Source organism: Rhineura floridana, chromosome 4 (assembly GCF_030035675.1).
Source record: "Rhineura floridana isolate rRhiFlo1 chromosome 4, rRhiFlo1.hap2, whole genome shotgun sequence".
Taxonomy (NCBI): Eukaryota; Metazoa; Chordata; class Lepidosauria; order Squamata; family Rhineuridae; genus Rhineura; species Rhineura floridana.
This window is the reverse complement of record NC_084483.1, coordinates 7377481-7521659: the sequence shown is the minus strand read 5'-3', so window position 1 is coordinate 7521659 and position 144179 is coordinate 7377481. Positions and strand designations below refer to the sequence as shown.

The window sequence follows — 144179 nt, the reverse complement described above, 5'->3', positions numbered from 1 at the left end:
GTAGTATAAAGTCAGAGGTGTCAGGCTTCCAGTAAGAGCAGACACTGCTATTAATGGGGGTTAACTGTTTATTTTAATATAAAACACAGTTTAGACCTATAGCCTCTAACAACAGTCAGTCATCTTAACCATAACAAAAACTTCAAGGGGGGGAGGGGCCTTTTTCTCATGCTGCCTCTAGAAGGCAGAGGATCCCTCCTGCAACTATTAACTCTCCCAGTACTGCTGCATGTGCTATGAAGTTTGTAACTGAGTAAGGGCTGAACCCTTCCTTGATGTCTGTAAATGCATAAGCATATCAAAACTGATGTATTGTGCTTGCATTCCCCATGTGGGTGTCTGTCCTGGGCGCTATTTTTTTTGGGGGGGGGCAATATTCCCAGATGATTTCAAAAGCTCTTGGATATATCAAGATTAAATTGCAAAACAACAACAACAACAGAAACCCAACAGTGGGGAGGAGCCATAGCCAGAGCTTGGAAAAGTTACTTTTTTGAACTACAACTCCCATCAGCCCAATCCAGTGGCCATGCTGGCTGGGGAGGATGGGAGTTGTAGTTCAAAAAAAGTAACTTTTCCAAGCTCTGGCCATAGCTTAGCAGAATGTTGCATGTAGAATGTGCCAGGTTCAATCTTGATCAACGGATCAAGGAGCAGGTGATGAGGAAGGCCTCTGCCTGAAACCCTGGAAAGTCACTCCCTGTCGGAGTAGAAAACAGCTGTCTAAACTGAAACATAGTCTGACTTGGAATAAGGAAACTTCCCAATAACTGAAAAAAGAAATCTAAACCGCACACTTTAAAGAGCATTTGTAGTGATGAACTTTTACAATAATCAGAGATATAGATACATTTGAAGAATATAATCAAACACGTTCTGAAATATTGCTTGCTTGAATGGCACTGTTGTTTAAGTACAAGAGCTGATGTTGCAAAGAAGGTTCTTTGTCTTATTTCAAGGAAGACAGACACATCTGTAAAGTTTAAACTGGATCCTTTACTTAACATTAGCCATTACAGGTTACAGCAGAAGCAAGAAATACAGGGGGAAGGGAAACTGACCTCACAACTCAGGAAGACCACTTAACTTCCTAGGCCTAGACACATTAACTTGTTAGTGACTCTCTCTCTTTCTCTCTCTCTGCACAGACCGTTGCTTATTCCAACAGACATACATTCTAGAGTTGCCAGGTTCAGGGCCTGAGACTGATCCTGTATCTTTAGGAGAAGAGAAAGTCAGCCAAGTGCAGGTGTTATTGCAACAGTGTAATGGGAAAAACCACAAGGTGGAATTCTCCCTTCCCCCTGCACAACTTTTTTTTTTTTTCAATAATTTTTATTCAGATTTTCATAAAACATACAAGACGAAATCATAAAACATTCAAAGACAAAAAACAAAATCAAAAATAGTTAAACAAAAAAAAAAAAAAGAAAAAAAAAAGAAAAATAAAAAATAAAGAGTAAAATATTGACTTCCCATTTGTCAAAGATCAAATCAGTTATAAGTCTATAATATATAACAATCCTGTCTCTTAAGTCATATTATAAAATCACTTTCCTCCAGTAGTTATCTTACTTAATCATCAAATCTCATAAACATTACTTTATTCTTTCCACAAAAAGTCAAAGAGAGGTTTCAATTCTTTAAGAAATATATCTATCAATTTTTTTTTCCAGATAAGCATATCGATTAATCCATCTCATTACTAATTATGATAATCTTATTGTCATAACCATAGTCAAAATAAACATTTCAATTAATCCATCACATCAGAATCTGTTAGATTCAGTAATTTCAGTAGCCATTGTTCTATTATCCCTATTAGTTCCATTTTCCATCTTCCATCTTCAGTAGTCTTGTTAAGTCCAGTAATTTCAGTATCCAATCTTCCATTATCAGTATTCCATAATAATCTTGCTGTCAAAGCCATAGTCATATAGTAAGAGTCTGATGGGAATTACCTCTATCCCAAATATTTTCTTGCCATCCATTCTGAATAGGTTGCTGAAATACTGCTGTAAAATCATATCTCTGTTCTTTTTTTCAAAATACACTGGGTCATCTCTTGAAAGTTTTTCCATTGTCACATGGCTGCAGTTAATTCCATAGATTTTCTCTATATTGGGCTCCATCACATCATTCCAGTCCAGAAGATTATCCATGCCATTGATAACTTTATCTCTAGAATCTTCATTAATTTCTTCAGAGATAACATTGAGTTCCAAACAATAGATTTTATTTCTAAAGTCCATAGACTCCAAATCTTGTTCCTGTTCCACGTTTGTTCCAATCTCCGGGATCTCCTCTCTCACAGGGACCCCTGTTCCAGTCTCCAGGGTCTCCTCTCTCACAGGGACCCCTGTTCCAGTCTCCAGGGTCTCCTCTCTCACAAGGACCCCTATGTCTTTAATCTCCTGTGTCTCCAAACAATAGATTTTGTTTCTAAAGTCCATAGACTCCAAATCTTTTTCCTGTTCCACGTTTGTTCCAATCTCCGGGGTCTCCTCTCTCACAGGGACCCCTTCCAGGGTCACCTCTCTCACAGGGACCCCTATATCTTTAATCTCCTGCTTCATTTTACTCAATTCAATTTTCAGCTCCTTACAACCCTGTCGCAGGTTTTGTTTCGTTATCTCAATCTCATCCATTATTTTCTGAAACATAGTTATTTCCAGATTCTCAGCCACTTTCTTAATTGCCATTTTAAAAGAAAAATATAGGAAAACCACTTCTTATTTCAGCAACAATTGGGTTAATACTCCAAACTTGGTGACATCACAGTATAAACAGAGCAGACAGCCTTATCTCTCCATGCTTAAGTAAACAAAATGCAGTTCCCAGGATCGAAACAATTAATGGCGGTCGTCAGGAAACAGATTCGTCAAAATAAAATAGACCAAAAAGAGAGTAGTCTCAGACAATATAATATTCTTCAAAATAAAAATCTGGAATAGAAATCCCTCTTCTGTGTATATCTTTAGAATGCAAATCCAGGACAGCTTTTTGCAACAAAAACAGAGATAAGCTATTAATTAGTGAGTAGCAGAGAGAAGTTATGGCTCCCCAGTGAGATGTCAAAAACCGATCAATCTGGCAAATCTCTTTTAAACAGCAACAATTTAAGTCAAGTAAAAGAAAAATATAGAAAGAAGGGTGCTTGCCTGTTAGTGCGTTCTCTCTTAGAAGATAAGATGAACGTTCGCTTTATCAGATAGAGCTTGTTGTTGAAAATCCGTCCCACCTTCGTCGGCTGGACCTCGTCCCATAAATTAATGAGATCTGGTCGTCCCAACAAAAATAGGCTTCCGGGAAGGGTGACTTAGCCTGTGCCTGCTTTTGAGACGGGCTCCTGCCTCAAAAGAAGCTTATTCAGATATATCAGTCAGATTTTTTTTTTTTTTGACTGATTAAACTTCTCCCGGGTAGGGAGAAACGAAGAGATTAACCTCAACCCCCTGCACAACTTTTAAAGATACAGAAGACCTCTTGGAGGCCAGGCCTGGCAGGTCTTCTGTATCTGTATCTTTAAAAGTTGTGCAGGGGGAAGGGAGAATTCTACCTTGTGGTTTTTCCCATTACACTTTTGCAAGAACACCTGCACTTGGCTGACTTTCTCTTCTCCTAAAGATACAGGATCAGTCTCAGGCCAAGAACCTGGCAACCCTAAAACATTCTGTTGAAATCAGTGTATCAAACCTTTCATAACTTTAGCTGACTATCTGGAAATAAGTTCTAGTTACATTGTGTTCTGGTTTTACCATTCAGCTGATTCCCACAAATATTTTCATAACCTATAAATTTATATAGCTGCTCCAGAGTATTTTTATCTGCCACCAAACATTTGGAATCAATAAGACCAGGAGCCCCAGTCCCCCCACCGCATACATGCTTCATGAGTAAGTTCTTTCATTTGAAAAACAAGAGACACCATCTTCCCTGTCAGGCACGTGCCTCACCCAAGCAATGGTTTCAGCGGCGTGCTAAATGTGGAGGGAAATTGCTGTGTTGACATGCCACGGCACATCAACATCAAAAGAAAATGAACAGTAGAACATAGATTGGATGCTTCAGCCTGCATAATCTTCTGGGTGATTTAAGTACCGCCTGACTCCCTGTGTTCAAACCCCATCACTGAGGTCTTCTGATGGGGCACTTTTGGTAGTTCCCCACACCCTGAGGTTCAGTTTGCCTCCACCTTAATGTGGCAGGTCCTGCCCTGTCTTATCAGTAGAAGTTTCTTTCAAGGATCTCTGAACTGAACTTTTTAGACAGTCCTTTTAACATGATTTTTTCCCCAACCAATGCAGGGTTTATTGATGCTTTTCTTTGTTTTTAATGATGTTTTTATTGTTTTTTAAACTGAATTGTGTCTTTGTATGTTATAAGCCACCTTGATGTACTTCTATGAAAAACGTGGCTTATAAATACTTAAATAAATAAAGTACATGCCTCTCATGACCAGCATAAGCAGGAAAAAATACTTGCACTTCCCAGAAACACTTGCCAAACTCATGCAGCCCAGCTATGCCTGTTTACTGGGAGATGGTCCAACTGAGTTCAGTGGGACTTAGGCTGCAATCCTATGCATACTTACATGGGACGAAGACCCGCTGAACTCAATGGAACTTACTTTCCAGTAAACAAACATGTGTAGGGCTGTGCTGTTAGTTCTGAGTGTTCTTGAGAACGAGAGAGCGCCCAGGCTAAACTACAAACCCCATTAACACAGGGAACGGCAACCTGTAGCACTCCAGATGTTGGACTTCAGCTCCAATCAGTCCAGCCAGCATGGCAATGGTCATGGTGGATGGAAGTTGTAGTCCAACAATAACAGGAGAGCCACATGTACTACATCCCTGACGTAGCCCATGCTGGTCTTGCAATGTTCCCTGTCAGGCATGTGAATCATCCAGAAGGTAACTGTAGACTGGAACACTTTTAGTGCTGTGCTATATGTGGAGAAAAGATGCTGAGTTGACAGGCCCTTTCTCTGTTAGGTCCCCCCCCCCATTAAACCAATGACATTGGATGACAATAATCAGAGAAGACCACAAAAGGAATTGATTCTTTTGTTAATATGAACTCTACTCTGAAATTATCCTCTGCATGGAGGGCTAATATGTGGATCTTGCTTCCTGCTCCTGCTCCTAATATCCACATATTGAGGGCAGACTTCTTGTAAAGGGTACCCACTCATTTCACATCGCCACTATATGTGACTGGAACTTTTGTATGATCAAGGGCCAGAATTATATGGAGCATGTACACATGAACAGCTTTTCACACTTAAGCACCCCTTTGTGGATGTTTGGGGCACATGTGTGGACATTTGGGGATAGGACTGGCAGCATGTGCAACATTAGGGCTGGGGACACCAGTGCAGCCCCACTGCCACAGCTGCTGCCTACTTTGCCTTTCACTCACTCCCCCTTCAGTTTCATATAGTTTTGTGTCAATTGCACCCCAACCCTCTCTGGGCCAGGAGAGGCGTGCAATTGACAAGAAACAATGAAACTGACAAAAAAACCCTCCCCTTCTCCATCAGCAATAGTGATACTCTGGAGGGAGTAAACATGTAAAATTGGGAGCGCGGCCACAAGGAAACAGTGATACTAAACATTTCCAGAGGAACATCTACTTGTGTGAAAGGAAAACAGCGGATTGGAAGCTACTGTTGAGCAAGAAGTGTGGACCTTGAAAAGCTATTGCGATGGTAAAAGCAGCTTCTTTAGTTCTAAGTTTGGCTCCTGTGTGGATAAGCCCTCAGTTCAATTGACTTCCTTTTAAAAAATGTATTTTATAGCCTTGGGCACCAAGTGTGGCAAGGTAGTTATAAATGAAATCAATAAATAAAATAGAGGACCCATGACTGGAATTTTGTCTTGGATCACCACAGTGAATTTGATTTGCTTGAATAGTTGCTATGATGTGAGGAGACCACCTAGTCTCCATTTTTCTTTCTTTCATATTTATTTATTTATTAAATTTATATCCGGCCTTTCCTCCCAGTAGGAGCTCAGGACAGCAAACAACATTTGGTGTATCTGTTCTTTGACGTGGGGGGGGGGGAAGGGGGGAACCAGTTTTAAATGCTCATCAGATAGCAAGGCAACACTATTGAAAAGGCAACTTGGCTGTATTTGCTATTGCCATTGGAGAGGCACAGGTGGGGTTTTGATCAGGCATAGAGGAAATAAAATGAATTAACAATAATAATTGAAGGGCTACCTTCATAGGCAAGGAGGGAAAGCATGCCTTGCTGGTCAAACCTGATATGAGAACTAGCTGACACATGCCTATACATACAGCACATTGATTGCAATGGAAATGCTAGTAATGGGAAATTGTGATTTTTTTTCTGCTATCTATTTATTTATTGAAAACATTCTTGTCCTCCCTTTCCAGGACACTTGCCTTTCCAGTTATTGCAAAACTGGCCAAATGAGTTCTCATGTCCCAATAAACTGCAGGAGGCAGACGACTGAATTTTTGTACTAGCTGAAGCTTCTGTGTTGTCTTCAAGGGTAGCCCAAGGCAGAACACATTACAGTAGCTGATCCTAGCAGTTACAAAAGCATGGCTCAGCAATGGATCAATAAAATGTTTGTTGGGGAAAGACAATGATGAGTGCCAGTGTTTGGAGTGAATATTGGATATGTATATGGGGAAGGTCCATGCCCAAATCTCTATTCAAGCATGAAGCACAGAATGATTGCTCCCAAGTTACCCTGTCTCTCAGCCTAACCTAAGTTCCTAGAGAGCAGGGTTGACTATCCTGTGGCTCTCCAGATGTTGTTGGCCTCCAACTCCCATCAGCCCCAACCAGCATGACCAATGGTTGTGGATGATGGGAGCTGTAGTCCAGTATCATTGGGAGGGCCATAGATAGCCACCCTTGCCCTAGAAGAAGGGTAGAACAGAAGTGTATTAAGCAGACAGGTATACCAATCCTCCTGAAATTGATCAGATCATTTGGAGAATATCTGTAACCTGCATTTTAAAAAAGTACTTAGTGCATTCATAGTGAGAAGAAACCCTTGCCAGAAAAGGGTTTTTCTAATCACAGTGCTTAAACTTGGGTGCAGTTTCAGACTGCTGTTCTTGTTTGTTTTACAACTGCCCAGCTGTCCCTTCCTTTGTTCTATAGAACACTGGGAAGATTGAGTAATGAAGAAAGCAAAGACTCAAATCACTTTGTTGAGTTGTAGGAGACTTTAAACAGCTGGCATGATAAAATACCCACATTTCCCTTGACAATCCTAGCCCATACTAGTAGCTTTTAGGAAAGTGATTCATGCTGAGGTAATAAAGGATGGGTGGGAAGGGAGAAGAGAATATCATAGAGTTTTAGTGACTGTGGGACTTCCCATGTTTCACTCAGGTCATTAAATACAGAATACAAACTATTAGTGCATGCGCATCAGTCAGTATCAGACATCTAGGAAAAATAATCAGCTCAAATAGCAAGAGCAGAGTGCAGAGCAAGTTTGAAGACATTATACCGGTCTGGCTGGAGGTATAATCAAATATTTTCAAAACACACACAAATAAAAAACTGAATCCCATGTTTTTGTCTAGCTGGAGAATCTTATTTTCTGTCAAATTGAATTATAAAAATCCATCTTCATTAGCAGGCAACTGTTAATTTCCTGCAAGCTAATTAATGGACAATTTGTCAGGTGCTCAGGTTCAAAATGGCCCCAGTACAGCAATGGCAAGCATGTGCACAATTTCTTTTTATCTATAATCATTTGTGTAAACTGGCATGCATAAAGGTCACAATGATCACATCTGGTATCAATATTTATGAAGTAATTTTGAACTATTTAATTCATAATGTGTGTTTGAGGGAGGGGTTGTCCTTAAAAATTGCTAAACCGGTGTACAGCAGTTTCATTACCCAGTCACACAGGAGGTAGTGGTAGATATTTTATCTATTCATTTATTTTAGAAACAGCAAAACTGCCTTTCATGCAAATGGATCCCGGGATGATGTACAGTAACAACAACAACAATAAAATCCCCCCCAAGCAAACCATAAACCACAATAAAACCCCAAACATGAAATCATGAAACAACAAAAACTAAAGATAACAGATAAAAATGTAGCCCTTTTACATGCCGAGGCAAACAAGAAATTCTTAAAAGATTGTGATGTCAACATCAGGTGAGACTTTCTAGACAGGACATTAAGTCAGGACGACACCACAGCAAAACTCATTTCTTCATACAAGCATAACATACTTCAACAAGGGGAGAAGGGTCTCAGCTGAAGATCTTAATGCACAGGCATAACACTTGGGCTAGAATGTGCCAGAGTTGAAGACTTGGGAGTTAAAGTTTAAATGAATCACCCCTGCTGCTATTCATTGAACATAACCGCTCTGCTAGGCAATCAAAAGTGGAAAAGATGACAGAGGTATGGGATGGCACTGGATCAGTCATTGGCGATCACTCGTAGCCAAGTAAGATTGTCTTCCAAGATAAGGTCTTTAACAGTGGGTCCGTAAGTGACTGTGGAGGCCAATTCTGGATCCGCACATCCTCCCACAGTGAGGACATAGTTTTCCAGATGGAAGATGGTCGCGATGAGGATTTGTTTGACGTGTCTTCCGCTTGGCTCGTTTGTCCCATTTGCCCTGTATTCGTCCACAGCACCTTTGATAATAGCCGACCTCCATTTGGGACGTTCATGGGCCAAGACTTCCCAGTTTTTGATGTTCATGTTACATTTTTTTAGATTTGCTTTAAGCACATCTTTAAACCTCTTTTGCTGTCCACCGATGTTCTGTTTTCCATCCTTAAGTTGGGAGTAAAGTAGCTGCTTTGGAAGACGGTGATTAGGCATTCGAACAACATTGCCGGTCCAGCAAAGTTGATGTTGAAGGATCATTGTTTCAACATTGGTAGTCTTTTCTTCTTCCAAAATGCTAACATTAGTCCATCTGTCTTCCCAAGTAATTTGCAGAATTTTCCGGAGGCAGCGTTGGTGGAATCTTTCAAGAAGTTGGGAGTGGCGTTTATAGATGGTCCATGTTTCTCAGGTGTACAGTAAGGTCGGTAGTACAATGGCTTTGTAAATAAGCATTTTTGTCTCCCTGCGAATATCCCAATCCTCGAACACTCTACGCTTCATTCGGGAGAATGTGGCACTCGCAGAGCTCAGCGCTGTTGAATTTCAGCATCGATGTCAGCTTTTACAGAGAGATGGCTGCTGAGATAGGGGAAGTGATCAATGTTCTCTAACATCACACCATTAAGCTGGATTGATGGTGCTACAAAGGGACTAATTCGCACCTGTTGATGTAGCACTTTGAGTTTTTTTATATTAAGTGAGAGCCCAAGCTTTCCATATGCTTCTGCAAAGACATTTAGGATAGTCTGAAGATCTTTCTCTGAATGTGCGGAGACCACATTATCATCGGCATATTGAAGTTCTACAATAGAGGTTGACATTACCTTACTTTTTACTTTCAGCCTGCTGAGATTAAAAAGCTTTCCATCTGTTCGATATATGATTTCCACACCAGTAGGACGTTTCCCCTCAATAAGGTGCAGAATCACAGCAATGAAGATAGCAAATAAGGTAGGAGCAATGACGCATCCCAGTTTTACGCCTGATATGACTCTGAATGGATCACTCTGAGAGCTGAAATGCAGTGAAGCAAAGGTGGAGGTCTTCCAAGACATTTCTCCTGAAATTCTCAGAAGGCATCATTCCTTTCGCCCTTACACACCAACACTGAAAGAAGCCGGGTTCCCCTACAGATGGGGTTTTCCTTTTAAGCTAATTGTGCCATCTCGAGATAAAACCCATGTAGCAAGTGATGAAAGGCAAGCTGAGCTAATTGTGCAAGGATTTGGCATCGACATAGCTCCAAATGGAAAGAATTAGGGAGGCTCAAACAACCCACAATGAGTTCAGAAGAAAAGCAAGCCCAACAAAAGGAAGGAGCTGACCTAAGGTGTAGTTCAATATCATCCGCCGCTATGCTGCTTTTTGTTAGATACTTTGACACCAGTTCTGCATCCTGCAGAGGGAGCCACTTTGGGGAAAAATTATTGTTTGCCTCGCCCCTTTATCAGATATGACTCGAGGCACTTAATCATGCAGCCTCAAGTGCCCAGACAATTCTAGTTTGCTTTAGAGTTGGGGATGTTTCCCCCCTTGCCACAGGTTTTTGCCAGAAGTAGAACAGTTTTTGTTTATGCCTACCTCTAGGGTGTCCGGCCCCCTCTTTGCCACCGAGACTCTGTTCAACATGCCCACTGCCATAAACAGCTTGAGGGTCATGTCTCTCAATGTCAGGCTCCACAATTAAAAGGGCAAGAGTTGAAGCAGCGTTACAGAGACACCAACCCAGCATCATGCTGTTACAGAAAACGCATTAAGGGGGGAAAAAATCTCTTCAGCATTTTTTTTTTTTTTTCAATAATTTTTATTCAGATTTTCATAAAACATACAAGACAAAATCATAAAACATTCAAAGACAAAAAACAAAATCAAAAATAGTTAAACAAAAAGAAAAAAAGAAAAAAAAATAAAAAATAAAGAGTAAAATATTGACTTCCCATTTGTCAAAGATCAAATCAGTTATAAGTCTATAATATATAACAATCCTGTCTCTTAAGTCATATTATAAAATCACTTTCCTCCAGTAGTTATCTTACTTAATCATCAAATCTCATAAACATTACTTTATTCTTTCCACAAAAAGTCAAAGAGAGGTTTCAATTCTTTAAGAAATATATCTATCAATTTTTTTTTCCAGATAAGCATATCGATTAATCCATCTCATTACTAATTATGATAATCTTATTGTCATAACCATAGTCAAAATAAACATTTCAATTAATCCATCACATCAGAATCTGTTAGGTTCAATAATTTCAGTAGCCATTGTTCTATTATCTCTATTAGTTCCATTTTCCATCTTCCATCTTCAGTAGTCTTGTTAAGTCCAGTAATTTCAATATCCAATCTTCCATTATCAGTATTCCATAATAATCTTGCTGTCAAAGCCATAGTCATATAGTAAGAGTCTGATGGGGATTACCTCTATCCCAAATATTTTCTTGCCATCCATTCTGAATAGGTTGCTGAAATACTGCTGTAAAATCATATCTCTGTTCTTTTTTTCAAAATACACTGGGTCATCTCTTAAAAGTTTTTCCATTGTCACATGGCTGCAGATAATTCCATAGATTTTCTCTATATTGGGCTCCATCACATCATTCCAGTCCAGAAGATTATCCATGCCATTGATAACTTTATCTCTAGAATCTTCATTCATTTCTTCAGAGATAACATTGAGTTCCAAACAATAGATTTTATTTCTAAAGTCCATAGACTCCAAATCTTGTTCCTGTTCCACGTTGGTTCCAATCTCCGGGATCTCCTCTCTCACAGGGACCCCTATTCCAGTCTCCAGGGTCGCCTCTCTCACAGGGACCCCTGTTCCAATCTCCGGGGTCTCCTCTCTCACAGGGACCCCTTCCAGGGTCACCTCTCTCACAGGGACCCTTATATCTTTAATCTCCTGCTTCATTTTACTCAATTCAATTTTCATTATCTCAATCTCATCCATTATTTTCTGAAACATAGTTATTTCCAGATTTTCAGCCACTTTCTTAATTGCCATTTTAAAAGAAAAATATAGGAAAACCACTGCTTATTTCAGCAACAATTGGGTTAATACTCCAAACTTGGTGACATCACAGTATACACAGAGCAGACAGCCTTATCTCTCCAATAGTTAAGTAAACAAAATGCAGTTCCCAGGATCGAAACAATTAATGGCAATCGTCAAGAAACAGATTCGTCAAAATAAAATAGACCAAAAAGAGAGTAGTCTCAAAACAGTATAATATTTTTCAAAATAAAAATCTGGAATAGAAATCCCTCTTCTGTGTATATCTTTAGAATGCAAATCCAGGACAGCTTTTTGCAACAAAAACAGAGATAAGCTATTAATTAGTGCGTAGCAGAGAGAAGTTATGGCTCCCCAGTGAGATGTCAAAAACTGATCAATCTGGCAAATCTCTTTTAAACAGCAACAATTTAAGTCAAGTAAAAGAAAAATATAGAAAGAAGGGTGCTTGCCTGTTAATGCGTTCTCTCTTAGAAGATAAGGTGAACGTTCGCTTTATCAGATAGAGCTTGCTGTTAAAAATCCGTCCCACCTTCGTCGGCTGGACCTCGTCCCATAAATTAATGAGATCTGGTCGTCCCAACAAAAATAGGCTTTGAGGTTAATCTCTTCGTTTCTCCCTACCCGGGAGAAGTTTAATCAGTCAAAAAAAAAAAGAAAAAACTGACTGATATATCTGAATAAGCTTCTTTTGAGGCAGGAGCCCGTCTCAAAAGCAGGCACAGGCTAAGTCACCCTTCCCGGAAGTCCTCTTCAGCATTTTGTTAAGGACTCATGGATGTGCATAGGATCAGTTCTTTGTCCCTGGACATCCAAATCAAGAAGGGTGGCTGTGTTGGTAGCTAGAACATGCCTGCTTCTGACTGAAGACCAACTTGCAGATCCAGATGGCTGATTTTTGTATGTGAAGGGCTCTCTTAAAGGCAGCAGCATCACTCTGGGAATGCTATACGCTCCTAATTTGGCGCAGTATGATTTCTTGGTAACAGTGTTGAAGGCTCTTAAAGGCTTCAAAGAAGGCCCTGTCATACTGAGAGGTGACCTCAATGCCTGTCTTAACAGCACCCTAGACCGCTCAAGACAGGGATCGACTCAAACCTTGCAAGAGTTAAAGCTATGAGATCTGCTCAGTGATCTTGCTCGATACATGGAGGGAGTGCCTGTGATGCTTCCTTCCCTGGCTCTCCCTGTCAGGTTCCTACCTGCTCGTGGTTACTGCCTGTCTCTAGGCACCACCAGGGACTCCACCAGTCCGGACCGCTCTCTCTTATGATTTCTCTCCCCGCTCTAGCACAGATCTCAACAGATCCCCCTGCTAGGCAACCACCAGTAACGTCCCAATACTAGTATTCCCAGAGACTCTGAATACTGGTATTGTTATTCTCTTCACCGCTGCCACCATTTGTTACAGTTCCCCTTCAGCCTTGGTCATTACCTTACCCTCCCTTCTGGTCTGTGAAACCCCAGCCAAGGATCAGGCCTTTGGTAAACCAAATTAAGTATTTATTACGGATAACAAAGCTAACAAGATTAACAAGATTTCTTCTTAAGGCACATAAGCATATGGTTTTACTCAATACTAATCCGAACTCCACCTCCCTCCTGGTAAACAACTCTCTAAACCCCACCAAGCAATCCACTCTTTCTCTTCTCCCCCCAGATTCCACAATTCACCACCTCACATTCACCCAGATTTACCTGTCATCCTTTCATTTATACTGTCAGCCATTTTAAACATTCAGCCAATCATCAAGCATTCTATTGCCCATTCACTCCCCCTCCTCTTTCACTACTTACCATGTATACTCTTAACAACCAGCACTTACCATATATACACTAATATATAGGAACATCACAGTGCCATCCCACTGTGAGGGAATATACCTATTTAGCCCCCAGGTATAACTCATTCTCCTGGATAAACTACGTCTTTGTCTCATCAGACATCTGGCTGAGAGTCAGAGGTGCTGACATAGGGTCAATCACGGTCTCTGACCAAGCCCCAGTACTCGTGACCATTGACGTCAGCAAGGCTGACCTCCATCCTTACTCTTGGACTTTTGATTTGGGGCTTCTCAATGATCCTGTGGCTTTGGACATAACAAAGGCCATAAAGAAAATCTCGTCCCAGATGTAACACTCCACATGCTCTGGGATGCCCTAAAAGCTGTCTCCCAAGGACAGTGTATCAGTGAGTCGTGCAGACAGAAAGGAGAGATAAATCTTTCAGAAATCACCCATCTTGAACATTTACACAGATCCTCTGGCTCTCTGAGGGTGCTCAGGTGCCTGCAACAAATTCACACCCATCTTGAGAAGCTAGAGACAGGATAGAATCTCAAAGCATTAGCACACCTGTGAAGTCAATACTATGAACAACAAATCCTCAAAATTTCTGGCCCATGCACTCAAGCAGCAGTGCTCTAAAAATTTGATCCATGCAATCTGTTTCCCAGATGGGTGGACACACCATGAGACAAAAGATATCTGCAAATTGTTTTCCAACTTTTAAAAAATGTAAAGGTGTCCCCGCACTTGTAGTGCGAGTCATTTCCGACTCTTAGGGTGACGTCTTGCGACGTTTACTAGGCAGACCATATATATGGGGTGGGATTGCCAGTTCCGTCCCCGGCCTTTCTTTACCCCCATTTTACTGACCACGGATGGATGGAAGGGTGAGTGGACCTCGACCCCTTTTACCAGATATTCGACTTCCTCCTTCCGTTGGAATCGAACTCCGGCCGTGAGCAGAGCTTCGGCTGTGTTACCGCCGCTTACCACTCTGCGCCACGGAGGGTCGTCCAACTTTTACTCTGCCCTATACTTGTCTGATCTATCTGCTGCTCAATCTAGCTGACATCCACCTAGGACTGCTGTCTGAGGACCACAGGACACTCCTGAATAACCCAATCACAGACTTTGAAGTCAGTGACGCTATTAAATATCTAAAATGTGGGAAGGCTCTGGGCCCCAATGGATTCACCAGTGAGTTCTACAGGACATTTTGGACCATTCTGTCCCAAGACTGGCTGCATTTTTCAGTGATATCCTGGGAGGAGGAGATATACCAGCCTCATGGAAAGTATCTAGGTCTGTGGTAATTCCCATGCCAGGTTGAAACCCCACACATATTGAGTTATACAGATCTATTGCTTTGATCAATATGGACACTAAGCTACTTTCAGGGGTGATGGTCTAGTGCTTGGAGTATATAGCTTCAGACCAAACTGGTTTTATCCCGGATTGAGGTATAGCAGACTCCATATGCAGAGTTCTCAACATAGTTCACTTAGTTGGGGAACATAAAATGCCTGCAGCTCTCCTTTCATTGGATGCCTTCAAGACCTTTGATCAGGTGGAGTGGGTCTTTTTACAGCACCTATTGACCAAGCTTCAATTTGGGAAACTTTTTTTGCATCTGATTAGCCAGCTCTACTCAATGTCTGGAGCTCTGCTAAACATTTAATGGCCTTGCCTCCTCCACCATCTCTCTACATAGAGATACTAAACAGGGCTGCCTCCTTACACCTCTGGTGTTCACCCTAATGATAGAGGTTTTAGCCTGCAAGATTTGAGCTTGCTCTGAAAGTTTTTGGCTGATGGTGGGGAAGCAAGAACATAAAATAAATTTGTTTGCAGACAATATGCTCCTGATGTTGAATAGACCAAAAGAGGCTATGCAATTTCTAAAAGAGACACTGCTGAGTGTCCACAAAATGATAGGACTAGAGATAACTACTCAAAATCCATGATCCTCCTCTTACATCTTCCGGTCTCTGAAAGGGAGTGGCTAGTCTCACAGTCAGGCCTGGCTCCATGTTATGGGGGCCTTAAATATCTGGGGGTAGTGATACCAAGTCCACACAACCAGTTGTGGAGGCGTAACTTTGGGTATCTTCACGGAACCACTCGGAGAGAGCTTCTACAATGGCAACATCTGCAACTAAGTTGGCTGGGAAGGGTGGCAGCTATAAAGTCATCCATTCTTCCACAGTTTCTCTTTTTGTTCCAAACTCTCCCCCCTCTCCATCTCAGATAAAAGGTTTTCTAGGTGACAACATCTGTTAAATACCTTTATTAATAGTGGGAAACCCTGCAGGATTAATAGCACAACATTCTACAGATCGAGATTGAAAGAGGGACTAGGCACTCTTAATCTCAGGCTCTGTTTTGATGCTTTTCAATTGAAGCAACTGGTTCATATCATGAGAGGTTCGACTAAGATCCCCTGGGTACACATGGAATTGTACACAGCTGTCTCTTCTCTAAGAGCACAGATACAGGCTTTTATAAATAAAATGGGGAGACAGGCCAACTATTTTCACTCTCTGACATGATAGAAACATACCTGTATATCAACAGACACTAAGCTCAAGGGGATGGCCTCCATGATCTATTAGGCGCAGATTGACAAAGCGATGGGAAGCTCAGATAGTCTGAGACTAGCATGGGAAGGTGATCTAGTGGCTCCAATTAAAGCCAAGGCTTGGGTGAAGTTTGGAGTAATTCCTCCTTGAGGACCTTCTCAGCAAAAAATTCAGGAGGCCACGCTGAAGATGCTGTTTTGATGGCACAGGATGCCAGTTAAGTTATCCCGCATGCTTCGGTCCTCCTCCCAAATATGCTGGAGAGCATGTGGCAATAGAGGCACATTAGTGCATCTTTGGTGGGAGTGCAAGGTGGAAGCTTCTGTGGCAAACGACCCTAATGACAAAAGGAGTTGAAGATGGGTGGGAGTTTCTAAAAGAGTAATTTCTAAAGGCACAATGGCAAACAATTCTATAAGGAAAAAAGGGGAAGACAACAGACGAAGCCAATGTGGCTTCACAAAAAGCTTAGAGAGGGTCTAAAAACAAAAAAGGACATCTATAGGAAGTTGAAGGAAGGCCAGGCCACAAAGAAAGAGTGCAGACAGGTAGCACAGAATTGCAGGGATGGCATCAGGAAGAATAAATCTGAAAATGAGCTGAAGTTAGCGAGGGATGCTAAAAACAACAAAAGAGCTTTCTTCAGGTACGTTCACAGTAATAGACAGAAAAAAGAAATGGTGGCACAGCTACTCAATGAGGATGGCAAAATGATAACAGATGGCAAAGAAAAGGCAGAAGTGCTCAATTCCTACATTGGCTCAGTCTTCTTCCCAAAAAGGGTCTACCACCACCCCTCCGGAAAATGTGAAGTTGAAGGGGCAGGTTTATGTTGAAGGAACTGGCTGAAGAACTCTCTGAACCACTGTCTATTGTCTCTGCAAAATCATGGAGGTGGGTGAAGTGCCAGATGACTGGAGGAGGGCTAATGTTTTCGCTATGTTCAGAAAGGAAGAACCTGGGAACTACAGACCAGTCAGCCTGACACCGATCCCTGGGAAAATTCTGAAGCAGATTATAAAGCAATCAATCTGTAAGTCCCTTGAAAACAATGCAGTGATTACTAGGAGCCAACATGGATTTATGAAGAACAAATCCTGCCAGACTAATCTTATCTCATTTTTTGATCAGGCAACCTCCCTTGTAGACTGTGGGAATGCTGTGGACATAATATATCTTGACTTCAGCAAAGCTTTTGACAAAGTGCCCCATGATATTCTGATTAGCAAGCTAGCTAAATGCGGGCTGGATGAAACAGGTGGATCCACAGTTGGCTACAGAATCGTACTCAAAGAGTGCTTATCAATGGTTCCTTCTCAAACTAGATGGAAGTAAAAAGTGGGGTACCACAGGGCTCGGTCCTGGCCCCAGTGCTCTTCAACATTTTTATTAATGACTTGAATGAGGAGGTACAAAGCATGCTTATCAAATTTGCAGATTATACAAAATTGGGAGGGATAGCTAATACCTTGGAAGACACAAACAAAATTCAAAGGGATCTTGATAGGCTGGAGCAACAGAAAAAAACAGAATTGGCTGAAAACAATGAAATTTAACAGGGCTAAGTGCAAAGTTCTACACTTAGGAAAAAGAAACCAAATGCACAGTTATAAGATGTGGGACACTTGGCTCAGCAATACTACATGTGAGATGGATCTTGGAATTGTTGTTGATCACAAGCTGAATATGAGCCAACAGTGCAATGTGGCTGCAAAAAAGGCAAATGCTATATTAGGCTGCATTAACAAAAGTATAGTTTCCAAATCACATGAAGTACTAGTTCCCCTCTATTCAGCACTCGTTAGGCCTCATCTTGAGTATTGCTTCCAGTTCTGAACACCACACTGTAAAAGCAACTTAAGTGTAATTGTAGTGATTACTTTTGAGTAACGGTAAAGTAATCAATTCCTTTCAGAACAATTGTAATTGTAATGGTAATTTATTCCTTTTGGGGGGTCCTATAACAGTAATTGTAATTTATTCCTTTTTAAAAGTAATCTTCCAAGCTCTGAGCAGAAATATAGTACCACATGGATCTTGACTCTTATCTTGACTCCTGCTGGGAGGAAAGGCGGAATACAAATAAATAAATAAATAATATGTATTTTTGCATATAATTAGTTGGGCTTTTTAAAAAATAAACAGTGCTTGAGCAGTAAAAGCAACGGATAGCGGACAAAGAACCAATTTGAATTGATACTGCCTATTAGGTCAGTGGAATGCTTTTGAAATTGCACCAGTCAATGTATTCTATCCCTAGCAAAGGAATAATTTATATTCATTTATTACATTTGTATCCCACCCTTTTCTGTCATTGAACTTAAAGTGGGGTGCTTGCTTCCTAGGCACTGACTAGATGTAGACCTGCTTAACATGGTTTCTTGAGTGATGTACCTCCAGATCATAACTTGGGACCGTCCACTCTTCTCAAACCTTTAAGCATGTACAATATGTAACTACAGTGCATTCTGATCTGTGTCTACTCAGCAGGAAATCGCACTGAGTTTCATAGGGCATTCTTCCAGTACAGTGTTCACAGAAGGAGTGCGGGAACTTTTTGAGCCTCAGGGCCGCATTCCTTCTTGGGGAATCTTATAGGGCTGTGTGACAGTTGTGGGCCAGATCAGCAGCCAAAGTGTAGAGCAATGGATGTGACCCTTACCTTTGCATGATAATGGTTTCCCTACGCACCTCTCTTCATCCAGGCAAGCAAGGGACATCCATACATTTCAAGGACACCTTCCAGCCAGGCAAAAACCACTCAGGAGAGCACAAAGCAGGGCCAGGGGAGGAATGTTGTCTAGGAAGGGGACATGGCCTGGGCACAGATAAAGAGGCCTGGAGGGCCACATTTGGTGCTGGGGCCTGAGGTTGCAGCTGTAATGCCTTGTTTTTAAGTCTGGATCTTGATTCAGTATCTCCTGTTCTGAAGAGGAGCTTTGCGATACTCAAAAATGTCGTTAGTCAAGCGGTAGTTGTGAGTCCCATAACAGGTTCTCTTTGACACAAGTTGAGAGCTGCTACCATCAGCCAGTTAATATAGCCGGTATATTGACATCTTATTCTCAATGTCTATCTACATCCAGTAATTCAGACAGAAAAGGTGTGGTAGAAAGGTATGGTAGCTTTCTGCATTGTGCCTTTTATTAACAGGCTGTTTGCAAATATCCATGGAGCAGGACCATCTGATGTTGCAGTAACCCATTCTGCTGACAACTGGTCATTCATGCTGACTCCCATGCAGCACCAAGGTGTTGTGAAAATTTTCAAGTCAACTCAAGGCAGCTGGTTGAATCATTTCCCAGTTTTTCATATGACTCATACAATTTGTAACATGGTGTGGAAATCCCCTGAAAGCTTTTTGGCAGACACTACCAGTAGCTAAGAATCACATAACCTTCATGTTAGTTGGAAATGAAGTAACACTGCTTAGGGTTTGAATGTGGGGTCACTTTATATTGTATTCCTGCCATAGAGGTCAGAATAGTTCTGCAAGAGCACCAAATGATTGAGGAATATCTTTACAGTGCTTATGCACAGAATAATGTTTCTTTCTCTGTGTTCTTACATGGACGTACGCTGGTGCACACAATATATGGCAGACATTCTGCTGATGTAACTCCAGTCTATGACATCTGTGGGAAGTGCTTCCTTTTCTATGCCCTAATTCTTTGCTGATGAACGCTGAAGTGGTAACTCAAGCATATCCATTCTCAAGCTCCTTTTTGTACGTGCTGAATTATCAAAAACACCACTTCTTGGGCACTTTTTTTGTATTTTTTAAAAATAGTTACAACCAAGAAACTGAAATGGGGTATTAGACTCCACATTGTGCAGTAAATCCTGTGAAAACAGTTTAACATTTATGTACATTTTCCCAGTATCTGGGGTCACTTTAAAATATAGACCCCATCTGCACTATACTTTTAAACCAGGACCATACCACTTGAAGCTGACATCGCTTCGCCCAAAGAATCCTGTGTACAGTACTTTGTTAAGAACGCTGAGAGTTGTTAGGAGACTCCTATTTCCCTCACAGAGCAACAATTCAATCCCTCTTCTCAGAGAATTCTGGGCTCCTAACAATCAGCATCCTTAACAAAGGTGTCTCCGAAAGCACTGCAACAGCTTTTGGTAAGTTTCTTCTACAAGAGCAAATCTACAGCTGTTGGTCACAAAACTGCACTGCACTGCCCCCCCATCTCTGCCTCCCCCTCTCCTCTGTGCCCAGTGTTTTCCATTTATAGAGCATTTGGAGACACCTCTGGGAGGTCAAAAATACAACTGGGACAAATTGCCCTCTGAGCTGGGTCCAAGTTAGGGCCTCAGAACTAGCTGCTTCACTTTGGATCACTTTAGACCTGAATGATCTGATTCAGAAGCTGGCTGAGTACCTCAGAAGTGGACTATCTGGCTCAGATTCCTGCCTCATCTGAGATTTTTGCACAGATAATTAAGTACACTTGGTGGCTGCTATGCAGCAGGAACACACAGAAATATGTATGCAAATGTTAAACTGTTTTTTCTCCGTTTGTTAATAGGGCTGAGATAAACTTGCTCCAAATGACATATTTGGGAAAAGACTTGAAAACATTTCAACAGAGAGGACAGATTGTATTTCAATGACTTGGCCTCATTTGTGCCTGCAAAGTTCAAAGGGATTAGGAATTTTGAAGAACATTTTAAAAGAGGCTGTTGTACTTTTGCCTGTGAAATGCATTTCACTAAAAGAGACAGACATCTGACGCCCTGCATAAGCTCATCAATGAGAAGGGAAGGATTTGAATGCTTCTGCCAGTATGAACATATACAATTAAGGCAGATCAGGCATTTGAATTGGCCAGGAGCTCAATTTTACTAATTGCACATGACAACTCCATGGAAGGCTTCCTTCTTGCTATCTTAAGCTCATCACAAACTTGGCTTTACAATGAAGTACAAAACTCTGTCCAATCAACAGGCTCAGTAATAATACTCAAAAATCTTCCCTGCTGCCCCCCCCCATATCATGATCATTTGGCGAATGTACCAGTCTATTATAACCACATTCCAGGGTTTTTTGAGGGGTGTGTGTGTAATTTAGTAGCGGAAGCAATGGCAAATAGTTTAATCACAACCATCCCCAGGGCAATTTAGAATAATTTTCTTATTATAAACTAAGAGATGCAGTATAATGAATGTTCAATCATATGGCAGCTAAAAAACCCCATTAAGCCAGCCAGGGGCTGAAGTAAACGGCACTTTCCATTACTGAGAAATGCTGGTATTAACATATCTAACCTCATGGTGTTTGGTTCTTGGGATGTGGCAAGGTTTTTTGTTTTTTGTTTAAACAAAACCTTCCTCATGGCTAAGCTCTCTTTCAATACTCAGTTCAAGAACAATAAGTGTGTGTTTGTGTGTGTGTGTGTGTGTGTGTGTGAGAGAGAGAGAGAGAGAGAGAATAAGTTGAAGGGGTGGGGGAGATTCGTAGGGAGACTGATAAAAGACAGTAAAATTAATGAGGCACAAAGGGAAGAAAGAGATGACAGAACTAGTACTTCCCTAAAGCTTGAGACTTTGGTCAAGCTGTCACAGATATATGGAAATGGAAGGGAGATCTACAAACTGGACAGCTGAGGGTGATTCATAGGTAAATTGACTGCGCTAGAAAAAAATATTTTTGTGGAAGTAACCGAAATGTGAAGTAGGTTCTGAAGCAGCAAGCTCTTTCTTCCATGCACAAACTGTTAGGGAAATGATGCTCTGCTGTTGTGAGAGAGGCAAAAGAAGAAATGCACGTTTGACAGACATTTATTTACAAAATCTTTTATATACTGCCTTTTGGGCTTAAAAGCCCCCACACAGACATTCTACTTTGGTTATAATGAATATTAAAGCTGAGCTGAAGTATGAGCCCAGCTGCTTAAGAATACTTAACTTATAACCTCTAGTAATTTATATTTCCTTAATGTAGTGCAGATTAGCCTTTGGAAGTACTCAGCTGAATCTAACTGAGAAGTGCCAGTGGGCAGAGTGCTAGCCTTGGATACATTTGGGCTTATACTGTTGTATTTGTTCAACTTTCCTGAGCAATGAGAAGTTTCATGTTTGGTTTCCAAAGAACCCTAAAGATTTATGGCATTTTTCTAATTTTTGCTTTATGGTTAATCCTTGGTTTGATTATGACCGCAGGCAACTTTGAAAGGCAGCATAAACTCCTTAGGATCAGTAATGCAGTTCCCTTGCCTTATCTGGCATTGTGTAAAGACTACAAAAAGATGATTTAAAAGAAGAAGCAAGAATATGCCATGTTGCAATGGTCCGAATTGGCATCAATACATTATTTACAATCAGAGGATACATCTCCTGCGTGCTACTCTAGATCCCCACAAAAAGATACTGCCAGGGGTGGGTTCTGTGGGCAGGGCTGGTGCTAGAGAGTGTGCCATGTGAGTCCCCATTCATCCTCCTCTCTTCCCTCCCCAACTGCTCACTGGGGCAGCTCTGGCTCTCCCTCTCAGAGCAATGCTTTCTGGGTGAAGTGGCTGGAAGATCACCTGCCTGCTGCCATGGGAACTAGAAGTGCTCCTTAAACTTAGGGATGCTAATTTCCTGTTCCCACACCTGCTGTCTGAGATGATCATCTCAGCCTGCCACAGAAAAGGGTTGAACCTTGTCAACGGCAGCAGGCTGAGGTAAGCCAGGAGCCGTTAGTCAGGACCAAAGATTAACGAGTCGTAGACTGAAATAAGCCAGTAGACCGTTCTAAGAGCAAGTCAAAATTAGAGAAGAAACCAGGAGGCAGGAACACAAAATAATCAAGGATATAGGAACACATCCACCTATCTTGAGATCAGGAAAACCTTGCTGCTTCAGCAAGGCACATCAGAAACAGAAAGCCGTTTATACTCCTTCCTGGCCAGAAGGAGCCAATAGCCAGCCTAATTCAGGAGCAGGGATCCTCGGGCCAGGTACTGAATGCAGTCTTCAAGATCTCGCCAACTGGTTCTTGGGACTCTCCCCAGGTCCAAGCCCCTCACTAGCTGTACTCTGCATCCTCCTTGAATGCCCATACCTGGCTAGAATATGTCCTTGAACTATGATAAAGCCTCTTGCTTGCCCATGTGGAGGTGTGTGTGTGTGTGTGTGTGTGTGTTCGCAGAAACCTCTAAGTGTCTGGAATATAGTCTACTGTATAAAGTTGAAAGTCATTTCCGATTCTCTGCCCACATTTGCCTCTGCCCCCACCCACCAACAGCATACAGGCCCCAGAAGGTTGCCCACAAGGGAATGTGGTCCTCAGGCTGACAAAGGGCTTATCCACATGGGAGAATTATTTTGTACTAAAGACACTGTTTTTACCTCTGTTTTCTATTTGCGCCGTCCACAGTGAAGGCTCAATGTCAGCTGCAAACACAGTGTGTTCTATTCACACTGAGGGGAAGGATCAATCACGCAGTTTCCTAATGACCATGCCCTCTAATTTAACATTTCCACTCCCTCTAGTTACTTGGCAACTAAGCATGCTCAGTTTGTACTGTCAGTAAGTTTCATTTTAAAACAACAACAACCCGGAAGTGTGACTATTTGTATTTTCACTGGTACAATACAACAGAAATACAAATCTTTGTTTGAGCGTTGTTACGCTTTTGTGCATAAGTTAGGGGGAAAAGAGAAATAAAGCATTATTTGCAACAACATAAAAATGCTAGCAAAATAAGGGATAGCAGCCGGAAGTTGCCTTTCAGCCTACAGGAAATAAAATAAATGAAGAGAGGAGGAGGGAGTGGGCATGGAGAGGGTAACGATTGACACACTCACCTAAAAGCATTGGAGCAAAGCATCTGCAAGCACTAAAGATACGGAGTGAGGTTTTTTTCCTTCCCTTTTCTTATTATCAGAGGATTAGTATGGATTTACAGGAGGAAAACTACATGATAGCTTCCGTTTGCCAGTAATGTCATGTGAACCATGTGAATTAAAATTAGATGTGAGTAGCACACTAAACCACCATGTATATGAGCCCAAAGGTTCCTCACCCCTGGCTTAGATGCACGAAGTCATGCAAGAAGACTCTTCACTGAGAAAGTACCATAAGTAGTTCAAGTGTTCACCACACAGGGAAGCTACACATAAGTTTAACAGCTCCTTGCAGATACCCTGCATGTAACAAGCTTCTGAAACAACCTTGTTCATTTCCTGAGTTCTGGTAAGCATTTTGTTGTCTGAGGTGGAGCAGAAATGGTGTACCTACCCCAGTCAAAGTGCACAGCACCCAAGTCCAGCCAGATTTTTTTGGGGGGGGGTTCAGCTTGGGTAATGAGACTTCCTCTTCCTTTCCTCCCCCTGCATGCCTGCAAAATCTGTTCCAGAGGGTCCCCCAACTATCTGGAACAGATTTTGAGGGCACATGGGCGGTTGCAGGAGAGGGAAATTCCATGCTGCAAGCAGAAACACACACACACTTGAAATTAAGTGATTTTTTTTTTTGCCCACACCAGTCTCTAGCCTCTCTTGTCCCACCGCTTGGTGTCTCCTCTTCCTGTTCTTCCTCCTCTTTGATCTGGCCCTGCAGGGGAAGCTGTTGCCGAGACCTTAGCATTATCATTTGAGCTAGGCCCTCCCCTCCTGCCTTCTCCGTGGTGGCTGGGGAGGGAGGATTGGAGGGGGATCCTGCAAAAAAAAAGTAACAGGGTGGCATCCTGATGCATCCCAACGTGTCCTGACTACACGCCTGCTGGAAACCTCTGGCTCATGAATTTGAACTCTGGAAGGCAGAGAATACCATAAACCCCATCCACCTTGGCTGTCATTGTCGTTCATCAGGAACATCAAGTCCACAGCAATTAGATGGCTTTTATTGATCCCTTAGTACTAAAGGAAGCACTGTGGTGCCTATTCAAAAACCACTAAGGAATTACATCAGCAAGGGCACCTGCCTTCATAGTTTTATTTCCTGTGTCTAAAATAAATTATAATGTTTTCATCCTGGATTTTTAAATCAGCATATTGGATTTTTTTTTGAGGGGGGTCTCTTTATTGGAATATAATGCAAAGCAAAACATAGAATAGTGTATGTGCTTGTGTGTGCGCACGTGCATGTGTGTGTGTGTACACAGATGTGAATTTGGTGTGTATGTCTCTTGACCCAGGAAAATATAAAGCATGAAACTGTTTGTTTATTTATTTATTGTACTTATATACCGCCCCATAGCCGAAGCTCTCTGGGCGGTTTACAGTAATGTTTAATGTTCTTCATTTATTCTATGAGGCAAAAGCTACTTTCCATAAGGCCATATATAATTTACATGCACGGACTGATCCTTCAGTTGCAGACTCTTATAGACCAATAGTGTTATTAAATAAAGACTACAATATATTTACATCCTGTTGGCAAACAGATTAAAGACTATGGCCACAAATCTAATTCATGAAGATCAAATAGGATTTATACCCAGAAGGCAAATTGCAGACCCAATACGTCGTATACTAAATTTAATCAGTTATAGCAAATTTAATAGCATCCCTGTGGCCTTTTAATCTCTGGATACATACAAAGCATTTGACTGTGTACACTGGCCTTTTTTAATTGAGGCAGCAAAAAGAATAAAATTTGGAAAGTGATTATTAACCATTTTAAATCAAATTTACTCACCTTGTACAGTAGTGGTTAGGATAAAGAGACTCTCTGCAATTCACAGTCCATAGAAGAACGAAACAAGGCTGCCATCTCTCTCCTCTCCTGTTCTTGATGGGATGGAACCTTTAGCCCAACATCTGAGACAAAACCAAAATATTAAAGGGATACAGATAAATCACAATACACATCTTCTCAGTATATATGCTGATGATGTGGCATTGACAGTGACCAATCCTCTGGAAGCAGCGCTCCCATTAAAGATCAAATTAGAGCAATTCGCGGGGATTTCCGGATTACAAGTAATCTAACAAAATCGGAAGCAATGTGCTTTCACTTACCTCCAGAGACAAAATGCCAATTCTCAGCTGCTCTGGGTATTTGTTTATGCCCAAAGCAGCTGCGATACCTGGGAGTACAAGTGCATAGAAACCATAATAAACTATTTATGTTTAACTATAGACCAATTTGGTATGCATTAAAAGCTGATATGAATAAGTGGGTTAAATTGCAGCTTTCACTATCAGCAAGGATCTCTGCAATAAAAATGACATTCTTACCTAAGTTAGGCTTTTTATTCCATGCACTCCCTGTTTACATTCTGAAAAAAACAATTAAATTCGGCAAAAAGAAATAAAACAATTTATTTTTCATAAAACAATTACCCAGAATTAAAAAAAAACATTATTATACCTACAGTCCAAAAAGGGAAGATAGGGAATTCCACATTTAAAACGTTATTTTGATGCCAGTCAATTATATCATCTTATTTTTATAATGTTGGATAGTAAAATAAAAAGATGGGTTCAACTAGAAAATATTTTACTGAAAGGTATTCCTTTGGGGGCAAAACTCTTTAGAAAACCCTCAAAAACTATGTTACAACAATTAAAAAAAAATCTCTTCACTAATACACTACTACAAAGCTGGCAAAGATGGGGAAAACACCTTTTATCTAAGACATCATCTGACACCACTCTTTTTTCACCCAGAATTTTATAATAGCAATAGATATTTACCTTGGCAGCAGTGCAGAGACAAGGGGTTTTAGCGTCTTTGTGATTTTTATGTTAACGGTTCTCCAATAACACAGCAGGCCTTTACAACAGCATTGGAGGGACAAAATCTTTAATGGTTACATTGGAGACAGTTAGCAGATTTTATCCACCGTCCTAACATTAAAGAAGCAGGAAGGACAAATTTATTCCCCTTTGAAAACATTATATTGGCAGCAAGAGACAGGGATAGGGATATTGTTTCAAAAATGTATCAACTTTTATTAGATAAAGAAGGAGAGAACTTATCTGGATTAAAGAATGGGAAGGTGATTGGGGAGTAGAAGTCGAGGAAAGAATGGAGAAGGATTTGGAACAAACCTTTGGTGAAAACCTCTTCCAGTCAAATAAGAGAAACCATGTTAAAAATAGCTCACAGATGGTATTTAACAACACCAATACATCTGTCTCGAATTAATCGGATAAACTCCCCCAGATATTGGAAAGGATGTGCAATACCCGGAACATACCACCACATGTGGTGGGAGTGTGCCTCAGTACAAAAATTTTGCGCTGTAATATTTAATGAAATTGAAATAATCATCTCCAAACAAATAGACAGAACACCACAATTGGCAGTGTTGAATCTATTTGAAGGAGCAAACAAAGCTATAATCTACAAAACTCTATTAGGTCACTTATTGATGGCAGCCAGGATCACTATAGCTACACACTGGAAAACATTACAAGGAGCTACAGTAGGTTATCGGTGTAGGAAAACATGGTATCTTGCTTTCATGGAAAAATTACTGATCACATTGAGAGTATCCCAAGGTATCACCAAGAAAGATAATTTCTATGAAACTTGGTATCCGTTTATAGTTTATGTAAATCAAAAAGAACATAGTAGAGAGCCTCCACCACATTACACTCGAATTTGGACAGCCTAAAACTGTATGCGGTTAATGGTATGCATTTTAAAGATTTATATTGATATGTGCATGTGTCCTATATTGGGGTTTTTAAAATTTTACCTAAGAATTTCTTGATTTTCACTATATACGGGCTTTCAATTCAATATTCTGCAGCAAAGGGGGAGGGGGGAATTTCAGGTTTGTTCTGGTTATGCAATTTTCTTTTTATGTTAAGCAGTACTCATGTTTGGAGACTGTAACTGATGTATAATTTGTTCATAAAATTAATAAAAATTATATATATATAACAAAAAAGTGCCTCAACTTTGAGCAGAGCAGGGATTTTTCCACACTCACATAGCTAACAACTTTTCCTTTAGCATTGCAATGATGTGATGATCAGCCATGTGCCATGACTGCAGTGTTCCTAAGAATCTTTGCTTACTTTCCATAGTGGAAGATGATGACGATTGAATGAATGAACGTAAAGCAGAGCTTGGAAGTAATTAGTTACAAAAAATGCATTACTTGTAATTTATTACTTTTTCGCGGAATGAGTGGGTAATTCCTTTACATTTTGATTGTAATAGAATGAGGAGTAATTTCATTACTTTTGAGGAGTAATTGTAATGTTTCCAGCATTGCTTTTGGGCATTACTTGGGGGGGGGAGAGCAGGGGAAAGTCTTATGCTTCTCTGTTTTGTGGATAAAAAACATGTGCCTCAAACTGGGCTTCTGTGCAGCATCGCTCTTCCCTCGTGCTCTGTGGGTGGGTAGGAGGTGACGAGGGAGGAAGTGGAGAGCGAGACGCGGGTGGAGTGGAGAAAACAATTCTTTCAAAAAATGGATGGTGATGGAGAAGAATGGAGTGGAGGAAAAAAGGAGCCAGAGGGAAAGAACATGGATAAAGGAGGAGAAGAAGGCAGCAGCAGAATGGAGATAAAGAACTGAGAAGGTGAAAGATGATGATGATGATGTGTGTGTGATTACTATGTTTGCACTTGGCACACAAAGCGGCCTCCGCCACCCTCTCTGGCCACTTTGCTGCATTTGCAGTGTTTTAACATTTTTGCACCCCAAGGAAAAATGTTCGCTTGGGTGAGTGTCTCTTAGTTGGTTGCAGGGGTGAGTCTGGGAGGTGGTTAAGTGAGAGAGATGATGCTGGCTGAGTGTGTGTGGGGGTTGCACTTGGTTCGACTTGCAAAGATCTGAATAGTGGTCTCTGCCTCCCTTCCCACCTCCCTTCCCAGCAGAGAGACCACCTCTGCTATCTTATGGATAAAAAGAATTATTCTGCCACCTCTCTCTCTCTCTCTCTGTGTGTTTATTTTTAATGTTGTTTTAGGTGACTTAGTGTGCAGCAGCCAAGATCAGCACCTTGTAGGCACTCTAGTTTTTTTAAAAAGCAACTTAAGTGCAATTGTAGTGATTACTTTTGATTAATGGTAAATTAATCAATTCCTTTCAGAACAATTGTAATTGTAATGGTAATTTATTCCTTTTTGGGGCCATGTAACAGTAATTTATTACTTTTTAAAAGTAATCTCCCATACTCTGACAAAAAGGAGCTCTAATGAACACCAACATTTGGTAATGGATCATGGGCAAATAGAAATATTGGCAAGTTACATTCCTGGACACACAACACAAAAGTGAGAGGCAAGGGAAAGCTGGAGAATATAGGTTTTCCTTGTAAACCTTCCCATCACTATTGTGTAATGGTAGTTTCATTTAGATGGGTGTCTGTCTGTCTGTCACACACAATTTCCAGTATGTTTGGTATTTGAAATGCCTGTGCCTATTCAATGAGAGAAGCATTCAAGTAAGGCTTGAAAGCATCCATCAACAAAGTTTGGACTGCTAAAGGATATCACAAAATATTTTATATTCACATGATATAAGGGTGACCGTGCAGTAAGTTTCAAAAGTTGAACCAGTTTGGGAAACAGTTCAGTACATATGGAGACTATGATTTAACACATCTTGGTTCAACCAACTTTCTTAAGTTTCTAGGTCATACTGAGGCTTGGTCTGGACATCTGTTGGGAACGGCAAGTTCAAATCTACAAATCCAAAGGACAGCCATCTCATATGTTGACTTTTTTATTCATGTATTTTTGCTGCATCCCTTTCCTCCGGAAATGTGGGCTTTCCAAATTTGACTGTTAATGTTTCTCTGTTTTACCTTATCTGCCTTACAAAGAGTCTGTGAAATCTGATGGCTCTAGGGAGAACAAATGCTTAATTTCTTTCTATAGTCCCATTAGAGTAGATGGCAATTTACAGAGTAATGTAAGTAAGGAATCATATCCATGCCCAAAGGACCTCACAGCCTGAATTGAAACAACAGAGAAAGGGCAGGGATAGAGGTACGTGTACTTAGGCTTCATATCTTTTTTGGGGGGGGGGAGGAAAACAAAGGCTTAAATTGAAGGTGGGTTTTTGAAGAAGTGTTTTTTTGAAGAGGTAGGTTTTTGAAGAGGTGGGTTTTTGAAGAGGTGGGTTTTGTGGCAACATGTGAAGGAAGAGGTGGTACCATGTAGATGTTTGAAGGAAATTTGCAAATGAAGCAGTGTAACGTAAGAGCTAATGGAAGAATGATCAACAATAGGAGAGTGGAATGGAATGCAAGTGTCTGTTGGGGAATGAGAGTGGAGAGTGCGGCTATGAGATGCAGAGGGACTGGCAGAGGAAATGAGATATTAAAGCACATCTTTAAAAGCAGAAAAATATTGTAGCATCAGTGATTTTAAGTCAGGAAACTGGAATAAGAATTATTCTGAATGTTCTTGTTCTGAATGTTATGTTCCTTAAATATATTATTTTATTTAAACATATGTTTTGATCTGGGTGGAATATGGGGTAAATATATCTCATTCCACATATTTGGTGCAGATGTACTTGAGAAAAGATATGAAGGGAAACCTACTGCTCTGTGTAAAGTAGTAGATGGTGGCAGTGGGCATTTTTAGGGATGTCTGGACTCAGTGGAGTACCTGAGGGGATGACCACAGTGACCACCCAGGGACAAGCCCTTGTGAAGGACCCTCGGTGCATCAAAAAGCAGCCATCTCCTCCCCCCCCCGGCAAGAATGCCCCTGGAGACAACACTATATCATCATATAGCATTGTTCCAATGAGACATTTTATCCCAAATTACAATGAATGCTGTTGGGTTGCTCTGAAGTGATAGCAAAGCTTTTTTTCCTCTTCTGTTGAAAGAATACTCACTCCATTTTTAACAGTAAACCCATCCCTACCCAAAAAGTTATTCCAATAAAAAAGACTAATATGATCTCCTGGTGTATTTGTTTGCCTCCCCCCCGCCCCCGCTCCTACTCCAATGCCCAAAAAAGTCACAGAATCATAGAATCTTAGAGTTGGAAGGGGCCTATAAGGCCATCAAGTCGAACACAGGAATCCAAATTAAAGCATACCCAAAGTCTGGGCTGAATACTTTGGCACAACACTATTTCTAACATTCTTGTCAGATGCTTTGAGACACCTTGGGCTCAGAGACAATGAACATAAGAACATAAGAACATAAGAAGAGCCTGCTGGATCAGGCCAGTGGCCCATCTAGTCCAGCATCCTGTTCTCACAGTGGCCAACCAGGTGCCTGGGGGAAGCCCGCAAGCAGGACCCAAGTGCAAGAACACTCTCCCCTCCTGAGGCTTCCGGCAACTGGTTTTCAGAAGCATGCTGCCTCTGACTAGGGTGGCAGAGCACAGCCATCATGGCTAGTAGCCATTGATAGCCCTGTCCTCCATGAATTTGTCTAATCTTCTTTTAAAGCCGTCCAAGCTGGTGGCCATTACTGCATCTTGTGGGAGCAAATTCCATAGTTTAACTATGCGCTGAGTAAAGAAGTACTTCCTTTTGTCTGTCCTGAATCTTCCAACATTCAGCTTCTTTGAATGTCCACGAGTTCTAGTATTATGAGAGAGGGAGAAGAACTTTTCTGGCCAAGGTTCACACAGAGAGTTTCATGGCTCATTTTATCCGTGATCTTCTAAGTCCTAGTCCACTTACTATCCCACCACCATTTCCACAGTCTGGAAAAAAGCTGTAGAAATGAATAAGCTGAGAGAGGGGAATAATATTTTCCCCAAAGTGATGACAAGATTTTGAATTAGAAACACAATAGGAAGGTTTGAAATGTGAATAATTGTAGAACTCCATCAATTTGTTACTTCTTTTTGTTGCTGGTGGAAGCAATCTGCTATGTTATTATCTGTCATTTTTAATGAAAAACAATTAAAGTAAAGGATTTGGGTTTGAGGGTTTGCCCATTCCTTCCTAATGATTTCATCAAAGCTCACAGGGAAACTGCTGGAGTAGCAGGTGAAGCTGAAGGGGGATGGACTCGATGGCCGTATAGGCTGCTTCCAACTCTGCTGCTCTGATTTTATGCTCTGCAATGCCTGATGGTTTATCTGGCTTAGTGCCAGTTGATTTTGTCTAGCTGAGGCAGATTGGGGTTTTGCTTCTGCCACCATGGAAGAAGCTACTGTTCCTTCACCTGTTCTCCTTGGGAAAGGAGAGATGAGCCACACACACTCAGTAGAGCCTGGTGCCCACTGGATTTGGTGGGCCTGCTACGAGGTCACAGGGATGTGGCCAAGCTGGATTGTCTGTTAGAGTAGGAGCACACCTAGGAATGGCAGAACTCTTATTGGCTTATACGTAGTGGGGTGGGGGGGAATGGCCCTTGTCCCTATTCCCAGAGAAGGGCTCGGTTTGCCTAAGTATTCAAGAGGATGCCTTGAATCTCCTACGGAGCACGACTTCAGCACTTGTGTTGCATTGATCTGTTGGCCATTCATCAGAGTCCGAGAGGAGGAGGACTTTTAAAATGATGGCTGTAACTAGGGGTGTGATCAGACCAGTCATCACACCACCTTGGAACCAGTAAGTGGAGTGTTTCTGTTGTTTGCCTAGCAACTCAAGAAAGTAAGAACAGCCTGCTGGATCAGGCCAGTGGCCCATCTAGTCCAGCATCCAGTTCTGACAGTGGCCAACCAGATGCCTATATCTCACAAGCAGGACCCGAGTGCAAGAGCACTCTCCCCTCCTGCTGTTTCCAGCAACTGGTTTTCAGAAGCATACTGTCTCTGACTGTGATGGTCTGAAGGAAGATGGCTGAATGAAAATAATCTTGCTGTTTGTTAGAGGCTTGTTTCTTTATCCCTGTGGTGGATGGAGGAGTGGCACTGCTTATTGTGGGATCTTGAATGGGAACAATAGTGCCAGGTGCTCCTGAGGGAGCAACATGGTTGAAACTGCCCTTGGAATGGTTGCAAGGAGTACCTGTGTCCAGAATAAGAAGAGTCTCCTGAATCTTTGATTTGGGGCATGGATGCTGATTGGAGTAGGCCCTGGTTGAAAGTGGCCTTTAGCCAATGCACCAAATTTGGTCTGCATAGGAACGGTTGATGAGTGTTTAATGGCAACTGGGCAAAGTTCAAGGTTCTGGTTTTGGTGTACAAAGCCCTCTACAGCTTGGGACCAGGATACTTATCCCTTATATACCTAGTCGATCACTGCGCTTTGCAGGTGAGGGCCTCCTGCAGATACCATCTTATCAGGAGGTCTGTTTGGCAGAACATAGGAAGTGGACCTTTAGGGTAGTGGCACCTACCCTTTGGAATTCCTTCTCCTTAAATAGCAGACAGGGGCCATCTGTTATCTTCTTGACACCTACTGAAGACCTTCCTCTTTCAACAAACCTTTTAAGGAGAGACCTTATCGCAGTCTGCATCTGTGTTAGAATTGCTTTTTAAGATGTTTTTAAAGCTTTTTAAAAAGATGTTTTTAAAAGATGTTGTTTTAATGTTTTTTAGAGATGCTTTGCTTTAATATATTTTAAAGTCTGTTTTAAGATGCTTTAGTGTGTTTTTAAGTGTTTTTGTTTGCCACCCTGGGCTCCTACTGGGACAGGATATAAATTTAATAAACAAATGTGCCCCCAACTCCCTCCAGAAAAGAGCTCAAGGGTCTGTGCCCCCCCTGTCCAATGGGGATTGTACTTGCAATAATATCCTCCTGCATAGGTTGGGTCACCATTTCCTTCACTTAGAAAGACAGCATGGTCTACCTCAGCAGAGGACTGAGAGAGTGGGGGATGCCTATGCAGAGTTGGGTTGGACACTCAGCTCTGCCAATTGTAGGCGAGTGGGAAATTATAGTCCCTGGGAGACAACCCCCCTCCCACATGCCTCAGTTACCAGATTAAGCAGAATGGTTGCCACTCCTCCACTCTGCTGCTGATACTTTAAAAATCTCTTTTCTTCTTTTGTATAGGCTGTCACCAAAAGAAGTAAGAGCCTCATCAGAGCCAGCCTAGCCACTGTGAGGCAGAAAGAAAGAGGGGAAGGCTCTATGCCCTCTAGCCATAGAAAAAAAGTTATATCAAGACAAACAAGATAGATAATAGTCCCACGGATTACTGTTGTTGTCCAGTATCTATAGCTTTTTACACAACTACACATCCCCAACGACCGAGTATGTATGTGTGTATAAAAAAGCACTACGCAAGCTGATGTAAGACTAGAAAAATGACAGCAATTTGGGGTTGTATTCAACAAAGTGCTACGGTGAACTGTCAAGTGCTAGGATTTTTGCTTGGGCCACTGAATATCCCCCCCCCAGCCCATCCCCTAGATCTATTCTGGATTGTTACCCAACCTCCAGAAGAGATCTGGTGATGATGCAAGGCGTGCATGGGAGGGGGAGGGGGGAGTCCTGTTGTGCAAGTAGAAATTGTTTTGCAATTATGTTGTTGAATATTGCTTTTGATATCTACAATATGGGGAGATATTATGTTTATTTTTGCACTGTGCTCTGAGACTTTGCTTTACTATGATATTCATGTATAATTAAACTGTAGTGAGATAAATGTAGGTTTGTTGATTTCTACTATACAGAAATAATTTGTTGTGGAAACAGCCTAAACACAGCACATAGAGATTATTTCCATATAGAAAAAAAATCTTGCAAGAAGCAACCTTGATTATCTCCCATGACTGTAACAAATCAAACCACTAGACCTGCTTGACTATAAAACTTTCTTAGATTACAGCTTCTGTTGCAAGACAGACTCAGCAAATAGGGCCGTGTATGAAGTGTTACCAGAACAATGAAAATGCAAAATGCACCCCACATGTGTTTGGCTGAAAGCAGGGGTGGGTGGGTGAAGTGTGGAAGGAGACACAAGAGTAAAAGAAATACTCTGAGATTCCAAGAGGCCTGAAGCACATATTTGACAGGGATTCTAAACAGCATATGAACTGAATTAATAAGAAATATAGTCTCCATTTCCAGGTATCACAATTCATAAATGCTAGTGATGGACAACATGAATTTAAATATTTCTGCATCCTTTGAGGAATTCTTAACTAATTTGAATACATCAGCATCTTTATTCTAACCTGCAGACATTGAAGTGATCTAATGAGGCAGGTCCTGTCTAAGCTGATATACTGAAAACCTTTGACTTAAACCTGAGAGATTTCTACCACAGCCCAAAGCCTGGCAAAGCGATATGCTTTAAAAATTAGAGGCTATGGGGGACAGGGGAAAAGAAGAAAGGAATATCCTTGTACTCAACATTTCGATAAACCAGATGCAGGTGATCCTTTCCCATCAACTATTGTTCACTGCTGCCATCTATTATCAGCCACCTAATTTTAGTCATCTGTAACTTTAAAAAACAAACCCATTACAATTGGAGCATTCTAAATTCCTAACAGCAAAATGCAACTTTGCTAGATACTAGTCATCATTAATATTAAAGCAGCTTACAGATACTGATGTTCACTTAAGCAATTTAAAACTAAAATGTTGCTCTGATCCATACAAGACATAGTCGTCGTCAATGACAGTCCTACTCAGAGTACACCCACTAAAGACATGATTTCTATAGGTTCATTAATTTCAATGGGTCTATTCTGAGTAGGACTTAATTGAATATAACCCATAATTCATGTTCATGTAATAGGAAGAAGTTGCTACCATAATTTAGAGGGCTTTGTCTGCACATTTTGTGTGTTAATTGGCTTACTAATGACAGGATGACTATGATTCTATGTCTGTGTCATCAAGAATTGAGTGGTGAATTGCCATGGATGAGTTTCACTGTTTCTACTCTTCTGCATTTTATTCCCCCAACTTCACTTTTTACAACCCCTCAACATATAACTCAAGATAACACTCTATCCACCTAATGTAGTCACAAAAGTTTATGCCATAATTGGTTGGTTTTTAAAGTGCCACAAAACTCTAGTCTGGCAGGAATCTCAGAGGTGATTATTCTTATCCCACCCTCACAAAGCCCAAGCAGGTATTAATGACCAATCCCCCTGTATATGCGATGTTTGTCTGGTATCCCAGGGAGGGTTTACTTCTGCATTGGTTGGTTCCCTGCTTACCCTACCAGAACTCTTCTGCTGAATTCTCCAGATATAAAGAGTAAATTTTTCCAATGTTTTTCTTACTCCCTGGAATACCTTTTACAAGTTTCTTTGGATGACCAAACCTGCCTGTATGTCACCTACCTGTAAATTATTAAATCTGAATTAGGTATTAGATAGCTCTGTAAGTGAGGATAGTTTTTTGGTTAATTTCACTTTAAATTTCTTCAACTCTTATACCAATTTAAATAAATATGTTCTTTTACTTTGAACTCTGGTGGAGCCTAGCTATAGGATTACATCTCATTCATTGTGGCTAGCCATTCACTCATGCTCCCATTGATGAGAGTTATGGGAAATGACCCCTTGGACTCTGACTGTCTCTAAATACGTGGGGATTTGCTAAGATTTTTTTCTCCTATTGGATCACTACAAGCACTATTAAGTCCTGGTTTCTTCCTTGCCCAGACAGAGGTGCTTCTAAAAGGGGAAGGGATGGTGGTGCCTTCCAGCCTGTTTTCCTCAAAAGGGGTGCATATTTGTCACACACCCATTTACAGGAGATAGTTCAGAACCGTTGCCTGGCCGCGACAATGGACTGGATGAGAGTTAACAAACTGAAGCTCAATCCAGACAAGACTGAGATGCTGTTGGTGGACGGGTTCTCTGATCGGATGGTGGATATATACCCTGTCCTGGACGGGGTTACACTCCCCCTAAAGGACCGGGTTCATAGTCTGGGAGTCTCTTTAGACTCTTCCCTCTCACTTGAGGCTCAAGTAGCCTCGGTGGTTAGGAATGCGTTCTACCAACTTCGGTTGGTGGCCCAGCTACGTCCCTATTTGAGTAAAGAGGACCTTACAGCAGTGGTACATGCTCTGGTAACCTCACGTTTGGATTACTGCAATGCGCTTTACGTAGGGCTACCTTTGAAGACAGTTCGGAAGCTACAGCTAGTGCAAAATGCGGCAGCCAGATTGCTGACAAGGACCAAGCGGTCCGAGCATATAACACCTGTTCTGGCCCGCTTGCACTGGTTGCCAATATGTTTCCGGGCCAGATTCAAAGTGTTGGTATTGACCTATAAAGCCTTAGATGGTGCGGGACCACGATACCTTGCGGAACGCCTCTTCTGATATGAACCGGCCCGTACACTACGTTCTGCTACGAAGGCCCTCCTCCGGGTTCCAATTCACAGGGAGGCCCGGAGGGTAGTGACGAGATCTAGGGCCTTCTCAGTGGTGGCCCCTGAACTATGGAACAGTCTCCCCGAGGAAGTACGCCTGGCGCCGACTCTGCTCTCCTTTCGGCGCCAGGTCAAAACCTTCCTATTCTCTGAAGCATTTTAAGTTAAATTGATTTACTTTTAAAAATGTTATTGTATTGGATTTTTGATTGTATTATTTAGTATTATTTTGTTATTTATTGTATTTTTTATGCTATTTTATGTTCACCGCCCAGAGAGCTATTGCTAGTCGGGCGGTATATAAATCTAATAAATAAATAAAATAAACTAGTTAATAACAACATTAATGGTAAGTCAAAATATTGACAACTATGTTCTTTTAGTCCTAGAGACTTTTCAAAGGGCTTCTCTTCCCATAAATATTTACCCCTATGTAACAGCTTTGGCTGTATTAAAAAGAGGCACTAGAAAAGGTAGTATCACAAAATATTCTTCCAGCTGTGGCATCGAAGTGTAGCTAAACTTCAGCCTAGGATCTTAGCTGCCCACCCCTCAGCAATTTTTTCTGACATCCTCACACTCCACTGGCTTTGGTGGCAACAGCAACCCCTTCTCCAAAACTTTAAAGCAGACACAGTGCCAGTCATCTGTGTGGATCAGATGCTGTGCAGCCTGTATGCCCTTTGTGGGCATGTGATCCCCTAGACGGTTGGCCAAGGGTGAATGTGGCCCTCAGACAAAAAAAAGAAAAGATTAGCTCTCCCTGGCTTAATCAATGTAACCCACTCTCTTTCTCATTCAAACAACTCCTTTGTTGTACCACTGAAATGAAGTGATCTTAAGAGTTTTACATCATTCTCCTCAAATGCTTAAACCTACACTCAATGTTCAAGTTCTACTCTCAGTTGTATTTCTGTTTCTATGCTGCCCCCAATAAAACAAACAAAGGATCTAACATTTTTTTAAAGCCTGTAGCATCATTGACATTTAATGTATTAGGACTATTTGTTTTGGCAGAATCTTTTCTGCATAAGTCTCTCTGGAATTCATGGGACCTGAGCAATGCCATAATTTTTATGTTGTACCCTTTCATGTCACAAAGAGCTTGCACAGGAAAGCTTCCCAGTGAACTCTTTCCTGTGCATTTGGAACGGACTATTTTAAACTCAGTTTTTCACCTTGCAAGTCTTGCTGGTCCTCAGGGCACATTCTCTATATATGTAAGCATCATGTTACTGGCAAAACTGACAAAGAATTTTAGATTCTATTCAAGCTATTGGACACAAATGTACTTTAATACGTTGCTTTACATTCCCGATTCACAGTACTCATGGCAAACAGACTAAAGTGTATTGTAACTCTCAGCAAGGTAAAATACAAGGGAACAGTACATTTAGCAAATGGTGATGTGATTAAAGAGAGTCTGCTGATTTTTCCTTTTAATATCAAAATATCAGTTTGTGAAGGAGCACAGATGTGGTTATGATTCAGCAAGGATCATCACATAACCAGTCACAGATGGTGGAATTTCTACCTTGCACAATAATCTTTAGTGTGTGCAAATTATCGTTTGGATCAGGGTGTATGTGTTTAAATCCAACTCTCCCTCATTACAAAGCAAAAAGGTGCATGACCTTGTGGTACAATTAACCATTTAAAACCATGTGCCAAATTCGCTTGTGTTAGATATTTTTTGCCTCCTATAGCTCAAAAATCCATTTCATTTGAAAAATGTTACAAGAGGTGGCTTAAGCAAGATGTGTGGCTTAATATTTTGACTGAAAAGTTTCCTTGTCCAACATGAATTCTGCAAATCTCTGCTGAAGTTCTTTCTCTCTCTCTTGCTGCCTCTGGACATCTTCTTTTAGACACTAGAACAATAAATATAATAGAGTCAGCTGATAAAGGCACCAAAAGTAGCAGAATGTATATCCATTTATACAAACAGCAAGTCTCAAATTATGTAACAGAAACATACTTCCCTCAATAACAGCATAGGAGCCTTTTCCCATGATGGGACTACACATTATGGAAGGAATGTTAAAGAAGCTTAGGCAACCACGTGGATATGATCAATTGTGTGAAGGTATTTTTAGTATGGTTTATAGTCAAACACTCAAAGATTTGGGGAAAAACCAAGAAAAGATCAAAATAAGAAAAGAATTCCTGATGATATGGTGAAGGACAACACAAAATAATCTAAATAAAATGGAATATACTTTCTTTAAAAAAGGATGCAGATATTCTACTCTTTAAAAAATTATACAAATGCAGCATCCTGTAATAAAACAGCATTATTATCTCCCCTCTTTCTAGATGGGCAAAAAGACTGAGAATTTCACAACCTTACCTCCAATCTCCTAGGGATGGCAGCATCTTCATGTTTCTTTAACTCCTCAAATGTGCGCAATTCAAGATGAGCTTGTTCAATTTGGTCCCACAAGTCATTTAATTGCTTTATGAGCCCCATTGCTCGGGACTGATAACCACCAAGTAATATCTTCAGCTTTTTTTCCATCTTGGCAGCCCTCTTAGCTTCTGTAGTCATGTGACCCCTGTTAATCTATTGAAAAATCACAACATGGGTATTATGCATACAGTAAGATTGTGCAAACAGTTATGTTTCTGTAACATATATCATGAGCTGTTATTTAGGTACAGAAGAAATGTTATACTATAAACCATTTCCCCTTCAGTACAGGCAAGTATAAGCAAAGACTTTGAAGTTATACTGGAAAATCTGCTAGGGAGATAATCTGCATCTAAATATATCATTATTTAGCAGGTTTTCAGGAGTTTGAGAGATGACACAACAGAGGAGGGGAGGTCTATGCACAAAAATACAGCAAGAGAGAAACAGGAAGATATTGGATGAGTAGCATTAGGAGTGCTAAAAGCCATGAAGGCAAGAAGGAAATGCTGGATACAAAGTTCAGGGAATTGCAGCTCACTTGACACAGAATGGCTACTACTTGGAATCTATTTAAAATTGCATTCATATGACACTGCTTCGCATAGTAAGCAATTTGTATGCAGTTACTTGCCAAATGGACTAGATGCTGCCATATGGTCTTCACACACTGCTGCAAAAGAAGCCCTTTTAATGCTGTCAGTTGATGTCTTTTGCTTTGAAGGCAACATGACCAAATATGACCCAGGAGAGGTATAGAATTTGACATCTCTATAACAGGGCATATGGATTTGCTTGTTTTTAAAAACCATTTTTATGGGAAATGTCAGGAAGGCTTTTTACAAAAAAGCATTGTGCAAAAGGTATCCAATTAAATAATGGATAAAAGTTCAACCTCTCAGAAATTGGATTCTCCACACTGAAAGGATATTACACTACACTGGAGAGGAAAATATATGAAACACACACACACACACACACACACACGAAGTGAAAGGAAAATTTTGAATGGCAAATTACAAGTGGTTCCTCCCCTTAATTTAGACCCAACACGCTTTGAAGGTTATCTTTTTTTTTTTAAAAAAAAAATGCTTTACATAGGAATTTATTATTTATTTATTAAATTTATATCCCGCCCTTCCTCCCAGTAGGAGCCCAGGGCGGCATATTAATATTATTTATTAGATTAGTAAATTACTACTCAAAGGTTTCCAAGCAGCTTACATCAATGTTAAAAACAAATATATCACACTATAAAAACAAAGCAACAGAACAGCAACAGAGCTATGCAGCCGCAGTAAGCTTTGGCAGCATACCAGTAAGAGATAATAATAATAATAGGCCCAATCTAAAGAGACAAGCAAAACTGAAAGGGAGAGAAACAGATGGACAGAACTTTTTATCTACACAGGGTATTGCTCTTGCTAGCATTTTGTTTGATTAGAATGTATGATTGTAGTAAGGCAAAGATAAAATGCATTTGGATAAAATGTATTTAAAAAAAAAATGAACCATTGGTTCTCACCTGAAAGGTGATTTTACTGGATGCCAGAGAGCTTCGGCTATGGGGCGGTATACAAGTGCAACAAATAAATAAATAAATCACGTGGTTTAGTCTGCCATCTGGTGTCCAACGACAGGAAATGCACCAATGCTTGAAGTTCTTTGAGGAAGTCGCTAGGCATCGCTGGCTTGCAGAGCCCAGCTCATGCCAGCATGAGGAAAAAAGGAAGAAAACGCCCCAACGACAGTCGCAAGGAAGCGAAGTTGTGTGCCCAACTTGAGGGCTACTTCCTCACTATGTTAGGTAGGAATTTGAAGGTTCTGTGCATGGAAGGATAGAACACAGTGCAAACTCAGTCCTAGATTGATTGTATACCCTTGCTCCTATATACATATATACACACACATTCAATTAACATATTAATATACCTGATACTTTAGTTTTCTTTTTTTAAAACATAGGTGAACTATGTACCTCGAAGAACTTGACTTAGCGGCTGCGCCCCGAATAACCGAACCAGGTGCGCTGTGATGGACTGGCATCCAGTGAAATCACCTTTCAGGTGGGAACAAATGGTTCATTTTCCCTGGATGCCAGTCCACCACGTGGGACATACAAAAGCAGTCCCAGTCAGGTGGGTTTGGGTGAGCCAACTAAGGCCTGTTGCAGTACTCTTCTTCCAAAGCAGGCCTCGGCTAAGGTGTAACAATCTATTTTATAGTGTCCGATGAAGGGGGATGACCAGTTAGCTGCTCTGCAGAGATCACTGAAGGGAGCGTTGGTTGAGAAGGCCACTGTAGTGGAGACAGACCTTGTTGAGTGGGCTGTTATACTGTCTGGGGATGTAAGGTTGAGGGCCTCATAAGCCATTTGGATGCATTCTTAACCAGTGTGCTAAGGCTGCCATCGATGCCTTCCTACCCAGAGACCTGGGGTGCTTTGATATAAACACGGCATCTGTGGTCCTTAGTCCTATTTATGTATGTCTTGAGTGACCTTGTGCCATCTAGGCAGTGAAGGTCCTTCACCAGTGGGTGTACCAGCTGAACCAACTCCTGGTAGGACCACCTCCCGCTCTCTATGGAAGTCCATATTGATTTTGGTGACAAAGGATGGATCCATCCTGAGGATTACCCTGTCCTTGTGAAAAACGCAGATGTGGTGTGCGATGGATAGGGCCCCCAGCTCCGAAACCCGCCTGGCCATAGTAATGGCAATAAGGAATAGGACCTTGTAGGCCAGGACCTGAAGGGGAATGTTATATAGTGGTTCAAATGGTGGTCATTGCAGAGCCTGCAGGATCTTCTATAGGTCCCATGAAGGGAAGTGGTGGGTGACAGGTGGTTATGAAGCTGTAGCCCCTTTGAAGAAGCAACCGATCAGCTGGTTACTGCCGACTGACTGCCAAGATGTTTGAGGAGTGTCAGGGTTTCTCTGACATGCTCTTTTGTACCTGTAGGCTGTCTGCCTGCACTAGTAGGTTGCATCCCCTGCAGGGAGAGGTGTGCCACCAGGGCTGACAAGATCTTCATAAAGACTCTCTGTTCAGGTACTTGAGGTCTAGGATCACTCTCCGGGACACGTCCTGTTTTGGGACTGTAAACAAGACTGAGTGGACGTCTGAGTAGTGACCTGTTCTATGGCATCAATGTCCCTCAGGTGTTGAATGGCTTCTGCCATGATGCTTCTTTTTTCTCCGGTCTTGGGGATGGTAAAAACCTGTGAACAGGAAAGTTGCAGAACTCTACTGAGTAGCTTCTGGCAATCGAGTCACGCACGCAGGCATCTGCCCTGATGATTCTCCAGGCAGGGGTGAACTGAAGAAGCTGGCCTCCCATTTCCATTGCTCGTGATGGCCGCTCCACTTGGGCATGGAACTCGGGTTGATTGGCCTGCCACGCTGGTTAAGTTGTGTTCTAGATTGATACCGAGGCTTGTTGCAGGAGTAGCAGGAAGAGGTTCTGTAATCCCATTCTCTTGCTGTTGGTCTCTCTGGTCGAAAGGACTGGTAGGAATTATACGGAGTGTACCTTCTCGAGACATGTTTGTCTTCCCACTATGTAATTGCCAAGTACGGTTTTCATTTTTCCTTTGGGTCTATGAGGCCCTTCTTAAGGGTATTGTCGCCAAATAGCTTACCTACAGCAAAGGTTTAGTGGCGAGGTTTACTTTTGCCAAGTTGTCTGTATCCCAGTGTTATAGCTAGAGGATGGATCTTGAGATGAGACTAAGGACTGGGCCATCCGCAGTCGGGACTCATAGAAGTTCCATAAAGTCTGACTCGATCGAATAGAACTTGTTGGCCTGTGACCTCCTACTAAGGGGAGAGGTGGGTTCTACTCTGCTAGGGCATTCTTGTAAACTGGGCCTGGCATTGGCACTGCGATGCTGGAGGAGGGCTGTTCCTGCACTGAGGAAGCTGTGAGGCCCCCTGGTCTGCTGCTGGGTTTTCTGCCCCCAAGGTGGCACAAGCTCTCTTCAGCAGGGGGAGGTAATCAGAGGTATGGAATAGTCGCTGTGGCGGCGGCCCCAGTCTTTCTGCCTGTGCTCCACTCCTCCTCCTGCTCTAAGAGATCCTGATCCGATGAAGTATACACATCAGCAATGAGGTCCCTTCACGGTCTGCCTCTCATTGTGTGTCAAAGGGACTTGGGGACAAGTCCCCAAACTCTTTGAGGGTGTGTGTGTGATGTTCCTGCTTATATTGTAAATATGGTAAGTGCTGGTTATATAGAAGATATATGGTAAGTGGAGTGAAAGAGGAGGGGGAGTACATGAGCAGTAGAATGCTGAATGATTGGCAGAGTGTTTGAATGGCTGGGAGTATAAATGGAAGAATGACAGTTGAATCTGTGAGGTGGATGGTGGAGGTTTGGTGGTGAATTGAGGTGGTGGCTGTGAGGTGGTGTTTGGAGGTTGTTGTTGAGAGTGAGTCGGAGTTCTGAGGCAATTAGTAAGAAGGAGTGTAACTCTGTTGGTTCTCCTTGATCTCTCGGCAGCTTTTGATACCATCGACCATGGTATCCTTCTGGGGCGACTCACGGATTTGGGAATTGGAGGCACTGCTTGGCAGTGGCTGCACTCCTATCTTGGGAATCGCCTCCAGAAGGTGATGCTTGGGGAGCATTACTCGAGTCCCTGGGTACTCCAATATGGGGTCCCGCAGGGTTCAGTTCTGTCCCCCATGCTCTTTAATATCTATATGAAGCCGCTGGGTGAGGTCATCAGGAGTTTTGGAGTGCGTTTTCAGCAATATGCTGATGATACGCAACTCTACTTCTCCTTTTCATCTTCCTCAGGTGAGGCTGTCAATGTACTGAACCGCTGCCTGGCCGCGATAATGGACTGGATGACAGCTAATAAACTGAAACTCAATCCTGACAAGACTGAGATGCTGTTGGTGGGGGGGTACTCTGCCCAGATGGTTGATGTCAGACCTGCTCTGGATGGGGTTACACTCCCCCTAAAGGAGCAGGTCCGTAGTTTGGGAGTCTTATTAGATCCGCTCCTGTCACTTGAGGCTCAGGTACCTCGGTGGCACGGAATGCGTTCTACCAGCTTCGGCTGGTAGCCCAACTATGACCCTATCTGGACAGAGAGAACCTCGCCTCAGTTATTCACGCTCTGGTAACCTCTAGATTGGACTACTGTAATGCACTCTACATAGGGTTACCTTTGAAGACGATTCGGAAACTTCAGCTAGTGCAGAATGCTGCGGCCAGAGTTCTTACTGGGACGAAGAAATTCGACCATATAACACCTATTCTGGCCCAACTGCACTGGCTACCTATATGTTTCCGGGCCAGATTCAAAGTGTTGGTTCTTACCTATAAAGCCCTTAACGGCATCGGACCGCAATATCTGATGGAACGCCTCTCTCGCTATGTACCTACCCGTTCACTGCGCTCGACATCTAAGGCCCTTCTCCGGGTCCCAACTCATAGGGAGGCCCGGAGAACAACAATTAGATCTAGGGCCTTTTCAGTGGTGGCCCCCGAATTATGGAATGCCCTCCCAGATGAGATATGCCTGGCGCCTTCTTTGTTATCTTTTCGGCGCCAGGTAAAAACCTACCTCTTCGCCCAGGCATTTTAAACTTTTAAACTTAAATTTAATTTTATTTTAAACTTAACTGTAATTGTATTTTTATTTTATTCGTATTTTAATTTTGTTTTTAAATATGTTTTATACTGTATGTTTTAATCCGCACTTGTTCGTTTTTTAAATGTGGTTTTATTTTGCTGAGAGCTCGTTGCTATAGGGCGGTTTAAAAGCATAATTAAATAAAATAAATAAAAAAATAAAGTCAAGTACATAACAGAATATAGATGAAACCATACGCTTGTGAAACATTCCTTAAGTAATCTTGTTATTTCTAATTCTTAATAAATATTTCTTGGTTAAATAAAAGCCTGATTCCTTCAGCTGGGATACACATACCAGGGGGAATAGCAAAGTAACCATGGCTGAAAAGTAATTGTATCGAACGGTGGCAGCGGCGGATCGGAGGAAAAGATATTGTATCCAGTACCACAGAGAAACCCAGGGCTGTAAGCTTCAGTGCAAGAGGCGCGCACACACACACACAAAAACAACAACAACGAGAGCACCCTCAACAGACTCATTTCCTTTTCTTGTTAACCTGGAAGTCTCCAGAACTCCACAAAAAGGTCAAGGAGAGGCCTCAACACTTCTAACAATCACTATTTATAAAAAATGCCAACTCTACACTCACACTAGCAGCTACAAATAATTTTAGTTCATAAAAATTTAAAGGTCAGATACCAGGTCAAAATTCAAAGCACTTACGTGGAGGTATGTTTAAACAGTAATCTGTATCCTCTACTTAAAACCTAAGAAATGTCTTTTAATAGAGGCAAGTAAGTGCTTTTCCTTTGTGAAAATAAAAGAAAAATATGGTGTTAAAACCATTTTCACTTATTTCCTAAAATATTTCTGAGTTTACCTGCTGTCCTGGCAACAACAGAGAACAGAGAGAGAGAGAACAGTAGCTATGAAAATTATAGCGACAAACCAGTGCCTTAGCTCTTTTAAATTTTACAGATTGAAAATGTGCAATCTCAACAAATGATTCTATGAAAATTCAAATGATTTTGGATGAATTTATTTCCTGCAGGAAAAATCCAAACACTTCTGCAATAGCATGGTTTGTGGCTATTATAGGACAATCATGAGTAATGCGTCCATTACATTATTTAAACTATAAATTGTCCTAACTGCTTTGGCTTGAAAGGTGGTATATAAATGCAGTAACTAAAATAATAAAAAGGAATTTGGTAAGGACAGTGGTGCAACAGAGAAATGGGAAAGCATGTAATGAACGCAGATGTTCTGACCTTTAGAAACAACCTGCAAGTCCTCTATTGTTTATCGGTATGCCCATGTAGGAAACTTTCATTTTCATTGTTCTTGTTTTTAATTTGTGGCAAGTGTTCACAGCAAATCCATACAATGTGCCCACTAATGATATAAATGTAGAAACCCATTGGTGGGCTTTGTGCCCCTTCATTTATGAACTATGTTGTATTATATTGTGTGATTTCATTGTATTTCTTGTGTTGACTGCCCAGAGAGCTATTGCTAGTCGGGTGGTATAAAAGTCTAATAAATAAGTAATAATAATAATAAAATGTATCACTATAAATGCTCAAGTGACAATTGAAAGTCTTAATTAGTGTACTAGGGCTGCCAATCTTAACCCCAGCTGAATGGAGTGATAAGGCCACTGCTGCATGCCTACTACACACAGCAGATATGATAAAAAAGGGGGGGCAGGCAGACTGCTATGCCAGCATGGAGCTGGTGCAGCAATCAGACCTAATGCCATCACCCGACAGTAGTGGTGCCAGGTCTAAATCTATCCCAAACTGCCTCAGCTATTCCCTCACCCCAGAGCATCCTGTTGTGTGGACTTTAGCTGGCTGCCACAGGCAGGGATCCCACCACTGGCAATTCAACCTGCCCACATGTTCAGAGGGTGATAAGGCAGGTCTGCACAAGTTGGGTGCACAAAATACTTCTGCTTAATCCAAACTACTCTCAGACCTGTGCAAAAGGGGTTTCATTTGCTCTGTTACTTGGGAGAAAATCCATCTAGGGGGTGATATACAAGTGGACTTCTACTCGTAGAGTGCAACTTCCCCTTACTCTCATCCCCACTGGGGCCCCATGCTTGCTCTGGAAGGTTGGGGGAATCCTCCAAGTCAAATTTGCAGGGAGAAGAGAAAGAAGTTGGATCACTGAGACTTCCTTCTGAGTAGACATGTCTCAGATTGTGATGTTAAAAAGTATTTTTGGTTGATTAGTCAACTGATCTTTAGCTGATTAGTGAAGCTTACATAATGTGCATATTATCAAAATATTATGAATGAGTAACCACAGAGTTAGCAGGGCATCATTAATCTTTCCTTCTTTATTGCAGCAGCATATTGGAACCAAACAAGCTTCAAGCAAGTGCCAGGTTTTGGGTGGAAACTTTTCTACTCTGTAATTTTGCTGCAGATTCTTTAAATTTAAAAATGTGTTTCATAAAATGAATGACTCATGAGTGAATACAATACAAATCAAATTGGGCAACTTGGAAGGACCTAACACCAGTCAAATTGAAAACCAAAAGTTGAACTAACTTTTTTCAGACAACTATCCTTAAGAAGCACATCTATTTATGAATTCAGCTCTTCAAGCATGCTAATTTAGTATTTTAACAGCTTTTTCAGGGCTTAATTTTTTTCTTAAAATATGAATGTAATTGGAGCGTATGCAATTTAGCTGCTATGTTTCAAAATATTTACAATGGTAGTATTCAATGCTAAGTCCTCCTCAGAGGAGACCCACTGAACTTGTGTCCTTTAATTTCAACTCTGAGAAACACTTGGTTGAATGCAACCCAATATTTACAAGTATTCCAACTGTTTAAAAAAGCGTGCATTTCTCTGAATATAATACCTAAATCGCCAAACCAATGAATATAACTTTTAAACAATTTTATTGTTTCTTGGTCAAATATACCTTTGGCTATTAGAAAAATGTTGAGATGTTTATATAGCATGTAAAATTAACACAGTAGCTTTGTTTACTGAATGTATCAAATAAGGGCAGTGGGAAAAAATTCCAGTTTGCAATTTTCTGGTATCCTCACATAACTATTAGAATCTGACCCTTGTAAACTGGTTAATTAAAGGTTGCAGCCCTAGTTCTATTCTCAGATCACTTTAAACACATATTTCCAGTGGAAAAATTAGGAATATGGAAGAATAAAAAAGCCCGCCCTCCTACAAAATATTTTCTCTTTTGGAATGAATAAAATGCTTTTTAAAGTGAGGTTTTACATATGCAAAATGTGTAGTATGAATTTTTTTATGTAAGATAATTTAAAGCATTAGGAAATAATACAGCACTGAATCAGAGTTACAAGGGACCTCAAAGGTCACCTAACCCAAACCTCTGACAATGCAATCCCAGATAAGTGGCCATCCAACCTCTGCTTAAAAACCTCTAACAAAGAAGAATCTACTACTTTTCAAGGAAATCTATTCCACTGTCACACAGTTCTTCCTGTTATGAAGTTCTTCCTAATGTTTAATCAAAATAATTTTTATTTTAATTCACTGGTTTGGGACCTACCCTCTGCAGCAAAGAAAACAAATTTAGTCATTCATCTATATGACAGCTCTTCAAGTAACTGGAGATGTCTATTTTATCATCTCTTAATTGCGTTTTCAAACCAAACCTACCAAATGCTTCAGCTTCTCCTCATAAGACCTCCTAGGTCTTCAGGTCCCTAATCTTTGTCAGGTTTATCTAGTCAAGTTTCATTTTTTTCAATGTCATAAAGTTTAATTTGATACCCAAATATGCTGCTAGTCCTTAATATTAAAACTGAGAGCATATGAGACCATTTCTGTCCAAATATACTTACTTCTGTTTACTACAAAATTTGTGATTTCTATTTTCAACTTTTAACATTTCCTGCTTCTCAGATGGCAAAACCCAAGATATGTGAGCTTTGGTAGCATTTGGGTACAGGTTCTCTAGTAATGGGTATATTTGCAATCATGTTTGTACAAAACCAAGATATTTATATTTTTTGAGGATGCAACCCTATATGTATGCTTATATGGGAGTAAATTCTGTGTAAACAGAAATTTCTCTGTAAATGTTATAAACATGCCAAATAGCACACACTATATACACTATGTTTATAAATGGTGCATTTTTGTTAAAGTGTTTAGGTTTTATAAGCAAGTAAACACTGCCTATATTAAATTTCCCCCCAAAGTTTCTCTTTCTCCCAGTTTCCATGGCTTCATCAGAAGTTCCAGAAATTTTTCATCCAGTGTGCAATTTTTTTATGTGTACCCATTTTAACCTCACAGACAAAACTAGCACAGGTTGTTTCAGCACTACATTCCAGGTGGCTAAACAAATCCAAACTTCTGCATTAGGACAGTACTGAAGATGAAGATTTTTTAAAATGTACCCTGGGTACGTAGTTCGGATGAAAACAGCTTCATAGAATAAATTTGCTTTCAACAAACACGTAAATGTTTTTGTAATAAAAAAATGTTGCACTGTTTAAAAGAAATCCTGTTAAAATTTAAACATAATTTACTTAAACATTCATAAAAAAGTGCTCACATCAACATCCCTGGAAATGAGATATTACCCAATATCCAGTTATCCATGGATGAATAATCTAACATTAGACCTGATGTGGAAAGCCTAAATTTGAACCAAAAAAAATGGCAGGTTTGTGTTTTATATTGTTTAATCCAGGGGCTGAATTACAATTTTACCATTTACTCCACAGATTGCATTCCCGTTTATTAACACTTGTGTTGAATGTTCAACTATGTGATTAAACCTCAGGTTATAACTAACTCAACAACAAGCAGAGGTGCTGGGATAATAAACACAACAGGCATGGCTCAACACAACTAAGCAACATAAGGCAATAGCAACAATGAAAACTTGAATCAAAGCAGTTGGTCACATTTCTTTGACTTCATAGTGGCTCAAGCCAATCACCTCCTGTCTTTTCAATCTCTTTCATACTTCTCTCCATTCAGACCCCCCCTTTCCTCAAACTCATCTATCCTTTGGTTTTCTGCCTATTTCAGTCTCCTGCTCCCCCTCTGGTCCTCATTGCTCAAATCTCTGCATCTCTATTCCTTTTCATCCTAACATTCATGACACTCAAGCTGCACTGACTCATTTCCCTTTTGGGTCAGTTTCTGTGACCCTACAAGCATGTTAATGATGGGATCCCAGATTTACAGGTAACAGCCAATCTGTGTTTTTAATACTCTTATTTCTGTCACACACCCCTTTGTTTTTCCACACTCACAGCTTTCTTGCACCTCCACATTTCTGCTACCCTTTTCCAAGTCTCTTACGTTTGTTCTTTCTCCCCTACCCCCAAATCCCTGTGTTCTTTGCTGTGGAAACCACATATGGCTGAATATAGCAATTCCCACCAGTGAAGGGGTCTCACAGGTGGGCTGTGTGCAATATGCCTAGAAAAACTGGCACCAACACTATAAACTTCTGAAGCCAGGGACAAGGGAGCTACACACATATAGTGATGCAGGAATTCTCCTACCCCTGGTTTGGGAGCCTTATGAGATAGAAAAGGGAATCAAATGACAGGTATTTAGAATTCTTCCAGGAACCACAATCAACAGGGAGAGAATTGCAAATGGCCCACAGGCCTTCTATTGCACACCAAAACACTTGCACACATTTTAGGTCTGATAAAGCTGTGTTTATGATTACAAATTGTAGCAATTTTAATAGTTTTTCATCTGAACAGTGAAAATATGAACAAATTGACCAGCTTAGTGCAAGAAAGTTTTACCAACTACATATTCCCTTTAGAGATCTAGCACTTCCAGGGTATTTCTGAATACTGAAGGAATCATAGAATTGGAAGGGACATTGGAAGGTACTAACCAAAAAGGTGTTGTACAACACAGAACTGTCTACACACTTTTCAAACATCTAAGAATAATAAGTACTTCTATGCATGAAAGGTATTAGCAACAGGATATTGAATTGTATCTGGATTTTACTTCCTAGTATCAGTTACTTTCTTCTCCTGTCTGAGAGAGGAGCATAAAGCTCTTTCCTGAAAGATAATCTTTGTGATCCTTTCAAAAACACACTCGTAAGAACTTTCCCAGAGATGCAAAGAACTAACATATACAAGTATTGCACGTATCATATATGTGTGTTTTGATTAATAAGTAGTATTTTTACAAGAAGCCTTTGCAAGTACTACTTGTCTAATAAACGTTTCAGGGTGTTCTTGCAAGTTGCACAGACTGGCACTGCAATCTATGAAAAAAGTGCAAAACAGAACCCTTCTGATTCTGTAAATGCCAACTTAATAGTCTTTGGGCCAGAACTAAATGTGAGGCAGGCTCTATTGGAAAAAGATTGCTGCTCTGGGTGTGTGCATGCATGTGCACCCCCCCAACCCTTTACCTCCATACCGTTTTCCAGATGAAAATCCATGCTTGCAAAATTCATGCCTGTCATTCCATCAATTCAAATAACTGCTCTAAAGCTGCTATTAGGAAAGGGGGGGGAAGTAGTAAAATTGTATACTTCACTGGGCATTTCTCATCCCTCCAAGAACAATGTTTTATAGCTCACATTTATAGCTCAAGAGGTAGCCTCCTCTGGAATTCAGCATGAAGTGGGAGTATATATTATCAATTTCATAGAAATATACTATATACGGATTTTTTTTAAAATGGAGCTTTTATGAGATGGGTCAAATAATGATCCAGGCTAAGGTTAAAGAATTTCCTCCCCAAATCCATCTAATAGGCAATGTGCACGCTGCTATAAACAAAAGTTTCAAAAAAGAAAATGTTACAATTAGGCCACATGACAAGTGTGAATATTTAAGACACCATGTCATTTCCATTTATAAGGAAGATATTGTGCTGAAGAGTCCATAAGAAAGCAATTAACAGTTCTTCTTTCCCTGTCACATCTTCTAGTATTCCAAGGAACGATGGTGCACTCTGCTGGCCAACATTGCATACATGAACATTCTAAGATAATACTAGGCTCCTTTGCAGGGAAAGGAGGACTATTTCAGATATGTGGTATGTTTCATTTGGCTACCATTTCCACACACAGTAAATTCTTCAACACAATATTCATGAGCAAGCAGTGTTCAATCAGGTTGGTCAATCAGGTCATCTCTGAATCTTCCCCAGGCATTTAGTTCTACACATCTGCCCTATACTTCACCTGTGCGTGTGGAGACTGATTTAGCAAAGATTATCACCGTATGACCTGTGAAGTAACTTTGAGACAGCACCACTAGTATATAAACATTTTGGGGGGGGGAGCGTAATTGTTCCAAGGAGTAGAGCCTACTCTGCCACAACTTTAAACTGTCAAAAATATTATTAAAATCTATGCTATCTATTTACATTCAATATCCAATGCCTCAGTGCATGAACAAGAAAACCAGAGAATCTTTGTTCCAACAGATGTGAAACACTGGAATCCATTCTCTACCTCCCAACGCTGAACCTTAAGGAGAAAAAAAAAGCTGGAAGGATTTGTAATAAGGAAGAGACAAAGCACACATCGAGCCACAAAGCTGAACTGAGTAACAAGAAGATGGGAGATAATGTTGAAAAGTATCAGAACAAGCTAGCGTTACTGAGAAGTGCTGCTTCCTATTTTTGGTTTCATCTTGACGTGTGTACTAACCTCTAGTCTCTTCTCAAGTGACTCAATTCTGTCTTTTTTACTGGCCAAGTTAGCTCGTGTGTAGCGATTCTGCCCAGGGAGGAATAACACCTGGCTGTAACATTCTTCCCACACTTGGTTGTAAGCTTCATGTGAAAGCTCTCCATGTCCCATTCCTTGCTTCACCACTTCCATTTCTTGAGCCAAGTGTTCTTCAGCCTGTTTGAAGTTAGAGATTAGTTACAACTTCACCTTTCCTGCCATGCTTGAAGTATGAATATACAATTTACAGGACAATCTTCTCCATATGAAGACCATTTCCTTCTGGTTATTACTTTTGTTTTTTTTCCTTTTGTTTTGTAAGCACACATTAGTCACAAAACCCCATAAAACCTCATGGTGACACTTTCCCTAGTTTTTACATCGCTTTTGCTGTACAGAATACACAAAATATGTGCACACACATACCACTCTTCCAATTCATTTTGTTGCTTTTTTAAAAAATTAAGCAGTCTAGATGTGTATTCATAAAGCTATTCATCCACATAACTTGAAGGAGTCAACCTTCAGCAGAGACCTATGTGTATTGAGACTGGTTCAATGCATTTTGGAATCACAGGCCAACATGAAGGGGATGAGCAAACTTCAGACATTTGTTTTGTAGAACTTGCATTTCGTCAGAATAGAGAGTGAATGATTCAGAATCCATATCGATCATTCAAACATAGGATGCTGCCTTATGCAGAGTCAGACCCACTGGTCCCTCTCGCTCAGACTGTCAACACTGACTGACAGCAGGTTTCCAAGAAGGGAGTCTCTCCCTCCCCTGCCCAGAGATGTTGGGGATTGGACCTGGGACCTTCTCCATGCAAGGCAGATGCTCTGCCACTGAGCTGTGGCCATCTACACTACAAGGCAATTAGAAGAAGTCACTTTAAATCCATACTGTGGCATGTGCAGAGGATTCTGGGAATGCATTCTCAGGTACACACTGTTCATTTTGGGCGCCAGCCATATCTGCAAGCATAGCCCCAAAAAGTTAAGAATGCACTCTTAAACACATCGAATGTGGCCTTGGTGCTGCATGTTGCAGAGGGAGGAATGGTAATGATGGATACAGATACTTGGGGCAACTTGTTGCCATTACCAGTCTTCCCCTTGAACTTTTAACTGTGCCAAATGAAAACATGAATTAATAATGAGGAACTCATACTGTTACTACATGCTGATCCTGAACAGATCGGGCATACAACACTGCTTACTGTAATAAGCTCAGAACCATTTTTTAAAAAAGGGGGATAGCAATTATTGGATCTATCCAAGGTGACCAGAATATTTTGTTTGAGAAACTGAGATGTAAACTCTTTTTTCAAGCACTTTAATTCGCTAGCTTTTCTTCTGCAATACAACTGGAAATAACTGGAAGTTAAAATACCAGTTGCTTAGAACCCACAGGTCTTTATGGTGATGTACCACCCAGTTTTTCAATAGAAACAATAAACAAATAGAAAGACAGGAGTCTACACAGACAGCAGAGTGTTGGACTATGGCTGGGGAGACCTGGGCTCAAATCACCACTCAATTAAGAAGCTCACTGAGTGTCCTTGGACTAATCACTATCTCTTTGCCTAACCTGCATCACAGAGTGCTGGGAGGCTAAAATGAGAGAGTGAAAGAACCATACATGCTGCTTGTAAGTGTGATGACCACACACACACACACCCCACAAGTTTATATTGGTTCTATATTATTTTAACTGTAACAGCTTTCCCCCAAAATTCTGGGATCTGAAACTTTGTGCATGTGCTAAGAGTTATCTAGTAAGAGATCTACCCCAGGACGCACAATGACCGCTCTCATGGCTCCTTAGAGAGAAACAATTAGTATGAAACCAGCAAGTCTGAAGTATGGAGCTGCCCCCCCAAAAGGCAGAGAAGGAGAAAGAGGAATGTTGATGCTAAGAAACTAAATTTGATCCCATATTTTAGGTTGGAGTTAAAGGTGGGTCTTAGGTTTGAAAAGGCTGCTGTAAACATCCAGGATATAATTTCAAATTTTTATCCGAAAAGATTCCAATAGCCATTCAGCAACTTCCTATCACAAATCTGGGTGTTAGGCATTATTATATCTTTGAAATATGGTGTTTTGTACAGTTTATAAGACAAATAATGATTATTAAAATATTGCATACCTTCTTGAGATCATCCTTTGAGTATTTTTCATAAGGATTGTGTTCAAGGTAAGATATGTGTTCCGTGCTACTGGTTCCAAATCCTGGGATTTTCCCCTTTTTGCCTCCTGGGAGCTCTCCATAAGGGTGATGCACAAGGTCAAAATGAAGCATGGTAATCATCTCTTTCTTAATAAGCTCTTCACTCTTCTGTAAATCTGTTAGAGGTGGCTCTACATTTAAAGGTCTCAGGATTGTTTCATTTACCTAAGCCAAAACACACACAGAACCGAGCCATTTGCTACAAATCAACTAACACCTTATGTTTGTTCCTCAAATGCTGTATCCCACCAGTAAGAGCTCTAGAGCACATATACACTTTTTAAGTCCACGTAATTTGACAAAATCAGAAAATAATGTTTTATTGTCTTTATTGAATTCATTTAGCAGTACAACAGCTTGGTTAGCAACTAGTATTCCCAAATATCTATTTTTGAAAAAAAAAAGTGAGGGATGATGTAGGGAAGTGTAGGTTATGTCGGTGGTGGGCTGGATGAGGACCAACAAACTAGCTCAGATACTAGCAAGATGGAGGTGCTGTGGGTATGTGGTTCCTGAGTCTGGATAATTGGTCAACTGCCTGCTTTGGATGGGGTTGTACTCTTTCTGAAAGAGCAGATTCATAGTCTGGGGGTGCTTCTGGATCCATCTTTTTTGCTAGAGGGCCAGGTGGCCTCAGTGGCTCGGGTGCCTTTTACCAGCAGTTCAAGGTGCTAGCTTTGGTGTATGAAGCCCTATACAGCTTTGAACCAGGATACCTGAAAGATCGTCTCACTCCTTATATACCCAGTCAGTCACCATCTTATCAGGAGGTCCATTCTGCACAAGATAAGAAGTGGACGTTTAGTGCTATGGCACCTACCCTTTGGAATTCCCTCCCCTTAAATATTAGAATGGTGCCATTTGTGTTATCTTCCTCTTTCAGCAAACCTTTTAAGTAGAGTTTACCCCAGTCTGCTTCTGTGTTGAAATTACTTTAAGATGTTGCTAAATATTCTTTTATGATATTTTAAAGATTTTTTAAGATGCTTTGTTTTTGAGATGTTTTTAGTGTTTTGTCCCTTGTTTGTTGCACAGTTCCTTCTGGGAGGAAGGGCAGGATAGAAATTTAATAAATAAATAAATAGCAGCTAGCAAATCCAAGTGCTGTAAGTGGCATTCTCCCCATATCTTAGATGACAGATTTGGCTCCAGGCCGCCAGCTGCTAACTCCTATACTACAACTTACAATTTTGTATCAGTTTACTGATAGTATTCTTCATTCTCTCCCCCACCCCATTTAAACAAATTTTATCTTATTTGAATTAAGAACAGCTTACTTCAGAGGGTCTTGGCAGATCTTTCTGAACTGCTTTGTGCATCCGCTTCAGTGCCTTTACACGCTCCATTTCTCGAATACTCTAGAAAGACATTTAAGAATTAGGTCAAGTTCTGCAACACAGAAGAAAGTTATAAGGTCACAAGTCTCCGCTGCTAGAAAGCCAAAAGGCCAAAAAGAAAAAAAACGACGAGATTTAGAGATAGGGAAGACCAAAAATGATAACATAATACCATGCCACAAGTTGAGATCATCCCTCCATACTTCGGGATATTTTGCCCCAAGCAGAAATTAGGTACAGCTCCAAATATGGCAACAGCCAGACCTGAAAATCCTGGTTTAAAGGCTAACTTCAAATCCATTCAATGAATGAGTGGCCGTACATTCTGCATTACAATGAGAAAAGAGTAGCAGCAATTCTCATAAGAAATCACATGGCCCCAATGCATATCTACTAGCTTGAGCATTATCTACCAGTTGTTTGCTTGATCCCTGGTCCTCAAAGTTCATAACATCTACCAAGTTGATTGCCTGAGCATGTTATTAATATTTCTTTATGAAAAGGGGCAGTCCCAAGCACACTAAAGGTGATGGGTGAAAACCACTCCTAAAGAAACTAAAGATTATAAAGACCGATAGCAAATATTCCCTTCCTGCACTAGAGCAGCCTTTCCCAACCAGTGTGCCTCCAGGTGTTGTTGGACCACAACTCCCATCAGCCTCAGCCAGCACTGCCAATGGTCAGGAAAGATGGGAGTTGTGGTCCAACAACATCTGGAGGCACACTGGTCGGGAAAGGCTGCTCTAGAATGAGTAGCTGCTGGGCAACTCCACATAGTTGAGAATGATTATCTGGGTCCATTTCAGTCCAGCTGCAATTCCAGTTTCGGGCTAAAATAGCCTTGGTCACCCATGATGGATAACTTATCTTGGGAGAAGAATAGCAGGAGTGCTATCCTGCTAATTTTCCTGGGTCTCTTGGTGACTTTCACACCATGGCATCCTTTTCGATTAAGGACTGGGGGCACTGCACTTCAATGGTTCTGCTCCTTCTTGAACAATTCCAGAAGATGGTTTATTTGCATAAAAACTAAAGTGCTAAAGCAGTCCTGAAGGATTCCACCTCATTTCCCATGCAATTTAATATATTATAAACCACTGAATGAAGTCATCCTCAGATTTGGAGTGAGGCATTATCAACATGTGGATGACACACAAGTACCGGTCCATTTCCAAGCACAATTCAAGTTGCTGATGCTTACCTTTAAAACTGTTTACGACTTAAGCTTATTAAGAATCATCTTCTCCCTCATGAACCTGCCCATATACCAACATCATCACTGGAGGTCCTTCTCTGGAGTCCTCATCCTCTGAAGCTAAGGCAGATGACAATTGGAAGGAAAGCCTTCTCAGCTGTAGCACCGTCTCTTGGGAACGCTTTCGCAGAGGCTGACTTACATTTTTGGGCCACAGGCAATTTAAAAAAAATAAAAATCTTCCCAGGCCTTTTCTTAAAGAAGTCATCCAAGCCAACTTTACGGTTGTTGTCCTGCCTCTGTAGATTATTTTTGTCATTTTGATAGGTTTCGACTGACTGATTTATCTTTACTGAATGTTTAGCCTTCCTGAGAATATATTACTAAAGGTTGGGACATAATTATTTTAAATAAATAAATCACCAAACAGCAGGCTCTACTCTCCTTGTACCATGAACTATTCATTCCTGGAATCATCTCAACTGACCCCTCTGACAGTGTCATTACTTTTGATGCTATTGGCTTAACCACTCCATTGTCAAAGAGGGCCTGGGTGGCTTCAGGCCAAGCAATTGAGACTTGGGAATTTAAGCCTATGAGCAACTTATGTTCAATTAAACTATAGGAGGGCGGCCTACATATTGTATCATTTTGAATGGCACCTTGACAGTGCACACCAGCTGCAGTTTCAGACCTTTTAAATGAAAACAGTTGTAGCCTGTAATAGGATCATTCTGAAGAACAGTCCTCTTCATTCTGTCTGAAAGATTCTTTTTCTGTTATGCTTGCCCATCATGGGAGAAAGGCACAATATGTGGCACTCCTTCATAAGTCTAAGAATTCATTCCTACCTGTTTGCGAGCATCTGCATCAGCTGCATCTTCTATATACGTATCGTCTGCATTATGATCCTCAAGTTCCTTTTCTGCATTTTCTGGTAGGACAATTTCAAAGTCATTCTTTGGGGCAGGAAGACCCAAAAGCCCTAGACGCAAATTTTCACGGGATTCTCTTTCCTGTTGAATTGAATTAAATAAATGGAAGAGAAATGTTAACTTTTCAAAAACCAGTAAAGAATTTATTTTACTTCTTAGCCTGGTGATTTTAACTACCTGCAGACCAGCTTTGAGACTTTCCTTTTAAATTAGCTTCAGAGTTATGAAATGACCCAACTCAAAAGCAATGGGAGGTCTTGAGGGACACTTCTCAACAAGTCACCTTCAGATTTGCGGGAGGATCTAGGTGATAACTGAGACTGCTGCTTATACAACTTACAGCTGATAACTGCCGTCCAGAGGATGTCTACGTAAGTGAGCACCCAGAAAGCCTCACAACTGCTTGTACAGGTATGATATAGTGCTTATTCTTAATTCCACATGCACATCCTTAAATTAGAGAATACTGATATAATCTACCCTGTGCCCCGACGCTGTTGGACTCCAACTCCCAACAGACACAGCCAGCATGGCCAACGGTCAGGGATGATGGGAACTCAAGTCCAGCAACATCTAGAGATCTACAGATTCCCCACACTTGCTATAAAGGTAGAAAAACTGAATTCATTCCATTAGATATCTCCCCTCCAGTTTTCTGGCAATAGCTAAAACAATAAAATATGTCACAACTAATTAAACAAAGACTTTGCATGTATTTGCCCTCTTCTATGCAATAGCCTTTCAGGTATCTGAGGAATGCTGTCATATCATACCCTCAGCCTTTCCTTCTCCAGGCTAAATATATCCAGTTCCTTTAGCCTTTCCTCACAGGACTAAACATCTTTATTGCTCTCCTCTAACCCTGTTCCAATTTGTCTCCAAATCCTTCTTAAAGTGTGATATCAGGAACTGTACACAGTATACCAGATGAGTTCTGCCCAGTACTGAATTAAGTAGAACAATTACTCCCCATGTAGAATCATTGGTAACTACGATTCTATTAACGTAACCTAAAAGTACAGTAGCTATTTTACAGCCATATTACACTGTTGACTCATGTTCAGGTTGTGACTGGATACAATCCTGAGGTCCTTCTCATGTGTACTACTACCAAGCCAGGTACCTCCCTGTGAGTTTGATTTTATTTATTTATTTATTGCCTAAGTGCACAGCTTTCATTCTGGTTGTTTCAGTCCATTTTATGAATGATTTATGATTATGAATTTTATTTCTGCCTTCTGAAGTGTTAGCTATTCCCCCACCCCCATAGTTTGTGTCATTTGCAAATCTGATGAGGATTCCCTCTACCCCTTCATCAGTGTCAGGGATAGCCAATATGGTGCCCTCCAGATGTTAGACTGCAACTCCCAACCATCAGGGATGATGGGAGCTGGAGTCCAACATCTGGAGGGCACCATACTGCCTACCCCAATCTATCTACTAGTAAATTTTTGATGCGTACTGGGCTTGGGACAGAAGCCTGCAGCACCCTGCTCAAAATCTCACTCCACTTTCATTAGGAAGCACTGACTTTAGTATCGTTTTCCAACAAGGTGCAAATCCACCTGCATTTAACCAGTTTGCTGATCCAAAAAATAAGGAACTTTGTCAAATGCTGTGCTGAAATCAGGATGAATTACATCCACTGCATTCTCACAATCCACTAAGCTAGAAACCCAATTTAAAAGGAAAAGAGGGAGAGGCGCAAGATTAGTCTGGCAGCATTTATTCTTGATGAATCCAAATGTTAAACTGTGTCGGTCACTTCCAAGGATTTGGAAATAACCTGTAGCCTCAAAACTCTGTAAAATTCAGTTTTGTACGAAGAGGAAGTTCATCAGAAAGTCCTGTACTGCTTTGTTTTGGGAACCAAGGTGAGAAATATGGGAATTGGGTGAGATTACAGAAAAGCTTCTCTCACCTTGAGATTCCCATTTAATGAGGTCTAATTAAATGAACAAGCACTTTAGATAGCTTATAAAATCATTTCACTAGATGTACTCAGGATTGCTTTGGTCTTCCAGCATCACTACTCTAATCAAAACTACACCCTCCCATGCTTTAAAGAGTTATTTGTCATGAGATCCAGTCAGACTTCCTGCATCACATCAGTTTTAGTTTTAAAAAAATATTTCTATCCCACCCTTCTACCTCAAAATGGAGCACTTAAGACAGTTCACAATGTAATTGTATACGGTGAATAAAAACACAAAACATTAAAACAGATAAAGATACATAAAATACAATAAACAATTCAAGGGGAGCGATATTAAATGCGGACTAAAAAGGTAAAATTCGAAAGGGAGAAAAATATAATCAGTTTCAGGCTATACCTTCAGTCCCTCCCCAAAGGCTCTTCGGAAAAAGATGGTCTTCAGAAGTCTCCAAAACACCATCAGGGATGAAGCTTAGCGGGCTTCTTGGGGGGGGCGGTGTAGGGTATTCCAAAGGCTAGGGGCCATGGCTGAAAAGGCCCTCTCCCGCTGTGCCCATAATTATGTTTGCAAAGATTCAAATTAATTTATATTTGATTTGGATCAAGTATCCACCGTAATTTTTGAGAGCTCCCATCTATGCAACACAATGGATAAAATTATGGGAGTTAAAATAATTTCCTACTCACCATATGCTTTGTGTAAGATGGATCACTGTAATCCGCCATTCCCTCTTCAGGATTAATATTTAGTTTATCACGCAGTGGAGTTCTGCCTGGAGTCACTCCTACTACTGGCTTCGGAGTCATTCCGCTATGAGGAGTCAGGCCTTCAGCTCTATGAGAGGGAGTCCTAGAAAAAAGTTACTTGCTCAAACACAATTCAGAGTGAGGCAGCACAATTCTTCTGTTCAGTTTAAAACTATTTTATGCAATTGTCAGGGTACCTGGCAACAAATGCCTACTTTGGGTCTACAATGTTTAAGTCTACAATTTTCAGTCAGCAGTTATGCACTTTCTATTTCAACAACTGCAAAATGCAAAATAAAAAGCAAGAGAAAAAGTGCTGAAGTAAGTAACAGAACAGAGAAAAATATTTCATAAAAAAACAGAAGTGGACAGTGATAATTTCCACTGCCACTACACCCACAGTATTATGTAAGCAATTACCATATTACAATAATCAACCAACACACTCACACCATTTTTCCTGTTGCTAAATGGTAGCAGGAAAAGCAGATGACATTAGAAGGCCTGGACTAGAAAATTCCTTCTTACTTGACAGATAATGTAGGGAATGAGAAGCATGACTTACTAGGAAACCTGGGGTATCAATATGGAATACCATTGTTCTCTATGCTATTTAACACCCATGTGAATGTGCTGGAAGAGGGCATCTAGGGATGTGGGCTGAGGTGTCATTGATACATGTTGCAGAAGTAGCATTATTTGGTGGTGGACTTGAATATGAGGTGCAGTGGAGAGCGAGCGAGAAAACCTAGGTTTTGTGCCCAATCAATAAGTTGGATGGTGACACTATTAATAGTTAACGATAGTGAACTAGGAGAAAAAGGCTTTGGTCATCAAAAGAAGCAGCTTGGTCATTCATTGGATATTCTGAGCTTTAGTCAACAAAACACCCAAACAGAAATATCAGAAAGGCAGTTAGAAATACAGGATTGGATGGAGGGCAAAAATTCTGGGGTACCGAGACACAGCTGGGTGTCTCAGTGTGTAAGTGGTACTAAACGAATAGGATGTAAGAGCTTATCTGGGGTCAAGGAACGTACAAAGAATAGCAGAAGTCAAGCACAGAGCCCTGGGGACTTAGAGTGAGAGAGGAAAAGCAGATGAAAAACTTTCCCCTATGGAAACACTGAAAGACCAATTAGACAGGAATGAAGAGAACCACCTGAGAACACAACCAAGGACATAAAGGGAATCAAACAGAGATGGCAACTAGAAGATGGGAACTGGATCAATCTTACTGCTTTCAACAACTAATTTAAACATTAAGAAAATATTTAAGAAAGGGAAGGTTCAAGCATATCTTAGCCTATCCCAACAGCTTAAGTAGCCTAATTTACCTGAAGGGCGTGGAAAGCACAGTATTTGGAGTCTGAACAACTTGTCTCTGAGGTGTTACTCCAGAGAAGTCACTCTCATGGAGGGGGGTATTAAGACCACCTTTCAAGGGGGTATCAACGTTTGTAAGAGCCATCAAGTTCTGAGCTTCCTGTATAACAAGACACACAAAGAACAATAATTTTTTCCAAAATTAAAATTCTACCAAAAAAGAAAAGAAAAGAAAAAGAATAATCCAATGTCAAAAGGCACCATCCATCGGCAGATACCCTCAGGAAGACAGAAACCACATTTTCTTTATGAAACTATCTGGAAACCACCAATGCCCAACCAGAAAGTGAAGATGCAATTTTCAAGAAGGAATCGAATGTTGCTGAAGTATCAGAACTGGAAGAGAAGTTAGCATTTTGCTTCTTTGAATCAAGAATACCAATTCCATTTAGTCATGCTGAACATCTAGTATGACTAACTGACAGAAACCTCCATTAATATCCTGGCCTCTCTTCTCCTTGCAGGAAGCAGTCACTTCAGGGTCACAGTCCCTGCTACCATCTGTCTGGAATTCCAAAGCAGCAAATGTGGCTTGCTTTGGTTGAAAAGAGACTATCTCTGATCTTTTTCCACCATCTATCCTTACTGCCAGACACGCCTGACCCCGTACTGGGATTAGAGCAGAAAGAGGATGCTGTTGCTGCTGGCCAAGCTATGTTCTAAGCAAGTGTTGGCAGTTCTCCATTCACACTAAATAATCATGTACCAATCCTGGCCCACAAGGGGGTCCAATTTGGCCTGCAAGGTGTTATTAGCTGATGGGCAGCAGGACAGGGTTTAATCCTGCACCAGATGGGCAATCCTGTTCCCAGAAGAGAACCACATTGCACAGCCAAGGCAGCACGATTTAACCCTCACTCATCAGCTAGTAAGCAGGGATTAAACCCTGTGCAAAAGCACCCTTTGAAGCACCTTGAGCACATGAACTACTTCAAAGAGTGCTTTTGCAAAGGTTTAAAATAGGTCCTGCACTCCCAACAGGAAATGGGGGTTGTTTTAAAGCCTTTTGAAAGTCTCCCCCTTTAAGTCCTCAGTCTTGGAGGATTAAAAGGGAAGCATGGGGAGACTTACAAAAGGTTTTGTGAGTGTCCTCCTATTCCCCTTTTAAGCTTTTGAGCCTGGGGGCTTACAAGGGGAGTGTTGGGAGACTTGCAAAGCACAAGGGATTTTGACATGGTCACATTTGGCCCATGAAGCAGATCCCACAGAGCCAAAAGGTTCCCCACCCCCACACTAAGCCACAGAACATGCAGAACACAGGTCTTCCTCCCTCTTATAGTGGGGAGACAGATTACTTCATAGAACTGTAATAAAGGATAAAGATGAAGAGAACTATAGGATCAGGATGAAAGGATAATGTTACAATGACGCTATATTTAGGCGTTACCTGTAGGATCCTGTCCTGTGTTGCTGGCGTTTTAGGTGTTCTAAGAGCAATGCTGTTGTTGGTAACATTGTATTCTGACAAGAGTGTGCTGGAAGCAGAGTTTGTGATCCCAGATTCCTCTGCTGTTTGACGTGCAATCTCACTTGCTTGGCCGACTTTGACAACTTCTTCAAGTTCCGTGTCTGAAATCTTAAAAGGGAGAAAGAAATCCATTAATTGCACTGAATGTAACAGGATTCCTAATAAACTGAAGAAGTTCAATCTTGACATCAGAGACACTAGATCTTATCATAGAGCCATAGGAACTACCTTTAGTGGACATACTGACAGGAAAAGGGCAATTGTTTCAACTGGTTATTAAATCACCAGTAAATAAAACAGTAATACCAACATTATTTTTGATGTGTCTGTTCCTAATTTTGCAGTGTTGTATGAATTTCCAACAACCCATATATCTGTCACAGTGCTATACCACTTGGATGGCACTTCCAAGAAGAATATGCAAAATGACTGATGGTAGAAACAAAGCTATTCCAAGAGACTCTTACACAGCAAATCTAGGATGTGAGAAGGGGCTTACAAAGTAGGAGCCAATGGGCAAAACGCATCAGGAAAACCGGGGGGGAAATACACAGATTAAACATACATATCTGAACCTTAACTTCTAAATAGCCTTATCATTTGAGCACAGTATAAGCATCTGCTGTGACTTAAACAGATAAGAATCTTTATAATTATGCACCAGACAGCAAGAAGAATTTACCTGAGGAGCTGGAAGCACCAGCTTGCTTCTTTTTTTAGTGAATTCTGACACACCACTAGTCTGAAGAATTGCTGAAGGTAAATCAGACTCTTTCTTCCGTTTCAGCTGTTGCCTATCTTTCTTTCGCTCTCTTCCTTCCTTTTCCCTGTTAAAACAGAAGTCCTTCAATTAAATACCAATAATCAATAATCAGTTCAGAAAGGCATGGAATGTTTTCTTTACTGTAACATGGTAAATGGCTCAGAAGACAGCAAAACAATCTTTTTTTAAAACATATATCAAATTGGTAGATGACTGAAGTTTTATTGTCATTATTAATTATAAATACATAAATATTAACCTGAAGAGAAAAGTGGCATACTTTTTTACAGAAACAAGACATCCCCTCTCATTCTCCACTTCCTAAACCCACCATATAATATTGTACACTGATGTAGAAAGCAAACAGAAAGGGTGGTGTGGGAAAAGGCAGTAGTCAGTGGGATTTCCTGCTTTCCAGGGCTACATAATTCTCAAAAATGCTTGCCAAATAGAGTCTAATTTATCTGGAGTGCATCTTCTATTATCTCAAGCGCTCCTCAAAATATTGTTCTATTTTTGAGTAGATTCTTCACTTTCCAGCACTGTAAAGGTATAACCTTAGCTACAAGCACTGCCTACTCTATCCTAAGTTTGTTGTCTTTGGAATGTGCCCATATTGTAGGGATATATCCCAGTATGAAATCACTGAATGTGAAGATTATTGTTGTGTACAGGACCACATTGGTTTGATAGTCCACAGCTTTCCAAAAGAAAGATACACAAAACCTGGTCCAAAACATGCACATAGATGTCCTGAGCCTCATTACCTCTGCAACATTTATTTTCAAATACTAAATAAAGATTATATAAAGCTCATACTGGAATGTATCCCTGCTAAAGCACCCACTAAAGCAAACTTATTTTAAATGCCAAAAATACATAAATATAAAGGAATAAAAATTGTCAACCTTTATATTAAACATAGAAAAGGAGAAAAAGAAAAGGTTTCCTAACATTTCAAAGCGAAATTACAGATTGGGAAATATAGCATTCATAGGTGACCAAAGAGTGTAATTGTTTCATTTTTGTGTGTGCCCACAAATATTTCCTGCAGGTTCCCCAACCCTGTGGAGCAGATGGGGGGGAGGGAGAAGAGAGGGAGGGGAAGTTCCACTGCATAAGCAGAAGTTCTTGCACAAACAGGATGACTTTGTTAGATACAACTGATGAATTTTTATCCAGTCTGTAAGGCAATACGATTTGCATAATATTCTTTTACATAAGGAACAACTAAGTTTCCATCTGTTTTGTCAGCCTGCAGGGTGACAGCACAATCCTATGCATGTTTACTTGAAAGCAAATCCCTATTATGTTCAGTGGGGTTTACTCCCAGGAAACGTACTTGGATTGAAGCCTAAGTGCCTTAATTCTCGCTTTCTTATTGTTCCGAATGGAATTTTTTTGACATTTCATTAGTTAGCTGATCATCTGTTATCTTGACGGGGATACTCTGAAGTTTGCATGTTAATATAGGTAAAATAACCATTTGAACTTCTGAAATACTACTTATAATTTATAAATTCAGTTGTGACCAATGCTCAATTAAAATTAAAAAATCTTTGAAAAGCAGTTCCTAGTTACCTCTATACAGTATTACAATTTTTTAAAACAACTGTGCCCAAATACCTGTCACTGTGGCACAGATGGCGGTCTTAAAGTATGCTTAATTCTGTGCTGTATATAATATTTTATTGCGCTGATTTTTTAACGTGGGTTTTTATGCTAGCAGTTTCTTAAATTTATTATAATATTGTTTTATTATGTTTTTATTTTTTTATTGTACAGCAGTATGCTGCGTGTTATAAATACTGGGTAATATCCAATGTTAGTCCTATTCAGAGCAGACCCACTGAAATAAACTCGCTTAAGTTAATCGTCTATTGATTCCAAGTGTAACTTAAGTGGACATCACCCATAATAAATGCATTGGACAAATACACCAATGATACCTAATTTGTTTAAGTTTGGCATTTTGTAATTTTTTTGATATTTAACCCAGGGACTTCTGTCCTGCAGGCCTTAAAAATAATTATGCTGTTAATCAAGATTCCCTCTGTGAGGTTTTAGGTTTAAATGTCAAGACTATGTTATCTGCATATAAATTAATCTTATTTATTTTATTACCAACAGAGACTCCAGCAGCATCAATGTTGTCTCAAATCAATATAGCTAATGGTTCCAGAGCCACCACAAATAGGAGTGCAGATAGAGTACCTCCTGTCAGGAATCTTTTCATAAAATAAAAGGCGAGATGTGTCCATTTTTAAAAATAGGGTTTTTTCTAAGATGCAAGGAGCTGTGTAAATTTCACATGAAAGTCCCTATTTAGCACCAAAAAATTCCTGTCCACATATAAAATATTCTTATTGCAAGATCTGGATGTTTTCATGTTAATAACAACTGCTAAAGAAAAGGGCAAACAGGATGAAAAGTAATGCAGCAGAGCAGTCAAACTAGAAACAGAACAAGACGACTGTGCAAGGCACCTAAGCTTCTTCCTTGACCAGTTTCAACGCAGCTTTTCAAATAATCAACAGATAATATCTATGTATTTTAATAATGTTCTTTCCACAAAAGCAATAGTTACGAAACTTGGGTTGCATAGGAAAAAAACCATGTTAGGTTTTGTGAGAATTCACAAAAGGTAAAGATGCGCAGTTGTACACAAACACAACGTTATACAAGGTCTTTGCCCTTTTTGAACACAACTTACGATCTCAGCTCCCCATCCAAGTCTTGTTGCCGTAACTTCCTAAAATCTGCATCTAGGGCCTGGTAGTTTTCCTCTGACGTGTCATAAAAACCTGAGGCAGGTTTCTTCTCAAATGGGATTTCGGCATTGTAGTCTACTCCCCTTTTCTTCTTTCTTTTTTTCTGGATCTCAATCCCTGCAGCTCGCAGTTCTCTCCTCTTCTGGAGAGCAGCGAGGCGCCTACAGAGGGACAATAAATTAACACATATTGGAAACAACTGTTACTGGCTTAAAGATAAAGGCCACTTCTGGAGAAGACAATTACAGTTTACTGTGTAAAATATTTGTACTGTCCATAGTGCAACTTCTAGTTCCACACTAAAGAGAAAAGGTAAAGGTGTCCCCGCACTTGTAGTGCGAGTCGTTTCCGACTCTTAGGGTGACGTCTTGCGACGTTTACTAGGCAGACCATATATATGGGGTGGGATTGCCAGTTCCGTCCCCGGCCTTTCTTTACCCGCCAGCATATGCCGGGTACTCATTTTACAGACCACGGATGGATGGAAGGCTGAGTGGACCTCGACCCCTCTTACCGGAGATTCGACTTCCTCCTTCCGTTGGAGTTGAACTCCGGCCATGAGCAGAGCTTCGGCTGCGTTACCGCCGCTTACCACTCTGCGCCACAGTGGGTCCTAAGTTCCACACAAGTGCTCCATTATACTAGATACAGGACAAGACATTAATTTTGAGTCAGGGCTCAAAAAAATATCAAAAGGCTTCAATAGAAAGTTTGAAGGATGTGCTTGATTTCACTTCTACTGCTGCAGTTATCATAAATACATGTTGGGGGGGCAGTGAAAGAGTCCTTCCTGAACTCCACATATGTCAGTTTGACAAATCATCCTGAGTGTCTAGACTTCTCATGAAGACTGGCTGAAAACTCAGAAATGATTAAGAATGATGCTTTGGAACTATACATTGTTTATTTGGTACATTTGCATACGATTGTTGCTTTTTTCCTCACAACTGTGTGAGACTGCATGCTTTCCCCCCCTCACAGCTGTGTGAGACTAGTTAGGCTGACAGACATTCACTTGCCCCAAACCACCCCATAAGCTTCACTGCCAATCCTGATTTGAAGCTGGATTTCCCACATCCCAGCTCAATATTTTAGCCACTTAACAAACTTTAGTTTTATAATGGTCTGGAACAGGTGATCCACCATGAGTAAAATGAGAGAGGAAACTACAAAGGAGTTGTGGCACTCCTGCATTACGATTCATGGTCCCTTCCCAATTTTTTCACAGTATTTATTTATCTATTACCACAACTTTAGACTCTCAAAGTATGGCAACTGGCAGGAAACAAACCATCTGCAAATACCGCCATTGTCAGTGTAGGGAGAGATGCAGAGATTTGGCTTTGTCCAAATTATTTAGGGGTTGCAAGGAGGGAACCTACCATCCTACTACCATCTTGTCATAGCTCTGCCATCCCTAGGAAATCCCAGGTCAGCCATGTAGCACTGGGAAGCAGGAAAAGCATGCAGCCTCAGTTGGATTTCTGACAAGGAATAGTTTCAGCGGCGTAAAGAAATACCTAGCTTCTTCCAATTGCTTCTCTCTTGCTTTTCTTTTGGCTTTCTTTCCCTGAGTGTTAGCCAAACGAGCTCTTGCTTCAGAAAGCATCTCAAGTTCATCTGCATGAAGAATATACAAAGTTAACACACTTTCATTTGCAGCTGGCAGAATGAAATACAGTACACAAGAATAAGAAACCTCTCAGAAGAGGGGAAATATATAAATTAACCCACATTCCAAGACACCTGTGCCTTCTCTGAACATGTTCAAAACATTATTTAGACCAACAGTAGTCTTTTGCTACACTTCTTAAATTATCTCTCTTAGGAACACATTGATAACAGCATTATTTCCAGAGAAAAGTGTTGTGTAATTAACAAGTTTGCCTCTATATTATTGAAGCTTCAATCCAATACACATCCTTACCTGAAAATGAGCATCACTGAAATCAATACCTTTTGGAGGTGGATACAATCATTTTAATCTCCAACATTATTCTGGCAACGTATAAAACCACACTGCTGAACTGAAGTAAGGATTTACTATAGGGAGATAAGACAGCAACGGAAAAAGCAGTGGGGAACTATAGTCTAGATAGAAAGGAAGCACTCAACGTCCATCAGGTGAATAAGACTCATACAATTCATTTGATAAAGAAAACATAAAATTGGATATGGATTAATAACCCTCTGAAACCAGTGAGGTTGCTGTGGACACCAGCGGCTATACAAAATATTTGTGTAATTTTTTTTCTTTTTAAGAAAAACTTAATTTTCTCCTTGACAATTATGGGGTCGGTTATCCTGTGGCATTTCATCTTTCCACCCCATACCCCTCGTCAATTTTTAAAAGATTTGCATTTAACTTACTACACTATCTCCAGCCCCATCCTAGTGGGTTCATTCAACTCCAAAGGTGTTTTAACTTAACAAAGATTCTCATACTGCAAACTTGCAGCATTCGTTTCTTGTTTGAAATGGTCTTTTGTGGAAGGGACCGATTAGACCACTTCAATTATTTACTCAAACATTTCACCTATGCATGCTTTGGTTTTATTTTCTCTTCTGTTTTTCCTTCCAGAATTTTGCATTTGTACCAAACAATCAGCATTGTGGATCATGTACCCCAATAGTTTATACAGTAGATTAATTTTTTAATATGATACCAATAAAATCTGTTTTCCCATTAAACTGGAGTCATCGTGAAGTCAATCATATTTATTTCCAAGTCAACAGCACAGACATCGAGAACCTCCAGCCAACAAGACCTCATTCAGGCCCTCAGCACTCTCCAAGGTGATGCCCCCTTTCCATGTCCTATTCTACAGTGAATTAGCCATGCAGTAAGAGATCTCTTCCTGCAAGGGCTGTTCATTTCCATGCGATATGCTGAGATGGGGAAATGAAACAAATGGTTGGGCTGCTACATCTCTTCTGAAGAAGAATCCTTTCTCAGCACACAGAGAGATCTGGCAATGCAGGATTGGTGCTTTTTATCCCTGAGCATATTTCCCCTTTTTTCCTGAAAAGGGGGATCCCTTTTTCAGTGCAGAGATGAAACACAAGAAAAGCTATGTGTGTGTCTCTCTCTGCAAGAGAAAATGTGAGGTATGCATGTGTGAATGAATGGCGTGTTTTGGCTCTGCCTACTTTGGGCTTGAGCCACACCCATTTCTGCCATGTGCCCTCCATCCCAACAGTATTCTGTCCTTGGGGCGGTGGGGGAGTGGAGATTCTTTACCCTTTCAATAAATGCCTGATACTGTCAAATAAATGATGGGCTAAAGAAAACAGGGCACATGAAGAAAGATGTGCTTATATGACAAACGTGTCAAGGGATGAGGTGGGGGCAAATTCACAAAACATGTTTCAATCATACCCTCATCCATATCAATAGGATCTGGCCTGGCTGGCTTGGTTTCTGGGTTTGGGTCAATTTCTCCAGGTTTAAGCTTCCGAGGATCATCGGCAGTTTCTTCCTCATTGTCTCTTTGAGCGGCCTTGTCCCTGAAAAGATGACAAAGAACAGAAGTGCAAAAATATGAAATAAATATATAAGAAAACATGACACCTAATGATAATGAGACGTATCCAAATAAGTCATACTCATGAGTAGACCTACTGAAATTAATAAATGCAAGTTAGTCACATCCATTGTTTTAAATGTGTGTTCTCTCAGTATAACTTAGCTGGATACAAGCCAAAGACAAAACACGGCCATGGAACGGGTTGCCAACATAGTGCCCATGGGCACCAGCGCACCCACCTGCACCTCCTATGGCACCTCTGGAAGGTTTCAGTAAACTTCCCCTCACAAATCCACAATACATGAGAGACTGTTTGCTCTCCCTGCTGAGTCTGATTTGCTTTGGTTTATTTATATGGCGCCTTTCCACAGTGAGGTATGCCCAAAGCAGTTTACAACAGACATCCACATTATCAAAATACAAAACAATGGGTGTGGAGACTGGGAGAGAAAAGAGCTTACAAAGTATATCAATAAATTTGAATAGGACAAAAAAAGCCCACAACTGTTTAGCACACATAGAATACATTCGATATTGCAAAAGAAATCATTAGCACAAACAAGGAAGTTCCAGCTGCTGATGCAGGCCTTATTTTACTTCAAGGCGTCACATCTGCCTGGCTTAAATACAGTTCAGAGGGGAAGGTCTTTTTACCAGGAGAGATAATGTACAAGTGGCTCCCTCATCTCTCTTCCAGAGGAGACTAACAGCAACAAAAGGAGAATGCTGGCAGGGGCAACAATGGCTACGTTCTTTCCCCCAGCCTCCTGCTGGTGCAGGTCTTATTTCCTGCACAGGCTCAGCCTCTCCTACACTGAACATGCCCCCTTAAACATGCCCACATTTCATGGATGCTGGGATTGGATGCCCACCCTTCTATCTGTTCTGAACAAAGGAGAGGTGCAAAGCGTTTCTCGGTGACCGATACAGATGCTTTTTTTCTTCATTGATGGGGAAGCACAGCCCGCACCTTTCTGTGATTCTGTCCCTTTTTGCTCTTTCAAGTGTGGCAAGTATTATGCCATGGTCCACAGAAGCCATTTTGTGACTTGTGTCCGTGGCACTTTCCCAGTATTCCCAGTGGTCCAAAAGGGTTGACAACTCCTGCCAATTATTCTCAGTAACCATGATGTTTGCCAGCACCTCCTGTGAAGAAATATAGTCAGAGGAGAATTTCAGATGTGGACTTATTATCGCTCTACTCTTAAACACCTCAAAGATTTCTCCTGAAATCCTGAGTCAATTATGTAACTGGAAGGTCCCTCAATATATATATAAACAGTTTTTTCATCATACAGCAGAGTTACTCACAGTAAAAATTCATAGTGTTCCAGGCACTGGGCAGCTGTTCTCCCAATGATTGGTGCAATAGTCCTCCACTGGGTTGGCATAAGTTTGGCCAAATGCAACAACTTCTCCTCCTCTTCTCGCGACCATTCTGTTTTCTTGATACTTGGGTCCAGCCACTCATACCTGATTTAAAGTAATAAAAATAAGAGAGGGTTTTCTCAAGGTTCTGTTGACATGATTAATCTCCTACTGACTAGCTCTACAGGGAATTTCATGCTGCATTTCTTGAATCTACCGTAATTTGAAAAGCATAAAAAAAAAAAGAAAATATGCAAATTTTATATTTAAATTCTGGTAATTACTAAAAGAATAGGGGATAGTAACTTTCCCAGGCAATACTACTACCTGGAGGGAACAACATGATGTTCATTGTATCATTTTAACAGCAGTAGCGTAATGCTGCCTCTAACTTCCAGGATCAGAAAATGCCACCTATATTATGTGCTGAAACGTCAGTCATCACAGAATATTTCTAGTTCCCAGAGTACAAAAATAATTGAAAGTAACCTTGTACACAAACAAGTGATATCACTTGTGGCACAGCAGAGACCTCTGGTATCAGAAGCTATTCAACCACATCTACATGTCAGTGCGCTGACAAAGGACAACTTCCAAAATATTGCACTGCCCAGCCCAATGAAGAAATGCTCTAAGCTGCCTTTCTCAATTGATATGACTAAATTAGGATACAAGTGATTCCATACAGTCACTTGTACACTCTCTTACCCAAACTAACATGAGCTGGAAAGGCTCACTTAAAGTTTGTTTGATGATGCAAATGAACTTTTTTGAATAGGGGTCTGGATTTTTTCCTCTTGTTTTACACTTTGAACTCTGGATACTCTGAGTGTTTGTGTATCACCATGAAAACTAACAGGGTTGTTAAGCAAGCATTTCCGAGTTCAGGACTATAAATTTTGTTAGGTTTTGTTTTGAAATGAGCTTATGGAAAGCCACAGAATGGCATGGGGGGTATTTTCAATTTAACATTGCAGAATGCAAAAATCCATGCTGGCTATAGTATACAGCCTCTCTCATGGCTATGTAATAAGTGGCTAAATTTATAGCATGAATCAGGGCTAATGATTGTCTGCAGTAGTCAAATGTCAATTGGACTCATTTATATATTTGTGTAATATATATTGTATGCAATGTATATTATATATAATTATGATATGCAAATTTGCTTATTTTATCTTAAGCTCAGAATTGGGATTTCTATGGAGCAGTGTGTAGAGATTTCTAGTACAGCCTATACATTGCTCCAGTTAGAGAACTGCTTCAGCTTCCTTTACTGGATAAACTATCATGAAGTTTCTCACCAACATCATATCAAAATCCCCCCAGAGAATATGTTCTATTACACACCATCTGGCTTTGCACTGCTTCGCAGATTTTCTGTGCAACAAAGATGCAATACGAGACCACTGGTTTTTGCCATATTTCATTACAGCTGCTTTAAGAATTTCATCCTTAAAACAAAAAGAGGATTTAAAAAATATTAGTCATTGCAACGGCTCTCAAGGCAGGACAGGCAAGGCAGCTTTCTTAACCCCAACAATGATGTAAGCAGAATATATCCCAGCTGAAAGAACCTTTTTCTGCGGCTGCTAGAGGAGGCACCACCATCCAGGTTATGCAAGAAAACTCTATCCCAACACTGTGGAAGCAGCTGGGATCTCTATGGATTCTCATACTCCACCAATTTTCCAATGCCCACAGACAATATGCAGCTTCCTCCTACTTTTCAAGTATGTATATCTCACCTACTAACCAAACTTTGAGATAGCTCACAATATTTTTGGAATATAATAAAACAGATAAGAGTTTCAAGAGCAGGACAAAGCTTTCACCTAGATCCCAGATGTTCTGAATGCAATGCTGTAGCTGAATTTCTGGGCCACAGAATGTCGTCAAGGGAATAATCCTGGCCCAGAAATAGTTGCTAAAGTTGCCAGATAGTTCCTCACTGTGACTAATCTTTGTTTGGAAGGAAATATCCTAGTATCACACTGGAGCACAACCCACTAGCGCCATCATTCAGGTCAATAACACAGAATCCAATTGCTATTAATTATAAAGTGACTGAGTCCCTGTTTTGCAAAAAGGTCTGCATTTTGCACTGGCCAAGACCCAGTTAAATAGCCAGCAGGTTGTCTGCACTCTTTAAGTGTTGTCTTTGGTTTTGGAAAGAGTTTCCTTAGGGTTGAACAACTAACAGACCAAAAAAGATTGGTCAATTGACTAGTCAAATATTTTCAAACAGCAGATATTTTTCAACTGTTAACTCTATTAGAACAACAACAAAACTTTAACTATTAATAGATTTGAGACTTATGCCAATTACAAATTAATTAACTGATATCATGAAACAACGTAATCAACTTCTGAAAAGTTTCTTGACCTGAGGCCAATCACGCTCAGGATCACACGGAGGGGAGAATTCAGTTGTACCTGCAGCAAGCAATATGGACCTTTGCCACTAATGACAGGTTATGTTCTTGTCTGGGGTTTCTGAAGAGGGGTTCACCAAAGATCTGTGCTACTTAATGTGTCAACAAATTATTTGGAGTTAGGGAGCTGTACAAAGCAGCCAGATTTGCAGATGATCCTGGTGGTGAAAAGCGAAGTGAACAGCAAAACCTGCAAAATCTATCTGAACTGGGTAAGCGGCCAACAAATTGGCAATTCAATGGAACTCAATAGGGTTTACTTTTGAGTAAACATGTATAGGAATATACTGTAATAATCACAGAGATGTATAAAATTATGCATTGCGCATATAAATCATATTGACTAAAAGGCAAAAAATCCCTTACAGTTTAAGAACGTACCTATAGCCCACAGATCTTTCTATCAAACTTTAAAAAGCAGGGACATTGGGCAGCTATAACGAACGCACTGGAACAGCAGGAGACCTGACCTCCTCTCTGAGATACTGGACTGTCCTACAAATTTGTCAAAATGCAAACACAATTTGGGTTGGTCTTTCACAGTCTTTCACTTCCTGTGTAGCTTGGAATAATTCAGTAACCTGTGCCGCTGGGCATATGGTGAGTGCTGGCAGCTTGCCATCTCCAAAGATGAAGAATTACATTTTTGTATGTTTGTTGTTGTTCTTACTTTGCTTCTTTCCTGTGTTACTACTGAGTCTACAGAAAATCTAACTTGGAAAATTATATTTCTCTCACCATTCATCCTAGAAATCTGTGTCAAATTTATTTTTATGAATTTCAAAGCCTTTTTATTGGTCAATGTCATATGATGGTGAAGACAGCCTTTTGTGTTTCAAACTGGAGGTTATGTTCTATTTCTATTTTGGGCACAGTAACAGTTGAATCAGAAACTGCAGTTTGATGTAAAACCAGTCAGATTACAGTATGTTACTACTTAAGCAATGACTCTAGCTGTTGGGAAAAACAAACCAGGCCTGCCCAAGATGCATGTTTTCAGCCTGCTATGCTTAAACCACTCCACTTAAGGAAAGGTGGGCATAGCCAAATTAAAAACATAGAGCACACCATTGAGTTCAATGGGATTTACTCTCATGCAATCATGCTTAAGATGAATAGTTTTCATGGTAAGCGGTACTCAGAGGTGGTTTACCATTGAATTTCCTCTGAGACTCAGAGGCAGTGACTGGCCCAAGGTCACCCAATGAGCTTCATGGCTGTGTATGGATTAGAACCCTGGTCTCCCAGGTCGTAGTCCTAGGATAGGTAAAACTGACCATGGGGGAGCAGGAGGGAAGAGGGGAGGAGGAAGGAGGAAATTGGAAGGGGATCGGGGAGGGGGAGTGAGGGGTGCAGGAAAGGGACAAGAGGAAGGGGACAGGAGGGGGAGGAGGAAGGGAGGGCAAGTTTGTTCATTTGCATGCTTTCTGAGTTCCATGAGGTTTACTCCTGTGCAATCGTGCTTAGGATAGATGAAACTGACCTGGGGGAGGTGCAGGAAGGGGAGGAGAAGAGATTGGGTGGGTGGGCACAGGGCTGAGGGGAAGCACCTTTCCTTTCCAAAAGGAAAACATTTTGAACAGTATCATTCCTTTTCAGAGTTTCCCCCACCTTTTTATTCTACAGCAGACACATGTAGCCTCAAATTTAAACCAAAGCTGTCCCTGGCCACATCCACACCAGGCCTTTATTTCACTTTGGCCAGTCATGGCTTCTCTCAAAGAATCCTGGGAAGTGTAGTTAGTGAAGGGTGCTGAGAGTTGCTAGGAGATGCCCTGTTCCCCTCACAGAGCGTCAATCAGAGCAGCTGACTGCTAAACCACTCTGGCCCCTGGAGCTCTGTCAGGGGAATAGGAGTCTCCTCTCAGCACCCTTCACAAACTACACTTCCCAGGATTCTTTGGGGGAAGCCATGACTGTCTCAAGTGAAATAAAGGTCTGGTGTGGGTGTGGTTTCCAATTAGCCAAGCATAGCAGCTGTGAGTCTTGCTTTTAGAACACTGACAGTTGGTTCTTACTGAGCATGCCCAGATTGTCATTGACTTCAATGCTAAATTTCTTAAATTAATTAAAAATCTGCCAGGCATTTTTTTAAAAACTTTTAAACTGCAGAAGATTAAGGTCAGAGTATGGGGCAAGGCCAGTAATAGGATTACAGGTACTCTGTGAACATGGCTGATTTTTAATTAATTTCAACAAATTATGAGACGACTGATAGAAAAACATCCAACAGGGGTCTGGAATTTTTTTTTGCTCTTTTTACGTTTTAAACTCTCGATTCTCTCCGAGTGTTTTGTGTATCACCCAGAAAACTTAGAGGGTTGTTAAGCAAGCATTTGAGTTCAGGACTATAAATTTTGTAAGGTTTAGTTTTGAAATGAGCTTATGGGAAACAGCAGAACTGCATAGGGGAGTATTTTCAATTTAACATTACTGAATGCTGAAAATCCATGTGAGCTATAGAATACAGTCACTCTTGTGGCTGTATAATATAGTTTTTCTGTCTCTCCCTTTAAAAAAAGCCCATCAAATGCAATTTGGCAATAAATTCAAGGTAGCTCATCTTAGTTAGGATGGCCTAGTTATGATGGTTCAGAGGTGGAACAGACATGGTTTGCAACCTTATGCATACATGGTTAGAAATAAACCCCACCAGATGTAACAGAACTGATTTCCCAGTCAAAATACATATGATCAGGCCACAAATTGGATACTCCTTTCAATCTTTGTGTTGTTAGCTTTTATTTAACATGTATTAAGCACCACTGTGAGACAGCCAGTGTGGTGTATTGGTTAGAGCACCCTTTCCCAACCAGTGTGCCTCCAGATGTTGCTGGACCACAACTCCCATCAGCCTCAGCTAGCATTGCCAATGGTCAGGAAGATGGGAATTGTGGTCCAACAACATCTGGAGGCACACTGGTTGGGAAAGGCTGGGTTAGAGTGTTTGACTATGACCTGGGAGACCAGGGTTCGAATCCCCACACAGCCATGAAACTCACTGGGCTTCCTTGGGCCAGTCACTGCCTCTCAGCCTCAGAGGAAGGCAATGGTGAAACCACTCTGAATACCGTTTACCATAAAAATTCATAAGGTCATCAACTTGAAAACAGTCCATTTCCATTTCAAGCGTCACTGTCACGCCACAAGAACAACAATCTCCTCCCAAAACAGAAAGGAGCCAAAAGCCACAGCCACACACCCAAGAGGACCCTGGCGCGCAGGCGCCATTCCCGTTGGCGCAGGCGCACTGTTGCTCCCCCCTGCAGCAGCAAAGGGGCCTCCAGAGAACGAGGAAGACCAACGACAAAAGGGTGACGATGGTGAAAGGAGGACTTGCGTCCTCACCTACCTCCGTGTTCCTCCACACGCCTCCTTTAATCATTATCCGCGGCATCTCGGCGGCAGGAAAGACGGGGCGACACAAGCGAAGAAAAAGGCAAACAGCAGCAACGAAGCTCCCGACGCCTGCGCGGTGCAGAGGTAGCTGGAGCAGTGCGCAGGCGCAGCCTTTGTAAGAGGGCGCCTTCGAGCCCCACGCTCAAGATAACTTCTGATTGGAGGAGAAAGGAGGAAGTCTCTGTTGATGTGGCTTTCTATCTCTGTCGGCTCTATGATGGGTTCATTCGCCGGCAGGTTACGCATGCGTATTAAAACAACTCACTCTCCCGGTTTCTGGAGGCCCCTCCCCCGAGGCAGAAACAACAGTTGCCCATAGATTGTAATAGAGATATCCAGGATTTTAGTATGGCTGTTTAGACTTTTTTTTAACTCGGAGCTTACGTCGTGTGGAAAATGTCATATATATATTTCGTTCCTGAGTTTATAAACACTCGGAGAGCTGATGTAGCCATACAGTGTCAGACTGGGGCCTACGATACCAGGAGTCGTCCCCACTCAGCCACTGGGTGACTTTGGGCCAGTCACTACCTTACAGGGTTGCTGTGAGGATCAAGCGGGGAGCCACTACACCACCTTCAGCTCCTTGGAGGAAATATCTCATAACTGTAACAAAAAAGGGTCCTGCTAATACCACTGCAGTCCATTATATCCATATTACAGGCTTGAGAAGGGGCTAAGGCAGTCTGCTGTTAACACTGCAGGTTGGAGGGCAGGTTGCATTTCCAGTCAACTACCCCATTTCTCAGTTTGCACCAAAGGTCAATCTAGTTCAGTTGCTTCCTCACTCTCTTCCATCCCAAAGCCAGATCTCAGTTCCATGCAGAAGCTGTATGGTTCATTGAGCTGCATGCAGAGGGTTGCTCTTTTAAATGTCTTAAAACACGCACAAAAACGTTCTTTTGCGTATATGTTAAGAACAAGAAACAAGCATGATGCAGCAATTATAGTTTCAGAATACAGCATGCTGGTGTCACTTATACCAGGCCTTCAGCCTGTTACTCTGCCTTTCATATTACTATTTTGGAACAATGAAGAACTTTCCTCTTTCAACCAGCCTTTTGAGACCTATCCCAGTCTGCGTCTATATTAGAATTGCTTGTTAATATATTTTTTAATGTTTTTAACCCTTTTTAAAAATGTTTTTAAAGCTTTTTAAAAATGTTTTTAACATCGTTTTACATACAGGAAAAATAAGTAATTGGGGGTGCCCACCCCAAAATCTGCTCTGGGCCAGGACAAAGAGGGTGTCTTCTATGAGATGCCACTGCGTCCCGCATGGCCCAGAGCTTCTGCTGGGCGCAGGGGAAGGATGAGGGCATCTATGCAGACAGAAAGGGTAGAGAATCTTCTTACTCTTCCTCATTTCTCAGACCTCTTTCTGAAGTGAAGGGTCAAATCTGTAAAGAAGTTTGGAGCAGCCACATTAAAAGATAAGGGCAGGGCATTCCAGGGAGGGAGTTACCAACCCTGCTTGGATATGGATGTCTTTGCAGAGGATTCCTAGTCAAGCTTTGCCAACAGCACAATTCAAACTATATCTACTCAGAAGTAAGTCCTGTTGAGTTCTATGGGGGCTTAGTCCCTTAGTACGTGTGTTTAGAATTGCAGCCTTCAGGGGCATCCATCTTTACTCCCGAATGCTCCGATCTAACATCTCCACAACACTAGGCTCCTTTCTTCCTACAGTGACCTGGTGACTGGCCTGGCCTGAAGGCACTTAAAGCCTTCTTGCCGAAAGCAAGTAGGCTAGATTAAATGTTCCCTACCCAGGCTCCATCTTTTAGCTAACATGTCTAGCTTAATTTCCAGTCAGATTTTTTTTTAATTGTACGCTCCAAGCAACTGTGATTGATGCTTAATGTATCATGCTTAATGACATCACTCGGGCCTGCCCCGTGGCATCACTCGGGTCTGCCCCATGACATCACTCAGGCTCGCCCCTAAAATATCAGGTTTTGGGATGCTTCTGACCTGGCAACCCTAAGCCTGGAAGGTTCATAAAACCTGTCAAGAGATGAAGAACTTCAACAGGATTTCAAGTGCAGCAAAGCTGGAGAAAAAGTTGACACTGGTGGGTAGCTGTTGTGCAGAGAACTTTTTTTAAAAAGGGCAATAGGAACACTAATAGGACCTGGCCTATTATATTCTATAGGATTGTAATATGAAACAGGTGGCTGGCAATTCATTACAATACAGAGCATATGATAACACAAGATATGCTGTTCTCAATTTCTGGTCCTAAGTTCTCTTGCGTTATTTACGGCTGAAGGGCTGCCGTGCTTTCGAGGATACTGCTTTTTGAACGTAGGGTAAAATGAACAGACAGCCTCAAATGAATGCAGCAGACACTCATTTAATCACTCTTAAATATTAAGGAATTAATACTTCGTTGTTTCCTCACTGATTGAAAAGGGCATATTGACAGAGATTTAAAAAAGCCAGGGACTAATTATAAGTTGTTGTTTTTTCAGATAGCTGTGCTGATTAGTGTGGGATTCCTCAGCACATGGACACCATATGTGGCAGTCAGCTTCTGGTCAATATTTAACTCCAGTGAATCAATACCACCCTTCATTACCTTATTGCCATGTCTTTTTGCTATATTGTCAACAGCCTACGACCCTTTCATTTACTGCACTTTCAGCAAAACTTTCTGGCATGACGTTCAGCATTTCCAATGCTGCTGCAGTCAGAAAGTTTACTGTAACACCAAGAATACCATCAGTAGCCATGTGTCAGTAATGTGGTCGGGACAAAATAATATACATACAGTATTTCTTCAGCCAGAAAGACAGACAGTGGGGAAGTTCCAAATCAATCAATCAGCAGCAGCAGAAGTCTTATTTGAAAATGTGGCTCCAAAGTCTAGATCATGACATCTCTTGGGGAAACACTGCAAAGGCAGTAATTCTTGTGACATTATAATAAACTGCTTTCAGGATTCTGATGAAGAATTTCAAGAACTTATTTGTTTAAAAAAGACTTAACAGGAAGAAACAAGGAGTCTTGAGGACTTTTGAGCACGTGGGCTAAAAAAAAGAGTGCTGTGGTCATAACTGGAAACTAATAGTAGAAAATGTTAGTGTACTGTTCATTTTTTAATTTTTCTTTTGGACTGTGTAATGAGTTCAGGGGTAAGTGATGGAGTCTCAGAGATCCCCATCCATCTTAAAGGATAAAAAACCCACTTTTGCTTAATAGGCTACACACCCAATACTTCTATTAAGTCTGCGTAGACTCCTTTTGAACAAGAACCAGATGGGACTGAATCCCAATATGTATGGAATGTCCAGCACTCACATGTTTAACTAGAAAAGGTTCAGTGTCCTTAGGAGAATGGGCCCAGTGTGGCATGAATACAACTCAGTATGGACATAACTACAGGCATAGATTGTTAACAATAAAAAGTAAAATCACTTTTATTTACGGAAATTGAAACTTGCAGGCATTTAAAGTAGAAAGTAGAAAAGTATGTCAAAGCAAAAATTTTAAATGAAAATTTAAATTTAATTTCAAAATAAATCCATTAAAAAATCATAGCTATCAACCTATCTGGCTACATGATGATGATCAGGCCTTTATTTCATGACCACAGGAAAACAATTCCAAAATTCATTCTGTTCTGGAAAAGGGCAAAACATGCATCTCAAAACAAAGGATTGGAGATACATGCCATCCTGGTGTGCATTCCTCTGCACCTCCATTTCAGTTTTCGAAAGGATGTCAAACAAAATAAATGTCAGCCTTTCCATGGATAGAAAATTTTTTTCCATTCACTGGGGCACAAAAAGTTTTAAGTCTTGTGAGAGTTGACAACCTGACCCTATTCCTAAATCATGAAAATACCAATTATTGCCCCATTATGTTGACTCAACAAGTGGATGTGATGTGACCTTAGAGTTGGCTTTCCACAAAGCTGAGCCTGAGTATTGAAGCCTGCTTATACCCATTAACAGCACATCTCCAACAGAGGGAAAAATATGGAAGCTGTATGTTAAGAATGGCATGCTTAATTGCCTACACACACATACACAGGTCTGAGCAAACAGACTATTTTGGAATGAGGTTTTACTTCTTCTAAACTGGTGTCAGCTGACCAAATATTTTACAACCCAGCTTATTTCTGTCATAGATTATGCCTGCGCCTTAAAAAAATATTAGCAATGGTGGACTTCCCGGAAGGATTGCTCCGCCTGTGGCTGCCTCTGAGATGAGCTCTGTCTCAGAGGAAGCTTTTTTCAGTTTAAAATCAGTCAAAAGGGAACTTTGACTGGTATAAATGTTCTCCCAGGCAAGGGTGAACCGAAGAGATTATCCACAGAAACTTCGTTGGGCTGTCGGTGGCTGGAATTGATCAGGAATTCCCTGGGAAAAGAAGGCATACCTAGCAGCTGAGGACGGAGTTAGGACTTCCAGCAAGCTGGGCTGAAAAAAAGCAAGACTTTTTCTTTTAAACGATCCACAACGGGCGAGCTTTCTTCTGTCTAATCTTATCATTTGGCTTAAATTACTACAGCAAAAGAGATTTGTTTAAGAACCAGCAATCAAGATACCTGGGTGAGTTACACTTCTCTCTTTTATACAAGGAATTAAGGAGGAGGAAAGAAAATTTAAAAAGCTTATCTTATTTTTTAATGGCAAAAAGCTGGCCTGAATTTGGAAACTATAAAGATTAAAATGGATGAGGGGCAACTTACCCGAAGAGAAAATCTGATTTAGATGATTATTTGATTGATATATGTCTGGGACTACTTTTTCTTGGACTACTTTCTTTAGACGAATCTGCTGTTCGTGTATGTTACTAATTGTTCGGCGCTGTGAACCAAATTTGTTTTGCATTCTTGGACGTGCGGGAGATAAGAACTGTGCTGGCCAGATGATGTCAACAGGCCTGGAATATTAACTCCCTTATTGCTGGAAAAAGAAGCAAATTACTCTTTGCTTGGGAATTGTGGTTATATTGGAAAATTGAAGGGTTTTTTCTTCGGCTTTAAGAATGACAATCAAAGAAGTGGCAGAGACCCTGGATATACCCCTGGAAGGGTTTTCCCCTCTGGATATGTTTCAGAAGATAATGGATGAGATTAAGATAACGCAACAAGAACTGAGACAGAGTAGACAAGAGATGGCAACTGAATTTGGTAAAGTGAAACAGGAGCTGAAAGAAATAAAGGATTATATGAGAAAAGAAGATGGACAAGCAATAGAAGATGAAATAGAAATTAAAGGGAAGGAGCAAATTCTGGAGATTGGATCAGATATATCAAATGTGGAATTGGAAAAAGGTTTGGACTTTATGGCTGTGATGGATATTAAAGACAAAGATTACTGTTTGGAATTTAGTGCTGTTCCTGAAGAAACTGGTGAAGATATCAGAGATAAAGTTATTACTGTCTTGATAAAATTTTTGGACTGGAATGATTTGATGGAACTTGAAATAGAGAAAATTTACAGAATTAATTTTAGATATGTGACAATGGAAAAATTCTCAAGAGATATGCTGGTGCATTTCGTAAAGAAGAGGAACAGAGACATGATCCTACAACAACATTTCAGTAATACATTCAGAATTGATTGCAAGGAAATATTTGTGATGAAGGAAATTCCCATCAGACTCTTACTATATGATTATGACAGCAAGATTAACATGTGTGCAAGGATGGCAGATGGATGATGGAACTAATACTGATAATAGAAGAATGGCTATTAAAATTACTGGACTTAGCTGACTTGGTAGGGATGGATCAACAGACATGTATATTTGGAGAAAAACTGATGGATATATTTCTCAAGGAGCGGAACCTCTCTTTGACTTTTTGCAGATAGAACAAAATGATATGATGTTAATGAGATTTGATGATTAATTAAGATAACTACTGGAGGAAAGTGATTTTGTAATATATTAAGGGACAGGTTTGTTACATACTACATACTTATAGCTGATCTGCGACAAATTGGAAGTCAATATTTTTTATTATATTAGTTACTAATTTGTTTTCCTTTTGTTTTGTTTTGTTTTTTTGAAACTTTGAATAAAAATTAATAAAAAAAATATTAGCAATGGTAAATATTCAACAAAGAAATAATAAGGGCTCTTTCCCAAAACAACAACAGAGGAGTCAACTTGAGAGAAAAATATTTCACCAATGGAACTATATCCCAAGCAATAGCTTTTTTTTAAAAGCCAGCTAATACCGTTCTCATTGCCAAATTTCAAGGGAAGCTTAACTGAAGTACATGCTGGGAAAATTATTACATGAGAGCGCAAACATGTCTCCAAGAATGTTGAAAGGTGTTTTCTAAAATAATAATGGTAATTTCAGAGATCCAAGACTGCTTTAGACACCGAAATAGAAAACAGCCTTGTTTGTAAAATAAATGCACATAGGCATTGTGAAAGCCAGCTGTATGTGAAAACAATTCATCTGTCTTGCAGGATACCCTGCTGATGATCTAAAAGTCCTCCTTCTGTATAGGGAGACTCCAGCATGACTAATATACTCAAATGTATCAGTAAATTTGAGTCTATTCATTTAGGACCCAGTTGAGCCCGTTCTTTCATTACAGTACAGATTTTAGGGAAAGTTAAGGGAAATCTTACCTGAAGAAGAGTTTTGATGAACTTAGAGTCTGCTCAGCTACTGTGTGATTTCAGCTGATCCTTAATAATATTACAATATTGTTGCATTCAATAGGATGATGTGTTATTATCAGCTACAGCCAATGTGAGTGACTACTGTGTTTAGCTTCAATACATTTGAGTTTTGTGTAGAAATATAAAAATGATACCTACTGAATTTCATAGCCTTTTGCCTCTACCGTTTTCATATTTCCCCCGCTCTTTTCCTCCTTCTCTGTGTATAGATATATAATCTGCCCAAGGATCTGATGAAGTGGCAATTAGTCTACAAAAACTTATGCCACAACAAATCTGCTCAGCTTTAGAATGCACAAGCTTCTTTTTGCAGAAGTGTTCATGGCCAGATTATGAGGCAATTGCACCAGGGCTCATGGCATCAGGCCCCCCCGACTCTAAGCTTTTATTTTTTATTTAAAGGGGCTGCCTTCAATCTTGCTAATCCTACTCAGAGTAGACACATTGAAGTGAACAGACATTACTAATTTGGATTCATTAATTTAATGGGTCTCCTCTAAGTAGACCCTCTAGGATGCACACCTTAACATGGTGATAGGATTTGAGAGTGTCAAAGAAGCTGAGCAATGCCATCAGGAGACTAGACCAAGAGGCTAGACTCCTAGTAGGGGCAACCAAAGTGGAATGGTCAAAGCTGAGACACCAGACTAAGATGCATCCAGACTCAGACACATCCAGACTCAAAGGCAAGGGTAAACCACCTCTGAATTCTTCTTACCACGAAAACCCTATGAACAAGGTATCCAAAATGCAACATGCTATTGGAGGTCACTGATTCATAGGGTCACCATAAGTCGTAATCAACTTGAAGGCACATAACAACAACAACTCTAAGTAGGACTTACTTGAATATAACCCAGAAGGAAAGCTATGAAGCAAAATGTGCAGGCAACCTTCTAAGTGATTTCTGAGATAGAATCACAGAATTGTAGAGTTGGAAGGGGGCCTATAAAGCTATCAAGTCCAACCCCCTGCTCAGTGCAGGAATCCAAATTAAAGCATACCCAACAGGTGGCTATCCAGCTGCCTCTTGAATGCCTCCAATGTTGGACAGGCCACCACTTTGTTAAGTAATTGGTTCCATTGTTTTACTGCTCTAACAGTTAGGACGTTTTTCCTGATGTTCAGTTGAAATCTGGCTTCTTGTAACTTGAGCCCATTATTCCGTGTCCTGCACTCTGGGACGATCGAGAAGAGATCCTGGCCAGATGAACCAGCTTAGTTGCTCCTGCCTTTAAGTTTTTTAGCCAATGAATGAAAAGCTGTGACTGACAAGTGAGTTTTTTGAACACCAGGCTGCAAGAATCCCCAGGGTTCTAAACAGCTGCTATTTTCCTCTCCAGTGCACATTTTTTCCTTCTTCTGATTTTTCCAGTCCTTAGCATTTCTGTAGTTTGTCCTTCCTTTCTTCTTAGCAACCAGGATGAATATTTCCTGTGGTGGATTTGTCTGAGATCAGGTACTCCTTAGACGTTATTTTCTGCAAATACTACTGCACAATAAATATGGGTGGATGTTAAGGAATTCCATCCCCCACCCTCCAAATGGCAATTACAAAATGTGAAAATTTTGCACAGAGGCTTAGGCAGGTCTTCTGCAGTGCAGGAGCTGAAGTCCACACACTCATTAAGAATTAACTGAATAGTTAACCTAACAGTACAATGATATCTACTGAGAAGTACGTCTCTTTGTGTTTAATGGGGCTTTCTCCCAGGATTTCAGCCTTGGCTTTCTTGTGAGTAAGGAATATAGGGTTCCATAACTTAAACATACGCACTCCACTGTACTTAAAAGTCATTTTATACAAGAAGGGTATAAAGTTAAAAAATAATTTTAACACAATTAACTTAATAAAACTTATTCTATAACATTTAAAAATCCTATCAGTATCTCAGTTAATTTTGCTGCTGGGACATAACAATGAAAGATGGAAGCAGGTTTTATTCTATTTTTAACTGAGCAAAAAGGAAAAAATACTGACTTTACTACCTTGCTTTACTATTTTATCTGTAAAACTAGTAGTAGAAGTAGTAGTAATAATAATTTAAAAAGCAGATAATACTACCTTCCATAGCCCCCACCCCCAGTGGCAACAGGCCTAAGATAAGTCATTTTAGGAATCAATCCGCCGTACAGGCTATCCTGGAAATAACATTAATTGAATACAAATGGGATTTATGCATCTAATACTTGCAATGATCAGGCCAGATTAAGATTGGTTGAAGCTTTGGAGCTGTGCTAATTTGCAGTGTGAGTTGTGGGGTGTAGGGCATGGCCCTTTATTGTTCAAAGATAAATTACTCTGGTTGAAGAAACCAAAATTTGCGGCCTATGATACAAGCACAAAATCCCCTTTGCAGCCATTTTATACCTCCTTCTATATCTTCCCAACATTCATGTGAGACAAGTTAGGCTGAGAGTTGGTGACTAGCCTAAGGCAAGAAGTGATACAAGCTAAATGAGTTTAAAATGTGAAACTGCACATGCTCTTAAGCCGAAATACCCATTAAAGTATACAGTGTTAAACTAAACCCTCTTGGGGAAGGGAAGGGAAGAAAAATTGTTATTATTTGGTGGGAAAAGTGAAATACTTGAATCCACAGTGGAGGAGCCTCAGACCCCCCCCCCATATCATCACCAGTACAAGTGTAAATCCTGTATGGTTTTATGTGCTAAAAGGATTTCTACGCCTCCTCATTTTCCATTCTGAAATGCGATACAAAGAACAGACTTTTCATAAAAGGATTTCACAGTCCTTTTCATGCATGTCATCTCAGTAAAGGATTCGTGAGGTCGCAGAACAGCTAGAAACTGTCCGTATGTCCTGTAAGACAACCAGCCTCTCATTCTGAGAACCACAGCCACAGGCAAATCAGCAGAGCTTCAAAACAAAGACTTGCTTTGGAACTATTGAACAGAAGTGTATGGAGGTACAATGAGCAGGAAAATAAAATGTAAAGTGGAGGGAGGTAAGCTACAAGAGAGAGGTATGTGAAGTGGATTCTTGTCATGGTGAGAATCAAACTACCAAAGCTAGGGCAATGTGACTGGGACCAAAAGGACCAGAGGCAGCTGACCAAACGGCTTGACAGAAACCAAGACTACAGGTGTTGCTGGGTGTTTTACATTCTCACCATACATGCACTGAGCAATACAGTGCACAAACAAGCCCCTGCTCTGGACACCAGTATTAACATACGTAGTAGCATGGAGCAAATGAGTGCTGCCATGTCTTCACTTCATGGGTGAAAGTAACCTTTGACCTCCTTGTCATACATTTTGGGGACAGAACAAAGGATGGTAAGACCAGCTGGCCAGTCCTACCTCCCTTGTGGATGAAGCTATGAGTGATGCTGCTGTATATATTAGATACAATGCAGTCTTATATGCAAAACCTGTTTTAAAATTTACTAATTTCATTGCGTTTATCTTTATTAATAGATTTTATATACATACATGTAACATTGCAGACAATTTTCCACTTTCTTAGAAAGGCAACATAAAGCATTGTAGTTGATTTAATATGAAATCTTTTTATCAACAGATCACATTGCATTAACACAAATTATAAGGTTCACCATGAAACAGAAGGTTTATTATGAGACAGGTTATATGGATTGCTGCCTCTTATCCAGGCATTTCTCAATATCATCAAGAACTTGGATAGCTGCCTTTGGGATTCGGGTTCCAGGGCCAAATATATTGGAAACACCAGAGTCATACAGGAAGTCGTAATCCTATTCAGAGGGGAAAACAGACAGAAAACATATATACAAACCTTCTCAAGTAAAATTCTGCATAACACATACTTAAAGGAGCAGAATGATTGGTATGCCAGATGCCCTTCCCAATGCAAACCCCACCAAGTGTGCAAAGTCTTAGTGCCCATCTGCACTATGCACATAAAGCAATTATTATACCACTTTAAACAGCCATGGTTTCCCACAAAGGATCCTGGGAACTGTAGTTTGTTAAGGGTACTGTGGATCATTAGGAGACCCGATATGCCTCACAGAGCTACAGTTCCAAGTTCCCTGGGAAAAGGGATTGATCTAGTGACTACAGAGCTCCCAAGAGATCTCAAGCAGTCCACAATCTCTGTTCTGGATGCTACCCCACCTAACAGAAAGAATGAATTCTTCAGAATCCACCTCTGTCCAAGATCATCAGGGATTTGTGGCTCTTTACAGATTTTTTGTCAAGCGCAGGAACTAAACCAAGGTCCAAAGTAGGAAAGTAAAGCCCAAAAAATATTCTTATCTATTTTCTATGTTGGTAGATGGAAATGGCTCCTTTCTTAAAATATTTATGAATATCTGTAAATTTAAGAGTTGATTTTTACATTATTTATTGTTACACTGGTAGTCTTAGAAAGCTTTGGAGGTAAAAACTACAAAACAGAACTATCTAGCTGCCAAATATCCTCCTGAATAGTTAAAAAAAGGTTAATTTGAGAGGGTGCTTTTCAGCTGGGTTGTTCTGTGAACGTTTATAGGTTCAACTACAGTTTTCTAAAAGCAACTACTACCCTGTTGGATTTTGCATATTCCAACAGGTTGATATTAATTTTAAAAAGCCCTCAATGGTGTTACGCCCATATGTAGGAGAAGAAAGTTTATAGAGACTCCCGCCAACTGGGAACAACGGAATAATCTCACAACTACTAATGTTTTTTGAATTAGTAATAGATGGCATTGTACCTGAGGAGGAATGACACCTCCACACATGATAAGAATGTCTGGGCGGCCAAGGGCATTCAGCTCTTTGATGAGTTCAGGAACAAGCGTTTTGTGACCAGCAGCTAGTGTACTCACACCTACACAATGCACATCGGCATCTACAGCCTGCTGGGCAACTTCACGGGGTGTCTTAAGAAGAGAAAGCAAATGAAGTGCCAAAGAATATGAGAAGCAAGAATATATAACATTATTTTTTTTCATAGAGAACATCAATGAGAAAACACTTCACACTTTTCTCTGACAGGTACTACTTAAGGGAGCTTCTGGCATTTCTGTTAGAAGAAGTGGGTGCCCAGGCCCATATCTTACAAAATGTGAAAATGAAACAAAGAATAAAATAGCCACCTTCCACTGTGTGTTTTGACTCAGGGATTCTGTAAAAACATCTCAGTAGAATATATCGTGATTGTTACATTTGGTGCAGATAGAGAAATGAAACAATACGTGTACATATTAAAATCTAGTTACTTAACAAATGTATAAAGCCTGAGTCCATCCAAGTGGTATACAAGATAAAAATGAAATAAAATACAAAACAATGCATTCTAACAATCATTAAAACCATTCCTACACATGTATAATTAACATGTAACAAATGACTGGGTCACTCCTCAGGGAAAGCTTTCTTAAACAAAAACGTCAGCAGCAGGTGCCCAAACATCATGATGCAGGGCACTTGGCTAATTTCATCTGGAAATTGATTCCACAGGCCTGCAGCTGCAACACTAAAAGTGAAATTTCTAGTACAAACTAAGCACGCCTCTGGGAATGTGGTACTCTCAGTAGTGCCCTGTCTGAAGAGCGCAGTTGCCATGCAGTGATATATGGGGCAAGGTGGTCTCAAGCTGTCTAACTTCTCTCCTCACACACACCCCAAGCCTGCTCTGGAGTGTCAGGAAACCCCTGGAGTAGATTTGGGGGATGCACAGGGGGAGGGACAGTTCTGTTGTCCTTGGGAAAGTCGTTCTGCATGCAACAATAATTTAGTCGGATACAACCCACAGAACAGAGTGCAACCAAAATATAAGGAGACAGTAGTAACTCTTAAAGGTTTAGCTGGGAAGGTACTATCATTTATCCAAATATCAGACTTTCTTAACTACTGGAGTTTTAATTGTTTCCTCTTAAAAGTAGCTTATGAAAAACAGGCACACAACAAGTAATGCACGTGTGAAGTCCGTACTAACAAGGCAGAAGAAGCTGGAAATGTTTAACAAATATTTAAACAACATGAGCATCTAACTGAAAAGAGTGAATACCTGAAAGAGTGGGCCAATATCCACATCAAATCCAAGGTCAGCAAATCCTGTAGCAATCACTTTGGCTCCTCTGTCGTGGCCATCCTGGCCCATTTTTGCAACAAGGAGACGTGGTCTCCGACCATCACGTTCCATAAACTTGTTAACTCTGAATTTAGAAATGTTTACAAGCTGAAGACAGTTTGAGTGTCACTTTAAAATGGTACCTTACTAGCTGAGAGTACAAAAAAAAATGGTATGCTTTTGAATTCTGTAAACACCATGATACTTTAGTATGTGACTTTTCATGTGTATAGGGCATTTTTATAACCTCTCTCTCTCATTTACCTTCCTTTTGATAAATCTGAAATTGAACTGAAATGAACTGGGGACCAAAGGAAAAAGAGAGCATGCATTTATACAACTCAAATAACTTTACTGACTTCTAAGATGTTAGATGCCTGAGCTCATTTAATCATATTCAAAATAAATGCTTTCTATGAGTTTATTTTTCTAAATGTTAATATTAAAATACTTTCAAGTACTTATTAATAAATACAATGAATATGCAGAGTGGATACAATGACTTTGAATGACGAACATAATTGACTTAAGAAGTAAGATTGAAAACCAAACATAAAGAAGACAAAGAAAAACAATCCTTAGACATGTGCAAAGAGGTAAAACTTTACGATAATAATTTGATTTCATAAAGTTTGGAAGGACAACTTATTTTTTAAAATGGTTGGCTTATAAAGTGGATCAAAGAATGGGGAAGATAGAAACAAGAAATGCAGAAATTTCTCAAATTACAGAATTTGAGAAATGTAAGAAACTAATCAGATAATCCAGAGACCCATGAAATGCAAATTATTGTATAATTTAAATATTCTAAGCTTCGGAAGTGAGATGGGACATACTTTCTCAGTCAGAATGTAGAGTTTTAAAACCACATGTTATCTAACATATTTAAGTAATTAAATATAAACAGCAAGTCTTACCTGTTGATTGCTTGAGCAATTTCATCACTCTCCCCAAACTCCTGACGGTAAGCTCCACTCACCATGCGATCACTGGCTTTATGCTCACCAAACACCTTTTTCATAGCATCGGTTATTTCACCAACTGTACATCTGAAAAATGTAGACAGTCAAAATATTAGATTGGTTATACCTACCTCAGCAGAAGGAAATCAAAATATAGCACAGATGCTCCAAGGAGAAATTTTCTGAAGACATGGAATCAAAGTTAAACACATATAATGGGGCTGAGGGAACCTCACTTCCCTGCCCCTCTGCCCCACAGCAGCCCCTAAAAATGCTCAACGGAGGGTTGGGATGGGCTGAATGGAGGGAGCTATGGTGCTGAAAGGATCCCTGGAAATTGTGCATATGCACCTTCCATGAGGGGAAGTTGCTTGTGGAAGTTGCCAGTGCCTGATTTTCAAGGATCTTTCCCATCTCTCATGCCATAGCTCACCCCATCCAGCAGGGTTCACCAAGCCTCAGGGGAGCATTTTCAAGGGACTGCCATAGGGATTTGGGGGAGGGGGAAGTGTGCTTCCACCAACCCATTAACTGCTTAATTCTGAATCCAACCCATTACTAGGATTCAAAATGGTCCTATTTTGTTTCACTTCAACAGCTAAAGAAAAATGCAGATTGCATTATCACAGGCTATAAGCAGTCAAATTTAACTATTTGAACATACTACATTAAATGTAATCAAGGAAGAAAAAGACAGAATACCCTTCTTGATTTAAGACACTCTTTTTAAGCCAAGTTCTCATCTCTACTATTTCTTTACAAACACATTTGCAATCTGGTTTTTTTTTTAAAAAAAATGCAATCAATCAGTTATCCATAAAACTGCACATGGATGAAGCCTAGGTATATAAATGTTAATGTTTAATTTTAAGGCATATTTTTCAGAAAAAATAATTCTGCAGCTAGGATTAAAAAATAAATCTAAAGAACATGGTTCTTGCAGGAGAGTTACGGAACTCTGTTTAGTATTATAGCCAACTTGTTTCCTTCTCCCTCCCATCCTCCCCTGTGGGGTCTCCACTGTAAAATCCAGAGCTTGGATTCTAAGTTGCTCTTCTGTTCACAGGGTGAGAGGGGACTCCCACCCACTCCCTCCTCCCTCTGCTGCCGCCTCCATGCCATATTGCAAGCCTTCCCAAGAGTTCCTCCTTCCCCAGGAGCAGACTGGTGGGGGCAGGGGGAGAGGGATGCAGAAAGAAGGGATAGGCAGGGAAGCTCCTTCCCATCAACTCTTCTGTCAAGCTTCTAGAGGCGGATAGTTGTGATGGGTAAAGTCGGATTTAAATATGTTGCTATTATGCTCGTGATGAAGGTATTTTATGTGAATTGGTTTTAATTGATTGCTTTATGTATTATGTTTTGTTGTATTTTATTTTCCTGAACATTGCCCTATGATTGTGGTGGAGAGTAGTATAAAAATAGCTTATTAAAAATAAACTCTATTGTAATCATGAAAAGAAAGGGGAACGGTGTCTACATCTCTGCGAGCGCTCCCAACAGGCCCAGCAAGGAGAGTTGCAAGATCCTAAAGCCTACCCTAGCCATCCAGAAGCTGGGTTCTGGTGCCTGTCCTAGGATGCTGCTGATGAACAGTGCTACTGGGACCAACAGTGCACCACATTAGGGCAGCGCTAAGATAGTGCAGTTGGAAGGGGTGCCCCACAGGAGCAGCCTAGATACAATTGAGGTATCATTGAGAGAGATCAGGATCATAACGGGAAACAAGAGGTAAAGCCTCTCTGCTGCCTATACCAGGGTCCCAATACAGACGAGACTCCCAGGACATGCAATTTGCATTGCCCCAAAGGATCCATTCATGTCAATGGATCCTTCCGTGGCCATGCAAATTGTAGGTACAGAGTTCCTGGTCTGGATCAGGACCACAGAGAGGGGGAAATACCCCCCCGGTCCTGGTCTTGACTGGGCTACCAGCACCTGTTTGTATTGGGGGGGAAAGTTTCACTAAAGCCAATGGGATGTTCTTCCTCACTGTGAACTGCAGTGGAGGCAACGGGTGCAGGTGTACAGGCGAGCGAGTGAACTAGTGGATGAATGGAGTGTTCATGTGTGAGTGAGAATGGATGGAATTCAGTTGTGTGGGTCTCTCTCTCTCTCTCTCACACACACACGCACACACACACACACAAAATGGGTGTGTGTGACCCTGGCCATTTTTGGACCTGTCTGCCCTGCCCCCAGTATTAACCCTGATGGAATGCAGTTCTCCAAGACAAAAAGGTTCCTCATCCCTGCCTTACACCTAGATTTTGTGCTGGGCTTTAGCATAAATTAATTTTCCGGCACTGGGAAGCCATCACTGAAAATGCCTCTGCACATGTGTTGCGATTAGGCAGTTAAGACAAGGCGCCATCAAGAGGTCTCCTTCCGACAAAGTCAAGAACACTTTTGTTAGATTTAAATGTTTCACCTCCTTCTCCTCCTCCTTTCAATTGCCAACAAAGGCCCAATTGCCTCTTGAGGACCAGTTTGTTCTTCCAAAAGCAGGAAAAAGTAACAAGGTCTAGACCTCTCTACACGGCAGTAACATGGCAGTTTGTAGTAAAATTATATGAACACCACTTAGAGATTTTTTTATATATTAAGCAGTACAGAAATTGTCTAAACAAAACAAATTGCAGGACACACTTCCCACCCTTTGGTGCATCCTTACGGGGCAGCCTCAATTTGCTGCCGTTCTTCTACATCCTTAACTAGGTCCTGCTACTCCCCTGAAGCCCATCTGACCGGAAGCTGCCTCAGAGGATCTTGCTCGGCTGAATGATGCACAGGCCGGGAGGACTATAAGCAGGATGAGAGGAATAAAGGAGAAAAATATGCACTAAAGTTGCTTCTGCCCTCCTTTTCCCCTTAGATTCATATTCAAGGTTTATTTATCAATTTGTTCTCTTTTTATTTTGGTTTTTCTGTAAAGATCTCAACAGCAGTGAATTAGCTTCATAATTCCCAGCCTCTTACCCTTAAGTGAGGTAAATCAAGATGAGAGACTGGGACTTCCCTAGGCTACTCCAGTGGGGTTAACAGCTGAACTGGTTTTGAATTTAATCACATGTAAACCACTCTAGCCACACATAGAAACCAGCAAATTACTTCTGAGGCCACAAAGCAGGACCTCAGAAAGCTAGTACAGAGTAGACACTAGATATGCTTAACTCTTTGGTAAATGCCCAGTGCTTTCCCATATACCTTGCACGTGCTGCTTCTACGGCAAGGGCCAGCAAGTTGCCTTGGCCTGTGGCAGCACATTCCGTCAGGGCAGTGAGACAATGCTGGGCTTCGACTTCATCTCGGCAAGCTTTCACCTTCAAGGAGAAGCACAAAATAAAACTGTACAACATACAGGAATTGTTTACAACATAACCCTATAGGGCTCCTCATCTCTGTTTTGAGTTGACTGGCTTTGTTTTCTTACTTGCATAGCATCGTGGGTTTTTTTTTAATTTGTAAGCCACTCACAGAACTTTTTGAACTGGAATTGCATCATCAGTATCTATTAGTTTACTAGCTTCAGTGAGATCTTTATCACTATGTCTCCTCTATACCTGTTAACTGGAATGTTAACTGGAGCCCGGAGCAGGGAGCATATCACCTCTGTGCTTTATCGACTCCACTGGCTCCCAATTTGTTTCCGGGCGCAATTCAAAGTGCTTGTTCTGACCTTTAAAGCCCTAAACAGCCTTGGACCAATGTACCTGAGGGACCGCTTATACCCATATGTACCTGCCCGGGATTTAAGATCATCTGCCTCTGGTCTCCTCTGCGTGCCTGGAATGAAAGATGTTAGACTGACAGGCACATGGGAGAGCTGTGACCCCCAAGCTTTGGAATATCCTACCCCAAGAAGCCTGCTCTGCTCCCTTCCCTGTTGGTTTTCCGGAGAATTCTGAAAACGATCTTGTTCTGGAGAGCCTTTGGGAAGGACTGAAGGTACAGCCTGACACTGATTTTATACCTTCTATGTTAATTTTTACCTCTGTAGTCCCTTCAGTACCACTCCCTATATGTGTGTGTGTGTGTGTGTGTGTGTGTATATAGTATTTTATGTATTTTAATTGCATTTTATGTATTTTAATTATAATATTTTATGTATTTTATATAGTATAAAATATATAGTATTTTATGTATTTTAATTGCATTTTATGTATTTTAATTTATTTTAATGTTTTGGTTATCTTTATCTTTTATTATGTACATGTTCAATTTTATTGTAAGCTGCCCTGAGTCCCCTATTATAAGATAGAAGGGCGGGATAGAAATATTTTAAATAAATAAATACTTTTGCTGCAGTTTAACTACCTTGCCATGGGTGTCATATAAACAACAGTTAACTAAACATTATTTTTTTAAAAGAACTCCAAGAAACAAATTGAAAGCCAAGGTGCTACATATGCTTAGGGAGTTATTCCCAAATATGCAGCCTAAAATTCTTTTAATATCTTCATATCATCACGACAAGTCAACTCTGAACACTGCAACTCATTTTCCAGCTCTGCTAAAAAGTTAAACACTAAACACATCAAGTTGGATCCAGACTTGGGGAATCTTGCAATAGGCTCACTGAAATCAATGGAATTTAAGTTATGCCTGGGTCTACTCTAAGTATGACAGTTTGTGGAAATAAGTCGTCATGGGGCAAGAACAACAAAAGGTCATGCAGAGAACTCTAAACACTCAATAGGTTTTTGTGTCCCCTGTCTACAAGTAGCCCACTGCACTGAACAGTATAGCAGTCCTGAAACTCAAGAGAGTTCTGGTTCAAGTGGAGCCCGTCCCTTTTGTACAGGCCCGGCTTGTCCCAAAATGTTCCCCAGTGCCTAACAAATCCAAACCCCTCCTCCCGACACCATCGTCTCATCCATGCATTGAGACTGCAAAGCTGGTCCTGTCTGGCTGGTCCTGCGCGTGGAACCGGTAGCATTTCAGAGAAAGCCACCTTGGAGGTCCTGGCTTTCAGCATCCTACCTAGCAACCTAAATTTTGCTTCCAGGGCCTCACGGCTGCATTTCCCCATGTCATTGGTGTCAACATGCACCACGACCACTGACTCCTCCCCAGCACTGTCTACCAAACTATCTAAATGATGGGCGATATTCGCAACCTTCGCACCAGGCAGGCAAAACAACTTGAGGTCTGTATGCCCATCACACACCCCACTGTCTATGTTCCTAATGATCGAATCACCCACTACAAGGCAAGAAGTACCAGAGATCGTATGGCAAACATACACGGTATAACGGACCAAGGAATTTCAGAAGGAAATCACCATGTGTTTTATAGATTACAGCAAAGCCTTTGATTGTGCAGATCATGAAAAACTATGGAATGCTTTAAAAGCAATGGCTGTGCCACAGCATCTCATTGTCCTGATGCGCCACCTATACTCTGGACAATAGACTACTGTAAGGACAGAATATGGAGAAACTGATTGGTTCCCCATCGGAAAGGGGGTGAGACAGGGGTGTATTTTATTACTCTGTTTGTTTAATCTATGTGCAGAACATATCATACAGGAAGCGGGATTGGACCAAGATGAAGGAGGTGTGAAAATTGGAGGGAGAAATATCAATAATTTAAGATATGCAGATGATACCATACTACTAGCAGAAACCAGTAATGATCTGAAACAAATGCTGTTGAATGTTAAAGAGGAAAGAACAAAAGCAGGACTACAGCTGAACGTCGAGAAGACTAAAGTAATGACAACAGAAGATTTATGAAACTTTAAAGGTGACAATGAGGACATTGAACTTGTCAAGAATTATCAATACCTTAGCAGTCATTAACCAAAATGGAGACAATAGTCAAGAAATTAGGAGAAAGCTAGGACTGGAGAGGGCAGCTATGAGAGAACTAGAAAAGGTTCTCAAATGCAAAGATGTATCACTGAACACCAAAGTCAGGATCATTCAGACCATGGTATTCCCGACCTCTATGTATGGATGTGAAAGTTGGACAGTGAAAATAGTGGATAAGAGAAAAACCAACTAATTTGAAATGTGGTGTTGGAGGAGAGCTTTGCAGATACCATGGACTGTGAAAAAGACAAATAATTGTGTATTTATAACAACTTAAACCAGAACTATCACTAGAAGCTAAAATGATGAAATTGAGGTTATTGTACTTTGGACGCATAATGAGAAGACATGATTCACTAGAAAAGACAATAATTCTGGGAAAAACAGAAAGAAGTAGAAAAAGAGGAAGGCCAAACAAGAGATGGATTGATTCCATAAAGGAAGCCACAGACCTGAACTTACAAGATCTGAACAGGGTGGTTTATAACAAATGCTATTGGAGGTTGCTGATTCATAGGGTCGCCGTAAGTTGTAATCGACTTGAAGGCACATAGCAACAACAGCAGCAGAGACACAGAAGCACATGCATGTGCCTAAGGGGCTCCTAAACATGGAACTTTCCTGACATTTACTACTGATGAAAAAGAAAAAACCTAAGCAATGCATACACATGCCATTATTTATTTCTAAAATAAAGAGCCTTTGCTGTTTTAGACTGTGATATTTGATTTTAGACTGTGATGTTTTTTGTACCATACTGTATTTTATTGTATCTATGTTCACCGCCCAGAGAGCTATTGCTAGTCGGGCGGTATATAAGTTTTAAAAATAAATAAATAAATAAATAAATAAATAAAATGCACACCCTGCCCATAATGCTAATTAACCATATGCCCAAAGTTGGATGGGGGAAAGCCATTCAGCAATCACAAACTAAAACAGGTTTGGCAGGGTTTTCCAATGCAATTGTGACAGTCAATTTAGGAAGGTGGCCACACTTAAAATCAAATGAAGTGTGCAGAAAACAAAAGCGACACATTGTTCTTTATGAAAATCAGGAATGTTTAAAATCAACACCACATACTTCTTTTGGGAGCATTCTCCGCATGTATTACATTCACATTCTACAACCGGATGAAAAATGGAGCTGAAATGTCATGTTCAGCATGTGTCTTTTGGGAGACTGAGTTTCCCTTCACTTCAGCATACAAAAGCCGCTTTATTTATTTAGACTATCTTGATGTTTTATTATTGTACTATAGTTAGCACACGCATTTTATTACACGGTATACAGCAGTCACATAAACCTCAAGTTTATTCCATCAACTGCATCCTATATTCATCCCTAGGCAGCTAAAGGGAAGTTCTCAGTAAGTGTGGTTGTTGCCTAATGTGAGGCTTATTGTATGCTTTGTAATTTATTAGGCCATTTATGTGCCTACCCCAGAGATATTGGAACTTACATTCGGTCACAGAGAAATAAGATATTGAATTAAAGCATATAATTCAAGAGATTTGTAGAAAGATAGTACAGGAATACCCTGCTTTACGGACTTTCATTTTACATACACTCGCGACTACCGACATACTCCGTACTCCACCATTCCAGTTTACGGACGTTTGCGTCACACTTATGGACACTGACGTAACCACCTGAACTTGCGTTCTGTACAGCACGTGCCTCGTGCTTTGCGGCAGCAGCGTTAGCGTCGTCTTCTCCTTTGGGATCTGAGCGACACTGAGCGACTCCTGACCTGAAGGCTAAGCGACTCCTTTACAATTTTACTGCACAGTACATTGGTCTAAGCAACTCCTTAAGTTCTTTACAGTATTGTACTGTACAGTCCCTTGGTGCAAGTCGTAGCGATCCGAGCCTCGCCAGCACCTGCTGGCTCTGCCTGCGTGGGTGGCACCTCGTGCTTATAGTAAAGTAAGTACAACCTGAAGTCCAGGAGTTACACGGGCCCCCTGATTTCACTTTACACCTCTCCATTGTCCCATCGGAGTTCTTCCTTTCCTGCTTTATTTCATTGTGATACAATTAAAAAAAAATTAAAAAATTTTAAAAAAAAATAATAAAAAATCTAGTTTTATGACTTGAGCAAAAGGCTTCCCTCCCCCCAGCTAGTTGAGAACAAAATACGCTCCGGACCCATTGCGTATGTTAATGCGGGGTATTCCTGTAGTTGTGACAATTTACTTGCCAAATCAATCAAAAACCAAATGGAAAGAACTGAAGGAAACGCAGGCTTCAGCTTTTCAAAACTCCAAAGCAATTAGCTATAAGAGTTACAGCTACAGCTGAAAAAAAAGTCACTACCTGCCACTCCAAGTCGTTAGTTCAGCTTATAAACATTTCAACTATATCATTAAAAAAAACAACTATCAGTATACAAGGCCTAGGTAGAGAGAGGGCTGTGCGGTGCTCATGGGAGGGGCTTGAGCAGAGAGCCATTATTAGTGGAGACTGCTCTAGGTCGTTTCAGTGAGCCAGTCTCAGCCAGCCATTCTTCTAAAGCATGGGTTCTCAACAAGGGGGGAATTCCCCCCCGGGGGGGAATTTTAGGGTTCTAGGGGGGGAATTGGGACGACTATTCAGCAAAGTGTGATGTCCTGTAAATTATGTACAATCTGTAAAATTGTAGTTTGCTTTTAATTTAATCTGCGACATTCAATAAAGTTTATTGAATGTCACAGATTAAAATCGATTCTTGAACATGCAGCATTATTTTCATTTGCAAAATTAAATTATTATTTAAAGACCAGAAAGTGCTCCAAGAAATTTTGTTATAATATAAACTAAGAAATTTTTCTCTGACGAGAAACACCACCGTCACTCGCGAAATGTCAACACGCTATGAGAGACTATCTTGGGAAGGGGGGAATTATATTCTGAACAACGGTGAAAGGGGGGAATGGAGCAAAAAAGGTTGAGAACCACTGTTCTAAAGAAACTGCAGAACAGAGGAAGAGGGGAAATAGTACTCTGCTGACCAATATGAGGACCCCGTCATGTGTCGCCATGTGTACTCTTATGCTGAGAAGGATCATGCCCCAGGAATTAAAATTCTTTCTAGCATATGAAGAGAATGAGTGATCTGTTGCTGAGTCTTGCAGCAAAGAGGTGAGCTGCTGCAGCTACGCTAAGAAGGTGGCTTGGAAAGTCCTCAGTTCAAATCACAGCCACTAACAAGCAGAAGGCAAATCACTAATTCATAGCTCTCCTTTCCCTCTCCCGGTCTGCAACGTAGGAGTGATAGTACTGGCCTGCCTTATATGAGGCCACCGCCTTGCTGAAGCTAAGCAGGTCTGGGTCTGGTCAGTGCCTGGATGGGAGACTGCCTGGGAACCACATGTATGCCGCCCTGGGTTCGATGGTGAAAGAAAGGCCGGGTATAAATGTAACAAGTAAGTAAATAAAACCCTTGAACCAACTGAAATAGCGCACATATATTTCAATTGGTCAAAGTAGTCCTAAGCATATTAAGAAGCATTCCTAATTTTTTGTGTGTTTGACATAATGATAGAACAATGTCAATATGACTTTTTTTCTTTTCAACCAACCACTATTTACTGATGTTTTTGATTATATTTTTACTGATTTTATTATAATCTTGTATGTTATATACCACCTTGATATACTTTTATGGTAGTGCAGATTATATATGCTTCAATAAAAAAATATTCTTTCACCTCTTAAACTAACACTTACCTTTTTAAGTTTTTCAATCTGTTTGTTACGGACTGAAGTGTTGTCAATTGCCAAAACTTCAACAGTTTCTTCTTTTTCCAACTGGTATTTATTTACTCCAACAATTACTTCAGAACCTGCGTATTTCCCACACATAAAGAAGTTAGAATAAATTCACTACCTGCTTACTGGAAAAAAAAGTTAGTGTTTGCTTCTATCAAGTCACATTATTGCTACTACCACTTCTACTACTACATTTATTATCTGCCCTTCACCAGTGGGTCCCAGGTCAGATCAGAACAATATAAAATATATTATTAAAAACAGTTTAGAACAAATTAACTAAATGCAATTATTAATTGACTTCAATCCTAACCCCACTTACCTCGAAGCAAGTCACACTGAACTCAGTGGTACTTACTTGTGAGTACACATGCGTAAGATGGGGCTGTAAAATTTCTTTGACTGAATGACAGTTATTTAAAATAGCTGCAGTTGAATTTTTCCTATTTGTAAATAATATATATATACACACACACACACACACACTCACTCACATATACAGTAGGGCCCCACTCATATGGCGGGTTATGGTCCAGATCCCCGCCAAAAAGCGGAACTCATTCAATAGAATGGTGCCTGATGCCCGAAAAACGCCGTAAAAGCGGAACAAGCGCCGTATGAGTGGGGCCTTACTCTAATTGAAAGCCGCTGTATTCGCAGAACGCCAAAAAGCAGGCTGCCAAAAAGCGGGGCCCTACTGTGTATGTATATATATATATATATATATATATATTATACATATATTCACTAATAGGCAAAAAACCTTGGGTTTAAGAATGTACCTATAGCCCACAGATATTTCTATCAAACTTTAAAAAGCCGGGAAATTGGGCAGCTAGAGTGAATGCACCAGGGGAGCAGGAGACCTGACCTCCTCTCTCAGATACTGTACTGTCCTACAAATTTGTAAAAATGCAAACACAATTTGGGCTGGTCTTTCACAATCCAATCCACTCCCTGTATAGCTTGGAAGAATTTGTAAGATGTACCTCTGAGCATATGGTGAGTGGTAGCAATACCTGCAATCAGCCCAGATAGCAGAAACAAGACGTGCTGAGCTAATCTTGTTTGAGCAGAGAGGAAGCAACAATATTAAAACAGTTGATATCATTCAGATAGTCACTTTAAATATGTTTGATTTACTTTGCAATTTTAGTGAAGTTTCCTATAGTAAATCATTCTCTTTTACTTCTGTTTCTGTGAATATGTGAAGTACAGCAACACTTTGCAACACTTAAAGCTCCAAAACAATTGTGGAATAATGGCACTGACTGTTCTGCAGAATAGTTTCCAATGGACATGAGGAGTGTCTCAGTTTGCACAAGATAAAACAGTGGGAGGAGAAATATATTCTAGCAAATTTCTAGGTGTGCTCTATGTTTTTAATTGACCATGCCCACATTTCCTTAAGTGGAGTGGTTTAAACATAGCAGGTTAACATCCTGCATATTGGGCAGGCCAAGTTCGTTTTTTCCAACAGCTAGAGTCATTGCTTAAGTATCAACATATTGTAATAAGTCTGATTTTACAACAAACTGCAGCTTCAGATTCAACTGTTAATGCCCCTGACATAGAAATAGAGCATAACCTCATGCTTAGCAGATGTAAAACTGACTGGGGGAGAGGGACGCTGGCATAAGGGAGGAGGAAGGGGGAGGAGGAAGGGAGAGGAGAAGCAGAGGAGGGGGAGGAGAGAAGGGAAGGGGAAAGACATGCCTGATCATTTGCATGCTTTTGAGTTCAGTGTGATTTACTCTTATGCAATCATGGCGAGGATAGGTAAAACTGACCATGGGGAAGGGAGGAGGGGGAGAAGGAGGGGATTGCAAGGGGAGGGGGAAGGAGGGGATTGCAAGGGGAGGGGGAAGGAGGGGATTGCAAGGGGAGGGGGAAGCAGGGATAAAGGAAAGGGCAGGTTTGATCATTTGCATGCTTTCTGAGTTCAGTGGGATTTACTCCTGTACAATTATGCTTAGGATAGGTGAAAGTGACCTGAGGGAGGGGCAGGGAGGTGAGGAGGAGGGGAGGAGATTGGATGGGTGGGCACTGGGCAGAGGGGAAGCCCCTTTCCTTTCCAAAAAGAAAACATTGTGAACAGTATCATTCTTTTTCAGGCTTTCCCCCACCTTTTTATTCTACAGCAGACACATGTAGCCTCCCACCCAAATTTAAACCAAAGCTGTCCCTGGCCACATCCACACCAGACCTTTATTTCCCTTTAGATAATATGATGGCTTCTCCCAAAGAATCCTGGGAAGGGTAGTTTGTGAAGGGTGCTAAGAGTTGCTAGGAGATGCCATGTTTCCCTCACAGAGCTTCAATCAGAGCGGCTGACTGTTAAACCACTCTGGCCACTCGAGCTCTGTCAGTGGAACAGGAGTCTCCTCTCAGCACCATTCGCATACTACCCTGAACACACCCGATCTTGTCTGATCTCGGAATGACTGTTGGAAAAAACAAACTTCGCCTGCTCAAGATGCACGTTTTCAGCCTGCTATGCTTAAACTACTCCACTTAAGGAAAGGTGGGCATGGACAATTAAAAACATAGAGCACATCTAGAAATTTGCTACAATATATTTCACCTCCCACTGTTATATCTTGTGCAAACTGAGACACTCCTCATGTCCACTGGAGACTATTCTGCAGAACAGTCAGTCCCATTATTCCACAATTGATTTGAGAGGTTTTTTAGTGTAAAGTCTGCAAAGTGTTGCTCTATTTCGCATATTCACAGAAACAGAAGCAAAAGAAAATAATTTACTATAGGAAACTTCACTAAAATTGCAAAGTAAATCAAGCATATTTAAAGCAACTATCTAAACTATATCAACTGTCTTAATATAGCACAGTGGGGAGGAGAGCCTAGCTAGGAGTCCAGAATTTGCGAGTTCAAATCCCTGCTTGTGTCTCCTGGGTGTAAAGGGTGAGCTAAAGATCACCCCCACAGTGAGTGGCTCAGAGGTTACGTGCCCTGTCACCTGTGCAGCCGTGGGCAAGTTGCATAGTCTCGAGGAGCCCAATTGTCCCCCAGCTGGCAGTTGCGGACAAAGAAGGGCTGTGCAGCTGTGGCAAGCTGAGCACGCCCTAGCCAGCTGGAAGGACTAGCCTCAGAGGGAGACAATGGTAAAACCCCTCTGAATACCGCTTACCATGAAAACCCTATTCATAGGGTCGCCATAAGTCAGGATTGACTTGAAAACAGTCAATTTCCATTTCCATATTGTTACTTTCCCCTGCTAAAACAAGATCAGCACAGCACATGTCTTGGTTCTGTTATCTGGGCTAATTGGGCAGGTTTGATCATTTGCATGCTTACTGAGATCAATGGGATTTATTCCTGTGGAGGATAAGAGGGAGGGAGGGCGGGCTGAAGTGGGCAGGCAAGGAGGAAGGAGGAGGAAGGGAAGAGGAAGGGAGAGGAGAGAGAAAGGAGAGGAGAGGGGGGAGAGAAAAGGCAGGTCTGATCATTTGCATGCTTACTGAGTTCAATGGGATTTCGTCCCATGCAATCATGCTTAGAATAGGTAAAACTGACCGTGGAGGAGGGGGAGGGGACAGGAGAGGGAAGGAGGACGAAGGAGGGGATTGGAAGGTCAGAGTAAGGGGCAAGGTCAGTAACGGGATTACAGGTTCTCTGTGAACATGGCTGATTTTTAATTAATTTCAACAAATTAAGAGAACTCCGACAGAAAAAAGTCCCACAGGGGTCTGGAATTTTTCTCTCTTGTTTTACGCTTTGAACTCTAGATTCTCTCTGAGTGTTTTATGTATCACCATGAAAACTTAGAGGGTTGTTAAGCAAGCATTTCTGAGTCCAGAACTGCAAGTTTTGTAAGGTTTTGTTTTGAAATGAGCTTATGAAAAGCAGCAGAATGGCATGGGGGTATTTTCAATTTCACATTACGGAAAGCAAAAAATCCATGCTGGCCATAGTATACAGCCACTCTTGCGGCTGTATAATTCATGTTCAAAGTGCCTGTTATTTCAATGAGAGTTGCTTGTCTAGATGTGGGCCAGATTCCAGCTGTGTCAAGTTAAATATGAGCACCCACTTTCCTTACCAGAATCAATCCTGGCTTGTTTTCGAGCAGCACATTCTTCAATTCGAAGTTTTGGTATTCCTTCAGCCACAGCTTTGGCCATCCCACCCATTTCCTCAATCTCATTAATGAGCTAATACATACAACAAAGTTTGGATATTGTTAATGGCTATCAATATGAGGCTACTGCCTAGTGCAAACATCATTTCATTTATGCTACACTATCTTGCCCACTATTTGCAAGGCAACTAGTGACTAAAACAAGGAGAGATCCCTAAGGCCTCTACACTAGACAGGCCAACTTTGACAGGTGGGCAAGATAGAAAAGGAGATCAGCAAATGGATGGTTACAGTGACCACCTTTGAAGGTGCGCTCTCCCCCAAGGGTCTCCTTGTCAGGACTGACTAGCACTGATTGTGAATGGAGCTCCCTGTCAGCACCAAAGAAACAATTAGGCTCCCATTGTTCCACTGTAGCTATATCCAAACCTGCCCCACATCAGGTGTGGGGTAGGTGGGCATGGTTTGGAGAAAATGGCCTCATGGGCAAAATTGGGACCCCGATGGCCCATGGGCCAGAGATTCCCCACCCCTGATTTAAGAGATAATTAACCTCCCAAACCTTGATACTTTGTCATTATCATCAGTCCAGGAATGTCCCACAACAGACTTCTGAAATTGGCTATAACTCGAAATAGAAGAATTCACAAACCTGATTGAGGTAGCTGGTATGCAAATAATTTCCTTTCCATATATTTATTCTGTATGAATAATATATTTTCTTAGGTCTAAGCTGAGAAAAACCCAGCCAATAGGACATACATTTTTGCATTTAAAGGTGTGTGCGCTAAAGTTATTTCTTAAGTCAAACTAATAATGGTAGAAATGTTATATGTTTTTTCTGTTAATCTTTAAAACTCTATACTTAAAGAATTGTCACCATTCCAAATAACACTTCCTTAAAACATGAGTGGCATTCCTTAAAATCAGATTTGTGAACAGATTTTTGTCTACCCACATACGGCAAGTAAAATTTGATTTCAGCTAATCAGGAAGGGATATTTTTTTATAAATTGGAAGACACACAATTCTTTTCTTTTAGGCCAGCAGTGTGCCATTAATGACTAAGAAGTCAATCCAAACACTGGCCAGCAGTGGTGGGGCTTGATGGAACAGAGTAGCCACTTGCACAGCCCCACTGCTCATGCCAGTCAGTATAAAGGGGAGGTCGAGAAAAATAGCCTTTCACTACAGCATCTCCCATGCAGGCTTGGATCCAGTGCCAGCCCAGTGACAGTAGCTTCTGCCTGCCCACTGTTTGGGTGGGTACAGCAGGGCACTCCTCACCAATAGCAGAATGTGGCACAGCTGAGGGACATCTCTGTCCCATCCAAACCCCTAGAAGATTGGGGTTTTTGACTGCCCTGCAAATATAAGTATATACGAACATACAGGCCTGCAATGACTCCCTACTGGGAGGAAGGGTGGGATAGAAATTTAATAAATAATTTTTCAGGACTTATTTGCAAGGCTACTAAAAACGATCAACATCTTTATTTCCTGTGCCACCCTACCAAAGACAAAACACTGACCTTTAAAGCAGCTTCATACAGATCATTGGTAAGAGATTCCATCAGAAATGAGCCACCCCATGGATCTGCAACTTTAGGAATTCCAGACTCTTCCTGTATTATGATTTGGGTATTCCTGGCAATTCGAGCACTTTTCACAGTTGGCAATCCCAAAGCTTCATCAAATGAATTTGTATGCAAGGACTGAGTACCACCAAACACAGCTGCCATTGCCTCAATTGTAGTGCGGATAATATTATTATAAGGATCCTGAAAGAAAAATCAAAGCATTTGTAAGGAATATACCACTGTGCAAATGCATTGCATTTGTAGTAGACCAATATTGACTGCACAGTCGACTGTACCAGACCAACCATTAAAAAACTGTGCTTCTACCCTCCCTTTTTTTGTTGTGAAAACTCCACACTAGTGCAGTTGATGTTCCTATCCCCAAATGCTCCATTTCAGGGCTTATCCCCAGGTTACTGCGAGTGGTAACTTCCTGCCACATTGGGGAAGGTCACCTCAGCCTTATCCTAATCCCCTCCAGCAACACAGATTGGGGGTGAAAAATGTACTGTTCATCCATATTCAGGATTGCTGAACTACCTTCTCCTAGATTTACATCATTGTTAACCACATATTAAAATATATATAAATCATGTGTGTCCTTAATATAAAATATTTAACTAAATACCACGCTGCAGGGAAGTTGGGCACCCTGGTCTGCTGCTAGGAGGAGGGGAGGGATATAAATCAAATAATAAATAAAAATCATATCCAAGTTCAGTAACAACAGATGAAAAAATCCAAACGCTATAGAGGTGAATGCTACTTCCTTATTTCTCCATCCATTCTCTTATACATCTTACAGATCTCTTTAAATGTGAAAATGAAATGAACTGCCTTCTATACACACACACACACACACACACACGAGCTGTTAGAAGGCATCCAGCGTTATTTATTATCTCTTACATCAGAAAAGCAAACTGGTGAGCGTACAACACTATAATCACTTCTCTGAATATTAAATCTGTGGTAAATACTTTAAATTCTGATTCCAACCTGTTCAGTCAGTGACCATCCAGAAGTCTGACAATGAGCTCTAAGGAGAAGTGATTTGGTGTCCTTGGGCTGAAACATCCTCTCTATTAAATGAGCCCAAAGCCGCCTCCCGGCTCTTAGCTTAGCTATTTCCATGTAGAAGTTCATACCAATTCCCCAGAAGAAAGACAGCCTGTAATAAAAGCACAAAGGTTCTTATCTGGGTAGAGTAAGTAATAAATAATGTGGATTATAAATATAAATGGCAGTGCTCTTGAACCTAAAATAGAAAGAAATATGCTTCAGCTTGTCTTTGAAATAGTCAAGGGATACTTTTTGCTAGTACAGACATGGAAAGGAAAGTTCTAACCATGGCCAACAATAATTGCTGTTAGACTAATCTTTCCCTAAAGTATCCTGTGAACCTACTGGACTGCCATATTCATCATGGGGTCAGAGGTGTATCCAATGCTGCAGTTTTGATCCTGCAGTAGACCTCTGCTTCTGCAACAGCACTTTCCCCTTCACTCCTGTGCAGCCCCCCCCTCAAAATCTGCTGCAGAGGGTTAGGGGAGCTTCCAGAACAGATTTTGGGGGCATACAGGGAGAGGAGAGGAAGTCCCAGTGCATGAGCAGAACTCTGCTCATGCAGTGTTGGATACCAGACAAAAATACTAATGTAGAAGCACCCTTAATGGAGTCCCAATAACACTACTTATCTAATTTGTTTATCTGACACACACAAAAATCTCAGTTTTCATAGCAGCTCTAACTAGGGATAGCACAGAATTCAGTGCGAGACGGATGCATGTCAAGATTTCCCCTCCATCTGCATGCTTGCATACACACAAGGACCAGATCAAATACTTGAAAATGCTTGCTGCTTTCAGTAACACCATTTTTTAAAAAGAAAAACATGTGGATTTAACACAAATAACTACGCTCTTACCCTTCATTGTCTTAGGCTTGTTCTACGTGCTTCTTGGGAACTTTGCAGATTACATACCTCTGTGCTTAGCTCTGACTGTCTTGTTATTTCAGTGCAAATTAAGTAGCCCATGGCCCATCCATTAGCCATCTCTCCACAGGGATTATTTTCAGTGGAAGAATTTTAATATTGAAAAGGCTAGAAAGTGATGGTTGTGTATGAGGGAAGAGCAGGGAAGCTTGACACCCAGGAGTAAGGTTTATATTTATTCAAAAGTCCTACAGAATTCAGAAGAGTTTTTTCCCCCTAGCAAATATATACAGCATCATATTCTCAGTGCTTGAAATGCTGTTTTGCACTATTTCTGAACAATCGGGGAGATGCACTAATGGGAGAACACAATAAATTATGACAGGGGCACATGGGTGGTTCACTAGAACCAGATCCACCAAAAGTGAAGGGTGCTCCCTGACATTCCTACTCTAGCCACCCACCCACTCTGCAATAACTGTTTTCCAAAGTTTGCAGTTAATAATTGCTTTGAACTGGAATGTAGGATGTGTTCACTAGTCTGACAGCACAATCCTGTACAGGTCTACTCAAAAGTAAATCCCATTAGGATGATATTTATTTTTTATACAACTTACTCCTAGGTAAGTGTGTGTATAATTACAGGAGCGATTAAATTATATTGTACAAAGTGCAAAGATGATTTGGTTGCACCAAACCATACAGAAACCAAGATAAAAGTGGCTGCTCTCCCTTTTGAAATACAGTTATTCAAATGTCTCTCAAACTAATAGAAATATGCTTATATATGCTAGAGGCAGAAATGAAAAACTGTCAATTTTTTTATTTTCCAAGGGCCAGTGGTCATTGCCTGTTTCCCCCTCTAGTTTTTACCATATGCTTTTCTGTTTCTTGGGTTTTTTTTTTAAAAAAAAATCCAGTTGGGACAAGCATTCCAGTGGACTCAAAAGCTTGCTAATTTGCTCACTACAGTTTGATGGTTTTAAAAGTACATGGGGTTTTCAAGAGATTAAAGAAGCTGGCTTTTATGAAAGCCTTTCCTTTTCTTTATTTTTAAACAAGCAGGAAACCTCTTCCCCAAAACCAGGCAAAGCAATCCCTTCCCAATTAAACTACAATTAAAAAATGTTTCCCCAAGTCTCTGAGCATGGACAGAGTGCACAGAGTGAAAAGGTTTTTTGAAATTGCCATTTTTATTCTGGTCACTCTGTGCATACTAAAGGGCTTCCCCTCCTGTTAAGCAGCAGTGACCCCATTGCTGGGAGGCTAATACTGTGGCTCCACCCCACTGGGTGAGCTGCTCCTAACTTGTAACCACTATACAACATTAGTGTAGTATCTATATTTCATACTTTCTTTAAAACCACAAATTAATGTGGAAACAGGAAGGAATGGATTTAAGATTGAACACACATGAAATTGACATGGAACAGAAAGGTTCATCTGTCCCAGGGTCTGTAGACTACCAGTGGTCTGTGAGCTTCGCTCAGGTCCACAAACTGTCTGGATTTGTGGCTGGAGACAGCACACCCATTGAACTAAATATTCATATTGATTTTAATTGTATTTTTATTGGTTCTTTTATTTCTTATATTGTTCTTCATTGTATTACATTCTATGAAAATAAAATAGACCAAGAACAGAACAGAATATCCAAGAAGTCAAGGAAGGAATAAAAATATAATTAAAAATCATATAGCATTTAGCACAGTGCATTACAATTGCTATAGCACAGAGAAAAATCATTAAGTGGTCTGTCAAGACCCTCAGCAATTTTCAAGTGGTCTCTGGGAAAAACAGTTCAGGAACCACTGGTCTATCGCTAAAGTAGACCATAGGTGCGTTGCCAAACTCTTGACAGATACTGCAAAATACAGAAGAGCCCTCTCCACATGCACAGGATACTGCAACAGAGACATGTGGATTTAATAACTGCAAGCAGCCCTTTTGACCTATTAGAAAAAACCAGAGAATAACAGGAGAAGAAAGGCATTAAGACTAACCAAAGCAACACAAAGTTGTGTTTGCTGGCATTCAAATTTACTAGAACTCTTCATGCTGGTTATTAAGCAAAGAAAAAAACTACACCGAACCCCAAAAACCAATCAGCAATGTTGGTGGGTTGGAGTGGAGAGAGAAAACTCTTTCAGGACATAATGGAAAAGACTCCAAGCCAGCCATTTGTACGATGTGTTCTCTAGTCTGACAGCACAATCCTATGCAGGTCTACTCTTAAATTAATCCCATTATGTTCAATGCGATTTATTCCCAGGGCAAATATGAAAAATTGTTGTATAAGAGACATAGGGATCCCCTGCTACATAGACTTTGCCTCTACACAGCCAACATTATTCAATCAGGGAAACATGCATAATTAACGTAAGAATTACATCGCTTTGAACATAAAAACAACAACATTGAATTCTGGCATAATGGAAAAAGAGGGATGACAATTACTGTTTGCCACAGAACACAAACTACAATGGGATGAAAAGGTGTTGCCTGTGATGGATGATTGTCAAGACAAACAAAATGAGCTTCATACAACCATAGCTATAACTTCAACCTATAGCGCATAGCAGCTCACTTGGAACCAGAGCCCTATCTTAAAATGAAAGGCTAAATTTACACACACACACACACAAGATGAACTGATGTACCTTGGTGCAAATTCATCAATGGTAAGACCAGCCTGGAGCCCCGTTCTGCAGTACTCCAAGCCATCAGCTATTGTATAAGCTAATTCCAAAATCGCATCAGCTCCAGCTTCCTGCATATGGTATCCGCTGATGGAAATAGAATTAAATTTGGGCATGTGCTACAATAAAAAAAAATACAGGTTTGTTCTACAAACGTCCTCAATATATGAATATTGCACATATAGTAATGATAATGAGAGGGTATTAAAGCAAAAATACCTTTGATGTGTATTGAAAGATGTCAGCAATTATCCGCATTGATGGATCTGGGGGGAAAATATATGTATTTCGAACCATGAATTCTTTCAGTATATCATTCTGTATTGTCCCTGTCAGCTTGGATTGAGGTACTCCTTGTTCTTCCCCAGTTACAATGAATGTAGCTAGGACAGGAATTACTGCCCCATTCATTGTCATCGAAACAGACATTTTCTCCAAAGGAATTCCATCAAAAAGAATCTTGGTATCTTCTACCGTATCAATAGCAACTCCGGCCATTCCAACATCACCACGTACTCGGGGGTTGTCCGAATCATATCCACGATGAGTTGCCAAATCAAAAGCAACAGATAAACCCTGTTGGCCAGCTAGTCTCATAAAAAAGAGAAAATAATAATAAAAGGGTTAAAAATGAAAAAAAAAAAACCCAAACATACATTTTAATTCAGGGTCAGACAGAAGCACAGGTTGCAACCTATACTCTATTTATTAGTTTCTGCAGCATTATTGTTAGTCTTAAAAAGCTGGTAATCTTCACTTCATGAAATAACTTGTGAATGGATAACACAGCAAGGAGTGTAATGAAAAAGAATGCACAAAATACACTGATGCAAAAATCATGTACTGTACTGCATCAAGACTGACAGAAATATGTGAAATGGAAGGAAGAGGAAGCATCAGTGTTTGAGTATACATTCTAAGACCCTGGCCAGATGTTACCTTTTCATTACAGTACGGGCAGTAGCATGCCCCTCTCAGCACAAGCCACACCCCAGTCTGGGAACAGACAACGGCTTTAGAGAAAACCCTGACGAAGAATCACAGATTCACCTAGAATTCAGTGAAATTAGATGCTAGTTCCTACTGATTGTGAGGGAGGTGAAAACAGGATGTGCACAGGCTTGCTAGCTCTCACACCAAGTTGAAAATGTAAGGTCTGACTATAGCCCTATAATATAGTGTAATATGTGTATGTCCTATGGAACATATTACTTGAATATGAGCATACTAGGTCTTTGCCCCGCACGCTTTGCATGCAAACGCCACATACACTCACACATATGCACACACACACACACACACACACAGGTGCTCCCAAAGACACACACAAAGAGACAACTCCAAAATGTACCCCCCACCCACAGGCAACTCCCAAAACAGCACCCCAGGCACTTGCCACCACCCAGTTTAGGCCACTTACTAGCCTCTCGCCTGCCTTAACCACTTACCCTGCCTCCTGTGTTGTTGTCCCACACCCACTCCCCCATCCGCCCCTCCTGATGCTCAGTCACCTGCCCGCTCGGTCACCGACACTGGCCCACCTGCTTGCTTGCTTGCTCGCTCACCCCCAACGCTCACTCTCTCACGCACCTGCCATCCTTGCTTTACTCACTGGCTCCCCTACTAACCCCCCAGGAACCCACTGTCCCCACCCCAACCCACTTGCCTCGGCTCTTAGCTCAGCCACCTTTGTGTTTTGCAGCCTTACCTTTTCATTACGAAGATAACTTGCTGCTAAAACTCATCAACTGCATTAACATAGTGAAACCAAAAGTTAAATCCCATATTCAGTATGCGTTCAACATCTTTACTCAAATTTTGTGCAGTTAAATTATTCCAAAAGAGAAATGATCTGTGCCTTGTCAAAGAGATTTGTTCCCTAAAACATATTAATGGTAATTCTTGTATATTTCTTTACTAATAATCTCTGGACAAACAGACAGACAATGTCTTGAACAACAAAATCCTCCTCAAATAGCATCTTTTACTTCATAATTCACAATATAGGAAAGGGTGTTGAGTATCCATTGTCCATCCTGGTCCTATGCAGAGTTAAACATACCTATGTCCATTGATGTCACTGGACATCAATGTCCATTTTACAGTATCAGGCTGTAAAAGTAACACAGAAATGAGTCAATAAAAATCAACCACAGCAGGTCAAGAGTTGAGCAGAGACATGATCAGACACAACTAAGCTCCTCACTTAACTTTTATCAACATCTACAACTCCAGATTTTACAATTATAGTCATGTAGAAAATTGAAGAACTTCTAAATGTAATGATACCTCCAAAAGCTGTTTCATATTAACAGATTCTGCAGTGGCCAAAAATGGTTACTTTTTTTTTCCAAAAGGGAAAGGAGGAACAGAGTACGCATGAAGCTGCTTTTTAAAAAGAGAAAGAGAGAAGCCTGCTCTTTTGAAATTTTTGGTATTGTATTTTCAATGAGAATATCCATTTCAAGAAATCAACAAATGAAAAAACTGCAAATGGAACCAGCTGTTGTCATTTGCACAGAAGCCTTGTAACTTGTGCAAATAACTTGCTTTACTAAAATCAGAAGATGTAATTGTCCCTATCATACCACAAGAGAGGCCAAACTCTAAACTATCCTTTCTTTGCAAGGTGGAAATAGGGGGAAGACAGATGGGTGTTGTCTTTGATCTGGCAGTGTTTGAACCATAACCATTTTAGATGCAACTTCTAACTACGAAAGGGACTGAGAGCTAAGAAAATAATTTGCAAATGATCAAAGGCTCTACTTCCACAACTATCCTTCTGAAACTAAATTCCTGATCCTGCACATGTTTACTCAAAGTCAAGTTCCATCAAGTTCAGTGATGCTCACTCCCGAATAAGTGTGCACAGTAACGCACTTACAGCCCCATCTTATCCATAACTACTCAGAATTCTACTATGGATTCCAGAGCAGCTTACTTCAGAGTATGCATGTGTAGGATTGCTGTGTTATACATTTAATACTTTGACACATAAACCATTTATTTATATAAATTTATATCCCGCCCTTCCTCCCAGGAGCCCAGAGCAGCTACTACAGAGCAACCCTAACCACTTCTACTCAGAAATCCCACTGAATTCAATGGGCTTACTTCTAGGTAAGTGGTGTTAGGATTGCAGCCCTAGCCTGTATTCTCCCCCACCCTCATTCTCTTAGGACTGTATCTCACCCTTGATGTTGTCCTTGTAGAACTTGTTGCTTTCTTCAACGGTGCTGAAACCAGCATACTGGCGGATGGTCCAAGGCCTGTAAGTATACATGGTAGGATAAGGACCACGAGTGAAGGGTTTTACCCCAGGTAGTTCCTCAGGAAAGTCCTTTGTGTCCCGTACAGAGTACAATGGTTTGACAGCAATTCCCTCCGGGGTGTGCCATATTAATTCTTCTGGATTCTTGCCCTTTAGCTGTTTTTTGGCCATTGCCACCCACTCTGGGTGGAGTAGCTGCTCATGGAGCAAACGCCGAGGGTGCTCATGGAGATGGGACCCTGCTGCTTTCCTGTAATGGGAGGGCCAGAGGCGCAGAAGTCCATTCTTGGCTCTTAACATTTTTTGACCGAAGTAGGTGTTAAAATGCAGCCTGTGGATTGAGACCTGAATGTTACAATATGACTCCATGCAATTGTTGTCTTTTTTAAAGGAAGCCCAAGAGGTAGATTTTGGGGTTTAGATCTTCCTCTCACAGCACTAGGCACTTCAAAAAATTGTGTTCAGCATTTAAGTTGAAGACTGAAGTTAAGACTTTTCTGAGGTTTGTACTGTCACAGCCACCTTTCATCTCGATTTCACAATCAAGAGTTAGCCAAAGTGGTTTAACAATCAATCCCTCTTCCCAGGCAACTCTGGAAATTGTAGCTCTTTGAAGGGGTCTCCTAACAACTCTCAGCACCCTTAACAAACTACACTTCCCAGGATTCTTTGGGAGAAGCCATGACTGTTTATAAAGTGGAATACTACTTCTTTAAATGTACAGTGAAGACGGGCCCTATCTAGATCACTACTGGAATAGGGTTGCCACTGGGGAAGAAAGGGTTTATCGGGTGTTCTAAAATCTGAGTTTCCATTCTGTGTAAAAGATCTTCAAAACAAACATAACAACTAAGTATGCCTATAAACTATTCTGCCTTTAAAAAAAGATACCTATGGCCTTAAGTTGAACCCCACGCTATATCAATGTGCAGTAAGAAACCCTCTCTACCACATTTTAAAGTGAGAGGTGCTGGAGTTCAACCCGCCTGAAATTCCTATCTGCCTCAGATCTAGAAACCCCACTCTCGGGATGGGATGAGCTTTCTGCAATTACTTGGCGGTGAGAGCAAAGCGCTCTACACATGCACAAAGACACTTTTTTCTTGTTTAGATATAGACCAAAGCTGAGACCTTGCGGGCCTCCCGTTGTTGGTGGACTACAACTCTTATCATCCCTGAGCATTGGCGGCTGCGGACCCACAAAGCTAACCACATCTGATGCACACATGGAAGGGTGAGCGACGGGGAGGGAGATCAACAGAAAAAGTAACGAGCTGCAGCGCCCGTCATGAGCCTGCTTTGTTTGGAGCGTCTCCCGAGAGCGACGGACCGGGAAGAGCACCACAGCCCTCTTACCAAGCCAACCAGCGTCTCGCACCTGCTCATACGACACCAGGGCCGCTGGCGTGGGGGACTCCTTCGCGCATGCGCCTTGACAATCCGCTCGCCTTCCCAGGCGCAGCAGCGCGTTGCTTCAGCGGCGTCGCGTTTCGCGCCTGCGCGGTGTCCCCGCGGGAAAGTTTAACGGCTTACAACGTTGAGGTTCACACAACGCGGGCAACCGAGGACGACACGTAGAATTGACAGGAGAGGGAGGGAAACCAGCCAGCCATCCGGTGAGCCCCGGAGCGGGAGGGCCGCTGGCGTGTAGCCGCCTTGTGGCAGCCCTGCCACGGTGGAGAACTGCGGGGAGATAAGGTGACAGTGGCTGCCGCTGCCGGGAGGATGCGATGCAATGCGCCCGCCTTGGCTTCCGTGTTTAAAGTGTAGAAACAAGAAACATCTATTTATCTATTAACCTAATCTAATCTGTGAACTTAATGGTGATTAACAAAACAGAGGTTTTTATTTTACTAGCAAAACGTTTCAGCTTCCGCCTTCATCAGCTGCCAACATACAGATGCTGTTGCCAAGGCAGTTATAGAGCTTTGAGGATGGAATGCTCAGAGGGGCTTCATTTGCAGAAGCTAAGTGATGCTGGTACTGTCCTCCAGGTTCAGGCCAGGTGGTGCCAATGTGTCCAGAGAGTAAATCCAAAAGTTCTCCCTTTTGGTCAATGCTGCTGGATCTGCTGGCATCTCTGTGGCTGTAATGGAAAAGTCCAACAGGCTGTGACCCTCGATGTTAAAATGCTTTGCAACTGGTTGCTCCACTTTTTTTGTCAGAATTGCCGACTTGTGGTTCCTGAAGCGCGTGCGTAGGTCAGTTGTGGTCTTTCCTACGTATTGGATATGACATCCTGGTCTTTTGCACTCGATGATGTAAACTATATTGTTCTGTTTGTTGCTTTCAAGACTGTCTTAGATAGATAGACAGATAGACAGACAGATAGACAGACAGACAGACAGACAGATATAGATATAAATATATCCTGCCCTACTTCAAACCTTATGACAGGTTAGATAGTGTATATTTGAAACGGAAGTATTAGTGATCCTTAATCACACCCCCATGGTTATAAATATATAGACATTTTGGAAGGAAGGAAAGGGGGGGAAGCAGTCGTCACTGATCCTAGAAGCAGGCATGTTGATTGTCTCTTCTTTCCTGTCTAGATATTCCATAGCTGCTGCTGCTGATAATAACTATTTCAATTTGTTATCTTATGATTTTAAAAATTAGTAGATATAAATCTTAATAGCCCTGGCCTGCTTACATGTTATACTAAGGCTGCAATCCTAACTATGTTTACTCAGAAGTCCCATTTATTTCAGTGGGCTTTATTCCCAGCCAGGAAAATCAAGTAAGGAATGTAGCCTAAATGTGATTTAATGTTTATTTTATTTATTTATTTATTATCATTATTTTTACCCCGCCCTTTTTCCAAAACTGGAACTCAAGGCGGCTTCCAGATAAAAGAATACATATAATTAAAAACATACAAAAGTCTAGATTAAAATAGAATTAAACTATTTACAGTATTAAAACCATTCATACATACAGTTAAAATAATTCAAACTCAGTTTAAAATAATACAATTAGACAATACTATTAAACAATATCATAATGTTATGATAATGAGCTGCAGTGAGCTTGGTCTTCAGAAAGATGGTGGCGTCATATATCTTCAGGTCATGCCCTGGTGTCGTTGATCATCCCTGACCATTGGTTGTGCTGGCTGGGAGTGATGGGAATTGTCATCCAAAACATCTGCAGGGCATCAGGCTGCAGAAGGCTGCCCTAAACTGTGGCTAGTGTAAGTGTGCATTGACACAGTGTGTACAGCAGTGAAAAAGACAACATCTAGGGATTGTTAGGAAAGGGACTGAAAGTAAGGCAGCCAGTATTGTAATGCTGTTATCAGTGGTGTGGCCACCAGGTCTGTGGAGTCAGTACGTCAAACCTTCGACTCCGACTCCTCTATTTTTCTACTGTCCAACTCTGACTCCACCCAAAATTGCTTCCAACTCCACAGCCCTGGAAAGGGCTGTAAATGTCTTTTTAAATTGGAAGCTCTCGTAGGAGCATTTTTATCGCTGCCTGAATATGCGCTGATCTTGGCATCACAGCATTTGTCTTCATCTGGGTCCTGTGTCATACACAGACAGACAAAATGTTTTCCATCTTGAGTTATGGTGAAATGCTCAACTACAGCTGACTTCATGGGAAGCTTCTTTGACATTTTGAATTTATATTTTAAAAAATTTGTCAATCAAAATTTATTTTGAAGTCGGAGTCGGTACATTTCTACCGACTCCGATTCCACCCAAAATTGCTCACGACTCCGACTCCAGAGCCCTGGTGGCCACACTTGGAATACCATGAATGGTTGTGGTTGCCCCATTGCAGAAGAAATATAGAGCTGGTACAACCAAAATGATGAAGGGTGAAAGGCTAAACATGTGTTGGGCTCCTTGGCTGAGAGGGAAAAAAGACAACCATGGTAATAGATAATTAGGAGATAAAATAGAGGTTTATAAAATCATCAGTGTTGTGGAGAAAGTGGGTGGGTGGGAGAGAAATTTGGTTTGTTTTTTTCATAACAGAGTTGGATTATCTGAAGTGGATTTTCAATAGATACTGCTCAGTTACACTTTTAGGAAAGTGCAGATCATTAATATTTAAATAAATAAGGTATCCTTACAGAATGCATTATTTATGTTGCCATAAAATGCATTGATGCTTAGGTGGCATACATAAGTTTATGCAGGTTAGGTCTAAATGGAACCTCAATGTTCAGAGGCAGTATACCTCTGAATTATAGTGGGTATGGGACAAACAATAGGGGGCAGTGTTTCCTGGATGCATCAGGCTGACCACTATCCATGTTAACCAGTTGGACTCTCCTTTTATTCATGCAAATACAGCATTATAGCCTAATCATCTGTTGTTTACTTAGAAACAAGTCTCACTGTGTTCAGGGAGCCTTACTCTCAAGTAAGTGCAAGGGGACTACAAAGTTAAACATGACTAAGCTCATGGAAATCAATGGACTTAGGTACACCAAAGTATGCATAGAATTGGACTGTGAGTATTTATGAAAGTGGGTCACGAAGAATTGTTGCGGAATTGACTCCCCAATCTAAGGGGACAGACTTAACTTTTTTCCATAAAAGTTAAAATTAAGCCTTATGACTAATTTGAAATATTGTCAAGGGAACGCTGCATGTATTCTGATAAAGCAGCCATCTTCCTTCCAATCTAGTCACACTGGGATATTTGGAACTTTCTCTGTATTTTTTGTGCCACTTATTTCTCACTTTCAAAAGTCATGAAATGCCACTCTTGTTCTTCTGTTAAGTGCCAAACAAGAAGAGGTGCGACAGCGAGGATGCCTAAAGATCAGCAAAAACATTCCAGCACAAAAAAGAGATCAGGTGAAAGGCGAAGAAAGAAGAACCTGGAGAGAAAAGTAAGCACCTCTCTGGAGAGAAGGAGACTAGGGAAGAAGAACGGTTTGCTAAGACAAATTTCCATTCTAATAGAAATTAAGATTTCAATTTCTTCTTTCATGGAAAACCATATGATTGGTAAATATAGGTTTGCCTTGTTCACACTAACTATATAAGTTGTGCCACTTCAGACTGTAGGCGGAAGCAATCACATCATGATGTACTCCACTACATAATAAAAGCATAATTTTTCCATGGTTTTATTATTATCATGTGATTTTATTCTTGACAGCGAGCTGCCCTGGAAATGCGATTGGACATTGAAGGTGCAGCATGTAAATCAGAAATAAATCAATAAAATAGTCCCTTCACGTGGAAAACCAGGTGCGAGGGAAAAGAGGCCTTCTGCCTGAAATGTAGCTGAGATTCTCCCTTCCCAACCCCTAATGGGGAAGCATTTCATGATATGATCCTGTACTTGCATAATGAAGTGGTACCTATTGTAATGTAATGGCTAGCAGGACAATCCAATGGTCTTAGCTGCACAGTTGGTTGCTAAACATCAGTGTTACATTGGTATCATGTATTTGAGCTCCTGTACACATTCAGCAGCAAACTGATATCATCTTAAACAACACAGAACATGGCAGCCCTGACAGCTGCTACACCACTAACTCTTACCAATAATGAAGCAGTATGCTGAAAATGCCCCCACTTGCCCCATGCATGGAGTGAGCCAGTCTACACAAAGCATTGGGGATACGACACAATCTGCCAGATACTTAGGTTGCAATCCAATCCTCTCCCCACACCCACTGATGGAACTTTATGGAGTGCCAGGGTGGAAGGTGGGGAGCAGTAAGCTCACTGCACCAGCCTTATACTGCTCACATACCCAGCCTGCAAGGAACAGTTTTTGATAGACCAATGCGTGGGAAAGGAAGGCCAGATACTGTAGCTTTTTCAGTAAGATGCATGCATAACTGAAAGAGAGAGAGCAGCTTTCCTGGGCTGAGAGTTTAGTATCTGCTGAGGAGCAAGGTCTATTTGAAGAGAAATGGCCTTCTTTCAGGGAGGGGGAGGGGGGAAGTAAGATGAGCAAGAATGGAAGCCACAACTGTACCATTATGCTAGTAGTCACTGGCTAGAACACTGAACAGGTGATGGAGGTTTTTGCCCTAGAAGGATAGTTTCCTTCCCATTAGTTTTTTTCACTTGCTTGCAACATCTTCAAAAGTCCTGCATGAAACCAAACAATCCTCTTTTAAACTGTCTACATGTGTCATGGGACTTAGACAGAGTTGGTGCTAGTGGTGACACAAATAATGTTTTGGCTAGTAAGCCAAACCAAAATTTGTTGACTACTGAATATAATCTTTTGTGTCACCCATCGAGCCATACTTCCCTGATTGTCATTTGCTGTCAGCTGCTGGTTATAACACAGCAGACCTTATTATCTATTTCCCTTGCATCCCCCCTTGACTTTCTATAGCTTTGCTACCTACTTCAGTACAACATCAGAAAGTTTGTGGAAGCCAATCCACTTCTCCTTGATGGAGCTCTGGTAGAAAGGGAAGATGCAGGTCCAGAGCTCTGCTGGGTCCAGTAGTAAAGAAATTGCTGGGCACCCTGCTACTGAGTGTCCCATCCTAGAGGTGAGTTGCACAGAAACAATAGAAAGGTAGGCAAAGGTTACTGAACAGCGTTATGGACAGGTGCAGGAGCTTTGTTCAGCTAGGATTGGGAATAGACTAGTATTCCCCATTGCTGTAACCCCATAGTATGCATAGCATCACCGATTACATAACTGTCTGCCAAGCAGCTTGCTAAGTAAACTATACTGGAGCCCAGCTAGAACAAAAAAGGGGCAGCAGCACAAAGGGACAATTACAGCACGGGTGAGGAACATTTGGCCCTCCAGATGTTGATGAACTACAATTCCCATCAGCCCTTGTAAACATAGCCAACAGCCAGGGATGGTGGGAGTTGTAGTTCAGCAACATCTGGAGGGCCAAGGGCTCCCCACACCTGGGCTAGAGTCACACCGTTGCTATCAGTTGGTAACAGAGAGGTTACTTGCCTGTGGAGGTTCATAGCCACCAAAATTCCTTGTTTCTGCACAGTGCATACTTACCCCTGCTATAACCTGTTGAGCGATAGGAAGGGTTGATTCACATATTGCAGTGAAGAGAGCAAAATACAGACAACATTTACAGCAATCGTAGTTGGAGGCATTATATCATCCTTCCCTTGCTTGCTTATGTGAGCAGTTTTGTCCTTGCATTTGCAGTTGAGGATCCTGAGGGAAGAGTACCTGAACGGGTTATGAGAAGACAGGCATTTGCAATATGTTCTTCCTACATTTCCTGTGCAGCTGGAATGTTTAAGTTTCCATCACCACTGTTTCCCCTTGTGTGCACAACATAACTATATCCCACACCATGCACTCTGTCATCTGAAATATGGGGTCTCTTAAAGCACTGAATACTGCTAGTGGTGTGCCATTATTTGCTGCAGACTTAAGTGGAACCCTGATGGGATGGGGGAGATGACATTGAATTGGAATGTTTTAATTTATACCACTGCTTTAGCTGATATAATATTGTGCTGTCCTTGTGGGGTGGAATGGCTGTGATCCAAAGGAGCTTAGGATACCTATACCCATTTTTGGCCTCTGCATCTATGTTGGTGTAACCCTGGTGATACACCAATATATCTTCAATAAAGACCAGGTATAGATAACTCACATTGCAGTCCTATATGCTCTTACTTCTTGAGTAGATGCGTGTAGGATTGTACTCTTAGTATCCTAAAGCACTGTAGCTTGTATGCTGGAGCACAATATTGCACTAGAACAGAATCGGTGAGCCTCTGCTGTGAACTCAGAAGATGCAAGCCTTAACCCCCTAATCTGCAATATACCTTATCTGTCTTAGACAGTGATTGTAGGGCCTGTAATAAGTTAACAAATGTGGCATGCTATGTACAGTCTAAATAGCGATATGAATACTAACTAGTGATGTCACCACTGTGTTGTTTGGTATTTGTATGAACTAGACCTGTATTAGAAAAGCCCAAATTATATGAAGCTAGACTGGATTGGCCACTAGAGGGTGGAGTTCCAGAGATGTAACAACACTGAGTAGGCCATACAACTGTTAAACAAAGGAGCAGAAATGCTCAGTAGTACCAAAGTGTTCTTGAAAAGAAGCACAACATGCATAGGGGCTTGGGGCAGGGAATCATTTCTGTCATTCATGAGGAGTTGGTTGTCATGAACATCTTTGCCACAACCTCAACTTGTTGCAAGAGACTTATAAATTGCGTTGTAGGTTCTGATGTCCAAAAGGTAAAAAAACAATAAAAAGTCAAACAGAACATAAAGATTATAATGCAAGAGATAGCAGATGAATTTTAAGAAATTATTAAAGTGTGAGAGAAGACGTCAGCTGAACATCTAAGGTGACAGAGTTTTGCACATACAGGATTATGAGAGGGTAAGCACAGTGATAAAGAACAGTACAAAGGAGTGGAGATTTAATAAGAATATTAGTGATTAATAAATGGAGGAACAAAGGGGAAGAACAGAGTAGGCAATGCGCAGTGAAAATCCTGTGCATATATACTCAGAGGCAGAGCTTGGAAAAGTTATTTTTTTGAACTACAAATCCCATCAGCCCAATCCAGTGGCCATGCTGGCTGGGGTTGATGGGAGTTGTAGTTTAAAAAAGTAACTTTTCCAAGCTCTGCTCAGAGGGAAGACACACTGTGCTTACTCTCAGGTAAGTATGCACTGAAAAGACTTAATAGTTAAGATGTTTAAATATGATGTTAGATCCCAACGAAGCCAGTTTAGGCTTCACCTTAACTGGGTTGTGAGTCAAACAGTAAGTATCTTCCATGTTACATACAAAATCTATGAATGTGATCATGATGCAGTTTGTTTGGCTACAGACAGGAGGCACTGCGAACTACATCATGATGAGAAGTGGTGGATGGGTGGCCAGATGAGCAACAGAAGGACAGCCAGAACAAGCTGCAGCAGCTTCCCTGTTCTGCTGGTTCCATCGCCTGCCAGCCCTGGGGCCCCTATCTCTGGGAGCCAGATCCCGAGGCTGGTCAGAGCCACTACTGGCTACCTACCGGCCAGCTTGGGGATCTGCTGCTTCTGCCGCCGCCACCCAGCCAATTAGGACAAAGAGTCAGTCCAGCAGGACAAGCAGCATGGGAATGAGGAAGGCGTCCAGAAGCAGCAGCTAGCCAGCCTCGTAATCCACTGCAGCAGCTGCCAATCCCCAGGCCAAATAGTGTTTCTGATCGCCTTCCTCCTTCCCATGCTGCTGCTCCTGCAGCACAAGGTGGAAATTAGAAGGTCTACACCAGCGATTCCCAACGTGGGCGGTAGCGCCCCCCCTGGGGGGTGTTACAGCCTTTCAGGGGGGCATTGGCGTGACTACAAACTTTAGGGGGGCGTTTGGGTTCATTAGGGGAGCGTTTGGGTTCATTAGGGGGGCGCTGACATTTGACAGTCTGATGCGACAGTTGAAGCATTTAAGTTTAATTTTATTTAATACACAAATCATTAATTTTTAAACTGTTTTGTCCCCAGTTAGAATGTACTTAATAGTCTCAATTCATGGAAATAACACTATAAATAGTGTGTGCTCTTTAGTAAAGAAATTCTGAATAGCGGCCAGTGTCATATCAAGGTATGGGGTATTAGCCATGCCCCGGCACTAGGTAATGTTCCGATGCTGTCTTGAGAGATGTTGGAACCAATCACAAGCGAGTGTTTGATAAGCTGGGTGTATTGGTGGAGGGCGCATTCTTCCAACGGATGAGTGCCGTGTGCAAACGGGTGATACCGAAAGTCAGTTATTCGCTGCTTTTCTTCAGGAATGGGACACACTCGCTACCCGTTGTTTCTGTGATGTTTAAATGAACTTGTTTAACGAAACAATGCCGGTAAACTGAATGAGTTTGTTGTTAAGTAATACCGTGTATTCTATTGGTTCATACTGTGTGGACTTAATTAGTTTTTGCTTATGTTTTTAGGATTTGTGAAATAAGAAACAACTCCTATATCTCCAATTTGTTTCTTGCATGTATTTTATGGATTTATATACTCCAGATATTGTGAAGTTAGCCAAAACTCATCAAGCTCAAGGATCACACTAATATTTTATAATAAAACTCATTTTATTTACTTTTCTAGAACTATGTATGTTTATTAATAAATCATACTAAGAATTCAATGTGTAATCTAAGTGCAATAAAAAGGTATGATAAAAACGATCAGTAATAATCATTGAAAATACCTTTTATGCATTACTCATATTTTAAGGGAAGAATAGGAAGCATTGGCATATACTTAATCTGAGGGGGGCGTTGGGTCGAAAAAGGTTGGGTAACGCTGGTCTACACCTTTTGTGATCCTCCCTGCCCTCTTCCTTTGCACCTCTAACATAGAGATGTGAAATCCTGGGGAAAAAACCAGAAAAATTCAGGGGAGAAAAACAGTGTTTTCCTATTGTTTCTTTTTTTTAGGAAAAAATGTTTTTTCCCCAATTTTCCTGGTTTTCCCAGGCCTTCACATCTCTAGTCTAATATGGGAGGGGGGGCAAAGGAGAAGTGGAGGGGTCATAAAAGCTTTTGATGAACTCTGGTGGGGGTTGGGCAAGCAAAACCAGGAGTGGCAGCATCCCCTAGTTACTATATGTATTTGTAAAACCGCATTGCAATTAAATCATTTCATTGTGTTTGTTTTCCTGCATGTTTGCCTATAGCAAGGCGCTCAAGCAATCCAGAAGAAAGAAATGCAGCAGAGAACACAGTCTCCTGAAGGTATTAAATTGTTATACATTCTTCTTAAGTAGTGTATCCCTGACCTTGATGACCTATGACTTCCCCTGCCCACAGATTTGCAGTCTTAACAGAGCTTGGGGATCTATCACCCTGCTTTGATCGTAAAGTTATAGTAGTGAACAAAAGTGATTTTTATCCAGTTGTTTCTGGTTACAAGGCTGCAATCCTTTTTCAATCTCAGATTTAGCATGTTTTAATTTGGCAGTAGGTACAAACACTTTATACTTGCAAATGGTAGGGAAAGTGCTTTTTTGTGAAATGACTGCACTTTGGATACCGTCTATGGGATGTTTGGCTATAGGAACTACAGAATAAGATACACAAACTCAGTTTTGGCTGTAGGCCTCTCCTTGTCCCCATAAAGCTCAATTGTACCATGTGAAGTCTCTTCCAAAGACAGCGTTGCATCCGTTGGCTTGTTATGCTTGTTTTGGCTGCAGCAATAAACTGTCCTATGAGATACAAATTCTGACATGGAAGGAATGTGGTTTCTCTGCTTGACTGCTGTGGCTTAGGTGCATTCACGGATATCTGCCTTCAGGCTAGACTACTCTAGCTAGTATAAAACATAGCAGCCTATCTCCTTCACAGGTGTGGGTTGCAAGGACACATTACACCAGTGTTTTAGGGACAGCAATAAAACCTTAAATAAAGTCTTAAATTGTTTGAGCCCCACATAACTTGGGAACCTCCTCTCTAATCGGGGAGGAGGAAGAAAGGTATCCTCTTGGTAGTATATATCATTCATCAGATATAAATATGATGTACAGCGGGATGTTCTTTACAGCTACTCTTCAGCTATGAGGAGCAGGCAAACTGTGCTGTGAGAGGAGCTGAAGTGTGGCTAAAAAAAAATTAAGCCGCTGTTAGGATGTGTCCGTTACTCTGTTCATGTTTGGTGTAGGGGGTTCTAAGTATCATTTATTTCTCCATCTCTGCCAGTATATAGTTCATAACATAATCTCAAGGTTGTGAGTAAGGCTGTGCCAGGATTCTTTCACATAGCCAGACTAGACTTGGCAGGTATAGAGAAATCTTGAAAGGATTGCTCAGGGGGTACTGTCTCATTTCTGGGCCATTGTTTACTGAGCAAAGGGGAGGGTAGGACACAGAGGCAATGTTAGGTGTGCTGGTTTGCAGTTGCAAAACAAAGACTGTCCATTGCCCCGGAAGTTGATTTAGAAAATATGAATGTAAGAGCAAAGAATGCCTCCAAGTTTTAGGGGGGAAAACAACTGTACCCCAGATGTCAAAACACTTGTTGAAGCTCTAGTTCAGTAGCTGAAGATAAATAACACTACATTCAACATTTCTATAGCATTTTTAGCTGGCTGTTTTACATTTTTGTGTTCTTAGAATGTTATCTGCCTTTCATTTAGGGTAGATTGAAAATCTTAACACTAATGATGTAATGTTTCAGTACTTTGTTACACTATTTTCAAGGCTTTTGCCAGAAGGGGAGAGTCCATTTACTGTTTATAAGGTCAATACCCTTGGAAAGAAAATAGCGTAAGACCGTGATGATGCCATCATTACATGTGTTGTATAGCACTCAACAAATTCCATACTGCCCAGCATTCTAACCACATCTAGCCATCACAGTGGTGATGCTGACAAACAGTTTTGTTCTTTGCCAGCAGAAACAACTTATCTGTCCTCAAATGTAGTGAAGGTGACTCCAAGTCAAAGAGCAAAATGGCAGCCGCTCCCAAAGAGTACAAGAGAGCACCTGGAATCCATGATGCATTGGTTAATAATGTAAGTGCCAGACCTCTCCACTAGTAATATATTTATTTCCCTTGAGAGACTTCACCTATGCTGATAAATTTGTTTTTATCTTCAAAGAATAACTATAGTTCTTAATGTAGATATAACTAAAATATCTTCAGGAATGAAAAGATTCTAAACAATCTGCTTATTAGGTGAGAGTCCCCAATATACGCATAATCTCATTGGAACAGCCCAAAGTCCATGCAGGGCAGCATTCTCTTTCCAGCAGCACCCAAACACAGTCCTTGGGAGAAGATGAGCCTCCCCCTGTTGTTTGTTCCACCTAGAAATGGCAGGTTTATTATCTGCATATATTGTAGGTCCTTTTAGTTAATAGACATTGATAGACATATTCATGGAATTTGTTAGCAGCCACCAATGAATCTACAACATTGGGGTAACTTGTATGTAGCTTAGCTGGGCTTCTATCCAAAATGACAGCCAAAATGATTTTACTTTAAACCAGCACAGAGCATAGCAACTTGATGGCAACTCTCTTAGCATCTATGGCAATATCGCTGACTCCTACCAACCAGAAAGCAGCATGCTGACAATTTCCTCAGTTTAGCCATGTTTGGAAGGAGACATGCCACTCATGGCGAAGTGGAAACAACCCTATGATATCACTCTGTTCCACCAGACACATGCTCACATAGCACTTGACATAAGGGCACCGTTGCAGTGCCCTTCCAAGTATCAACTACTTTGTTGCAGGCAATGGGAAGTCTCTTGAATGCTTTTTTGTGCCAACAGGCCTAGCAGCTGTTTACCATGTTGTTGAGTAGCCAGTCATTATAACGATCATTTTGTATTGTTTTTATGTTGTACAAGAGGGCGGTATAGAAATAAATAAGTCAGCAACTGAAATTCTCCAGGATTCTTGCAGGTGGGTTCAGATCCACTCTTATAGATAACCTGCAAATAGCCACCTTTTTGACTGACCAATACCCGGGTGCAAGGGACTTAGAATGTAAACTAAAGCTCTCCTGTTGGTGTAAACTGAGCATATTTTGCACCTCTTTTGTTCTTAAAAATAGTGGTGTAAGGATTCTGTAAGGCCTAACAATATTATTACATGAAGTCCCTCCTTAATCCCTACGCTGTCTTCTTGTCCTTCAAAATCTTCAATGGCCTGCCCCTCCCCCATCTCTCCAATATTATATCCTGATACATCCTTTCCTATGACCTTCACTTATCCAGCTCCATGACCCTCTTATCGAAAAATTTCCTGTCCCTTGAAATGATATCCCATTATGCCTGGGACGTCTTCCCAGAATGCATCATTGAAACCTCCTCTCTTACTTTCATCAAGACTCTCCTCAAAACTCACCTTTTCTAGGAAGTCTTTGTAACCACTCCTATACCAATATCCTATTGCTGGGTTGGCTAACCTGTGACCTTCCAGAAGATGCTGGACCCCAGTTCCCATCAGTGCCAGCCAGCATGGTAAATGGTCAGGAATGATGGGAGCTGTTGTCCAACAACATCTGGAGGGGTACAGGTTCCCAACCCCTGTTCTACTGTAATCCAAAGTATGTGTAACTGAAGGTATAGCCTGTTATCCATTTCCTTCCCCTTCTTCTGTTTTCCTTATATCTTTTTTATTGTGCTTTTGGGATAGAGACCTGTCATCTCATGCTTTTGTAAATCATCATGTACATGGATGGTGCTAAATAAAGTAATTTTAGAAATTTCTGCCAAGAAGTATTATATAGCACATTTGTGCTACCCTCAGGATGCAAGAAGTATGGAAGAAGATGTGCCTTTATTTGATCAGGAGATCATCCTGAATAGATGTCAGGAACCAAAAGACAAGAGGAAATTAAACCAGTATATACCAGGAATATCTTGTGCAACATTTGCCGTTCAACAAAATCTTTAACTGACAAACACTCAAATTACATCCTGGACAGTAGTAGCAAATTCAACGAACATATTTCTACATGAGAGAAAGAAAAGATCAGTATGTCATTCTCTCTCCTTATCAGATCTCTTCTGTATGAAGCTACACGGAATCGCAATGAAATTGAAAAGCACTTAAATATCCTCAAGAAAAGGTAATGAATATAGGATAACAAGAAAAAATAGACATGCAAGTATTTGTGCAACATGATGCTGAGCATGCTTACCGATGTAAATGCTGTTGAGTTCAATGGCAGGAGCACCCTCTTGCACTCCTGATTCTCCCTTTGCAAAAGCTGCAGCTTGAACATTCCTGAGCCTGATGTTATATATGATGTCAGGCTTGAGAAAGGTGGACATGGCTTGACAAAAATAGCTTGACAAGGCCAAACTCTGAGCCTTGCAAGCCTAATTATGCCCATAAGCCAAGGATGTTTCAACTGGCATCCCATAAACAGGATTAGGTCCCCCCCCCATTATTGTTTTACTTGTTCCCTGGGGAAACTACCACATTCTAATCAAGAAACTGGTGAAATGTTCATAGTTTCACTCGTAAGAAAAATGTTTTGTGAGAGATAAACTTAACGTTAAATCATTCTTTTAAGATTTTATGTGCACGTGCTCCTTAGCTGTGAAGCCATTACTACAAGATGGTGGCAAGATCATTATGGAGCCAGATGAGGGGGTCCGTCTTACACTTCAAGCTTTTAGCCTGCTGTTTGCAGATTACAATAGCCCACAAGAATGCAGAAGCTTGCCTTTCTTGATCCTTTGGATTCTTGAATTTTCTCTTCTCCCTCAATCCTGACTACAGTTCTCTCCAGGAAATATAAAAGGGTAGAAAGAAACCCTGCTGTGAAGCAAAAAGAAGTAAAAATCTTTCTGTGCTATTCAGTACTTCCAAGTAAGCAAGGCTTGTCAAAACTGTAGGATTTCCCTTTCGTAATACAGTCATCACTGCTGAATTAGTTGCACTAGGCCTAGCATGGTATTAATCCCTTGCATGACTTTATATATCTGACCCTGTTACACAAGGTGAAAATCTGTTTATTACTTTGCTCAAGACTTATGAAACATTTTGAGACTCTGAGAGTTCCTATGGAGAAGCTGAGCAGACTGAAGAATGTGCATAAGATGCTGGCAGAGGAAAAGAAAAAGTCTGTTTCCCTTGAAGACGGTTTGGCAGAACTGCAGGTGAGAAAGGAAGAGAAGATGAATCTTGAGTATTTGTATGGCACGTCATCTGAGTACATAGTGAAAGAATATTTGCTAGATTAGGTTGGAGGACAGGATGATGCCTCCCTCTGGGTGAGATAGGCAAGGTCTTCAGAGCCTTTTGCCTTCTCTTGCAGGGGGAGGAGTCGTCCTGCCCTCCAGACTTACCCTGCCTATGGTGGAGAGTGGCAGGGTCTTCTGGGAAGAAAACTCCCAGTGCTTGAGCCTTTGTCCTCTGTGAGTTTTATCGTCTCCTTTTGCCTTATAATTTATCTCCTCTTCCTTGTTTATTGGTCTGTCATTATTGATTGTTAAAGGGGGGGGGAACTCTTTTTCTCCTTTCTTTCTCTTTGTTGTTTCCCTTCTGTTCTCAAGAAAGGGTTGTTTTTTCCTTACATTATCCCATTTTTATTATATATGTATAAATGTGTGTGTGTGTGTGTATATATAAAAAAGAAAGGGGGGATTAAGCTTCCTTCCTTTTTCACAGCGTGTAAACAAGCAGTGTGTGGATGTGTACTGCATAGCCCAGCCAGTTCTCAAGGGGATTGGTGGGCCCTGCATCTGAAGGGACTGCCTGCAGTCTCTGGGAGCGGCACATTTTTTACTTGGCCTCTCTGGGTCTCACAGAGCCTTGTTAATTTGGTTGGGCCAGCAGTCACCATCAGGTGGAAATGCCATTTTGTTTAGGTGCGAAGCGCCGTTGGGTGCCTGTGCGGCCAGTGTGGAGCTCGGCAGGTCCCACAATCTCCATCAAGTGGGACTGCCATTTTGGTTCTTGCACGCGTGTGCTATTCTGACCATCTCCACTTAGAGGCAAGATCCTGCAACATTCTGTCCTGAGTGGGATCACCTCATTCCTCTTTCCCCCGCAGTTTTATATCAGGCTACATGTCTCTTAAGGCTAAGGGACACACTGGTCTGAGTATTGCAGCATCTTTGCTGGGTGCTGTTGGCAGGCAACACTGGTGACAGCTTTCCTGTGCTTTTTTGGTTGTTTCACGGGCAGGGGAGATAAAAGGAGGGAGAGAGAAGATTGACTATGGCTTCTCCTGATTTGTCAGTGGTCTTTCCCCTTCCATCTTCCGGGACAGAGACGGCTCTGACTTGGATGAGGTGGCCTCATGGAGTGGCAGTAAGAGAGACAGGGTGTCTCGCCCTCCCCTAGCTTGGTCGGTGTTGGGATCAGTGGTCCTCTCACTCCCCGGGGAGGGGTGGGTTCCTGTTGCAGGAGAATTCCCAAACTTTCTTTCTTGGATCAAGTCGTTCACCTCTGAGGAGATCAGTAATTCCCTGGGGCCAATCCGTGGTGGGAGGGAGCATTCCTCTCCCAGGGGCTGCCATAGGAAGAAGTTGAAACACACTTCCCATAGATCTAAGAAGCGGGGAAGTAGGAGACTCCACAGTTCCAGTAGTAAGGATGGTTCTGGGAGGTCTTCTTCTCCTGAACTCCATTCTGATCGGTCTCCATCCTCTTCAAAGGGTAACTCCACTGCCAAGCAAGCCAGAAGGGGATCCCTGGTCCCACCTGGTCAGGGGATAACTATGGCAGATGCAGTGCAGTATGAAATTCTGGCATTGGTTCCTCTGTCTAATTCTAGTCTGGTTTCTCAGCAGACCATGCAGGATCAGGGGCCACCACTTATGTCTGTCCCCCTCCAGACCACTGCTGCCCACAAACTCCTGCTTTGGTTGCTGTTGCCTGTCCTCATGGGGAGGGGGTGGCCACTTCAGTTGATCGGGGGAGCACTCTGATATGGACTTTCCCCCTTCCAGACCAGCCAATAAGGAAGGGGTGCTTTCAGACAGGGAAGTGGAGGTGGTTCAAGCACAATCTTACCTTTTTTCTTCTGCCTTTTTCCAACCATTTTTGGTTAAGACACATGGCGTCTTGCAACTGAGTGAGGAGGGGGAGGTCTCCTCCTCCCATGCCGCCTGGCACATCAGGAGCCAAAAAGGCTTTTCCTTTGGTGGTCTCAGTTCCCATAAGGGTTCCATTTCCACAACAATTTGACTTAGGTTGGAAGGCTGAATGGGCCAATCCCAGCAAGGCTAAGATAGTCTCAAAATCGACTAAAAGGCATTATACCCTTTCGAAGACGGTCATGATAATGGAGAATTTTCTCCTTTGGGCTCTGACTGGGGGTCCTTGAAGAAATTTGAAGACACAGGCCTGAAGCAAAAAGGTAGGCCTTTATTCTTTACAAGCGTACGCAGGATCAGTCCTCCTGAGACATCTAGGAGAGACTGCAATGAGACACTGTTTGCAGGCTCTTTTATATAGCACTAAAAACACATGTGACATCCTTACACCGATCATACAAGTTCCTTCCCACATAACACAACAGTTCCTCCTCTCTGCAGTCTTTCCAAACCATTCAGAAAGCATTAGCTAATTCTACTTATTCCAGTGTTCTGTCTATCTTATTAATATCACCATTGTTCTGCTGTCCCCCTTGACTAATGCTCTTTCAGGCCAGTTGAAACCAGTTACTACCATACGCTTCATTCTGCTATTGTGAATGTGCCAGTCTGACCCAAGTACACCTGGAGAAATTAACGATGCTGGGTTGGGTTTGCCTCAGTGTAGGATGGCTGAACGTTCATGAGCACCACAGTTCTATTACCTGCTATAGGGGTTCTTATTCCTTATATTTTCTTAGAAATCCCATTCCTAACTTAAAGAAAATACATAGTTACAGAAGAGGTTATGATTACAGTGCTGGACTATGACTGAAAATCACACAGACATCCGGTATCTCCCAGCCTCAGGGAAATGGAAAAAGCAACTACTTCAAAATACCCTTTTACCCTGAATACCCACTTACAAGGTTGTAATCTATTTATCAAAAATGAAATTAAACACACAGGGTTATTTTAGAAATCCATATTAAAGCTTAAAGTTTATCTCATTCCTGCTTTACTAACGGTATAAACTTTCTTTAGTAGTTGAAGCTATTGCTCTACAGAATACTACAAGAAGAATATAATTGCCAACTATGTCTTTCACTAACAATTAGTTTCCCAGGATCAAACGGTATAATATATCAGTCATGGGTTATATGCTCATTGCTTCTAAACAATATAATCATTAAAGTCAGTCATGCACAAGCCTATTCCTGGCAACCGCAAGGAGTACACAGTGAGATGAATTTGACCATTGCCTGCCAGCAACAGGCCTTGCTCATAGGCCTGAATTTAATGCTAAGATTTAGGGTTACTGCATTTTGGGCTCTCCAAAAAGGCCTGTGGGTCTATTGCTTAGTTCCTTGTGATTTTCCTTGTTTCATAATCATATATCTTCTTATATGTATGTTTATATTTGTGGATATATAGAATTCTCCATTAATGCAGCAGTTGCGTTGTCGTAGATCCGCCAATGCTTCATTCCTTCAGAGGGATAAAGGGACCCAAAAATGCTTACAACAAAAGGGTTTAAGGAGCCCTTCGTAGAAGTTTTGAGACAGATGCAGTGGTGTTCAGGTCAGCCACCACAGCCTCCATTTCTTCGTGGGCTGCATTTATGTGGGAAGAAGAACCGGGCTCTAGGAGTGATATTCCTAAGAAGGTCAAAAATGGACTTACAAAGATTTCACTTTCTTCAGCGACGGCAGCTGATGCATCTTTCACTGATTTTCAGTATGGGGCATGCTCCATGGCCTCCACCATGGTGGCGCACTGAAATATTTGGCTGAGGCAATGGGAGGTGGATTCTTCTTCCCAGATCCAGCTTGTGAATCTGCCCTTTTCAGGGTCTAAACTCTTCAGGGAGCCTCTTGAGGCTCATCTTGTCAAGACTAAGGACAAAAAGAAGGCGCTTCCATTGGCCAAAGAGGAGGAACAGAAGGGAAAGCAAAACCAGTTTTTTGTCCCTGCAAGCACTTTTTCAAACCCAGAGGGTTCTCATTTTACAGGCCTCAGTGGGGTGGACAGTCCACGGGAGGAGGCAGTCCTCCCACAAAGCTTTTCATTTGCCAAATTCCAGAGGGGTGGAAAGAAGTCTACCTCAGCATGACTGTCACAAGGATCTAGATCAGCTTCCTGTGGGGGCCAAGCTGCTTCATTTGTCCCACCTGTGAGGGGGGTCACCACAGACAGGTCGGTACTGGAAACAGTGTCCCAGGGATATGCCCTGATATTCGCGTGGCCTCCACATGATCAGTTTGTCCAAACCCTTCGGTCCTGGAGAAACATCAAGACCATCTGCAGGCCATTCAGCATCTTTTTGGAAATAAACACCATAGAACCAGTACCAGCTTCAAGGCAGAAATCAGGGGTCTATTCAGTTTTTTTCTTTGTGCCTCAAAAGAAAAGTGACATTCAAGCCATTTTAAATCTAACATGGCTCAACAGATGGATCACAAGAAAGCACTTCAAAATGGAGATCCTGAGGTCCATTATTGCAGCACTGAGAAAAGAGGATTGGATGACCTTGATAGATCCCTCCAAGGAGTATCTTCACATTCCCATCAGACAGGACCATAGGAGGTTTTTCGGTTCTGTTATGACGGCAGGCAGTACCAGTATCAGGCATTGTCCTTCAGTCTCCCCGCAGCACTGAGGGTCTTCACTAAGATACTGGTAGGATGGTGGCCCATCTTCACACCAGGGGCATCAGAATTCATCCCTATCTTGACAACATCTTCGTTCGTGCTTCCTCAGACGACAGTTGTCTGAAGGACACAAGAGATACCCTAAACTGTCTTCAGGACCTAGAGTTTGTCGTGAATCTAGAAAAGAGCCCTTTGTGCCCATCATAGGTGATCATCCATCTGGGGATTATCCTGGACATGAGTTTCAAATGTACCTCACTCCAGACAGGGTTTTGTCCATGCAGAAAGTACTGTTCCAGGTTCTGAAGTCAGATTGGGCAGGTCTGGTGGTGTTAGCTCGATTGGAGGGCCTGATAATCTCCTCATAAGATAGCCCAGCGGAGACAGTTGGTGCTAGAGGTTTCCCCATCATTGAAGAAGGATCTCAGATGGTGGATGGCACTGCAGCGTCTTTCTGTGGCGGTGGAGCTAGAAGTACCACATCACCTGATTATCACGATGGATGCAAGTCTATCTGGTTGGGGGGCCCATATGGGGTCCCATGTAATGCAAGGCACATAATAATTGAGGGAAATGGAAATACACATCAATGTTGTGGAGTTACAGGCAATCTGCTTGGCGATCCATGCCTTCACTGTGAGGATCTCGGGGGCCATATCCTCATCAGGACAGAAAACAGTTTGGCAAAATCCTACATAAACAAAGTGGTGCCTGATACCCAAAGTGAGGCACTTTTTCAGGTGGACCAAGAGGAGTGTTGCATCTATCAAGGTACAGGACATGGCAGGTGTTTCCGATGTGATGGCGGACTGCCTCAGTCAGACAGCCATTACAGAGGCAGAGTGGCAACTGAACCCATGGGTTTTTCAGCAGACTGTGGCAATGTGGGATCTGCTGGAGTTGGACATGTTTCATCACCACAGAACATCCAGTTGGAGAGGCTCTTCTCTCGCCTACCGTGTCCTCAAGTCAGTAGAATTGACACTCTCGAGATGGACTGGCCCAAGGAGTTGCTTTATGTAATCTTCTACAATGTAGTCTTCTACAATGCACAATCAGGTGGATCTGCAGCCTCAGAGAAGTCATTCTCATTGCCCCATGTTGACCCAGATGTCCTTGGTTTCCAGATCTGTTGAACCTGTCGGTCAGGGATCCCTGGCAACTCGCATCTTGTCCCGATCTTCTGATCCAGGGGTCAGTTGCCACCCTCGACCAGAACTCTTCCATGTAACAGCCTGGAGGCAGAGAGGGTTTGGTTGATGGAACTGGGTTTTTCAGGGTCAGTGTTGGACACTGCTGGCTTGTAAGACAGCATCGACCAATAGAATATATAGCATCACCTGGAAGATTATTTTCTGATTATTGAAAAGGGAATTTATTTGGATCCTCCAGTTTAGGTGTGTATCCCTCACAGGTTTAAATGAAGATCCAGGAATAGCTCCCTTGCTATAGCTAGTCCTATCACATGGACTTGCACCTTTTTTTCTCTTCCCCCCCCCCCGGTTCTAATGAACATTTCAGATCATTGCCTTTGTTGCATTTATTTTTTACCATACACTCCAGTCAGTGCCACCTATGTGGATGTTTATATCTACCTTTAAGAAGTAGTCACTCTCATTGAAATCAGCATCATATACATTTTAGAATTCAGACCACCCCCCCTTCAGTAAGTGGCTATATCCATATGAGTGGGTGTGCTCCTTCTCTTTCTTTTAAGAGCCAGCTGCTTTTAAGAATTTAGTTTGTTACATTTATGAGATATCAGCTTGTTATTCCGGGTCATCTGTTCTAACCCTGTTTTCCATTTTCTTTGTTATGGTTTATCTTAATTAATAGCTCTCTTTAAATCGTCTGTGTTGAGTTCACATGTAACCATTTTTAATTTTTGAAAGGTTTTTAGTGTTCATTTTTCATTATGTTTCATTTTGGTTGTCCTTACCTTATTAATTTTAGTATTTGACCAGCATCATGCAGAGTGTTGTTTTGTTTACTTTGAGCAGATATATGTATGTAGTTCTTTTCATATTTTAGAATGTAATTGATTTTAGTGGTGTTTATATATATATAAGACAGTTTTGAAAGCAACAAACAGAACTTCACTCAAGCTTGCTCTGGATCCCTGTAAGGATTCCGTTAATCACCTAATATATATATATATATATATATAAACGTAATTGTGATTAACCAAACAGAGTATATACATACATTTGCAGATTGCCTTTGACAAAGGGTTGTGTCAACACCCGAAATGCATTGGGCTGCAATAAAAATTTCTCATACCCAACTCTCTGCTATTTGTTGGTTTGCCACCTTGAGGGTCTCCCTCTCTTTGGCGAGAGGTTTAAGTGTTAACACCATTAGGAGGCAGGCGGTGGCCCTAAACAGTCTCCTATCTTGTATGGAAGGGGAGACCGTGTCCTCCCATTGCCTGTATAAGAGGTTCATTAAAGATGTGGCACTGATCTCACCTTGGGTGGTACACAGGTTCCCAACTGGAACTTAAATTGGGTCTTGTCTGCCTTGACCGGTCCTCCTTTCAAACCTCTGGTGTCTTGTGAGCTTAAACTGTTGACGTTTAAAACAATGTTTTTGGTTGCAATCATTTCATCATGTAGGGTCTCTGAACTGGCAGTTTTTTCTTCCGACCCCCTGCTCTGTATTTTTCATCACGACAAGGTTGTCCTGTGTCCTGATCCTGCTTTTATTCCAAAGGTGAATTCGTTTTTTTCACAGGTCGCAGGAGGTGGTGCTTCCCTCTTTTTGCCCTAACCGCTCCTGTCACCAGGAGCATAGGTGGCATTCTCAGGATGCAAGGTGCACTCTACAGTTTTATCTCGATAGGACTTTGGAGTTTTTTTCTGGTCCTTCAAAGGGTCAAAAGGTCTTGCTTTCATCAGTGTCTAGGTGGCTGAGAGAGGCCATTATTCAGGTGTATAGGGCATTGGGCCAGGATCCTCCTGGAGGCGTAACAGCCCATTCCCTGAGGGGAGCAGCCACATCAGCTGCCTGTAAAGGAAATTTCCCCATGTGGGAAATCTGCAGGCAGCCACGTGGGTGTCGCCACATACATTCATTAAAAATTACAAGATGGACTCATTTTCCTCAGCAGATGCAGCTTTTATCAAGAAGATTCTCCAGAGGGTGATCCGCCAGTAAATTGGGGACAGAGGAAACCCTCTCCTTGATGTGGCATACTGCTCTGTTACATCCTGTCTACAGAATGTTGTCCAACATAATCTGGCAAAAATGGAAATTGGTACTTACCGTGAATTCCTATTTGCAGATTAGGTTGGAGGACAGTCTTCCCACCTCTGTTTCCTCTGTGCTACCTTCTGGAGCATAGATGTGGAGATAGGGCTTCTGCATGCGCCTTACATACTGCATACTATGTTTAGATTTGTCTATATCTGCTGTGCTTTTCTTCCTGATATTTTTTCTATGCTGGTTGTTTTTGTATTGTTTTCACATTGTTTTTTGGGGTTGAGGAGTTGGCCTTTCGCTCTGTCAGTTCGGTCTGGAGGGCGGAACGACTCCTCCCCCTGGAAGAGGAGGCAAAAGGCTCTGAAGTCCCTGCCTATCGCACTCAGAGGGAAGCCTCATCCTGTCGACAGAATGTCCTCCAGCCTAATCTGCAAACAGACATTCACGGCAAGTAGCAATTTCCATTATCTGTTCCATGAGTTAAGAAGAAGAGAATTACCTTTAGGTGATTTGATTTACCATACCCACCGGCATCTTTTCTCTCCTCTCTGTTTTTTGTTTTGCTTAAGGACAATTCTGGTGAACTTGAAAGCTTCATCACTACTTTGTAGTATTTCAGTTGGTATTCATAAAAGTTTTGCATTGCTGTTGCAGGATCTTTCAGGTGATTTTGTTCCATTACTTCATGCCATGATGCTATGCTTCTGTACTCCTTTTTGTATCACGGGAAATGTAAAGCTTTTTGGTAAGGATCCGTTGTTTTTTCCAAAATCACTGTGCCTGGATAATCTTTATTGATTACCATACAACATCTGCTTCGTGCTGCTAGTTTGTATGGCATTCTCCAAGTAAGAAAGGAGAAAACTGGAGTAAGAGGGCAGATGATCTTAAATGTTACAACAAACATGACACCACAAATTGCTGATATGAATTAGTATCTGAATCATAAAGCTGCCTCTTGCCTCCTAGATTGTGTATTATAAGGCATATTGTTAGACAAGTAGATAATGGGAAAGACAAAGAACATTTGAACGGCTTCAGCTTTGTGACCCAGATGTAGCAGTGAGAGCTACTATAATCTAATCTTGGTAGAATCTTTGCTACACAGATAGTTCCTTGCTTTTAAAATATTCCTTAACTGTCTCTTAAATGCAGGATGAAATAGACAAAGTTTTGCCAGCAGCAGAACTCCGAGATGAAAATATTCATAGTCTCCAGAACAAAGTGCAGGAATTAAAAAGGGAGCTGGCAGCAGAGGAAGCAGCAGCAAGTGAGGTATCTTGGAGATGGGGTTGGAATTTTGAGTGTGGGCACGATGGGTTGGGTTTGTCTTAATTCTGAGGAGGAAGAAATTTAAGATTGCTCAAAGCATCTTCTCTGCTTGAGGTAGCAGTTTGGGAAGGAGGTGCGGTTAAAAATACTGCTAAATAGCAATATAAATAATACTAATAATTTTAGAATAAGTACACAGGAGAGAGAAATGAGGTAGAATTTTGTTTCTAGTTGCTCTTACATGAGATATTTCACCTCTTCTCTCTAGTTATTCCAGACAGATGGCAATGATGGTCTTGCTCTTCCTGATATCTCACAGTACCAATTAAAAGCACCCATTCTTCAGGTGAGCAGAGGGATGGGGGGGGGAGGGCTGTTTCAGAAGCCTCCTGACAGTAAGGAGGAAATTCCTCTGAAACATCTTTTATTGTATTCCAGAACGAGGATACTTCTCCTGGTTCACAGAAACAATGATTAAATGGAACCTCCTAAACCAGCCTTTTCCAACCTGGTGCCCTCTAGATGATGATACAGTAGATTACAATTTTCCCTGGATGCCAGTCCATCACATGGGTAGTAGTCTGTCATCTGAGTCCAAGGACAGGAAATGCGCTGAAGCTTGCAGCTTGAGGGGGTGTCGCTGGCTTGCAGATCCCAATTCATTTCCTGTCCTGGTCCAAGGTAGACGCATCAGAACTACTCTGCACGTCAGTTCTTACCAATCCTTTACATTCCCTGATTTTTTGTTCCCTTCTTTATCTGGGGCGACGGGGCCGAAAATCCCTCCCCCCCCCCCTTTTTTGTTCTTTTTTATCCGTTTTTCTCTTTTTTGTCCCTTTAAAGTTTTAAAAAGTTTTTGGCGCGAACGAGCGCCATTTTGACTGGCTCCACTGAGGCCACGTGGTCGGGAGCCCAACTCTGCCGGGACCGGGGCTGTGCAATGGGGGCACCTGCATTTAGCTCCTCGGAGGCTCCGCCCTCCCACGTTCTCTGTGACCCTACCGGGGCAGAGCAGTAGCGGTCCCATTGGCAGTTGTGGCTGCAGCTGAGGTATCCTCAGCGAGGCGACTGCCGCTTGTCCTGCCAGTACAACACAGTGGGGGGGGTTGTAGCTGCAGCCTTTGCGTCACCACCGCCGTTGCTCAGCTGGCCGATGGGATCCAACACAGCCGGTCCCGCCACACCTGTTCTTTTTCTTTGCGGCTCCTGCTGCTTGTATCCAACATGGACCCCCCAGCGATCAGCTGGCCAGCAGGTCCAATGAGTTCAGCCTTTTTCTCGCGGCGCGTTCTCTTTTTTTTGACATTGCAGTCGCCACTTGGCCGCCGGTGATCAGCTGGCCAGTGGGGCCGTTGCAACCGCCCCCCACATGGTCGCTCAGTTCCAACAACATCTGAAAAGTACCTGCTCTTGTTGCTCTTTAATTTTGTCTGCCCTCCTTGCATCCTTGAGCTAACTGAAGCTTTGCTGGAAATTGTATTGATTTTTTATGTAAAAATTGTTTGTATTCCTCATACCATCTTAAACTTTCTGCATTTTCGCATTCTGTAGGATGAGCTTTTGAAGACAGGAAACCAAGAAGGTCTCCTTAATGACTTGAACACCATCCAAGAATCAGAAGAAATGAAGACTATGTTGGCTTTTCTAGAGCAGGCGTATGAAAACGTGGATTTCTGAAGAAAGTCAGCTGAAGAGCAGTGTTTACTGAAGAAAAAAGACATAAGCCCTATTTCTTGGTGCTTTCATCTTCCATTGATATTTTGTTTTCAAAACGTGGTGGTGCTCTGTCTTTGGGAAAGTGCTGGAATGTAATCTGCAATGTCTTATGTGGAGACTTTTTAAACAAATGAATTCAGACATCTTAAATTAACCACCCTGTATCTGAATGAATAAATGAATGTAGATATATTCTGAATACATATTCTTTTTATCAGTGACATTTTGCCTGCATCATAATAGTTTCTTCTTTTATTGCAGTAAGCTTGATAGCTGAATGCAGTATTCTGCAGTTCTAATAGTACAAAGATGTTGAGACCAGTTTCCCATAGAATAACTGTGTTTATAGTGTAACAATGTTCTTGCTTTCATAAACTTTTTATTTTTCCAGAGAACAAACAGCATAAATATAGATATGTTGATTGCTATGCCTAGCTCCTTGAGGCTGCAGTTCACATCATATTACCTAATCTGACATTTTTATGCTTAAAAGTCTTTTTTGTGGCCCAGACATATTGTTCAAGTATTTAGCTGCCAATAACATTTGGTGCAAAAGTCCTAAAACTGATCTGATTAGCTCAAGTAGGTGTCCTTGCATCAACACAGAGCAAAAATCCTGCCCCTGTTGCTAGTGTAGGAGCACCTTCCTTTGCCAGCAGCTCTTACCTTGTTGTTGTATTGTTTTGCTGCACAAAGGTAGCCACTACAGTAGCATGAATAAAGTGTCTTCTGATTCTCTTTTGTGGCATGCTGTAGTCCTTTCTGGAATGTGTTTGCATAGCAATGCTATTGATAGGATTGGCTTCAGCCACTCAAGTCAGATGTTGTACTTAGGGTTGCCAGGTGTCCGGTTTTCGCCCAGAGATTCCAGATTGTTGGGGAGCTGTCCAGATCTCCAAGTGAGTCACCTTTATATCTGGATACTCAGCTTTCATTTTTTTAAAAAATAAGTTTCTAGGTGGTCTGGTTCCTGAGATATGCACCAAAGCTGCCCCCACCCTTGCAACTCCAGTTAGATGAGCTCTTAGCTGGCTGCTCTAATCCCGCTCTTTCAGGTTTGTAGCCAATAAGTGAAGTCAGGGTTGTGATTGACAAGGCAGTAACTAGAGCCCTGTGCAAGTCAGAAAACTTGTTTTTTCCTGTTTTTCTGAAAATCGCATCAATTGAGTAAGTATATAGCTTTCAGTATTTTTCTCTCTTGTGTGCAGGAGTCAAACAAGTTTAAATTTTCCTGGGCTGTTGAAGAGGGCACTGTTTTGAAAACCTTCCTAATATGAAACTTTAATCCAGTACTTGCTTTTCTGGGAGTAAAGCTGAAATGATAATCCCACATACCAAGAGTAAACCTCATTGAATTCAATAGGACTTCCTTTTGAGTAGACATGGTTAGGGTTGTGCTGTAAATTGATGGGACTTTTGAGTGAACATAGCAAAGAATTGTGTTTGTGTTGTAAATCTTTCTCTCCCAATCCTACTTTTAAAGCAATTGGGCAGGGCTTACTTAGGTATCACTGCTTTTATTATGTAGGAAACTAATACTGATTTTATTTTATTTTAAATTTTCTCCAATGACCAACTGGTTTTGACAATAAACTATTATATGGGGTGTATGTATTTTTACATCTCCAGTGTGTGTGTGTATATGGAGTCTTTCCAACAACCCTGTGAGGTAGGGTTGCAGACTGGAAACCAAGGCAGCTCACAATAAGAAATAAATCCCTTTGAAATCCAATAACCCTAAAAACAAGTATAAACAGTTGTAAAGCAGCTTAAAGTGGCATAATTCTGAATGTTGGGTTGGGTGAATGACGTTCCTTATCACTTGAGGTTGCAGTTCTCTGTACGCTTCCCTGTTTGAGTAAGCCCCACTGAATACATTGGGACTTGCTTCTGTGTAAACAAACATAGGATTGCACTATAAATATCTTTACAGGTTGTGTAAATAATAAACATATTTGATAGTCATGCTTATATAAATATTTCTTCATACTGTGTCCCAATAAGAATTTGATTTCACACTATGGTTGTAGATGATTTTTTCCTCTACATTTTAAGTGTGCCCTTCTTCCTTGGGGTGGTCATGGTACTCCGTTGCTTTCATCCTGAGGAGAGAATAGGCTGAGAGATGGTGAGTAGCCCATGGTCACCCAGTACACTTTATAGCTCATTTCCATTTTGAAAAAATAATTAAAACGATTTACATGCAGGCAGAGTTGACTAAGTAGATCAACACATTTAAAGCACATCCAACTCACATTTAAAGTGCATGACTTCCCCTAAAGAATCCTGGGAAGTGTAGTTTCCCCTTCACAGTTATAGTTCCAACCACCCTTAACAAACTACAATGTCTATGATTCTGTGGTGGGATTCATGTACTTTAAATGAATGGTGTGGATCTGCACTAGGTATGTGCATTCATTAGTGAATTGAAAAGAATTCTAAAAGATTTTTTTAAACAGGACGGGTTGTAGCTCAGTGGTAGGGCATATGCTTTGCATGCAAAGGTCCAAAATTCAATTTCTGGAAAAGACTATGGCCTGGAATCCTGGAGAGCCATGCTAGTCCATGTCATCAGTACTCAGCTAGATGTCACCAAATGACCTGAGTAGGTATAAGGCAGATTCCTTTGTTCCTAAAAATGGAAAGAGACCCAAGGGCCACAGTGACTAAAATTTATTTATGTAT

At 41.2% G+C, this 144179-nt stretch overlaps 3 protein-coding genes across 11 annotated transcripts; 1 reads left to right on the top strand and 2 right to left on the bottom strand.

The window, feature by feature from the left end:
* Positions 1-38417: 38417 nt before the first annotated feature.
* CDC5L (cell division cycle 5 like) lies at positions 38418-78448 on the bottom strand. The gene is made up of 16 exons (XM_061622344.1): positions 78286-78448; positions 73849-73952; positions 72442-72603; positions 70983-71110; positions 69124-69223; positions 67546-67764; positions 64752-64896; positions 63989-64177; positions 62553-62701; positions 61156-61318; positions 58449-58613; positions 56343-56423; positions 54985-55230; positions 52815-53012; positions 39494-39706; positions 38418-39014 (listed from the first exon to the last, which is right to left on the bottom strand). The coding sequence occupies exons 1-16, from the start codon at positions 78328-78330 to the stop codon at positions 38910-38912; spliced, it is 2412 nt and encodes an 803-aa protein (XP_061478328.1). The 5' UTR covers positions 78331-78448; the 3' UTR covers positions 38418-38909.
* Positions 78449-88503: 10055 nt separating this feature from the next.
* Positions 88504-116640, bottom strand: MMUT (methylmalonyl-CoA mutase). 4 transcript variants are annotated; one of them, XM_061622334.1, is made up of 13 exons: positions 116547-116640; positions 115090-115499; positions 112117-112484; positions 111859-112016; positions 108262-108433; positions 107215-107463; positions 105644-105755; positions 101539-101654; positions 95218-95333; positions 91969-92100; positions 90989-91136; positions 89691-89858; positions 88504-88727 (listed from the first exon to the last, which is right to left on the bottom strand). In XM_061622334.1, the coding sequence occupies exons 1-13, from the start codon at positions 116552-116554 to the stop codon at positions 88599-88601; spliced, it is 2286 nt and encodes a 761-aa protein (XP_061478318.1). In that variant the 5' UTR covers positions 116555-116640; the 3' UTR covers positions 88504-88598. The 4 variants fall into 4 exon arrangements, with proteins under 4 accessions (XP_061478318.1, XP_061478319.1, XP_061478322.1 ...); XM_061622335.1 differs by having other exon boundaries at positions 116525-116636; XM_061622338.1 differs by lacking the exon at positions 116547-116640 and adding an exon at positions 116379-116398 and having other exon boundaries at positions 115090-115166.
* CENPQ (centromere protein Q) lies at positions 116443-142255 on the top strand. Of its 6 annotated transcripts, XR_009762097.1 has the most exons (10): positions 116443-116784; positions 119910-120020; positions 125787-125844; positions 127503-127623; positions 129624-129692; positions 130602-130731; positions 139662-139781; positions 140047-140124; positions 140217-140459; positions 141330-141413. XR_009762097.1 is itself a non-coding variant. In XM_061622341.1 (9 exons), exons 2-9 carry the CDS (start codon positions 119940-119942, stop codon positions 141453-141455), a joined length of 780 nt encoding a protein of 259 aa, XP_061478325.1. In that variant the 5' UTR covers positions 116446-116784; positions 119910-119939; the 3' UTR covers positions 141456-142253. The 6 variants fall into 6 exon arrangements, 5 of the variants coding, with proteins under 5 accessions (XP_061478325.1, XP_061478324.1, XP_061478323.1 ...); XM_061622341.1 differs by lacking the exon at positions 140217-140459 and having other exon boundaries at positions 116446-116784; positions 127506-127623; positions 141330-142253; XM_061622340.1 differs by lacking the exon at positions 140217-140459 and having other exon boundaries at positions 116447-116866; positions 141330-142252.
* The last annotated feature ends 1924 nt before the right edge of the window (positions 142256-144179 follow it).

Excerpts from the sequence above, each read along its gene's own strand:
- CENPQ (XM_061622340.1), top strand. The coding sequence starts at position 119,940 with ATGCCTAAAGATCAGCAAAAACATTCCAGCACAAAAAAGAGATCAGGT. Across the intron at positions 127,624-129,623 it reads ATGATGCATTGGTTAATAAT|ATCTCTTCTGTATGAAGCTA; the intron begins GTAAGTGCCAGA and ends TCTCCTTATCAG. Across the intron at positions 130,732-139,661 it reads ACGGTTTGGCAGAACTGCAG|GATGAAATAGACAAAGTTTT; the intron begins GTGAGAAAGGAA and ends TCTTAAATGCAG.
- MMUT (XM_061622334.1), bottom strand. Across the intron at positions 95,334-101,538 it reads AGATTGAAAAACTTAAAAAG|GTGAAAGCTTGCCGAGATGA; the intron begins GTAAGTGTTAGT and ends TTCTCCTTGAAG. Across the intron at positions 91,137-91,968 it reads ATTGCTCAAGCAATCAACAG|AGTTAACAAGTTTATGGAAC; the intron begins GTAAGACTTGCT and ends TTCTAAATTCAG.
- CDC5L (XM_061622344.1), bottom strand. The coding sequence starts at position 78,330 with ATGCCGCGGATAATGATTAAAGGAGGCGTGTGGAGGAACACGGAG. Across the intron at positions 71,111-72,441 it reads GAACACTATGAATTTTTACT|GGACAAGGCCGCTCAAAGAG; the intron begins GTGAGTAACTCT and ends TCATCTTTTCAG. Across the intron at positions 69,224-70,982 it reads TCCTATTGATATGGATGAGG|ATGAACTTGAGATGCTTTCT; the intron begins GTATGATTGAAA and ends TTCTTCATGCAG.